This window comes from Acomys russatus, chromosome 15, assembly GCF_903995435.1.
Source record: "Acomys russatus chromosome 15, mAcoRus1.1, whole genome shotgun sequence".
Lineage (NCBI taxonomy): Eukaryota > Metazoa > Chordata > Mammalia > Rodentia > Muridae > Acomys > Acomys russatus.
The window spans coordinates 60,757,783-60,894,159 of record NC_067151.1 but is presented as its reverse complement, the minus strand read 5'-3'; the positions used below and the strand labels follow the sequence as shown (position 1 = coordinate 60,894,159).

Sequence of the window (136,377 nt, the reverse complement as noted above, 5' to 3'; positions counted from 1 at the left end):
GGCCAGACCTTGTGGTGGGTGGAGCTAACTGTAGACAGACAGGGCAAGTAAGCTCTGGCCAGAAGGGACTCATGGGAAAGCTCTGGGCCCAGGCCTCTTCCAGCAGGTAAGCCGCAGAAGGGGCCCTAGAACTAACCACAGGGGCTCAGCTGACTTGAGCCTGCAGGATCTCATCATCTCTCTCAGCCAGCCACACCCCTTCAGGCAGGACAGACACCAAAGGTTAAGTTATCAGAGCTAAGAGTGCTGGCCCAGAGCAGGGAGAGACATCTATCCCCCAGCACTAAGTCCTCAGTGCCAGAGGAGCATTCTCTAGTCTTCCCCTGAGGACCAGGACTCTCCGTCTACTCCCTCCAGGGACTGACTAGGGCCTGGGAGCACAGGAGACCCTACCAAAGGGGCCTTTAGGGTAACTACCTCCTGTCCCTGTAAAGGGAGTCCTTGATCCTGGTCCCCATCCAGAACCCTCCGCCCCTCAGGCTGTTCTAGGCCATCCTCTATCTTCCCATTCATGTGCCCTGACTCCGAGTTGGGGCCCTGGCCACTGACATCAAGGGTGTCTCCTGCCCCTGGGACCATGCCAGTCACCTCTTGGGGGTCATCCAAATGGTCGGGTACTTGACCCTCTCCCTCCAAGGAAACAGATTCAGACCCCTCTGACCCAGAAGGATCAGCACTGTCCTGAGACACAGACTCCAGGGCAGTCACAGAGACATTAGTGACAGCATCTCTCAAGCCATCATCCCAGGGACCACCGGCACCCACAGAGGCATGTTCTAGGTCCCCTCTTTGGGTGATATCCTGGACCTTGAAGCCTCCACCAGAGGACCCTGGCCCCCACCACTGAGTCTCTGACTCTGCCTCTCTCTCTTGCTCTTCTTCCTCCCCCTCCTCCCCACTCTCCTCATCAGCAAACCCGTCAGACTCCCCACCCTGATCCCAGCATGTAGGCTCCAGTACTGAGGGCACCTGGCCCAGGTGATCTGCCGCCCCTTTGGGAGACCCTGGAAGAAGAGAGGCCTCAGTGCCCAGGTCCTCAAATTCCTCAGATGACAAGTCAGAGTCCTGGCCTTGCTCTCCCTCCTCCTCCTCTTCCTCCTCCTCCTCCTCTGGTGGGTCGCTGAGGCCCTGGGCAGCCAGGACAGCAGGCCCCCAGCCTTCATTCCTGGCCTCCCCTTGAGGGGAGAGCCTCTGCTCTCTGGCCAGGTCCCACTTTGGGGAGGCAGGGGACCTCAGGTAGAGGCCCAGGGGAGTAGAATCAGGGAGGGTCTCCCCTAAATCACCACCGTCACTTTCTTCTCTGTTCTCCTCCCAATCCTGGAGGCCCTCAGGGATCTCCCCAAGACCTAACTCTTGTTCATCATCTACCCTTCCCAGTGCGTCAGACCCCCCTTCTAGCTGCCAACCTGCCTCCCGGGTCCCCTCACCCCGGGGCTGCAGCTCCTCGGCATCTTTCAGGATTGGGATGGGTGAATGGAGTTCCATGACCTTGAGACCAGGCGGTGTCGGTGATGCCTGTGCGCCCTCATCTTCCTCTGTCTCTGGGGGCCTAGGCTGAGGGGCCTCGCTGCCTTCATGGTCCGAGGACTGTGCTGAGGCCTCCTCTGCTCCCCAGCCCACCACATGCTCTGACTCTTTGCTGCCCTTGTGTTCAAGAGCGTCTCTGTTAGTCTTGGGCAAGTCAAGGATCTCTGATTCCAGAGCACCTGCTTCCTTTGGTTCTTTTCCAGGCCCTTCCAAGCCTTGGGCTATCTTTGCCTTCACACTTTCCTCCCCCAGGGATGGGTGAATGACCTCCTCCTCGCTGGCGACATGCCTTGGGTCCCCTAGCCCTACCATTTCCGGCTCCATTTCCAGTCCTGCTCTGGTAGCAGCAGTCTCTAACCCCAGGGTCACCTCTGTGGAGTCTTGTTCACCTGCTTGGGCTGTATCCTCATCTTGCTCTGCCACCTCAGGCATTCCCTGAGCAACTGGGACCTCCAGGGTCCCCATCTGCTCTGGCTGTCCCTCCAGGTCCTCAGCATTCCCCTCTCTGTTCCCTTCCTCGGCAGGAACCCTCCGCTCCTTGGGCTCAGAACTCTCCAGGCTCCAAGCCTCCCCCATGACCACATCCTGCTGCAACTTCCTCTCCCCTGCAGCTTCTTCCTTCCCACCTTGCCCACCCAGACACAGCTCTGCCTCATCCTCACTTTCCACTCCTGTCCTCCTCAGAGATGGGTCCTGACCCACTGCTCCGTTCTCCTCCACATTCCCACACCTTTGTTGATTTCCAGACCCAGGCAGCTCCGGAGACCTGGGCGATTCTTGGTGCTCTTCTGTCTCCAGGCACCCTTCCTCTTCCAGGTGCTGCTGGCTCTGCTCTGTTCCTTCCGGAGACTCCACAGTCTCTGGGTCCCACTTACCCAGAGATCTCAGTTCCTGATTCTCCCTTTCAAGGGGTCTCAGTGGCTCTTGGTTCTCATCCACATACCCCAGTGATCCCCGAATTTCATTTTCTAGAGGTTTCACTGTCTCTCTGGTCACTTCCGTAGACCACAGTGGCTCGTGGGCGTCTGCAGAGTTCGTCATCTCCAGGCCATCTTGCGCATCCTTCGGTTCTGTGTTCTCTGCTTCTGAAGGCCTCACTGGCTCCACGCTTCTGCCCTTCAGTGACACCAGCGACTCCGGATTCTCATCTTTTCCAAGAGGCTTCAGTAACTCTGGATCTACCTTATTTGGTAGGCTCACTGTCACCTGGTCAACCCCTTCATCCCTCAGTGTCTGCTGAGTCTCTTGTTCAAGTCTCTGTATCTCTTGGTCCTGTCCTTCTAGAGGTCTCAGGGACTCTGGGGTCTCTTTTCCCGGAGGTCTAAAGGTCGCCTGGCTCTCACCTTCAAGAGACCTCACTGAGTCCTGACTCTCTTTTTCTAGTAGGTTCTCAATCATCTGGTCCTTTTTTTCTACAGAACTCAGTGGTTCTTGGTTCTCTCCATCTAGAGATCTCTTGGTCACCCGCTCTTCTTCTTCTAGAGACCTCGGGAGCTCCGGGTTTTCTTTTTCTAGCTGTTTCACAATCCTCTGGTCCTCCTCTGCTAGAGACCTCAGCGAATCTGTGGCCTCGTGTTCTGGTGTTCTAATGGGCTCAATGTTTCTATCTTCAAGAGACCCCAGGGACTCGTGAGCCTCTTTTTCTAGCAAGTTCTCAATCACCTGGTCATCTTCTTCTAGAGGCCTCAGTGGCTCCATGCTCTCTTTTTTTGGAGACCTGAGGGAGTCCTGACTCACTTTCTCTAGAGCTTTCACAGTTCTCTGCTCTTCCTCTTCTTCTTCTAGAGATCTCAGTGGCCTCTGGTTTGTGCTTTCTAGTGGGAGAATCGTCTCCTGGTTTTCATCAAGAGACCTGAGAGATTCTGGATTCTTTCTTTCTAGAGGTTTCACAGTCCTCTGGTCCTGCTCTTCTGGAGACCTCAGGGACTCCGGGTCCTCTTGCTCTACCAGTCTCTCAATTATCTGGTTTCCTGCTTCTTCTAACCTTAGTGGCTCCTGATTCTCTTTCTCCAGAAGTCTAAATGCCTCCTGGTCCTCCTCTTCTGGAGACCTCAGGGACCCCTGGCCCTCTGCTTCTGGACATCCCAGTGGATATTGGCTCTCATTTTTAAAAGTCAATGACTTTGAGTGCCCCTCTTCGGAAAACCCCACTGCTTCTTGGTTTTCCTTTCCTAGAAATGAAACTGTCTCTAGTGTACCTTCAGGAGACATTAATTCTTGATCCATGATTCTTGGGTCTTCTTTTTCTAAAGGCTTAGATAGTTCAGAAATCCCACTTTCTTGAGTTTGCTCTGCCTCTACATCTTTTTCTTCTAAAGACTTCAGTAGTGCTTGCTTTTCTTTTTCTGGACTTTTTTGTGTTTCCAGGTTCTCTTCTATAGACCTCAGAGAATTGCAGTTCTCTTTCACTGGTGTCTCACAGCTCTGGATTTCCTGACATATCAGTGGCTCCTCTCCTACAGCCTCCAGGGTTTCCTTTTGCAAAGGACTCTGGGAATCCTGGATTTCTTCTGCATACGGACCACCTTCTTGTGTCTCCTGTCCTAAGCTGCTCTCTTTTTCTACCTCTATGGCTGCTTCTTTCTCTACCAGCTCCCAGGCTTGCCCTTCATCTTCCTGAAATGTGCTAGATACTCTCAACTTGCTGGACCCTCCATCTTTAGCCTCTAAAATAGGGTGGTGAGGGTTGAGGGATGGGGCCAAGGAGGACAGATCCTCAGGGAAGTGGCTGGGCTGCTTGCCCCCAGGCTCCTCTAGATCTGGGAGGACACTAGTAGAAAGGGGCACTGTGGCTTCAGCCCAGAGAGGCTCTGGAGACTGCTGCCGCTCACCCTGTGTCTGGAGCAGGGAAGCAGGGACACCCTGGGCTCTGGCCTCTGCATTTGTAGGACAGAGAGCCTCAGACATGGGTGAGATGGGAGTGCTGGCCAAGGTTGGGGTTTGGGCCTGAAGGAATTCCTGGGTCTTCAGAAAGGCTGCCACAGGAGTCTCAAGGGCATTAGGCAAAGGGGAAGGGAGGGCTGTCAGGCTGAGGACAGGGGGCACAGATCCCAGGTGCTGGTCCTCTGGTGTCCCAAGGAAATGGAGCTTCAGCTTGGGGTCTGGAAAGGCAGAGTAAGAAACACAGTGAGTATATCCTGACCTCACACAGAGCAGCCCTCGCTCGCTTGCTCCCTCACACTGGCCAGAGTACACCAGCCATTTTGTCTGACTAGACTGAGAGCGTGAAGACTTGGACCAGTGTCGCTTGGGAATAATCTTCCCAGAGAAGGGGAAAGGGTAGAGTCAGCGCCGCCTCTTACCCAGAAAGCCACGGGAAGCCTGGGAACTTCGGCCAGGTGTCTGCAACCTGGAGTTCTCAGCCTCTAGCAGAGTCCTGGTAGAGAGAGGGAAAATGGGGTTAGCCCCAGCTGAGGTGCAAGTCCGTGACCCAGTAGGCTCCCTCTTTACTATGACCACTGTCATATAAAAGGCACACAGTCATTCATACACCACAGATATCATATACTTGGTCACAGCCATATTTGAGACCCCACATGCAGATTCCCACAGTCAGACGCAGGGCCAAGAGAAAGGCTAACACTTAGATCAAGCTCCTCAGATCAGGCTCCGCCTCCCCACCCAAGGCCAAGGCCGATGACCTCATCCTCTGGGAGGGAGGCTGATTCTCATGCTAATTACTGCCTTTTGTCCACACCACCATCTGGAGGGCTGAGAAGGGGGTGCTCCTCAGGGGAAGTGGGAATTCTCAGGCAGTTCCCAGGGGATGGCTCCCTTCTTTGCCCCCCAGAGCTGGTAGACTGACAAAAGTAAATGAATTCAGCTCATCCCCACCCCCACTCCTTTTCAGACCTCAAACACCAGTGGGTACATTCCTCAGAACTGCCTGGACTCTTCTCCTCAGAGGGTTGATTGGGGTTAAGGCCCTCAAGTTAGGATCCGAAACCCTTCAGGGCAGAGGGCTTTAGATTCATGCCCCTGCCTGGGAACTGAGCCCCATGGAACTGAGGAGAAATCAATTCATAAGGGATTCTGAACTAGTCTCTAGTTTCTGTCCGTGACCTCTGAGCACATGTGGTTCTGAAAACAGCTTTTTTTTCCCTGTCCTTTCGCAGCGTCCTGCCTTCAGCATTCAGTCCTTCCCAGACTGGCTTTCCTGCAGCTCCTTTCCTCAACCATCCCAGGGCCCTGTCTCCTTGCCCTAGGATTCTGGAGAAGAGAGACATCCTGCCCTGGCCCCATCCGCTGGAGTGATTTCCTCAGCCCTCAGCAGCGGAACTCCAGCTGGGGCCCTTTCCCCACAGGAGATACCACCACAGCGGTATCTGGTATCCTGAGGCAACCAGAGAAGGGGCAGGGAGCTAGGCAAGACTAGCTCTTACTCTAGGCATAGCTGAGGTCCAGGTCAGGCGGCAGGTGAGTGTGATCAGGCACCACCTGCATGGTCTCTTCTGAGACTAGCCAGGTGTCCCCAGGATGTATGCACAGAAACTGGAAGTTGCCTGCCTTGCCTTCAAGAGTAGTCTGATGCAGGTGCCTGTACCCTCGGGCTCCCTCCCTGAGGCCCGATCTCTCTCTCTAAGCATTACCACCTCTTCTGGTCCTGAACTTAAGAGGGAGCCGGTAGGCTCAGGTGGAAGTTTAGGTGTAAAACTGACACCTGAAGTGAGGTGGCCAGTGAGGTGGCCCGGTGGGTAAAAGTACCTGCAGCCAAGCCAGAAAACCTGTTTCATCACTGGGATTCATAAGCCTCCGTTATAGACAAATTAATTAATTAGTTAACAATTAATTAAAAGTTGTAAGTGAATCTGAGGACTGGGCAGATGGTTCAATGGTTAAGAGTGCTTGCTGCTCTGGCAGAGAACAGGGGTTTGGCTCACAGCACCAATGTTGCAAGCAAGCGCCAGTTAACTCCAGCTGCTGAGGACCCAACGCCCTCTTCCAACCTCTTAGGACACCTGTACACATGTGGTCTATCCACAAATACACATAAATAAAAGAAATATTTTCACAGGGCGACCCGACCGACGGCTGGGAGTCACAGAAAGTACCGAGAGCCAAGTTCCTGGGCCCTTCAGCCAAGGAGTCAGCCCCTGTTGCGTTCCTCTGTGTACCTGTACGTAGCCACCTCCAGACTAAGGGACATCTTGAGGTGTGCCAGCTGCTGCCCACCTTCCAGGATCTGAGCAATCTGGCCCTGTAGGCCCTGTTTCTCCTGTTCCAGGGCTTCCACAGCCAGCTGCAAAGCAAGTCAGAGGAGTGAGTGGGAGGGGCCTTGCTCTGGGCCCCTGACCCTCCCTCCCTTCTGTTCACTTCTTTGTATGGCAGCCTCCAGTTCCTCTACCTCGGCCCTGTCTGCCCAGAGCACTGGACTGGATCCCCGACACCACCACAGGGAACACTCCAGGCCTATCCTAGACCAGCCTTCCCTTGAGGATGCGGATTAAATGGTAGCACATGTTGAGACGCCAGCACCCACGGGGGGTGGGGGGGATGGGGAAAGGAGAGGAGATGGGTTACAGAGAGGAAAGGGGCGGGGGAGGGGCGTAAAGTGGAAACAGAAGGAAAAAGCTATTTTCCTTTATTTATTTCCTTCAATTTATCAAGAGGCGGCTTGGCAGGAGAGCAGCTGAGCCACCACTGTCCCCAGCTCCCCATAGCAGGCTGGGATCCTACGCTTTGCATTTTTTTCTGGACTCTTTTTCTAAAAAGAGTGGGGAGGTGGCCACCTTGGGGACTTCTGTCTGGGCCAGGCCAGAGGCTGTTTTCTCAGCTGTTGGTCACATCTGTGCAGTATGAGGGAGAGGGTGCCCCAGGCCTCTGGAATGTGCCCCAGGGAGCCGAGGGGCCATGGATGGCTGGTGGTCAGTGGTGGCTCACCCCACCCTCCTTCAGGATGGTTGCTAGGGACCGTCTGGCACAGAGGGAGCATGCGCTGGGCACCTTCTGATTGACAGCAGCATACGGAAGGGCCCTAAAGGGAAGTTGCCATTCAAAGTGAGGAGCTGCTACAGCAGGCTTGGGCTGCGGTGCTTTCAAGTGGGCTGTGTGTCTCAGAATTCCATTCACCCTGCCTGGTTGGGAAAGTCTGGAGCCTGTGGATGCTCTGGGCAGAGGCTCCTGAGTACAGCTACCCTTGCCCTTGCCCTTGCCCACGCTCCTTTCCTGAAGGTCTCTTGGCACCCTAAGCACTTCCTAGAGCCTTTGACCCTCCTCACCTGAAACTTTTCAGTGGCCTGTAGCCGGTCCTGCCAGCGGCCCTCTAATCTCTGTTCCAGCGCCTCTCTGCGCCCCTGGAGGCTGTCGCGTTCAGCCTGCAGCTGCTGCAGCTCTAGGCGACCCTCCCGAGCGCCCCGCACGGCTTGGCCCAGCTGCTCACGGGCCTGGCCCAGCGAGCTCTCCATGTGAGCCACGCGCTCCTGGTAGTCGCGCACCGCTCCGCGCCACGCTTCGCCTAGCCTCTTGGCCAGCTCCTCCACTTCGGGGGCCCGTGCAGGGGGTCCGCGGGGCGGCGCGGGGGACCGGCGCGCCGCACAGACCGCCTGAGCGTTCAGGTGCGCGCGCTCTTCGTCGTGCGCGGCTCGCAGAGCCTCTAACTCGCGCTCTAGCTCGGCCGCCTGGGCGCTCAGCCAGCCCCGCGCGCTCTTCTCTGCTTCGAGGGCGCGGCGGCTGCAGGCGGCCTCCTCGCAGGTCCGCTCGCGGGCGAGCCGCACCTGCTGGCACCGGCCCGCCACGCCCTCCAGCTCCTCTGCAAGGTTGTCGCGCTGCACTTCAGCCGCGTGCTTCTCCCGCCAGCGCTGATCGACGAGGACCCGCAGGGCTGCCAGCTCGTCGTCGGCTCGGGCCCGCCAGGAGGTGTCCCCGGACTGCGCCCGGAGTCCCCCAAGCTCGGCGCTGAGCAGCTGGTTCTGCTCCTCTAGCGTCTTGACCCGGGTCAGGTAGGCTTCCAGACGTCGATTGAGCTCCCACATCTGGAAAGATTCCTCCCCGACGCAACCCTCCATGTCGCTGGTCTGGCACCCGAAGGCGGGCGGACCTGGAGTACTGGAGAAGGAGAAGGGAGTGGCCCTTGGAGCTTTTAAAGGGGGGGGGGAGGGGGAGAGAAAAAGAGTAGCGACGACAGTGACCCAGCGGAAGCGGAGGACTCCAGCAGGGAGCTGGAGCGAGGGTATTCATACTCCCGCCAGCCGGGCGGAAAAGGGGCGGTACCTCGGCCTTAACCCTTTAGGGTCTAGTGCAACATGTAGCCGGGGTCCCTGCTTCATCCAGGAGCAGAAGAGTAGAACCAAAGGGGGATCCCGGCCCTGGGGGGATCCTGTCGGATGCCGGTGATTTTCTGTGGGAAGCTTGAGGAATAGCCAGATGCCCCTAAACACCCTAAGATGCACAGAACTGGGGCTTGCAGACCTCCTTTCTCTACACACCCTTACTCAAATCCTCAAAGACTAAGCTCATCTGTAAAATGGCTTGGTGTTGGAAACTTCATGAACTGTTGCGGGGGACGGGGGACGGGGACGGACAATGAAATGTTTTGTGTAAAACAGTAAATATCCGCACCGCACCCCGCACCCCCTGCCCGAAGCAGGAAGAACCCACTGGTCCTGGAAGAGGCCTCTCAGTGCTCTGGGGACAGAGGTGGGACTGAGGCCAGCCTGGACAGTAACCCCCACCCCTTTTTGTAAAAGTTGGTCTAGCCGGGGCGTGGTGGCTCATGCCTTTAATCCCAGCACTCGGGAGGCAGAGGCAGGGGGATCGCTGTAAATTCGAGGCCAGCCTGGGCTACAAAGCAAGTCCAGGACAGCCAAGGCAACACAGAGAAAACCCGTCTCAAAAAAACAAAAACAAAAATAAAAAGTTGGTCTGTCTCCCTGTGTAGATCAGACTGGTCTCGAAATCATAGAGCTCCTCCTGCCTTAGCCTCCCCAATGCTGGGATTAAAGGCATGTGCCAGCGCCCCTGCGCTGGCTGGTGTTAACAGACACAATGCCCCGTTCCTGCCCGCATAGGGACATCCTATTGCCCCCGCATCAGGAAAAGGAGTGGCAGAGGACGTCATAGGCTCTCAAGAAAAATTTTCTTGTTTGTCGGTCTTAGGACTCTTGTCATTTACTCGGTTAGGAAGTTATCGCGGCTCTCAGGGGAGCCCCCTGGTGGCTAACAATGAAGTCTGGCGAAGAAAGAAAGAAAGCTGCGAATTTATTACAAGGGCCCCTTAGGCTCAAATGTTTGAATGCTTGGTCCTCAGTTGATGGGCCTGTTTGAGGAGGACTAGGAATTATGACCTTGTTGGAGGAGGTTGTCACGGGCGTGCTTTGAGAGAAATTGAGGTAGCTCCTCTCGGTCGGGCTGGTGGATTGAGATGTGAGCCCTCAGCTACTGCTCCAATGCCATGCCGGCCGGCCTGCTGCCCTGTTCCCTGCCATCATATTTAGGACCCACATAGTGAGGCGAGCAAGAACTGACTTCCATAAGTTGTCCTCCCATGGCATACTGTGGCACGAAGGCACCTGTCTGTACACACACAATAATAGATATAATTTAAAAATAGCTGTTTGAGTTGTTGGCTTGAGTATACTGTCACAGGATATTTGATCCCATTGTGATCACTGAGATTGTGAATTGTAAAAACCTGCTTCTTGTTTCATGTGACTCAGCCCTAACACACACTTATAACCCAAGAACTTTCTGTTTATTGTAAACAGGTGACTATGGTGTGTCTCCACCCTAACACATACCTTTAATCCAAGAGCTTTCTGTACACAGGATTTAATAAAGTTAACACTAGGTCAAGAAGCATGGCAAGCCGGGCGTGGTGGCACACGCCTTTAATCCCAGCACTTGGGAGGCAGAGGCAGGCAGATCGCTGTGAGTTCGACCAAGGCTACACAGAGAAACCCTGTCTCGAAAACCCCAAAAAAAAAAAAAAAAAAAAAAAAAAAAAGAAGCATGGCAAGAAGCCAGCTGACAGGGATTAAAGAATAAGAGGGACTTCTTTGAGTTGAGGGGTTGAGGGGTATTTAAGACAGCACGGAGAAGTAGGAGGGCTCTTGGGCTTTCAGCTTTTGGCTTTTAGCTTTAGCTCTCACTCTTGAGCTCCTCAGCTCCTTGGCCTTTGGCTTCTTGGGCTTTGAGCTGGCAAGCCTTTAGCCTTGGGTTTTGTTGTTGTTGTTTTGGGTTTTTGTTTTTGTTTTTATCTTCTCCTGGGCTGTCAGCTGAGCTACTGAGACTTTTGGGCCTTTTCCGTTGGGACATGAGCTGAGTAGGAAGGTCAGCTGGGTGTTTTCTCTGCCTCTCTGAGCTACCAGGTTTTCATCCCAGTATCTTATTTCTGATTCTTTATTGGTAAAATAAAGCATTGGGTTTTCTGTTTTGTTTTGTTTGTTTTTCCCTATTATACAAGAGTTTAGCCGGGCGTGGTGGCGCACACCTTTAATCCCAGCACTCAGGAAGCAGAGGAAGGCAGATTGCTGTGAGTTCCAGGCTAGCCTGGGCTACAAAAGTGAATCTAGGACAGCCAAGGCTACACAGGGAAACCCTTTCTCGGGGAAAAACAAAACAACTCACCGGTATGGGCTGGAGAGATGGCTCCGCGGTTAAGAGCACTGACTGCTCTTCCACAGGTCATGAGTTCAATTCCCAGCAACCACATGGTGGCTCACAACCATCTATAATGTGATCTGATGCCTTCTTCTGGCCTGCAGACCTACATGCAGGTAGAGCACTGTATACATAATAATAAATCTTTTTTTTTTCTTTTTAACTTCATGGTATTTAATAGAGACAAAGGTGAAATTTTGCTTTAGTTTTTAAGTCAATAGCAAAAGAAAGGGAAGTAAAGTGGAGGAGAGAGACCAGGAGCTCTAGTGAAAAAGTTGTAGGAGACCACAAGCCAGCTCTAATCTTACATTAGAAAATGGCTTTCTTCTTTGTTTGTTTGTTTGTTTGTTTTTTCTTTGTGTTGGTTCAGATTTTTTCAAGACAGGGTTTCTCTTGTAGCCTTGGCTGTCCTGGGCTCACTTTGTAGACCAGTCTGGCCTCGAACTCACAGAGATCCTCCTGCCTCTGCCTCCCAAATGCTAGGATTACATGCCTGGCCTTGGTTGACATTTTCTTTATTAACAATTAATGTGGGAGGACACAATCCACAGATGGCAGTGCCACCCCTGAGCAGGTAATCCTAGGCTGAATAAAAACACAAACTGAGTGAGCCACTGTAGACATTGTTTGCTACTTTGTGGGTTCTTTTTTCTTTCCCCCTTTTCTTCCACCCTTTCAACCCCCTAACACTAGATAGAGAAAAAAATAAAAAAGAATAGATAGGAAAGGGGCAACATCACCATTAGACTACTTCCTGCTGATTGGGGGCACCCAGCTCTGTTGGGGCATGGTCTGGTGCTTTGTATTTGTTCATTGCTTGCCCCCCTTCAGATTCTTACTGTCATGTACCCCAAGTATTGCTGTTTAATCTTGCCTCCCTGATTGGCTGAATAAATGCCCACACACCTGGGTAGGGCGGAGTGAGGAGGTGTGGCTGCTGTGGGAGAAGGACCTTGGGTAGGAGACTGGCACTGGAGGAAGAAGAAGAGCAGATCCGCCATGGGAGAGGAAAGAGCCGGGAGGGCCAGGAGGAGGAACTCTGAGGTTCCACATGGAAAGAAGCGGCGCGGATGACCAGGGTAAGCAGGGATTTTGGGGTCATGGATGGGAAGTAGCCCAGATAAAAATGATTAGCCGGGCCGTGGTGGTGCACACCTTTAACCCCAGCTCTTGGGAGGCAGAGGCAGGCGGGTTGCTGTGGGTTCGAGGCCAGCCTGGTCTACAAAGTGAGTCCAGGACAGCCAGGGCTGCACAGAAAAAACAAAACAAAAATAAATAAATAAATAAATAAATAAAAATTAAAGCAGATGGCAGGGGCTGGGAGATAACGGGAGGTAGTTTAGGGGCTTAATATCTGCCCAGCCCCAGGTAAAATAAGGCTTATTCTAAAATACAACAGGTTTCCATGTCTGTTTTGATTATGATACCGGGTTAGATATTACCGTTGTAATAATTATAGACTAATTTTATAATAAGCCTTATTAGATATTCTTACATTTACTACAACAGAGCTCCTTGGGGCAACTTTGATCTTCACCATCAGGAAATATAATTTCTTCTTCTTGTTGTTTTTTCTTTGTGCCTGACTACTTGACAAACCCTGAACAACAGCAACCAACAACCCGCCATGGTTCTTGGGGCCCTAGCATTTATATAGCCTCTGAGAAACCCCCAGAATTCCAAACATCAGACAATCTCAGAAACTATCTACAGCCGAAAAAAATTATACCTCTGCCAGAGCACAGGCCCAATCACAGTCAGCTGCCAGGACGCAGCCCCATCTCCCCACACCTGAGATTAAAATGAGAACATACTCCCATAATATTTCTGTGTGTGTGTGTGTGCGTGTGTGTGTGTGTGTGCGCGCGCGCGTGTGTGTGTGTTGTTAAGAAACCAAAATTCTCATGAAAGGGAAGCCATGGGGAGCAAGCCAGTAAGCAGTGGTCCTCCATGACCCATGACCCCTGCCTCAGTTCCTGCTTTGGATTTCTGCCCTCACTTCCCTCTGTGATGGAGTGTGACCTGGGAGTTACAGGGTAAAATAAACCCTTTCCTTTCCAAGTTGCTTTAAGTCATGGTGTGTATCATAGAAACCGCATCCTAACTTGGATGAACAACCTCAGAGAAGTTTCCAGGCCTCCCTGAAGGGCTTTCTTTTATTTGTTTTAATTTTGAGACAAACTAACCTCTAACTCGCCATCCTCCTGCCTCAGCCTCCCTGCTGCTGGAATTATAAGTGTGCACGCTACACCTAGCTCTTGTGAAACTGCTTCTGTGTGGGACTGGAGACTAAGGGCGTTTGTTTGTTTGTTCTTTGCACTTGTGACACTAAGGCTTGCACATGCTAAAGCACTGTCAGGACTTTTTTATACCCCCAAAGTGCCCAAAAAAGTCTGAAGGGTGCCAAGAGTGACATCATGGGACAGGAGAAGGCAAAACAGCCCTGGAATTTGAGGCTCAGATAGTTGTGAGACAGTGGCCATATGGGGTGCTGGGAATAAAATGCAGGAAGGCCAGCCATCGCTCTTAATTGCTCCAACCCAGCCGATCTCTTTATTTGTTAGTATACAAACAAATGGGTTTCATTGTGAGATTTTGACACAAAAACATCATTATACTTTGTTCTTTTTTCATACACACACGAGAGAGAGAGAGAGAGAGAGAGAAAGAGAGAGAGAGAGAGAGAGAAAGAGAAGAGAGAGAAGAGAGAACTATATGCATGCCTGCTGTCCAAAGAGACCAGAAGAAGGCATTAGATTCCCTGAAACAGGAATTACAGATGGTTGTGAGTCACCATGTGCATGCTGGGAATCAAACCGAGGTCTTCTGGAAGAACAGCAACTGCTTTTTTTTTTTTTTTTTTAAGACAGAGCTTCTCTGTTACACAGAGCCCTGTTGTCCTGGACTCTCTTTGTAGACCAGGCTGGCTTCGAACTCACAGAGATCCACCTGCCTCTGCCTTCTGAGTGCTGAGATTAAAGGCATGCGTCATCACCATCTGGCCAGCAACTGCTCTTAACCAATGAGACATCCATAGACAGGATCTCTGTGAGTTCCAGGACAGCCAGGACTACATCTAGCTCCCAGCCTCTTGGATGGCGCCCCCTCCCAGACACACCTGGAAGTGTTTTAGCATCTCCCAAGCTAATGGAGTTAAGGGAGAGGATTGGCAAGAGGGAGAAGAGGAGTGTGTGTGTGTGGTGTGTGTGTGTGTGTGTGTGTGTGTGTGTGTGTGTGTGTGTGTGTGTGTGTGTGTGTGTGGTGTGTGTGTGTGTGTGTGTGTGTGTGTGTGTGTGTGTGTGTGTGTGTGTGTGTGTGTGTGTGTGTGTGTGTGTGTGTGTGTGTGTGTGTGTACACAAATAAGAACAAAGTATAATATATATGTCAAAATTTCACAATGAAATCTGTTTCTTTCTATGCTAACAAAATTTTTAAGAATATCAACTGTGCTTCAGAGAGCTGCCAGTAGAGGGAGGGAGAAGCCTGCTCGGGGAGCAGGCCGCTGTCTCACCAGGCGACTGGAGATAACTCGGTTTTCCATCCTGGTCCCGCCCTAGGCTATCCTCGGAGCCAGCTTTAGACCCCAGCGACAGTGGGAGCTGCAGAAAGAAGTGGGCGAGGGGTGGGGAGGATGAGCGGAGGGCTCTGGGCCTCCAGGCCGGGCCCCGCCCACCCACAGCCCCACTGGCTTACTTGGCAAGCCTGTAGAGCCCAGCTCACCCAGCTAGGAGAGGGAAAGGCCGCCGAGTGCAGAGCAGCTGCGGGGAGGGGGCGTTCTAGTTACCTCCCGAGTTGATGACATTAGGAATAAGTGAGGCCCTAAGAAACCCAGACTCTCAACTTTCCAGGCGCGGGCGGGGCCAGCAGGGGGCGGGGTGGGGAGGGACTGTGCCCTGACCCGCAGGGGCTGCTGTGGGTCTCCACCGCGGGGTGAGGAGGAGGAGGGGAGAGTAGAGTCGGCCTGAACAATGCTGGCTCCCTGCCAGGAGCAGTGAATTGAATGGGGGATTAAGTAAAGAGTAGGGTTGGGAAAGAGAAGACAAAGAGAAAAGGGAAAGTGATGGAGAAATTTTCTGCCTGTCTGCCCGCCTTTCTTCCTTGCGCTCCGTTGTTTCACCCGGCTGAGGAGTTGAAGAACCTTCGAGGTGAAGTTAGCCTTTAGGAAAGACTTCAATTTTTCTGGCAGTGGGAAGTCCTAGGCATCGGCTGGGCTGTTCTTGCCCCCAAGATGGGGTACTAGGCCTGACGTGTTTCCATAGTCCTTGCTGCTCTGGAAGAGTCAGGATCTGTCTGAGAAAGGTGATTAAGGGGACGGTCTCACGGAAAGATTTAAACTCGCAGAACCTGAGTCAGGCAGCCATGGCACCAGGAGCCTGGCAGACCTGGCTTCAGGTAGAGGGGAAGGCACGAACCTAGTGACCGTCCTTACCAGGCCGTCCTGCAGCCATTACTACGGAGAAGGAGAGGGGGAAAGCTGAGTCAGCAGACGTCCACCCAGCCCACCAGAGCAACAGGCAGCTCTCTTCCCTAGCCTGCCTTCCGCAGGCAGGGCCAGGGAAAGGTGGCTCATTTCTTTCTTTGTTTCTGGTTTTTGGTTTCTTTATTTATTAACTATACAATGTTCTGCCTGAATGCACACCAGAAAAGGACACCAGATCTCATTACAGATGGTTGTGAGCCACTATGTGGTTGCTGGGAATTGAACTCAGGACTTTTGGAAGAGCAGCCAGGGTTCTTAACCTCCGAGCCATCTCTCCAACCCCACGGTTTTTGGTTTTTCAAGACAGGGTTTCTCTGTGTAGTCTTGGCTGTCCTGGACTCTTTGTAGATCAGGCTGGCCTCGAACTTACAGAGATCCACCTGCCTCTTCCTCCCAGAGTGCTGAGATTACAGGCGTGCGCCACTGCAGCCAGTGAAAAGGCAGTTTTTGCTATCAGTATGTCAGGTCTAACTTCTAACCCCTGCCCTCCTGAGCCCCCTACCACCTGCCCCACCCCCACCCCGTTAGGCACTTGCCTACTCCAGGCTGAGTGGGAAGAACCTAGGAATGACCAACGTCTTTCCACCCCCCCGCCCAAATAAAACCCTCCCCTTGCTGTGGGGGAAAGAAAATGGAAGGGGGCGTGCCCATGCCATCTTTTAGGACCAAGCTGGTTTCTCCTGAACCATGTAATATCCCCTCTGTGACCCAGAGTTCCCCTGATCGCTGTGTCTCCACACGCTGGCTGTGGCCTTACTTTTCGCTTTCTCTCACGTTAAGGAAAGATAGAGTCCAAGGATCCCTTTCTCCTCTGCCTCTGCTCTCTGGTTCTAGGATCAACTGCCAGGAACAGGATCAGCCCAAGCCAGCTCAGCTGTGGGCTGTTGGGGTCTGAGTCACCAGCCGGAGTCCCAGCCTGGCCTGACACACTGGCTTACCCCAAAGGGTGGAGATAGAACCAGGCTAGTCACCACTCAACACCTACACCCCCAGAGGCTTCCAGAACAGTCTTCTGTTGCTGTTCTAGCACCCCCACTCAATATGGCCAGATCCCTAAGGGAAGCCGGGGAGCATGTGAACATGAAACCTGCTGTTGACTAGGAGAGGAATGGGGGTGGGGTGGGAGCTAAGGTTTGAGGGTAACTGACAAAGTCAGGGGGTGGCAAGATTTTCGATGAGGAAGAAGAAAAATGGAGTTGACTTTTCAGACCTCCCCTTCCCGAACCTCTCTGCCCCACCCCCAGGAGTGAGGAGCTGCTGTTCCAAAGGATGAGAAAGGCCAGGGTGTCATGGGAAATGAATGGTGACCCACGAAGAGCGCATGGGGGCTGGGGTTAAGTGAGGTCAACCCTTCAGTCCAGTGATGGGCAAGGGGCTCCCTTGCCTGCTAAGAGGAACAATTGATTAGGGAAGCTATGGGGAGCTGAGGAGGGGGCTAAGGGGTTCAAGCAGCCGATGAGGAAAGCCATGCCTGGCTTCTGGGCACTCAAGAAAAAGCCAAGGGTAGCCTCTGCCTTTTCCACCTGCTCTGAAGAGCATACAGACGGGTTCAGGAAGAGACCAGGTGAACACCTGGAGGTACTTCCAGGGCAGGTTAGTTAGAGAAGAGGGTGCTCACCCTAAAGCAGGGCACTAGGGGTAAGGAGCTGTGGCTGGCTGAAATAGGTGAGACAGGGCCTGGGTGGAGGTGTGGCGGGAGTTCTCACAGCTGTAGGGTGCTGTCACCGGTGCTATTGACCCGACTGGTTTCTGCAGTGGCCTGGAAAGAGCCTGCTAAGATCCTTATCCAGGCAGGAACAGAACTGGTTTCTCGACTAGCGACGCCAACAGGGAAAAAGCAAGAGGAAGCCAAAAGGTCAGGAGGGCAGTGCCAGGCCTCAAGGAGAGGTGGGAAGGCCTGCACAGGGTACCGTGCTGGTCCCTAGGAGTTTCGGTAGCCCCTGCAGGGGCCTCCCTCTGGCTGTCTGCCCTGATTTGCCTATAACTCAATCATTTTCTCTGCAATCACACTCTTGGCCCTGTCCCCTTGTCCTGCTCCAGTGGACAGATGGCCCAGCCTGGAGAAACACCTGGTTGGACTCAGCCCATTCCCCAATTCACACCAACACTAAAGTGCCTTTAGGGAAGGAAAGGGTTGGGGGACCCCAGCACCACCACCCTCACCCCTTCAGGGCCTCTAAGAACAACTTCTTTTCTTCTTTACCACAAAGGCCCTGGCATCCAGTCCCATCCATCTTGGCCTGCAGAGGGCCATAAGCTCTTTGTCAGGCCCTGGGGTCATAGGACCTGGCCCTTTCTTCCCTTGCCCTGCCCCTCTGGAGAATTTCAGCCCTCGGGTCCAGATCTCCTTACTTCCTCTAACCCTCCCTAGCCCGTCTCCCTGCTCAGTCTTCTCTCTTATTATTTGTTTCTTTCCCATTCTCTGCCTCTCCTTCTGGGTGTGTGAGTGCATGTGCATGCGTGTGCATGTGTGTGTGTGTGTATGTGTGCACGCGCTATTCTCCCACAACATCCCCTGTCCTGTCATCTTTTCTTTCTCATGAGTCTGACTCTAGCTCTACTTCCCTACCCTTTGGGATTCCCTACCTTGGCCATCTTACCACATATGGTATGGGTGTCTGGTGCTTTCTGGTGCCGGGGGACCCCAGAGGTCCACAGAGCACTGTTCAGAATCTTCTCTGGCTGTTTATTGAGATCTCTACGTTTTGTCCTTAATGAGTCTTTCCCTTAACCCTAAGCTCCTGTCTCTTGGAGGGCAGGAATAAGAACTGTCTCCACTTCTCCCCCAGGGCTCTGTCTCCCCAGCCATCTCTTCACTTGCCTCTGCCCTTTTTCTCTCTGGCTTCCTGGCTGCCATTTTGTTCAAAGCACTCAGCTGCCTGGCAGGCTTGGCTTTCCTGTGGTTATGCTCTTAGAAACTTGGGCTTCAGAGAGAGAAGCCCTGCTGAGTTGGAACAGAATCTCAGGGACGTGGTAGGTGGGGGCCCTTGTTCCCCTGCAGCACTGTTGAGTAAGAAAGACTCAGGAAAGGAGGGGAAGAGAGGCTTTGCAGGGCTGCTGCAACCCCAGCAGGGCAGGAAGCTGGGGTGGCTTTCTCACAGTTGAGTCAGGTGGGAACACCCCTGATCCCATCACCCTCACCAGGACTGTAATTTCCCTGCCATCCTGTGGACAGAGCCCAGGGAAGGGGCGAGAGGGACAAACCTCACAGCTCTCAGGGAGTCCTGCAATCAAATCCATGGAGCCCCACGTGAGGGCAGCAGCGGAGAGACCATGTTGAAGGCTGAGGTAATAGGAAGAAAAACAGCAAGTAGAAGAAAAACCCTTTTTGCAGCCAGCCCTCAATAGACTTTTTCCCCCTTTGTGAAAAGACCAGAGTCAGGTGTCCCAAGGCCTTTCTCAGCACATTCCACTCCCACCCCACCCCCGTTCCTCCCATCTGCAGAGAGAGTCCACACTCTCTGCCATCCTTTTCTCTACCATGGACCCAGACATCAGCTTCCTGCCTGCCCTTCAATTGCTCTTCCATTTCTCTAACCCAGTTCCTCCTAGCCACCAAATAAAACACCCCAACCACCTTTAAAGGCCTATGACCTGGCCCTGAGTCACCCTGACCATCTAGGAGAGAAAGCCATGGATATTCAGATAAGGTAGCAAGCCTTCATGAAGGAGCTAAATGTGGAAAGGGTAGGGGATGCTTAAAGGTCAGCTAATACCAGTTTATGTTTCATTTTGGACACGAAGAGGTCACTAAGGTAATTTTTGTTTCACTATTTTTATCTGATTTGGTTTCTGTTTTGGAATGCTGGTGATGGAAACCTGGGCTTTGTACATGCTAAATATGTGCTGTATTACTGACCAACATCTATGCAAACCCATGCTAATTTTTCAGACCAATGATAAGTTAGGTTTGAAGGATTTCCTAGGATTGTGCAGAGTGAACTAAAGAAGTAGAACCCCTCCCCCAACTCTCTCTCTCTCTCTCTCAGTTGCCTGAAAAACATGGCGTATGTGCTGTCAAAGTGAGCACTGTTTTATTATTACAGTGTGTGATGACGTATGAGGGTTTGTACAGGCCATGGCACTCATGTGAAGGTCAGGGGACAACTTCCAGGAGCTGGTTCTTCTTCCACTGTGGGTTCCAGGGATCAGACTCAGGTGGTTATGTTTTTGCAGCAATTGCTTTTACCCATTGGGCAATGTCATTAGCCCTTTTTTATTTTGGACACTTTGTTGTTGCTGTTTTTTTGGAGGTTTTATGCTTGTTTTTTGTTTGTTTGTTTGTTTGTTTTGAGACAGGTGTCTCTGTGTAGCCCTGGCTGTCCTGGAACTTGGTCTATAGACCAGGCTGGCCTTGAGCTCAGAGATCTGCCTTTCTCTGCCTCCAAGTTCTGGGATTAAAGGCATATACCAACCTGCTTGGCTTTTTTTTTTTCTTTTCTTTTCTTTTTTTTGGTATTTTTGAGCCAAAATGTCCTAATGTAGACTAGGTTGGCCTCAAGCTTGCAGTGATCCCTCCTGTTTTAGCTTCTCATGCTAGGAGAGCAAGTGTGTGTCATTAAGCTTAGCTGAGACCGTCATTTTCAGTGGTGTGTGTGTGTGATGTAGCCTAGGCTGGCCTCAAACTCTTGATCTTCCTGCCTCCACCTCCAGCACCACCAGGCCCAGCTCTAAACCATCATTGTTTTTGAAAGGTTCCCGTTGTTGCTAAGTGCTATGCACTTAATGCGATTTTCTTCAACTCTGCTAATGCCTTGTAAGGTGTTATAAACACTACTTGTGGATTATGAACTTTGAAATCATAGTGGCCTTTATTGAAAGATTCCTTCTGGCACTGGGCGTGGTGGTGCACATCTTCAATCTCAGCACTCTGGAAGCAGAGGCAGGTGGATCACTGTGAGTTCAAGGCCAGCCTGGTCTACAAAATGAGTCCAGGAAAGCCAAGGCTACACAGAGAAGCCCTCAAAAAACTAAACAAATGAACAAACAAACAAACAAAAAAAGAAAAAGAAAGAAAGAAAAAAGACAAAATTCTTTCCTACCTCTTTTGTTTTCTGAGGAATAATCAGTGTCCCACCTGTTCCTTGGCCATGTGTGACTCAAGGCCCAGCCTTGACCCCATCTCTGAACCCTGTCAAATGTAGCTAGTCCAAGGATGGTCCTGCAGTGTAAGCTTGGGATGTGAAGAGATGGACCCAGGTAGAGACTGTCCCTTGTCAGTGTCTCAGGCTGTAATTTTGTAAGCTCGGCTGCACATGAAACTCATTTTGACTGGGGAAAAGAGGTTTGTGATAAGGCTGACTGTGACCAGTGCACTGACTCAGAGATGAGCAAGATAGAGAGAGGAACAAGGAGAGACATGATGACTTGGAGGCTTTGGACCCACCTGTACCGAAAGCTAGACCCGGGTAGAATTCACTAGTACGTAAGCCAAAGGTCGTGTGAGTTTGTTGGGTTCGGTTTGGGTTTTGTGGTGGTGGGGATAGAGCTCAGGGCCTTGCACATGCTGAGCAGATATTGTATTCTGCAACTAAACTACAGCCCCAGAGCCAAGGGTGTGACTTTCCGCCCAGTACTGGGGATTGAACCTGGGGCTTTCTCCAAACTAGGCAGGCACTCTAGCACTAGACAAGCTATGTCCAGCCTTGAGCTGCTTTGTTTTTAGTGGTGGTGGTGAAGGGCGTGTGTGTGTGTGTGTGTGTGTGTGTGTGTGTGTGTGTGTGTGTGTGTGCATGTGTTTGAAGGCAGACATATACCATGACACAAGTGGAGGTCAGAGAGTAACCTCAGGTGTCAATTCTTGCTTTCCACTTTGTTTGAAATAGGTTCTCTTAGCCGGGCAGTGGTGACGCACGCCTTTAATCCCAGCACTGGCAGGAGGATCCCTGTGAGTTCGAGGCCAGCCTGGTCTACAAAGCTAGTTCAAGATAGCCAGGGCTACACAGAGAAACCCTGTCTCAAAAAAAAAAAAAAAAAAGAAAAGAAAATAGAAATAGGTTCTCTTGTTCAACACTCTGTATAGCCGACTAACCCACACCTTCCAGGGATCCTTTTGTCTTTGCCTTGTACCTCCCTGGAAGAAAGCTACCACATCCAGCCAAACCATGTGAGGTCTAAGGATCCTAACAAGGGTCCTCATGTTTGCTTTACCCACTGAGCTGTCTCCCCAGCCCTGTTACTGTTCCTTGTTTTGTTTGTTTGCTTGTTTGAGATGAGTCATACTGTAGGTAGGCTGGCTTTGAACTCACGGCCTTCAGCCTCCCAAGTGCTGGGATTAAAGGAATAAGCCACCATGCTTTGAAACAGTTTTGTGGGCAGTGTTAGTGCAGGCATTTAGTCCCAGAACTTGGGAGGCAGAGGAAGGCAGGTCTCTGAGTTTGAGGCCAGCATGGTCTACAGAGAAGAGTTCCAGGACAGCCAAGGCTACAGAGAGAAACCCTGTCTTGAAAAACCAACAAGAAACCAAACCAACAACAACAAAAAAAAGTGATGGGGGTAGAGAGTTGGCTCAGTGGTTAAGAGCTTTTGTTGTTCTTGCAAAAGACCCAGATTTTCCTAGCACCACAGGGAGGCTCCCCACCTCCTCAGGCACCAGGCATGCATGTGGTACACAGATGTACATGCAGGCAAAACACTCATACACAGAAAATAATAAAATGCATTTAAAAAAAAACAGTTCTGTGTTTTAAAAACGACAACACAAAGGCACAAAAATGCTTGAGTAACTCGCCTGCTGCCACACTCTGCCTGCTGCCACACTCAGGAACATCTAGGAGGGGCAGTGAAGGAGCTTGGGAGATGGGAAACCAGGAGCAGAAAGGGCGTGTGGGAGATCTTGAGATGAGGAGGAAAGTGAGTGGCAGATACAGGGTCCTGACTGGCAGGGGACCTTTCCCTGAGAGACCTAGGCAGGAGCAAGGACAGCCCGTGGGCGTTAATGAGTTCATCTGGAACCATGTGGGAGGCCAGTGCCTGTCACCACTGTGGAAAACAGGTCGAGAGAGTGGGAGGCAGCTCCCTGGCACCCGACATTTGATCAGGTAACCAGGGCTGGGGAAGAGAAGAGAGAGATAAAAAGGTCAGGCAAGGGAGACACATTGCATATGGCTGACCTGCCAGGACAGTACCCTCTCCCATTGCCCAGGGAGCCACAGAAGGATTTTTGGCTTACTTTTTAAAACATTTTAATAAAATTAACAAATAAATATTCTAAATCACACAGACTACAAGGGTAAAGGAGTAGAGGCCAGAGAGACAGTCTCCTCCAGGAAGGGCCCTGGTATGGAGCTGGTACTGCTGGTCTGGGGAAGGGGTTCTGGGCCTTTGTAGTCTGTCCCTCCAGGGGGGCCCTGGAGGAAACAGTGACTTTGGGAGTAAGGGGAGGGCTAGCTTGTAAGATGGATGAAGGGAGGAGGTTGTGGGCTGTATGTAGTGGAAGGGGAAGGAATCTCTGGCAGGCAGCTCTTGGACCCACAGGCACTCACTCTCGGACGTAGGCCCTGGTGCACACAACGTCATCTGCTGTCATGGTCTGGAAGAATAAGAGGTAGTTAGCTGCTGAGCCACGCAAGCACCTTGGTTTTGAAGGAGGGAGGGGGTTGAGAGGTAGAGTGCTTTTCCTTCCAAGCCCAAACAAGCGAGAGCAGATGCAAGAATGCCTGGGCATCGCAGCTGGGGATCAAGCAGAACCCCATTTCCTCCCAGAGTCTAGAGACAGTCAGGGACAGGCTGCTGGGAAAATGTGGGTTTCCGCTGAACAGGGTTAGCACTTCCAGACAGCCCCATGAGGAGGCTGAGGAGAGTGGCCACAGCTGCTGCAGCCTGGCAGAGAAGGCTGAAGACAGCAGGGGTCACCAGGGGTCACCAGGGGGTGGGATAGGGCAAGGCTCACCAGGATCAGCTCTCCGTCATTGGTCAGTTCTCTGGTCCAGGAGGTCTTGGGGCCCTCTCCCTTTAGAAGCCTTTGCTCACACACCATTTTGTTTTCACTCTCCCATTTCACCAAACTCTGCAAGAGACCAGAGGCCAAATGCGTTGCACTCACGGTAAGGGCCAAGACCTCTTTCCGGCATTCTCCCCCCCCCCCCCCCCCCCCACCTCCCAGGGAGAGTGACTGGAGAGTCTGGGTGGGGAACGCTGGACACTGAGAAGCATGGCAAAGTAGGTGCTGTGACATGGAGGGGACCCTCTCCGCCCCCTCACCTTACAGGGTCTCCCGTCCACCGTCTGCTCCTCGAATTCCTCCCCGATCTTGAAGTTAATCTCCGTGGTTCGCACAGTGGTGGAGGTTTTTATGTAGAACGTCTCCCCGTCCTGTTTGATCTCTATGGCTGGCTTAGATGCTGCAGCCACTGCGATCTTCCTCAGCATCACATTAACCCCTGCAGGGAGAGAGGGTTGGCCCTGTCACACCCTGCCAGGAGACAGCTGGAGCAGCCCCGTTTGAGCCCTAGTGGTATGCAGGGGTGGTGATGATAAGGGTGGGGGTGGTTTAAGGCTATAGACTAAGGCATCAAGACAGAGCATAAGAGTCCCACTTGGGCTATATGTCCCCACCTTATTGAGTCAGTAGATGGACAGGACCCACTAAGTTCCAGCAAACTATCCCTAGTACCCTTAGGGGCAGCTCCCCCTCCCCCACCGTGGGCTACCAGGCAAGGGTCAGTTTATCTCACCCACTGAGGTAGGCTTGCCACTTACTAAGTCCCCTGTGCCCACTTGCAGGCTGCTTCCCGCTCTGCCCCAGCTGTCTACCCTGTTTGGCATGAAGTTAGGTCTTCATTTGTACAATCTCTGCCCCTCCCAGAACTGAGGAGCATCTCAGCAGAAGGAGATATTTCTCTCCACAGGAAATAAGACGGTATTGCCCCCCCCCCCCCCCCCCCGCCAGGGATGGGTGACCCTGAACGGATGGATAGCTTAAGCTTTTCCAGCTTCAGATTCCTCAACGGTCAATGGAAACAACAGCTGCTGCTGCTGCTTCTTCTTCTCTTAAGTTTTTTGTTGTTTATTTATTTATTATTTATTTATTTATTAAGTATACAGTGTTTTGTTTTGTTTTTTAAGCATAGTGTTTTGCCTGCATGTACATCAGAAGAGGGCACCAGCTCTCATTATAGATGGTTGTGAGCCACCATGTGGTTGCTGGAAATTGAACTCAGGACCTTTGGGAAAAGCAAGCAGTGCTCTTAACCTCTGAGCCATCTCTCCAGCCCCAACAGCTTCTTCTAAATGTTGTACAGCTCCATGTTTAAAACTTAGGATAGACAAGGCCAAGTACGCATTCATATTTTCTGGAAACATTTTTGTAGATGAGAGCAAGTACGATGAAAAAGCCAAAACGGAGCAGGGCATGGTGGTGCACATCTTTTTAGGAGGCAGATCTCTGAGTTTGAGGCCAGCCTGGTCTACAGAGTGGGTTCAGGACACCCAGGGCTACATAGAGAAGAAACCCTGCCTCTAAAAACAAAAAACAAAAACAAAAGGCCAGAACATGGTGAAACCTACTATTTCATGTAGGCAATATATATAGATGGCAGAAAGAAAGAAAGAAACTTTGTCCAAACTAGGCTTGGACAAAGTTTGCTGGGATGGACTGCTCTCTGATGCCCCTGTAATATTCCCAGGTGTCAAGGAATTCTCTGCTTTTCTGAGAAGAAAAGGTAGTGTCCCTTCTCGCACTCTGATGTCCCAAGCCCCAAGAACCTTCCAAAGGTCTTCCCACTCAGCCTATGTATAGTCAGAGTCTCTGTGTCCTCATATACTTTTCCTCCCTGCCCCCCAGTTATGAAGAGGACTGGCCTCTGCTGGGACAGCAACACGAGGAGGAGGCTCTACCCTCACCTTTCCAAGGTGAGGAAAAACCAGCCCTTCAAGGGTACAACAGGGGATAAGACAGTTCAACTGCCATTGCTGTCCCCTCCTCTGCTCATACGTAAACACACACAAACACACACACACACACACACATACACACACACACTCACTCACTCATGCACCCCATAGCTTTGGGTTCCTGAGAAGAAAACTGACACTTCGCTCAGCCCCAAAGCTGACTCACCCATTCTCAACAAAAAGACCTGCTGTGTTGGCCCTGACTATCATGGTAAGCCCTGAGCCTCCTCCATAATGTGACCCTTGAGGAGGGAGTGGGGAGTCTTCTGAGGCTGTGCTCAGAACACCCCTCCCTCCACCTAGTCCTTGGCGCCTGCAGAGCTGGGGGCCTGGCTCAGCTGACCTTGGCTGACACAGGGCAGTTCGCCTTGCAGGTCTGTTTTCAATCTGCCCCCTAGCAAGTCGCGTGGCTCTGAGTGACCCTGCAGGGAAGACAAACATTCTGAAGGCAGACAATAGGGTTGGGCCTTTCTCTCCAGTTGGACTCTGGAGGGTGATGCCAGGCTCCCACATAAACTGAGGGACCAGAATTCACAGCAAATAGGGGAAGAAATGGCAGTAGATTTTTGTGAAAAGAAGATTTCTATCCTTTGATCTTTAATTTCATCAAGGGCGGAGCAAGAAAAATGGGTATGACTTTAAGAATCCCTGCGGTTAGCTGACACAAAGAACTAACAGCAAAGAAAGATGAGACCAGGGGCCCTACTGCCCTCCCAACATTCTTTCTAGTGCCAGACTCACTCTTATATAGTCCTTAGCTCTTCGAGGGTATCCCCTGTTTCCCCCAACAGGGGTTCCTCTCCAGTCTAGAAATGGAAGGCCCGCCGACCCCAACCCGTAGGCCCTGGGGTAGTTTCCACTCGCTGCCGGTTAACGCCATCTCCCCCTCAGAAGTCTCTCCTTTGCTATAGCTTCTAACCCAGTCCCATGCTGAAGGGGAGCAGAAGGTGGGCAGGCAGGGTCCGGGTGGATTCTGTGTTCCCACCCTTGGCTAGCAGCCCGGCCGCACTGGGTGCAGCTGGTCCTTGCCTAGGAGGGAGGCAATCCTAGACTTTCGGAAACGGGGATTGGTGTTTCACACGAGGACATTTGTTGAAATCTAAGAAAGTGGTAATTGTCCAGAGCGATTTTAGGGATTTGGAGCCGCTTGCTGTAGGAAAATATTTGTCTCACAGGTGGGGGTGGGGTGGGAGAACAGAGAGGAAAGTGCAAAGCGTGGGGGGGGGGTGGGGGGGGGGGGTCCGGGAGCTAGAGTGGTGGGCCACCTGGTGGGTGGAGCCAAGTGTTGAGGGCAATGGATCTGTCCTGGGGACTGGATTATTGTTAGGGTCCGTTGCGAGGGCTTGGAATGTCGCCTAGGGCTCCCTGCCTGAATACTGGATTCTCAAAGCTGAGAGCCCGGTGCCCTGGTCAGCAGGTCCAGACGCCGAGTAGCCAACTCCTCAGAGACTAACCTCATGCTTCTGGTTTTTACCTTGATTCACAGGCTCTGAGTCACCGTTGAAGCTGGCACTGGTGGGCGCCCAGCCTCAGAAAGTACAATTTAAGAGTCCTGAGCCTGGTGCCCCAACACCCAGGGTATCCGTCACGCCCCTTTTCTGGGAATGCAGACTCCCAGGCACTCACTCCCTGATGCGGCTGTCTTTCTGGCCTTTACTTCCTCGGTTCCAACACCCTTCTCGCCCCCCCCCACCCCCCCAGCGCACAAAACCCTTCTTACCCAGGGCTTTTAACAATTCCTCAAAGTTTTCCGATCGGATGATCTTCCAGTTGCCAGAAAAGTTAGGCATGGTGGTAGCAAGGCGGCTTTCTCTTTAGATCTTCAACTGGAGCACTGGACGCTGAGTTCTTTAGCCCAAAGATATCTCGCTGCCCGCTTTGTGGAACTGATATTTCCACCTGGGGCCCGAGCCTCGTGGAGGACAATTGCAAAGCCTCTGAGCGCCAGCGCTTTAGGCTTTTATACCCAGCTGGTGCATGAGGCGGCCCCGCCCCCGCCCCGCCCTCCACCCCACCTGGGGGCCCTGCTCGGTGGCCACCTCACCCGCGTCCTTTCTGGAATCTGGCCCGTTTCTAGAACTATGGGTGGGTCCATGGTTCTCTAAAGGCCAAGATACCCTTCGCCCGCATCAGTAGGCGGACGGGGAAGTGTCAGAAGACAAACCCAGGTTTTGTGCCTCCGGCAAGAACACGACACAGCTCGCCTGGGTCATGGATGCTCTAGTCTCACAGCCTGCAGGGCGAACACAAGTCCCATTTCACGAGTTTCCCATTAGTCCTCTACTACACTCGCTGCTCTGGACAGCTCGGTGGCGCCAGACATCTGGAGACCCCACTCGAGCCTGAACTGGATCCAATGGAACAGCTCGGAACTCAGGCATTCCTTTGGGTGACTGGGAGGTGCCGCTCTGTCCTCCACCCCTTGACTCAACTCTGGGTTCGAGTAATGCCTGCGGACGCCTGAAGTGAGCACAAGGCAACTCATTCATTCCTTTCCAAGCACTGAACGGACAACGAAGGGTTAAGCAGGAGCCCCGGGCTAGAGGCTAGGAGGGCAGAGGTCACAGCCAATCACTTGACACGACTCTTTATTAGGGCTTTTTCTCAGTGGCTCCGCTTCCCCAGCCCCCGGGGCCACAAGGGGGGGGGGGAGGTTGGACCTCGAGCGTGCCCGCCACCGCTCCCCCCTCCCCCTGCCTGGCATGCCTCAATGCCACTGGGGTTGGGAAAAGGCTACCTGTGCTGGGGTGGATCTGAGATGCCGCCATCCAGAGCTGCAAGTGCAGCGGGTCAGGGCTTTCCGAGGATGGTTTTTAAGTGGGCAAACCCCTAGTGGAAAGGACAAGAGACCAGGAGCAGAACGGACAGGTGGGGCCTCTGAGGCACACGAGTGGCCAGAAACAACGCAGCTAGGTCCTGGAGCGGGAAGCGCTTTCCCTGGCCTCTGCGTTCACCCCCAACCTGTAGCCCCCACAGGCTCTCAAACAGGGGTCACCACCTGGCCCCTCCTTGTCAATGTGGGCAAGGTTGGAGCAGCCAGGCTAGACCCGGTGAACTGGGGACTGGCAGGCTTTGGTGGGGAGTCGAATTGAGCTGTGGACAGGGCCTGGAGGATTAACCATAGTCCAGACAGTGTCATGCAGAGGCCAGACAGAGTCAGGCAATTCCCAAATAATGGGGTGTGGAAAACTTGAGAAGATGAGGGAGGCAGGCTGCCTCTCAGAAGGGCGTCTGGATTGCCCCCACCACCACCCAGAGGGAGTGGGACACATCGGTCTGGGTCTAGGGCTCTAGAATTTAAAGGGGAATTCTCATTTGTGGGGCTGGGGTTGGGGTAGGAGGCATAGGCTCCTGAAGAGGCACACACAGGCAGTTCCCCGCTGCAGCGGTGGAGAGAAAAGAGGCTCCTGGGGAACGTATGAGTGCAGGTTGCCACCCTCCCCGCGGAGCGCGGAGCTTCGATGTACTTTCTTGATGATTTTAGGTTCTGACAGTGAGATCAGCTAGCACAAGAAATGAGTGGCCTGAGGAGGGAACAAGGCAGAAAACAGGCACATGCTGCCCTCTCCTCCAGTGTCCCCACCTCATCTACTGGTCATTGTGTTCAAACTCAACTTCTCCAGACTTCTGGAGGCCATAGACAGGAGAGCCCCCTTATAGCATTTTCCCTCCTACAAGAGAAAAGGGAAGGGCAAGCCCTGACTCTTTCCAGCAGCCTTGAGGCCCTTACAGATGCCCACCAGGGTGATGGCACCCAGCCTAGGAAGGAGGCCCGGCCCGGGATGGCAGTTCAGAGGAACACAGGCCAGGTGCAGAGTCCCACGGAGGCTGGGGGAGGCTCCCCAGGTAGGAATGGGAGCCCACGGCCCACTCTCCTCCCTTCATCCCCAGCCTGCTCCCCTCCTCTAGCAAGTGGCTAGGATTTCCAGAGACAGAAGCAAGACAAAGGGAAGTGGGACTGGGCGGGGAATTCTTTCCAGATGTGTTTGTGGTTTGGCAGCTCAGGGCCAGAGCTCTAAGCACCCCAACTTTACAGAAGGGACTCAGGACTGGCTAGGGCTGGGGTTTCAACCTCCAGCAGTCTTTTTATTTCAGGGGAATAGGAGGAGTGCTTATGTGAGCAGCTGGGAAAAGGGGACACCAGGAGGAGGGCTAGCAGAGATGGCTGGGGTATCCATCTAACAAGGGGGCAGGGCTAGGGCCCCAGAGCTGTTCCGATGGGAGGAGCTGCAGCCATAAGAGCCCCATGCCCAAGTACTGGCTTTAATTTCCCACTGGGATCAATAAGGAATGGAATTTCCCGGTGCCTCTGGCCTTTCAATTATAACCAAATCTGCTGCAGATCTGCCCCAAGTGACCCCATTCCCGTGATCATACCCCTCTTGGGGCCCCTCTCCCGCCAAGTTTGTAGACACAATAGGGAAGCAGAGACAAGCTGAGGACCGAGTGGGGAAGAACAGACCAGCTCAGAGTGAAGGCACACGCGGGTGCTTTGTTTCATTGTGTGGCTAGGAGGAAGGTGGTCTCAGGCTTAGAGCAGAGAAACAGAGGTGGGCTGAACAAGTCTAAGTAGGTAGGCTGTGTGCTAGGGGCCTGCGGTATGGGGCTCGGAAGAGGAGGCACTTCTGCCTTCTACATCCCCAAGACTGTGAGGAGCATAAAGCAGCACCCAGTCCATCATGGAAAGGGCCAGGGCTGACAGGATTATCAGAGCAGGAAAGTCACAAAATCCCCACCCTCACCCCCAGAAGCACAGAGATTCTCTGTGAAGGTCAGTACTGGTGGAGGGCTTCACTCAGAGTGGTATTAAGTGTCTCTACTGGGTCTGTGACCGGCGACCTGCACTTCCAAAGTGTAAGCCAGCTAGGTTGGGCTGGATACTTATTTTTTTTTTTTTTTTAAGATTTATACATTTATTTAATGTGTATGGATACTTTGTCTACATTATATCTCCACCCCAGAAAACGGCATTAGGCCATTGTGAGCTGCCATGTGGGTGCTGGGAATTGAACTCAGGGTCTTTGGAAGAGCACTGAGTGCTTTTAACCACTGTAGGCTGGGCACTTGCTTCTACAGAAGGTAGTGGTGGTGTTCTGAGACAGAAGTTAGGCTGGCTGGGTTGAGTTAGACTTGTACCTCCTGAGCCTTTGCACCCTCAGAACTCTGCTGCACAGATTAGATCCATCATCCCACCTCTCACTGAGGTCCTCCATAAAAAAGGGACACTTGTACCTCTGCCTGTCTCCCTAGCTCAGGGACCCAGGTTTTGTTGTTATAGCAGGATGGAGAGCAACAGAGCCCCAAAGCTGAAAGACAGGGTCAGGGACCTAGGAAGGAAGCAATCCACTTCCCAGAAACATTTGGATGCAGAAGAGAACTTCCTGGGAATTAGGAAAGGAGGACCGAGAACCCTGAGGGTAAAGGGACGTTCCACCCAAAGGCAGAAGATGCGGTGACTGCAGGGCCAGCCTGGGGTCTGGCAAAGGGAGACAAGTAGGTCCAGGAGGACAGCACAGGAGCCTAAAAAGAAACAATAGAAAGGCTGCGGCAGGAGGAGGGGCTCCCACAGGCCAGAAGAGGGTCTGTACAGCACCCAGGCGGGGCCTCTGTTGTTTTTGGCTCTGCCAGGCTTTTCCCAGCTCCAGCTGCCAACGCTCTCCTCAGGGCTGGGCTGGGCTGGGCTGGCTGAGCCAGGAAGACAGGAGGGTGGGGTAGGGATGCACTGGCTGAGGACGTGTCCAGACTTAGTCTCAGTCCCCTGTATAGAGACTGACCTGCAGTTACACTTCCATTGGCTCTATGGTCTGGTTCCTAGTACTGTACCCATCTGCCACTAACACACTGTGTGTCTTCAACTCTAGCAGCCAGGGTAGGAGGGATGGGGCCGTGGCCATGAGCAAGTTCAACAGGCAGGACAGATGGGTTTTGTGGCGCCTGGGGAAAGTGCATGTTCTGAAAAAGACAAGGCTCTGGACAGCACAGCCTCCTTCCAGGAGGCAGCACTTGGCCAGGACACTGGGCCTGGAGAACACTCAATCCAGTCACCTCCTTGATGCCGCCTTTCCTGCCCTCGGAGGGCAGGAAACAGAAAAAGAGCTGGGATCTGGGAGCCTCTTCTGATTTCTATACAACTGAGATGTTCTGGTTCCTGGAAGAGATGGAAACAAGCAGCGCAAATTTTGGGCCCTTCCCCCCACCATTGCTATCCTAAGCTAGGAAAGGTGGAGATGGCTCAGTGGTGAAGAGCACAGGGACCGCTCTTCCAGAGGACCTGGGTTTGATTCCTGGAGCCCACATGATGGCTCACAACTTGTTATAACTCTAGTTCCAAATCTCATGCCCTCTTCTGGCCTTCCTGGGTACTGGGCATGGTCGCACATATACTGTACATGCAGTCAACCACATACACATAAAAATAAAGCTATAGATTAAAAAAAAAAAAAAAAAAAAAAAAAACCCAAGAATCTGGTGCCTTAGCCAGTGCAAGGCCTTGTTCCTCACCCATCCTCCGCTCCTATCTTGTCTAAGAGCAAAGCCAGCGACCTGGTGAGTGAGCAGGGCTGGGGGAGGAGAGGAGACCCCTACACTGATCTAGACCTAATGGCTTGCTCTGGCCAGCATGAACAAAATGGGGAAACGATGTACGAAGTGGAAGTTCTGATTCTCTTCCCTGTGGGCATCAGCTCTGGGAAATGTCAGCTAGCAAGCAAAGCTAAACTGCCCTACAACTGCCTCACTCCCAGAGAGCACTGGGCTGAGGCCTGTGAACTTGTTAGCCTAGCAAAGTATGCCATCCAAATGACGTCCCCAACTTTCTCCTGCCTGCCGCTCCCCTAGCGTGGGCCAAGCCATCTATGTGGGAGCTTTGGAACTTGGGAATTGGCAAGAACATGTCCCTGGGGAATCAGAGGGCAGTGTTTCCTGGATTTCACAGCTGCCAACCACCTTGCCACTTTCATAGTCTTGGTCTCACACCTCTGAAGCTCTGGTAGCACCGGTTTCCCAGTGATCTGGGCTGTCCGTGGTGGGTCTTCCTACAGCAGTAGCTGGCCCAGAGCCAGAGAGACTGTAGGCCAGGACTCACAGGACACACTCTGCCAGCTAGCCCGGTACAGGGTGGCCAGGCTGGATTCTCTGGGTGTGGGCCACAGTTCCCTCCTCAGCAGCCAGGGCATGGCACCCCTGCCTTCTTCCTCTCTCGAGTTATGAGCAGCAGGGGTCTCTCATAGACAATACAGGCTAATTTTATGTCAACTTGACAGCCTAGAGTCATCTAAGAGAGAAGCTCTACTGCGAACATGGCTCCAGAAGCCTGCGCTGTGGACAAGCCTTTTTCTTAGTGATTGATGAGGCAGGGCCCAGACCACTGTGAGTGGTACCATCCCTAGGCTCGTGCTCCTGGGTTCTATACGGAAGCAGGCTGAGCAAGGCAGTAAGCAACCCCTCCATGACCTCTGCATCAGCTCCTGCCTCCAGGTTCCTCCGGTTTGTTGTTTGAGTTCCTGTCCTGACGTCCTTCAGTGATGGATGTGGAAACACAAGCCGAAGGAAGCCCTTTCTCCCCGACTTGCCTTTGGCCGTGGTGTTTCATCACAGGAGTAGGAACCCAAACTAAGATACTAACTAAAGCTGGATGTGGATGCGCACGCCTTCAGTCCCAGCACTCAGGAAGCAAATGTAGGCAGATCACTGTGAGTTCGAGGCCAGCCTGGTCTAACAAGCTACAGAGAAACCCTGTCTTGAAAAAACCAAAAAGATAGGGAGCAGGATTCCACAGGCTGTAACCATAGGGCATGGCCTCTGGGGAATTAGCTGTTCTAGTCTAGCACTGTGCTGCTTGCTGCTCTGAAAAGCTGGGCCAGAGTCCCAGGCCGTGTCCTGAAAAAGCTCCTACTCTTACCTGGCAGTATGCGCAGCCTTCTGGTAAATGCCTTCTAGTCAATGTCACGAGGTATCTATCCTAGAGTCTCACTCTGGAGAACTGAAGGGGACGTGGAGCCTAGACACTACACTTCTACTCAGAGTTTGTGCATGTGTGCATGGTGCCCATGAGCATGTGTGGAGGTTGGAGGTCGATGGTGGGTGTCTTGTTTCTTGAGACAAGGTCTCTCTACATAGCCCTCGCCTCTGCCTCTGCCTCCAGAATGCTAGGATAAACGACATGCGCCACTGCCACCCAGCTTCACCTTTTTTGAGACACGATCTCACTGAACCTGGGACTCACTAATTCAGCTGGGCTGTCTTGCTGGCCAATGACCTCCATGTGCCCTCCCTGGCAGTGCTGGTTACAGGCACGTGCTGCCATGCCCACCTTACATTCGTGCTGGGGATCCCGACTCAGGTCCTCATGCCTGTATAGCATGTATCTTACTTACCTACCAACTGAGCCATCTCCCTGGACCCTGGAAGTTTTCACAATATTTGCTCATGTACGTTCTCTGGAAATCCTAGGCTCTTATTGTGCCTTCTCAAAGGGGGATGAGGTTGACAATGGCCCTAGTAAGACTAGAAGTTATATAAAAAGAGAAAACCAGGAGGCCACCAGTGTAGCTAAGTGTAGGGGGTGAGGATTGCTGTAAGACCCACTCAGGAGTTCTGCAGGTTCACTGTGGCAATTGGCAATGAGTGCGGGTCCCATGTAACAGCTGAGCTTTTCCCTGCAGTGCCACTAGATGTCACTCGCCCATGTTTTCTGCCCTGATGACTGACCAGGCTGTGCGGTCTGCCTCTACCCTGACCACACCTGCCTGGGTCCACCACTCTCTGGGCATGAGCACACTCAGTGTTCTTTGGGGCCTGAAGAGGGCTGAAAAGCCAGTAAGCCTAGGCTTAAATAGCTGCTCACCATCCAGAACTGAAGTTCAATCACTTGCCTGAAGTTGAACTTGCCCAAATGAGGCCACTCGGCAACCCCACTGCTGTGGGTGCAGATGTCTCGTGGGTCGTAGCAAAAGCCTCTGCACTGGTTCTCCTCTCCTTCTCTCCTCATGGCAGCTAGAGGCAGCCCGACATTAATTTCTATCATTCCTCCGCTCCAGATCCTACAGTGGTTTCCCACTTGATGCAGTGGGAAGCCTCAAATCCTTCTGATGTACAGCGAAGCCCTGTTATCTGCCTATGTCTTCTCTTCCTTCCTGACCTCACCTACCCTTTCCTTCCTGGCTTACTCCGCTGCAGCCATGCAGACCCCCTTGCCTGCTTCTTCAACACACAAGCAGTCATCTGGCAGCCCTCTTCTGACTATTTACACAACTTGTTCCTCTTACCTTTCAGGTCTCCCCGTAAACGCCACCATCTCAAAGCTCTTCCTATGACAAATACCCGGGCAAGTGTGCTGTTGTGTGCTGCACACATACCCCCTCCTTCCTGTCACCTAAGTACTTTAGTATCTCCTGACTCACGCATGGGACTCATGTACTCACCTTGGCCGGAGTCCTGGACTTCTCCCTTCCTCTTTCCCCTCTAGCCCATTCTGCAGCCAGGCAGACCTGGAATAGCTAGGAGCGCAGGTCTGTGCCACACAGTGCAGGTCAGCATCTCCCACGCTGTCTGGGTACTACAGACAGAGCTCAGAAGTGAGGTAACAGAATTGCTACAAATGAGATACACCTCCCTTCCTGTGTTTATGAGTTCATCTGTATGCATACATGCATGTGTGTGCAGGTGCTTAAAAAGGGTGTCAGATCTCTTGCAGATGGCTAGAGTGCTGTGAACTGCTTGGTATGGGTGCTAGGAACCAAACTTGGATCCTCTGTAAGAACATCATCTCACTGGTCACCTTACAAAATAAATCAATCTTTTTAATTTTGTTTTGTTTTTCGGGACAGGTTTCTTTGGGTAGCCCTGGCTGCCCTAGATTCATTTTGTAGACCAGGCTGGCCTTGAACTCACAGAAATCTGCCTGCCTCTGCCTCTCGAGTGCTGGGATTAAAGGTGTGTGCCACCACGCCCAGATCTCTCTCTCTGTGTGTGTGTGTGTGTGTGTGTGTGTGTGTATAGCTTTGGCTGTCCTGGACTCTCTTTGTAGTCCAGACTGGCCTCCAACTCATGAAGACCCACCTGTGTTTGCCTCCCGAGTGCTGGGATTAAAGGCGTGCACTACCATGCCTAGCAAACCAATCTCTGAAAACAAGGTCTCACTATTTAAGCCTAGGCTAGCCTGGACCTATGTAGATCCCGCTGGTCTTGAACTCACAGGGATTTGACTGCCACTGCCTCTCAGGTGCTGAGATTGTACATGCACAATACGAGGAAGCAAATTATGTAAATAGGCAAAAGAAGGCTATGCCAGATGAAAGATAGATGCAGGGGCTTTGGAGCATATGTGTGCTTGTGCAAACAAGGCATGGGCCACCATATTTGGCCTTTCTTTTTTTTTTTTTTTTTCCCCAAAGACAGGGTTTCTCTGTGTAGGCCTGGCTGGCCTGGGTTGGCTTTGTAGACCAGGCTAGCCTCGAACTCACAGCGATCCGTGGCCTTTCTTTTTTTAAAGATTTACTTCTGGGCTAGTACCACTAGAAAGGCAGAGGCAAGCGGATCTCTGAGATTAAGGCCAGCCTGGTCTACAAAATGAATTCCAGGATAATCAGAGCTGTTACACATAGAAACCTTGTCTAGAAAAACCAAAAGAAAAAGATTTACTTTTGGGAGGCCAAAAGGCTTCAGTGCTAGGGGAGCCAGAGGCAGACTCTTGAGTTTGAGGCCAGCTAGGTCTATATAGTGAGTTCCAGTTAAGACAGGATGACATAGTGAGATGGTGTCCAAACCTCCAAATCTTGTGATCGTTCCATCCCTGCCTCCTGAGTGCTGGATGAGCAAACCTCAGTTTTTAGCCACATCTCCACTGGGCTTTGCATCCTGGTTCAGATATGCCCAACACACCTGTCCTTCTCTTGCGCTGCTCATGTCCCCTTCTGTGATACTCCTCCCGCTGCATAGATGCGCTTCCATACAGCAGACAACACTGTCTTTTAGAAATACAGACCTGCTAATATTACTAGCCTGAATTACATCTTGGCTCTGGATGGCAAATGCGTGGTGCTGAGGATTCCTAGCTTTTCTTCTTCAAGGCTAAGGACAACACCATTTCCAGCGTCTAGCACACTGCCTGGTACAGAACAGACACCGAGTAAGAATCTGAGTGGTGGAAGCTGGCGTCCTGCCAGCTAACCACTCAGATGCTAACAGCAAGGCAGGGGCTTCAGGCCTGCTCACCAAATCTGAGTGCCTGGGAAAGTTTCCTTACATTTTGGTTAACTTCAATTTCAGTGGTTAAGTTAGAATACCACCTTGAAGGGCTGGAGAGATGGCCCAGTGGTTAGGAGCACTGGCTGCTCTTGCAGAGGACTGGATTTCATTTCCAGTACCCATGTGACAACTCACAACTGTCTGTAAACCCAGTTCCAGGGGACCTGATACTCTAATGGCCTCCGTGGCACCAGGCACACAAGTAGCACACAGACATTCATGTAGGCAAAACACTTGTACACACAAACAACCCCCCCCCACGCCCCACGACAGGGCTTCTCTGTATAGAACTGGCTGTCCTGGACTTGATTCATAGACCATGCTAGGCTTAAACTCACATCAGTCTCTGCCTGCCCCTGCCTCCCTGAGTGCTAGGATTAAAGGTGTGTGCCACCACCACTGCCTGGCTCCCTGAACCATCTCAGAGTGGCATGGGTACCTCAAGGGCTCAGTACAGTGCGGGCCCAGGGAAGCTCTCTAGAGGACTGCAGCCTTACAGTATCTACGACAACACCCCTTCTAAGTTAAAGCTAAAACTCAGGGTTTGAGACAAAAACCATTAAAACTCCAGGAATCAAAGTAATTCATTGCTACAAATAATTAAATGACAAAATGAAAATGTGAAGGGATGGAAAGGTAGTTCTGAAAGCAGGGGCAGTAAAACTGGACAGACCCATGACTCACCTTTAGGCGATGTGGGTGTGTACCACTGGGGAAGAGCTGGCAACAGCTGCCAGGCTGGCGTCACCAAGCACCCGTCCTCCCCCACTCTGTCCCTCCCTTTGCCCACAGAGTCACTCCACCCCATTCCCCTGGTCACATACCCTCTACGTGAGGGTGCCTGCATGGCTTGGGGCGCCACTTCAGGTGTGACAGTAAAGACAAGGCTTGTTTGTGTGACAAGAGCCTTACCAAAGCTTCGGATCAGCTAACAAATGAGGGCTCCAGTGAACCGTCCAGACAGCCTCAGGTCCTCACAGAACCACACAGCCCTCCTCACGGGATGTATTTAATGAGAAGCCAAAAGGAATCCAGCACAGGAGCTGGGGAGAAGGCTCCTTCCAGAGGGTCTCAGCCTGATTTCCAACACCTCTTCCAGAAACTCACAATAGTCTGAAACTAGTTTCAGGATCTGACACCCTTTCCTGGCCTCTGAAAGCATACACATACACACAAATAAAACCAGAATACATCTTTATATATATTTTAAAAAGCCAACCCACCAGTTTCCTATTATAAAAATTCATAAAAAGATTCATTTGAATTAAGAAGGTTCGTTTGCAAAGTGAAAAGTTCAAAGACTATTAAAATCACATAAATTCTTTTTAAACTAAGTGGAACCTAAGTTAGGTAAGCTGTTATTCAGTGTGCTGTGTACCGTGGCTCTACAGTTCAGCTGCCACACAGTCCTGTCCTTCTCTTGCTCTGCGTCTGTGAGACATGGGTTTTCTATATGTATTTAGACTGGCCTCAGACTTTCCCTCCTTCTGCCTTGGCCTCCAGAGTCCTGGCATTACAGACCACCATGCTCAGCAATCAGGACACTTCTTACAGTGAAAGGACACTGTTAATTACTTTAGAACAACTAGAACAACAACAACAACAAAAAAAACAACACCAAAACAAAACAAAACTCAAAGAACTGGGCATTGTGCTGAAAACACGTGTAGTCCCAGTTACTCATGGGGCTGAAGAAGAAGTCATTTGAACACAAATATTTGAGGCCAGCCTTGACAACACAGCCAACTGTTTTCTCACTCCCCACTCCCCAAAGGAAACATCTATGACATGTGTCCCATGGATAAGGTGGCGTGGGAAACCGTGTTCCCTGGTGTGCCTTGCTCCCTCAAAGTCAAGAAGGCTGATTGGCACCAGCACCCTGTGATTCGTGGTTAGCACTATTAAAGAAGTGAACAGCCTGTGGTTCTATCCTCCCCACCCCACTGCCAGAGATTGAGCCTGGGGGGCTGTGCATGCTAGGCAAGCACTCTAGCCGCGAGCTTGGGTCCTGGCCCTCTTTTCCTGTTAAGACAGGGTCTCACTGGCCTCAAACTAACACTGTAGTCCAAGGCAGACCTTAAATCTGTAACCTGTCTCAGGCTTCCAAATATCTGGGATGACAGTCCTGGGCCACCTGCCTGACCTAGAGGCTAGAGGTGGGTTTTAACATGAATGCTTTCCCCTTCCATGAGACACTTAACCACACAGCAACCACAACAGCTGAGATGAAATTTCAATGGGATTAAGTCTCTGGTCCAGTCCCTGCCCCCAACAATTCTAGCTTCTAGGGGTGTGAAGCTGGCAGAACTATGGGTTGGTCTATTGCATGTGGCTCCCTGGGATTGCTAATTTTCTGGAGGATTCTGGGCCAGGTGCTGTTCCCATTCAACTTCAACCAACTTGTACAGCTCCATGGTGGCCTGGGCATCTTCCACCGAGGAATGTCCACTGTTTCCAGCCTATAGGGGAAAAGATCAAAACGACAACGAGAACTGTTTCTGGACTTCCTATAACCTGCTAGCCTTCCATACTTTCCTCTACAGTTTATGGACTGTAGTCAGAAGTCGGCTGGAGCACCTCCTGCCTAGCAGGTCTGTGAGGCTCAATTCCCAGGAAGCCTGCTACTGTCTAATACACTCGTTTCTGGAGCAGTATGTATGTATCCGACAGATGAAGACATTCCTGCTCACAGACAGAGCTTCTGAGTCTTAGGTCTTACACGTACCCGTGTGGCATGTAACACCACCACATGCTGTAGCCCTCTTGCCCCACAGGCCTGTCGGGTACTGTCTATGGGCAACACAAGGATGGCTAGCTCTCCGCACGGACAGGGAAACCACTGGGTCACAAACTGTGTGTGTGGTGGGGGTACCCGGAGAGGAGTTACCTGGATGTCCCGACTCAGCAGCTTCTTGGTGAGATTCTTCAGTGACAAAGTGACATTCTCTGGGCAGTCAGCTTTCCGGTTAAGGAGTGGTATTTGGGAAGTGTCTCGGGTGAGAGACTTGGGGTGGAAGTACTGTAGGGCTTTGTAGTCATTGTGGATGGCATGCCCTACCACAATCTTCCCTGAGAGAATCTTCAAGATCTGGAAAGGGCACAGAGGAGTAATGAGAGGCACGGCCATCACCAATACCCACCCCACTACCCCACGAAACTCCCACAAGTGTCCATCCTTCCCTTACAGAGCTGCTATGTGCAATACAGGTTGAATTTGTATCATTAGAGATCCCTTACACATTTATTAATCTTTATTCCAAGATAGGGTTTCACAAAGATCCGCCTGTCTCTGCCTCCCAAGTGCTGGGATTACAGGTATGCGCCACCATACCCGGCTTTTAAAAAACCCTAGGTACTTCATCTCTGATAAACCTCCTTCAGTGGACTGTGTGGTTTTATAAAGAGCCACTGGAGGGGCTGGAGATGTGGCTCAGCTGTCACAGTGCTTGCCTAACATGCATACAGCCTTGGGTTCTATCCCCAACGCTGTGCAAACCAAGTGTGGTGGCACATGTCTGTAATCATAGCACTAGGAGAGTCAGAAGAGCAAGGTTATCCTTAGCTAAAAAGCCAGTTTGAGGCCAGCCTGGGCTATGTGAAATCCTGTCTGAAAAGGAATCACTGGAACCATGTCTAGAGAAAGCCAAGAGCAGAGGCCGAGGCAGGCAGATGGCAGAGTCCAGGACAGCCAAGATTATATAGAGAAGCTGGGGGAAAGGGAGAGGGTTTCTCTAAGCCGGGTGTGGTGGCGCACACCTTTAATCCCAGCACTCGGGAGGCAGGGGCAGGCCTCTGTGAGTTCGAGGACAGCCTGGGCTACAAAACAAGTCCAAGACAGGCAAGATAACACAAGAGAAACCCTGTCGTGAAAAACTAGAAAAAAAAGACAGAAAGCCAAGAGCAAGGAACTCCAATTGCAACACAGACCATGAGTGCCCTCTAGTGGCCTCCTCTTGAAATAAAGTATTTAACTTGTTTTTGATTTTACATGAACCCATAGTTATGAAACCTTAGAGAAAATTTGGGATTCTAAAGAGACTTTAGATATTTTAAAGTGACTGAACTGTTAAAGTGTTTGAATTTTTAAAGACTATGGGACTTTTAAAGTTAGGAATATGTTTTATATTGTGATGTTGACTATTATTATGACATCTTCGGGGACAACAATGATGTGTTTGTGTGTCAAGCTGACAAAGGGCCAACTGTTTTATGTCAACTTGAGACATATCTGGGAGGAGGAAATCTTATTTGAGAAAATGCCCCCATGAAACTTATCTGTAGGCAAGTTTGTGGTGCATTTTCCTTATGGTGATTGATGTGGGTGGTGCCATCCCCAGGCAAGCATTTCCTAGTGTTATATGAAAGCAGGCCGAGAAAACCAGGAGGGAGCAAGCTAGTAGCAGCATTCTTTCACAGTCCCTGATTCAGTTCCTGCCTTGAGTTTCAGCTCTAACTTTCCTCACACTGGATTTTAACTGTAAGATGAAATAAAGCCTTTCCTCTTTAAGTTGCTTTTTGGTCATAGTGTGGGGTTCTGGGAAATCTAACCTCTGCCCTGATGCTGTGCACTTTACACAATGGGGAATCTCTCTTGCTCTGTTTTTTGTTTTTGTTTGCTTTGTTTTGTTGTTGGTTTTTTTTTGGTTTTGCGAGACAGGGTTTCTCTGTGTAGTCTTGGCTCTCCTGGACTCACTTTGTAGACCAGGCTGGCCTCCAACTCAGAGAAATCTGCCTGCCTCTGCCTCCCTAGTACTGGGATTAAAGGTGTGAGGCACCACCGCCCACCTGCCTCTGGGCTTTTAATGCGATGGGCTCACAGTTAAGAGTCTACCTAAATGTCAGAGACTCTCTGTCCTTCTATTTCTGAACAGTGTTTAGACTGTTAAGACTATGGAGGCATCTGAAGTTGAACTAAATCCACTTTGTATTATGAACTGGCATGAGCTTACGAGGACCAAGGATGGAAGGTTATGGCTGAAAAGTGTCATGTTTGGATATCGAGTTAACAAGGGGTGGACTTCTGATAAATTGTCTACTTGATAGGATTTAATTTATCTAGAAGACAAATTTCTGAGTGTGTCTGTGAGTTAACTGAGGTGGGAAGATTTACAATAAAAACAAAACAAAAATAACCTATTCATTCTGTTGGCCAGAGTCCTAGGCTGAATAAAGACAGTGCTCACTTCTCTCTGCTCCCTAACTGCTCAGCAGCTGCATCTCACTCTTGCTGTCACGATTTCTGTACTATGACAGAATATATCCTTCAACTGTTGAGCCCAGATACATCCATTAAACTCCTTTGGTTAGGTGCTTTGTCACGGCAGCCAGAAAAACAACTCCTTATTCCAAGAGGAAGCCTTCCTAACCACGTGACATCATTTCCCCTCCCTTTACAATACTGACACCTCCCCAGAGAATTACTTCTCAAAGTCCTCTCCCAACCTCTCCCCTCTACTGCCTGTGCCACGCTCCTCACCTGACTCCGAGCAATCTTGAAGGGCGTGGCGTTAGCCATGTGGCTCTTGCGGATGCCGCTCCACCTGGTCCTGTAGTCCACGATGCGGCAGGGGGGGAGGACATACTCATCATAGAGCACGTCGCCATGGTAGCTTACGATGCTGCACCGAGCCAGGGAGCTAACTCGCCCCTTAGGCCCCGTGCCTACCATCTCACAGTCCACCGCCACCGTCTTCCCTGGCAAGTTTTGGGAGACTTTAGGGCACTCTGAATGGGCTTGGGTGGGGCTCTGTGCAGCGCTCCTCTTCAAAGACTTCTTTGTGGAGCCTTTATCCTCTGACTGAGCTTGCGCGGAGTTCTGTGCGGCACTCTTCTGTGAGGGCTTCTTAGAGCCCTTACTCTCTGACTGAGCTTGGGTGGAGTTCTCTGCAACAGTCTTCTTCAAGGGCTTCTTCTTGGAGTGCTTCTTCTGGGCGAGAGATGGGTGGCTCTTAACCTCTGGAAGGGCACTCTGAAACTCCCCTAGCAAATCTATTTTAGCCACAACAGAGTCTGTCTTCTTTGAAGGAGCAGGGGTCAGCCAAGACAATGATGCTTTCTTGTCTGTGGGCCATTCTGCCTCCCTCTTGGAGGCAGCTGTCTCTTTCTTCTTCTTTGAACACGGAAGGATGTTTAAAATGCCATCTACTCTTGAAGTTTGCCCTTTCTTTGGAGGTTCTGAGTTCAACTTAGACACCTTGCTAGGGGGTTGGTTCTTTTTATTCAGAAATCCTCTCTGCTCCAAGAACCGTCGCTTCTTGACAAAACGTTGATGCTTGGCATTTCCTCCAAATGCCTTCTTTGAAGGTTCGCCAAAGTCCAAATTCAGGAGTATGGTAGACATGAGGGCAGCAGATGGTGGGAGAGCAGCGGGGAAGACTGACTTATTGACAGAAGGATGAGGAGCTCACTCTCTGCAGAATCCCATAGCTCAACATGTGGAGGTCCGCAATTAGCCCTGGGAACAAAGTAATCCTGATACCTGCACCATTGGCCTGGGGAGACTGGGTGTGTGTGTGACAAGACCAATTCTGGAAGACTCAAGTGATACTGCTGCAAGCCCAGAGCCCAGATACTAATGGAGCCCTACAATTCACCTTCAGGTTGGTCTTAAATGGGTTACCTCCCATCTCTAAAGCTCAGTGTCATTTTTTAAAAATGAAGATGCTGGGGCCGGAGAGATAGACGGCTCAGTAGTTAAGAGCACTTGTTGCTCTTGCAGAGGTCCGCAGTTCAGTTCCCAGCACCCACGTGGCAGGTCACGCGGGTACATCTGTACCTCCAGTTTCAGGGAAATCAGACGCCTTCTGATCTCTGCAGGTCCCGGGCACTTAAATACTGTACATATATACATACAGGCAAAGATCACATAAATAATAAACCTAATAACATAAAGTGCGGATGCTGAAGCTGGGAGTAAAAAAAAAGGGGGGTGTGGGGCCCCCGGAGTTCGAACTCTGCCATGTCTGTTAAGTCAAAGCAAGGGCGTTCTGAAAACAGCAGAAAAATGAAACGTCTAAGTATGTTTGCCAGTGATGAACAGCACAGATGTCCTCTGGATTACTCAGGCATCCTTCAGCGCGGCACCACAAATGAAGAGCAAATCCAGACACCGCTCTCCCTCCGCTCCACGTGGGGGCGATCTCCTCACGCACCTCACCTGTCCCCCACAGCAAGGACCTGTGACACACCACACACCAGAGGATCTGAGTGGAGGAAACTCAAGAATCCAGGCGGGGCACACTCTTGCGGTCCAGGCTAATCCCAGAATACCCCACACACCTACCTCCAAGTTGGGTCGCACTAAGATCGCAAGCGTCCGGAGCCGGATGAGGACGCAGGAGCGCGCCGACGTATACCGGGACGGCAGGAGCGCGGGTGGCTGCGGGAAGGCGGGCCGGCGCACACGCGCCCGCAGCGCCCCGACCTCAGGCAGCGACGCCAGCGACTCGGAGTGCGTGAGTAGCGGCAGCGGCGGGGGCGGCGGCGGCGGCGTGGGTGGGGGCGGGGGCGGGATGCGCTCCCCGGCCCCTCGGGCCCCGTGGAGATACAACTCGAAGGCGGTGGGCCGCGGGAAGCGGAACAGCGCGCGCCGGAACCGTGGCCCCACTTCCGGGGCTGGAGGGCGGGACCTGCAGCTGGCCGCCCCACGGTTAGCTGGGGCTTAGGCGCGCCTCTGTGACGTCACCGAGACCCTCGCGGCGCCTCTCGCGCAAGTGGCTTTGCTCCGAGGAAGCCGTGACGTTTGACAAGTGCGCGTAGTCGTTTCAACCTGGACGCGACTGCGGGAAGAGGTGGTGTCGGTCGGGTCTATTCGGAGTTCTTGTTTGGAGTTGAGCCCAGCTTATATCTTGTACACAAGTGTACCGACCTTGCGTCTTCTCACCTCCTCCCTCCTTGCACCGCCAGCCAAGCCCTAGGATGCCGGGTGTCTCAGCCCATGGCCTCTCGCATGAGGGGAGAAGGCAGCTGGCTATGAACCTCACCCGCGTCCTAGCGCTCTACCGCTCCGTTCTGGATTCCTACATCATCGTGAGGCCACTGGGCTTGGGGGCGGGATGCTTCTTGTGGTCCGGGTAGTTAGGAGCCTACTACAGAAGAAATTTGGAGACAGCGTTTACCTCTTCTGAACAAGGAAGGCTGAAGTCTGGGCTAATTCCTGCCCCAGCCTTCTCTTTCTAAGTTTTTTGTAACCTCCAAACCCAACATTTGGGCCGTGCTCCAATTGCGTTGACCTTTCCCAGAAGCATACGAGGTGTCCCGGAGCATACATATTCAGGCTTTGAATACACTTCTGGTTTTTGTGTTAGAGTGATCAGTTGAGCTTAGAAATTAGACAGGACTGAACTGGAATCCTGCCTCTACTGTTAACATTTTTCTTTCTCCTTTCATTCTTACCTCAGGTTTTCTTGACTGTGAAATTGATCCCTATCTAGAGGATTTTGTGGGGGGAAATGAGATTTCTCTGTGTAGCCTTGGCTGTCCTGGACTCACTTTGTAGACTAGGCTGGCCTCGAACTCACAGCAATCCGCCTGCCTCTGCCTCCCGAGTGCTGGGACTAAAGGCGTGCGCCACCATGCCCGGCTCTTATATTTTCTTTACATGACAACTCTGAACTGGAGTGTCAGCTCACACATTGTATTTTCTATGGAGTTTAAAGTGTTCTCCATTAAGCTCTCTGTTAAGTAGTTTTATATGTGTTTTAGTGCATGTAGTATTTGTTAGCTGAAATCATTATTTGCATTAGTTTGCGATGCTGGAGATGGAACCCAAGACCTTGTGCACGCTCACCATGCACTATTTTATTTCATTTTCCAAGGCCGGGTTTCTCTGTGTAGCCATGTGTGAATCCTATCTGTCCTGGACTCACTTTGTAGACCAGGCTGGCCTTGAACTCACAGAAATCTAGGCAGATGTCTCACATTTGCTCGTATTAAAGGCTTGCACCACCACCCTGCCCTTGATCAAACATTCTTAACATTGAGTTATACCTCCATTGGTAAAATTTGGCTTGGTTTGGTTTGGTTTTTAGAGATAGGGTTGCTCTGTGTAGCCGTGGCTGCCCTGGATACACCTTCATTTTACCCTGTAAATCATTTTACTCTGTAAACCATTTTACTCATTTGCTCTGTAAATGATTTTACTCTATAGACCAGGCTGGCCTCAAACTCAGAGATCTGCCTGCTTCTGCCTCCCAAGTGCTTGAGATTAAAGGTGTATGCCACCACCATTTTTTTTTTTTTTTAAACAAAGTAAACTCTGCAGGAAAAAGACTCTTGTCTTTCCAAATTTATAGTAGATTTTGTTTTTTGGGTTTTTTGTTGTTGTTGGTTGTTTTTTGTTTTTGTTTTTGTTGTTGCTGTTCTTTAGAGACAAGGTTTCTCTGTGTAGCCTTGGCTGTCCTGGAACTCTCTTTGTAGATCAAGCTGGCCTCAAACTCATAGAGATCTTCCTGCCTCTGCCTCCTGAGTGCTGGGGAAAACTGTGTGTCACTAGCTCAGCTGGAGGCCATTTACCAGAAGACAGAACGGGTGGTCTTGTGGAGACCAGCGTCTGATTCACTGGCAGCTAACTCCCCTACCAATTAAGGCTTTTAAATTGTTTTTAAATTAGTTGATTGTTGTCAGACAGGGTCTCACTATATACAGGCTGACCTTAAACTCAGAGATATCCCTGTCTCTGCCACCTGAGTGATGGGATCCTTTGGTGTTTAACACCATGCCTGCCTGGTCCCCAAAGCCCTAGAATTTAAAAAGAGCAAATGAATGTTAAAATAAATTAGCAGGTTACTGGAGTTTTGGGCGTTTTTTGGTTTGTTCTGTTTTTGTGGGGTGTTTTGTTTTGTTTGTTTGTTTGTTTTTAGAGACAGGGTTTCTCTGTGTTAACCGTGGCTGTCTTGGACTTCCCTTGTAGACCAGGCTGGCCTGGAACTCACAGCAAACTGCCTGCCTCTGCCTCCCAAGTGCTAGGTATAAAGGCTTGTGCCACCACGCCTGGCCCTGGGTTTTTTTGTTTTTTGTTTTCTTTTTTCACCTGCCTCTGCCTCCCGAGTGCTGGGACTAAAGGCATGAGCCACCATGCCTGGCTAGATGGTTACTTGTTAACACTGTATGTCAGTGATCATGCTAGTGATGCAGATGCGAACACAGTTGATCGAGATAGGCATTATAGTGCATGCCTTGGGGCAGAAGCAGGCCTCTGTGGGCTCCAGCCGTCCTTCTTCCACAGTAAGTCTCAAGACAGCCAGGGGTACACAAAGAGACCCTGTCTTGAAAAAAAAAAACCAACAAACCAAAAAAGAAACTGAGTGGTAAAAGCAGACACAAATAAATGGGGGCATTAGTAAAATGAGAGGTGTATCTAGAATGCAGTCTGTACCATGGGGGCACTAGTGTTAGAAACAGGCAGGGGGAGAGTTCAGCTGGAACTGGGAATAGTAGAGTGCTGACTGCTTGGCTCCTTCTGCAGGAATTTTTCACGGACAGCCTGTGGGACACACTCCCTGAGTCATGGCAAGAAGCGCTGGATGGGCTAAACCCACCACAGCTGGCCACGCTGCTGCTGGGGATGCCCAGGGAAGGGGAGGAGATCAGGTATGTGTAAGTCAGAGGACCTATGCTAGGGAGTGAGAGCACTGAGCCCCGTGTTGGGCCTTGTGTAGACAGTGTAGTTGGGTCTTCCTGGGCATAAGCTGGTCACTGAGGATGTGAGTATGGGCTATATTCACCAGCAGCCTGGGCTGGTCTGTCTCAGGTACAGGTCCGTGTGGCCACTCACCCTGCTGGCCCTGAAGTCCACAGCCTGTGCCCTCGCCTTTACCCGGACACCTGGCTTTCACACCCCATCAGAGTTCCTGGAGAACCCCAGCCAGAGCTCCCGACTGACAGCTCCTTTTCGGAAACATGTCAAGCCCAAGAAGCAGCATGAGATCCGGAGGCTGGGAGAGGTGAGGAGCCTGCTGGAGGCTAGACTGTCTGAGAGCCCCGTACTCCTAAAGCCTGTGGGTTATGAAGGTGTGTGGCCCTCACCGCACATGCAGCAACCAGTAACCTCAAAAGTCCCGTTCCTCAGCAGACATGCTAGAATAGTGTCTATTAATGCTGGGAGGCTCTCCTGTCCCTTTTCTGTGTTGGTTGATAGCTGTGTGGGGGTGACCTGTATTCCTGCAGTGAACAGGACAGCCTCAGAGCACTTGCTGTCGGGTCATTGACTTCAGGGCAAACAGATTGGCTAGACACCTACCATCATCTTCAGTTCTGGTTTGACATCTCCTATCTCTGCGGCTCCCTCAGTGTTTCCCTGTAGCATCTTGGGCATTTGCTTCAGGAGTCAGGAGCCAATGCCAAGAAGAGACTTTTGTTTCCTTCTCTTTCAGTTGGTGAAGAAGCTGAGTGACCTCACTGGCTGTACCCAGGTTGTGGATGTGGGTTCAGGCCAGGTGAGCCAGACTCCCAACACACTGCCTATTTGAGTTATGAGGATAGGACACCAGGGTAGATGTGTGTGTGTGTGTGTGTGTGTGTGTGTGTGTGTGTGTGTGTGTGTGTGTGTGTGTGTGTTTTGACAGTCAGTAGGGCACTAAACAATGGTGTCCTCCCTCACGACTTCAGGGCCATCTCTCCCGCTTCATGTCTCTTGAGCTGGGGCTGATGGTGAAGAGTCTTGAAGGGAATCAGAGGCTGGTAGAAAGAGCTCAGCGCCTAGACCAGGAGCTCCTGCAGGCTCTGGACAAAATGGAAAAGAGGCACCCAAAGGTAAGCTGCCCTTCTTGCAGCCTGCATTATAGGAAAACAAATTGTGTGTGTGTGTGTGTGTGTGTGTGTGTGTGTGTGTGTAACTGCATATTGACTCAGATGGTCCCTATTATTTTTTTGCTATTTTTTGCCCCTTCCCCAGAGCATTCCCACAGCTCAAAGGCACTTTCTAGCCTGTGTGATATGTTCTCATAGCAAACTACGATGCGGCCAGATGGGTACCACCATTTGCTGTGCTAAGGATGAAATCCATTGCCCCTGAGCTAAGCCTCTAATCCACAGCCAGGTAGCAGATTCATTACCAGCAAGAAAACTTGGAGAGCACTTGCCATCCTCAGCACCACCAAAAGAAAAAGGGAAAGTGGGCTAGCTGTGATGGTATATGCCTGCAATCCCAGCACTGGGGAGGCATAGGCAGGATTCGTGCAGACTTGCCTGCTTGGTCAACATAATGAGGTCCAGGTCAGAAAGGGCTGCAAAGACCTTGTCTCACCCCATATGCTACCCTAAAGAAAAAGGAAAATGATTTGAAAAATGAAAAGGTCCACAGTCCGCAACAAAGAGCTCAAGTCCTGGTTCAGAGTCTGACTCTCTTGTGCCTAGGCTGTCTCCCATATAACTCAGAGGACAGCACATTCCTGTGGCTTGAGGATAGCCACCCAACTTTGCTTCTGCCTTTATTTTCCTTCTCCCCACAGGTAGTGCAAAGAGGCCCTCGCCACTGCCCCCACCACGTGGTTCAGTGGGTCAGCCCCACAACTCTCTGTGAGGAGCTTCTGCTTCCTCTGGAGACACCAGGCCAGTCTAGCGCCCGCCTGCTGCTAACGGGCCTTCATGCTTGTGGGGATCTGAGCGTTGCCTTGCTGAGGCACTTCTGCTGCTCTCCTGCTGTGGTGGCCCTGGCCTCGGTGGGCTGCTGCTACATGAAACTCAGTGACCCTGGCAGCTATCCACTGAGTCAGTGGGTGGCTGGGCTGCCTGGCCACGAGCTACCCTACAGGCTCCGGGAGGGGGCCTGCCATGCCCTAGAAGACTATGTGGAGAGGCTACAGAAAGCAGGCCCTGGTCTGCAAGCACACTGCTTCCGTGCAGCACTGGAGACAGTCATCCGACATGTTTGCCCTGAGCTTCGGAGGCCTGGTGTGCAAGGAATCCCGAGGGTCCATGAACTCAAGATTGAAGAGTGAGGTCTGGGGAGTCTCCCCACCTATGCCCACTTGTTAGCACAGCCAAAGAAAATGTGTGTACCCAGAGGAGTGGGCATTTTATTTGGAGGGCAAGCTGGACAAGACAGTGAGATTTTGTCTCAAAAACAGGCAGGCATACTGGCTCATGCTTTAATCCCAGTACCCAGGAGTCAGAGGCAGACAGATCAAGGTCAGCCTGGTCTACATAGTGAATTCCAGGACCACATAGAGATACATAGAGTGTCTCAAACACACAAACATTTAGACTAGGTACGGTGCTCTACCTGGGGAGGCTGAGCTAGGAAGACTACTTGTGCTTTGTCTGGGGCCAGCCTGGGCAAAAATGGCCTTTTAAAATGCCTATTTAAACAAACAAAAGTAGGAATCAACTTCTAGACAAAGGTATAAGTGGGAGGTGGAAGTTTCTAGAACTAACTGACTTATGGTTGGTCCCACAGATATGTGAAACAAGGGTTACAACGAGTGGGTCTAGACCCCCAGCTGCCACTGGATCTGGCTGCCCTTCAGGCCCACCAGGCCCAAGAGAACCGTGTGGTGGCTTTCTTCAGTTTGGCCCTCCTACTGGCCCCACTGGTAGAGTCACTGATTCTGCTGGACCGGCTGCTCTATCTTCAGGAGCAAGGTGAGGGGGCAAGGTTCTGGGCCTGGCCACTGCCTAATGGGTGGAGTATTTGTTAACAAATGTAGATTCTTAGCAGTGCTCCCAGAAAACTGGTTTTGGTTTTAAGTTTTTGTTTTTGTTTCTTTCCCTGAGACAGGGTTTCTCTGTGTAGCCCTGGCTGTCCTGGACTTGCTTTGTAGACCAGGCTGGCCTCGAACTCACAGAGATCCACCTGCCTCTGACACCTCAGTGCTGAGATTAAAGGTGTGCACCACCCTGCCTGGCAGGGGGTGCACGCCTGTAGTCCCCGGTACTTGGGGAAGAGGAGGCAGGTGGGTCTCTGTGAATTTGAGGCCAACCTGGTCTACAAAGTGAGTCCAGGACAGGCAAGGATACAGAGAAACCCTCTCTTGGAAAAAAAAAAAAAAAAAAAGCTTTCAGATGTTCAATACCCTGGAATTAGAGTTGCAAGCAGTTGTGAGCTACCAGATGTGGGTATTAGGAACCAAAGTTGAGTATGCCGGAAGAGCAGCAAGCATTCTCAACCACTGATCCCTGCCAGCACCCATGAGGTGGATCTAAGCAAGCACCACTAGCACTGAGAAGGCACAAGGATTGTCTCTCAAGCTAGTGGCTCTGGAGTTCCCCAACTTTGGAATGAGCTGTGCTGTGGGATGGCCAGAGCCTGGGTTGGACTCCTGTTTCCTACGTAGACCTTGCTTTCCCCTAGGCTTCTATGCTGAGCTCCTGCCCATCTTCAGCCCTCAACTCTCCCCCAGAAACCTGGCTCTGGTGGCCACCAAGACACCCCTCGGTCAGGCCTTCTCTGCTCTTGAGACTGAAGACAGCTGACACTCTGAAACCACCAAGTGGCAATATGGCTAGGTATATGTCACCATTTAGAGTATAGGGCATCCTGCCCAGATTCTGGCTCTCTGCAAACTTCAGATATATACCCTTTCTCTCCCTTCACCTGTAAAGTAATACTATGTAACTTTTATTTATTAAAACTTGTAAGACTTAACTTTCTGTAAATACTTTGTAATTTTATTGATTAAAAGTTTTAAGAGTTAACGCTTATTTCTGTCAATAGGGAAAAGAGCAGAGGGCTTTCTCACTTCTATCATCAAGCATGCAGGACCTGCCCCTGGGAAGGCGAGTATCTACCCGGTGTGTCCTGACAATGAGAAAAGCTGCACCAAGACTGAGCTCCCCAAAATGCAAGCCCTGGGGGAAGGAAGAGGGTGGGTGGACAGCAGCTGAACTCAAGGCTCTTTATTGGTGTTTGAGCAAGAGGGGCCTCCACCCTCAAGGTGAAGACTGAGCAGGCAGAAGCAGCTCTCTCAGGCTCAGTACCAATAAATTTTCCTGTGTCTTCGAGTCTCCTGGATCCCCATTGCCTCCATCACATCTTCTTCTAATGTCTTTAGCCGCGGCATGTAAGTCCTTTCTAGAGCATCTTCCACTGACGTGTCCTTGGGGCCATCTGTTGAGTCAGAAGTGCTGAGTTTGCCAACTAACCAATGGCCCTGCTCATGCTTGGCAAGCGCTCTACCCCAAGTTCATGCCTAGCCCACCAGCTTTGCTCGTCCTCGCACACCTCACATCCCTACCCTCTTCCTGCCCATCCCCAGCCTACCAATCCATGTTTCAGGGACAATGCCATCTTCTCTAGGAAATTCAGGTTTGGGGATAATTCTCCCAGATCTTGTAGAGACTCGAACCCGCTCTCCTGACTCAGTAAATCTCCACTGGATCTCAGTGGGTTTCCTGGTAGGTAGAAAAAAAAAAAGAGTCTAGCTTTAGAACCCGTGCCACCCTCCATCCCAAAAGTGAGGGCAGTCGTTGAGGACCCCTGGGTTACCACCTTTGTTTCTCTGTATCAAGGTTACTAACAGAACTGTGTCCAAGAACCAGACCCTTAAGTTCCAGAATATCCAACACACCATTCTCCTGTGATAAGTGGGTCTGCCCAACATCTGTGTAGACTCAAGAGTTAGAAGCCCCTTGACCAGAGGCCCCTGTGCTTGCCTGTCTGCAGGGTCCACTAGCTTGACCTGGTTATGAAGCAAGGGGGCTTCACTAGGGATCATGGTCCCTCGGTGATCCTTAGTCCTGCCAATGTAGCGGTAATGCTGTCCAAGAGAAGGCAGTGTCAGCAAGCAAGCAAGTCAAAGGCGTTTGCCCAACACTGCTTAGCACATTCAGCCCAGGCCCAGTCTACAGCCTGTCCCCAGCCAGTTTCTTGTCTCCCCATGCTACTCTTAGGGGGCAGATGGGGAAGACCTCTCAGGTCCCCATCTTCCTTCCTCACCGTGTTCAGCCCCTCCAGGACAACCCAGTTCCGCTGCCGAATGACTTGGACCACCTTGCCCTGTTTCCCAGCATCCTTGCCTTCTAAGATTTCCACCTGTAGGAAGATAAGAGGACAAGGGCAGGAGATTGTTGCCCACAAACCTTCCTGTCTCTCTGTCTTGAGGTTCTTACCGTGTCTCCACAGAATAGGTGCCAGTCTTCATCAGAGATGGGCTCTACCACTACTGGGCGCCGCCTGAGCCACGGAGGATTCTTCCTCTTGTCTGATAGGGAGCCTGGACGGCTCATCCCATATCGGTAGTGGGGGGAGAGGGTGGCTTTGGATGCCAAGGCCAGCAGGGCCGAAAGACGCATGGCTAAATGAGAAATCCCACCAGTGAAAGGCTCCAAACGTCCCTCGCCAGCTGTAAATCAAGAAACAGAATGAAGACTCAAACAAAGGAAGGAACTTCTGGTTTTTGAGACAGGGTCTCACTCTAACTCTGGCTGACCTAGAACTTGTAGTGAGAACGCTGTAATTTTGTTTTTTTAAAAAAGCACAGAAATATTCTAAGAATGTGTTTTCGTTTTGTTTTATTTTTTGTTTTTGGACACAGGGTTTCTCTATGTTATCTTGGCTGTCCTAGACTTGCTTTGTAGACCAGGCTGGCCTTGAACTCAGCGATCCACCTGCATCTGCCCCCGGAGTGCTGGGATTAAAGGCATGCGCCACCACACCCGGCATGTGTTTTCATTTAATCCCAGGTATGGGGATATGGGCCTGGTACAGGCTGTCCGCAGCAGTGATTTGCCTTGTGCTCTAGCAGAGGCGGGGTTTTGCCAGCTGCAGACAGTTTCTGTGATTGTGGGACATTTGGAATTCTGGGAACTTTTCAGAGGGTATATAAATGTTATGGCCCAGAGAAGCATGGTTGGAGGCTGGTGGTAGTTCTGCAAGGGGGGCAGGGAGGGTGTTGGGTGGTTGGTTGATAGTGAACTGTTGGTAGCCATGCTCAAAGAAGAAAATAAAGTAATTAAATTCAGGGATCTCTCTCTCCCCTCTATCCTTGTTTCTCTATCAAGTGATAGGAGGTGAAGGGGGGGGGGGAGGGTGGAAAAAAGAACTCACAAGAAGTAAAAACAAGCTACAAGCTCAGTATGTAGACCAGGCTGGCCCTGAACTTTCACCCATCTGCTTCTGTCTCCCTCCCCAGTGCGGGGACTATTGGTGTGCCCCACCACACTCGGCCCCAGGAATGTGACTAAAGACTCTCTTGCACCGTGGACTTCAGCTCATTGACACTTCTCCTGAGTCATTTTTACGAACAAGAAAACAAAGAGGTTATGTAACTTTCAGTCACGGTGACAAACCTAGGATTGGGGTATTCAAGTCCTCTTATATCCAACTTAAAAGTAAAAAAAATTCGCTGAGACCAGGGTCCACACTGTCTCTAGCTTCTAGGATTGCTATCTTAGGGAAGCTTGGCTGTTGGGCGTGGTCTAATGTATTTTGATGCTAATTACTGCTTGCTGTCTCTGTGACCCACCTTTTGATTAATAAAAAGCCATCCCACCTGGGTAGGGCACAGGACAGAGGAGCTAGAGGTGTGACTAAGGGGGGGGGGGGGAGGAATCCTGGGAAAAGAAAAAGAAAGACTGCCACGAGGAGAAAGAAGAACCGAGGAGTAGAAGGCCGCCATGGGTTAGCTGGAGGAGAAGCACATGGCCGGCATGGATGGAGAATCCGGCCCAGATGAAGAACATGAGCAAATGTATGGGATTATGGATGGGAGGTAGCTTGATAGAAGTTATTAGAAGCAGATGGCATGGGGTTGAGACAGGGATCCCATACCTGCCCCAGGTTAACTAAGGCTATTTTAAAATATAACTTGTGTCTTGATTGATGGCTAGCCGGGCATATATATAATACTGGTAATTTAAAAACAATACTTGGCATTGAAGATGCTTAAGACAGTTATTACGTGAATACATGAACACACAGGAGGAAAACAGGTAATGGAATAAAGCACTAGGACAAAGCCTGAAAGTAAGCAGTCACAAGGCAGAGTGAACAGAATGGTAGCAGGGATTAAAAAACAGCTTACAGTGTTCCTATGTAACAGGCCCAGACCTTAGCACAACTGACTCCATGATGGAAGTACATTCAGACCATAAGACTCAGCACATAGCACAGATGGAAGATGTTTCTGTGCACTGTGTATTCAAATGCTCATTTCTGTACCCAGAGATGTGGTTACAGTCAGGGCACTGGCACTGACATTATTAGGAAGCATCTCCTGTCTCAATGTGTAAAAACTGTTCTCCATCCCCTATGATTGGTTAATAAAGAGCTGAACAGCCAATAGCAGGGCAGGAGAGGATAAAGCAGGACTTCTGGTCCCAGTGAGGGGGCTCTCATGTGGGGACCACAGAGAAAAGTCATGAGAACTCAGTTGAAAAAGGAACAGCCAGAGTGAGACCAAGATGGCAGGTAATGGGCCATGTGGCTGGGAAGTAGGCCAGGCCAGCAGTCAGGTTAGAATAGCGCAGTATCTGCTCAGCTACAGTGCCTGAAGCATTTAGTAAATACAAAGGTCTCCATGTCGGACTGGAGAGATGGCTCAGCGGTTAAGAGCACTGACTGCTCTTCCAAAGGACCCAGGTTCAATTCCCAGCACCCACATGACAGCTCACAACTGTCTGTAACTCCAAGGTCGGACACCCTCAGACATACATGCAGGCAAAACACCAATGCGCATACAAAAATAAATTATTAAAAAAAAAAAAAAGTCTCCATGTCATTATTTGGGAGCTAGGGCAGGCATAGACAAACCTGACACTTTACAGAGTACCATCAAGCACAATGAAAACAAAGACCTAATCCATCAAAGTCCATAGTTTTAGGAAAGTCTTGCTTTTTGGCTTCTGCAGTTCTGCTTCTAACTGTTCTTACTAACACTGGAGTATGTCAACCCAGGATACAGTTTTGTGCTTAAAGCTCACCCTGAGAAATGCTTGGGAGTACACGGGGATGCCAAACACCCAGAGTGGTCACCTGGATAATACAGACTTTCTGTTGGCTTGAACCAGTGTCCAGGCAGTCTTCTCTGGTGGACACATCACAACACCTATCAGACAAGAAAAGCCCACTCCTCCTTAAGGACTCCAAGCCTATACTCTAAGGTTATTGACTCCTAAGTTTCCTTATCTAAGACTGTGCTATGAGACTCCTAGTATTGGATGGTGGACTAAATTAAAGGATTACTAAAATAATTGGTAAAAAAAAAAAATAATAATAAGTGCATGATGGTGCACACTTTTAATCTCAACAGAGGCAGGCAAATCACTGGGAGTTTGTGTCCATCCTGGTCTACAAAGCTAGTCCAGAACAGCCAGGGCTACATAGAAAAACCTTTAAAAACTAAATGGGGGTTGGAGAGATGGCTCAGAGGTTAAGGGCACTGGCTACTCTTCCAAACGTCCTGAGTTCGATTCCCAGCAACCACATGGTGGCTCACAGCCATCTATAATAAGAACTGGTGCCCTCTTCTGGGCTGCAGGTGTACATGCAGGTGGAATATTCTATACATAATAAATAAATCTTAAAAACAAAAACAAACAAAAAAACCACATGATGGGTCAGGCGTGGTGACGCAGGGGCAGGCGGATCTCTGTGAGTTCAAGCCTAGCCTGGTCTACAAAGTGAGTCTAGGACAGCCAAGGCTACACAGAGAAACCCTGTCTCGAAAACCCAAAATAAATAAACCACCAAAACAAAAAAAGTGTGGGGGTCAGGGGTGGGAGGGGGACAACTACTGGAGAGATGGCTCAGAGATTAAGAGCACTGGCTACTCTTTCAGAGGTCCTGAGTTCAATTCCCAGCAACCACATGGTGGCTCACAACCATCTGTAATGGAATTTGGTGTCCTCTTCTGGCCTGCAGTGGTACATGCAGGCAGAATGCTGTATACATAACTAAATAAATATATTTTTTTTTCGAGACAGGGTTTCTCTGTATAGCCTTGTCTGTCCTAGACTCGCATTGTAGACCAGGCTGGCCTCAAATTCACAGGGATCCACCTGCCTCTGCCTCACGAGTGCTGGGATTTAAAGGTATGCACCACCACTGCCCGGCAATTAAATAAATCTTTACATAAATAAAGCCAGGTGTGGTGGTACATGGCTTTAATTCCAGCACTTGGAAAGCAGAAGTAGGCAGATCAGATCACTGTGAGTTCGAGGCCAGACTGGACTACAAAGTGAGTCCAGGGCACCTAAGGCTACACAGAGAAACCCTATCTCAAGAAGAAGAAAAAAAAGCGGAGCCTTAAATCCGGCAAGGGTTCAGTGTTCAAGCTACAAGTTGTATTGTTGATATGTTCAAGGAGATTAGAGCTCCAGCCACAGTGACCGAGTTGGTTTGCAATGACCATCTAGGAAAGAAAGTCTGAGGTAAGTGCAAGACAGATGACAACATCGGGGAGTCGAAACTGACAGCGACACAGACTGGCACCCGTTGGAATAAGATCCTTCTTAAAAAGTGAGCCACTCATCTCTGGGAGACGATGATCCCCATGATGGGATGATCCTGAGGCTTTAATACCAATAGAAGGGAATTTCCCACCTTGCCCCGCCCCCTGCCTTGTTCTCCCATCACTTCTTACAAATGAACATTTGTAGATGTTCATTTTTAACAATTCACATGAATAAAAACTTTGATGCTGCTTTGCTGTCAAAAAAAAAAAAAGAAGAAAGAAAGAAAGAAAGAAAGAAAGAGTAAAAAGTGAGGCTGAAGAGATGGCTGAGCACTTAACAGCACTTGTTCCTTTTCCAGAGGATCTGGATTTGGACACCAGCATCCATATGGTATTTCACAACCATCTCTAACTCCAGTTCCAGGGATCCAACACCCTCTTCTGGCTTCTCCACAAGCATCAGGTGTACAAGTAACGCACACACGTACATGTAGCCAGAGCACACAGTTAAAAATTTTACAAATGAAGCTGGGCATGGTGGCGCACACCTTTAAATCCCAGCGCTTGGGAAGGCAGAGGCAGGCGGATCACTGTGAGTTCGAGGCCAGCCTGGTCTACAAAGCGAGTCTAGGACAGTCAAGGCTACACAGAGAGACCCTGTCTCGAAAAAAAAAAAAATTTGGTTTAAAAATTTTTTCTTTTATTATTATCATTTTTTAAATTGATTTGTTTTTTAAATTTTTATTTTATTTTATTATTATTGGGGGTTTTTTGTTTGTTTGTTTTTAAGACAAGGTCTCTCTGTGTAGCCCTGGCTGTCCTGGACTCGCTTTGTAGACCAGGCTGGCCTTGAACTCACAGCGAAAATCAATTTTTTTTAAAAGGTAAAATGAGCCACATGTGGTAGCGCACACATTTGTGTAATGTCAGTACTTGGTAGGTAAGAACAAAGAGACTCTTTAAGTTTGAGGCATGAGGCTACATAGAGAAACCTCATTTTTAAAAAAAAATTAGGAATAGAGAGATGGCTCAGCAAATAAGAGCACTGACTGCTTTTTCAGAGGATCCGGGTTCAATTCCCAGCACCCACATGGCAGCTCACACCTGTCTGTAACTTCATGATCTGACACCCTCACACAGACACTCATGTAGGCAAAACAACTATGTACATTAAAAAATGAATTTAAAAAATTAATGGGGGAGGAGGGGGAGAAGCTCTGCAGTTAAGAGCACAGGTTGCTCTTGCAGAGGTCCAGCCATAAACTCCAGTCAGTACCCTATTCTGACCTTTGTGGGTACCAGGAACATACATGGTGTACATATACACATGCAGGCAAACACTCCTACACAGAAAAATAAAAGATTTAAAAATAAAAAAGAATCAATGATGAGTACAAGCCTTTTATTCCAGCACTTGGATGGCAGAGCTCAGTGAGCTCAAGACCAACCTGGTCTACATAGTGAGGTCTGGGCCAGCCAAGACTACATAGTGAGATCCTGTTTCAAAAAACAAACAAAAACCCAAGAACAAAAATTTAAAAATGTAAGCCGGGCGTGGTGGTGCATGCCTTTAATCCCAGTATTCGGGAGGCAGAGGCCGGTGTAATGCTGTGAGTTCGAGGCCAGCCTGGTCTACAAAGGACAGCGAACACAACACAGAGAAACTCTGTCTCGGGGAAAAAAAAAAATTTTTTTTTTTTAATTTAAAAATGCTAAGTGTGTTGACTCATGCCTTGGGATTCAGAAGCATTACGATTACTCTAAGTTCAAGGCCATCGTGACCTACAGAGTAAGTAGTTTGAGATACAAAGTGGGACCTATCTGAATCAAAACAACAAAGCAAAAAGGCTCAATGCAGAATGCCAGCCTAGTACACAGCGGGCTTTCCCAACAGTTGCTACAGACCGCCTACCATGCTAGATAGCATCTCACAAAATCCTAAGGGCAGACATTAAGTTGCTCCTAATCTCGTCATATTTTTTGTGGTGTGTGTGTGTGTGTCTCAGATGATCAAATTTAGGGCTTCACAAGCATTTGTGTAAGCGGGCAACTCCTCCCTTCTCCGTACAACTCAGGATAGGAGATGGGGGATAGCCCATTGTTACTATGACGCTCGAGAAGCACAGGGGATTGAGTATTTCTCTTTAGATCCAACACATGACTACTAAGCACTGCTACCTGACAAGCCCGAAAGTGAGTTCAACGTACCCAGGAAAAGATGCAAGTATCACAAAGATCCTGTTTACTACCGTGTGTGTGTGTGTGTGTGTGTGTGTGTGTGTGTGTGTGTGTGTGTGTACACGCACGCCCCTCGCCCCCCCGCCCCCCCCCCCATCTTTCCCTTTGGTTCCCTACACAAACACAGGATGCTAGCTAGTGTCACTTCCGCGGTTGGGCTGGCATTCTTCTCAGTGCAAGCCCCGCAGGTCACGGCCTCAAACACATCATCCCCTGTCCGACTCACCCAGATCTGAGGATAGCTCCAATCTCCTAGTAAAGAGATTCAAAAGGAAGGGGAGACTGCGCCCCAACTTAAGACTAGGAAGAGGAAGTCCCTTCGCGTTTATATCTGGCGACGTCCCTGCCGAGAGAGAGCTCACCTTTCCCAACTTTTCTTTGCACGTGCGTGCTCTATTCCGGCAGTCAGCCCCCACCGGACTTCTGGGAAATGTAGTCTAGTTGCGGAGCGGAAGCTTTGAAAAAAAAAAAAAAAAAAAAACCCAAGACCGAAGCGGACCTCTCAGCTTGCTGGGAACTGTAGTCCATCGCTACGGAAGGAGCTGAAAACAGGAAACTTGGCCAACGGTAGGAAATCCAGAGTGTGAGTGGCTAGTTGGGAATTGAAGGCGAAAGATAGGCTAGTTCACAGCGTGTATTCCTGTAAATGCTCTGCGTTGACGCCTCTGGGAGTTGTAGTTCACAGAGAACATGGCTCCATTTTCTTAGTGGTTACTGCTTTCTATTCAAAGCAAAGGGATCCATTTCTAGGTGAGATTACAACCTTTATGTCCCGGCTCTTCTCTGCTTGAGGGAGCAGGGCAGATTGAAAACAAAAACAAAAACAAAAAAACTGCCGCGCCTTTGCAGAGGAAGGGTGATTGTTCGCCTTTGGAATTTTAGATGAGCTAATCAATTAATTACTCTAGGTACAGTAGAGCTTAGTGGGAGGTTTCGACCACCACCCACCTGTCCTCTTACCATCTGTGGAATGGCAGGCATCCCTAGCAAATATCAGTTGTCCTATCAACTCCCTATTTGACCCTATTCACCTGCCTGCCCTGATCACATCAAGGGCCAGTTTGTCATGTCAGGGACTTCATTAGGGCGCAAACTAGTCAGGGACTAGAAGACCTGAAGAAATGACCTGTGTTCCTAGGATGTGTACAACTAGGAAAGGATTCTTGATGCCATCAACACCAAACGTTTATCTTGACCTCAAACCTCCATCCGAGAGAGCACCTACAGGTGTTTGACCATTCTAGGGCTGAGACTTAAGGAGAAGGCAGGCCCCAGCCTGGCCTAGCCCTAAACTATTGTCCCAGCAAGATGGATGGGGAATAAGAGTCCTCCATCTGGGGCTGGAGAGATGGCTTAGAGCTTAAAAGCACTGACTGCTCTTCCAGAGGTCCTGAGTTCAATTCCCAGCAACCACATGGTGGCTCACAACCATCTATGTAATCTAATGTGCACTGTATACATAATAAATCTTTTTTTAAAAAAGTCCTCTATCTTCTTGGCTCCTTTTGTTTTCTAAATAGTAGTGACATAAGTAGACCAGCCTCACCTCAAACTTGCTTGCTGGCTTCTGGCCTGGATTCCCAGGTGCTGTGGCTTACCATGCGATGCTCCAGACAGAATCCATCCGCCAGGACTTACTGCATGCTCAGTAAGCATTATTATTATGATTACTTTTTGTTTTTTCAAGACAGAATTTTGTAGGCTCCAACTTTTCCAAACTTAACTTTATTTGGGGTTCTTTAAATGTTTATACCTCCCTTCAACCTACCTACCCTAGATAGGAGAGAAAGGAGGTTTACGGGAACAGGGGAAGTAGACCTTGTTGGATTCAGTTCCTGGCCATAGTCGGCAGGATTTCGGCAGACCAGCAATTCCACCCAAGTTGCTGCTGAAACCTGGAGCAACTGGAACCAGAGTCAAAGGCCTGGAAGCCTTAGCCGGAGTGGTCCTCCCTAGAGAGACCACTGTCTAGAGCGATGAACAGCCAAACAATACCAAGACCTTTTGAAAAAGCCCGGTGTGTGTGTGTGTGTGTGTGTGTGTGTGTGTGTGTGTGTGTGTGTGTGTGTGTGTGTGTGTGTGTGTGTGTGTGCGCGCGCGCGTGTATCTCCTGTCAGAGTCTGTACTAGGATGTTTTTCACTGGCAAAAACCAAGCCCCCTCCCACCCTCCATTAAGTGTTTTGACTTCTAAGTGGATAAACATCACCTGTTCTCTCACAGGTCTGTTCCCCATCCCACACTTGTGATCAAAACAAAAACATGTTTATATTCACTACAGGATTCCTCTGTGTAGCCTTGGCTGTCCTGGATTAGATTTGTAGACCAAGCTGGCCTTGAAGACAGTGATCCATCCACCTGTCTCTGCCTCCTGAGTGCTGAGATTAAAGGCCTGCACCAACCACCCCTTAGCACAAGCACTCTTATTTTAAAAGTCCTAATTCTTGCCTAAAAGCCTTGTCAGTTTAATCTTTTATTTTTGAGACAGGGTCTAAGCTCTTGCTGTCCTGGAAATTCATTATGCTGATCAGGCTGTCCTTGAGTTCAGAGTTCCCCTCACCTGGCTCCAGTGCAGGAATTAAAGGTATGCACCATCATGCCTGGCTAAGGCCATGTCTTTGGACTTAGAAGTTGACATGTGGCTAGCGCACTAAATAGCACTAAATAGTAACTTAGTCTCCCCCTAAACTTTGACTTGCTCTTGAAGATACGAGACTTTTCTAGAACCAGACCACTCACTCACTTCTTCCCAGTACTTCTAAAGACTAAGGCAAAAGTATTGGGTTTTAGACCTAGTTCAAAAACAAAAAACCCACCAGTGATGGCTACACAGAACTGAAATCTCAGCACTCGAGAGGACAAATTTAGCTATAGTATGTGTCCTGGGCTACATGAGACCTTTAGACAAAAGTCATGCACTTTCCATGACCATTTGTGGAACCTCCTCACACTCCATTTCTTTCTTGTAGTTACTGGGGATGAACTTCGGAGCTCAGGCATCTGAGACACATCCTGTCTCATACTCTGTGCTGGCTTAGAGCTTGCTGCATACCAGCAGAGGACTTTAAAAGAATGGTCAGGTAGCTCAGTAGGCAAGGGCACCTACCTGCCTGACCTGTGTTCAATCCATGGTGGAAAGAGAAACTGATTCCTATATGTTGTTCTAGGCACATCTTCACAAAGTAAAATGTAATAAAAATTAAATTTATTGGAGTATTTTGACTGCATGTGTTAGGTGTACCATATATGTGCCTGGTGCCAAGAGAAAAGGGTGCTGGATTCCTTTGAACTGAAGTTGTGAGACACCGTGTGTAGGTGGCTAGCACCTGAACCACGGTCCTCTGCCAAGAACAAGTGCACTCTCACTCTCTTTTTGAGACGGTTTCTGTGTTGCCTTGGCTGTCCTGGACTTGATTTTCTAGACCAGGCTGGTCTACAACTCAGAGATACCCCTGTCTCTATCTCCCAAAGTGCTGGGACTAAAGGCGTGCACCATCACAGCCTGATGAACAAGCAGGCGCTCCTAACAGTTAAGCCAGAATTCTAACCACCACATGGTATAGGTCTGTTACTTTTTTTCTTACAAATTGTTTACAAAGATTTATTTACTTATTAGGATTAGGGATTTAATACAGCAGTCCTTGGTTTAAGTCTTCAGCTGTGTTAGAAAAACTTTTTGTACATGCATAAATGCAGGGACCTGTGCCACCACACAACTATGGGGTTGAGGCACAGGACCAGCAGAGTCTCCTGTTGCATTCCAACTAGCCTAGTAGTACACACAGCTTTCCTGGCCTCTGGGATAGAACTCAGGTAACTTGGCTTGTGTGTCAACATCAACTTCTGACTTTCCTGTTCCCATCCCGAGTGTTGGGGATTGTAGGCCTGTACTCACCACACCTGCTTTTATGCTGTGCTGGACTTCTGTTTTATGCACTGTACCAACAGAGTAAATGTGTGTTTATGTATGTATCCCATGCCCCCGAAATCCCATTCCTTATGCAATTTTGTGTATGTGTGTGAGTGTGCGCGCATGACTGGGGCGAGGCCTTCAGACATGGTCTTTGTGTATAGCCCAGGCTGGCTCTGAACTGCTGATCCTTTTGCCTTTCCATTGCTGAAAATAGAGTTGTGCTACCACACCTGGCTCAAACTATGTGAGACTAGTTCCTGAAAAGAAAGTTCAACAGTTAGAGCAACTGCTTCTCTTCAAGGATTTGCATTTGGTTGTCAGAATCCACATGGTGACTCACAATTGTCCTTAAGTCCAGTTCCAGGGGACCCAATGGCCTCTTCTGACCTCCTCAGGTACCAGGCTTACATGTGGTGCACATACATAAACACGGGCAAAATAAAATATAGATTAAAAATGTTTAGACCCTTCCAGATGCACGGGTGTGTGTTTTGTAGGCCTGGTGTGGGAACGGAGGCTGAGTCCCCTCCCCTCATCTGAGGAAGAAGACATCTAGGTTACTTGACCCTTTCCCTCTCCAGACACTCGAAAAGAATTAGTCAGAATCAGGATAATAATCAACGGCTTTATTTTCCTAGAACTCAAATTGTCTATGGTTCTCAGAGCTACACTTCCAAAGCTACAGTCAGCAATTTTTCTTCAGAGCCCAAAGGAGGGATAGGAATAAAAGACAAGAGAAGAAAGAGGGGTGTAAGAAACCACTAGAAGAGGCTGGGGAGAGGGGGCTTTTCCCCGTGTTCTCAGTGGGCTACAAACTGGATGTGTGGTAACACCAGAGGACCAACTCTGGAAGAACATCAAAGGCGCAGCTCCAAAGAGAAAGCATCAACCCTGAACAGAAGGCGAGCCTCCCGGTGCACCTCGGAAATGTGTCAGCAGTGGGGACGGGCAGAACGGTGAGCACAAAGGGGTAGGAGTAACAGGCTGGCTTTTTTTTTTTTTTTTTTTTTTTTCTAATTTTCTTTTATTAAAAACATTTCCTAAAAAATGTGTCTTTACTTTATGTCTGGGTGAAGTATCTTACGACAGGCTGGCCTTGAGAATTGTAGGAAGTGTGAAGAAGGCAGTGGGGTCTCCCCATGTTACCCTCTGACCTGAGAGCTAAAGAGACATTTGCTCAATGCAAATGATGAGTCTATCCTTCAGGTCTCAGCTCTCTCCAGGACCTTGGCCCTAACAACTTGGAAAACCCAAAGTCTTGATGTTAAACTACAATTTCTTGAACCCTGGGGTCAGGGGGAAAAGTGTTCTCAAAATCACCAAGGATTTATGGATGGGAGCCTTTCTTCCACAGTGTCCCCTTTCTTGAATGTGGGCAGAAAAAAACAGGTGTGGGGGCAGGAGACAGGAGCTCAGGAGATGCCACCCAGAAGCCACACTCAAGTTTATATTCCATCACCTCCACTCCTGCCCCAGCTCAGCTCAAAGGTCTAGAATGCCTGCAGGAGCACAGAGGTGTCAAGAGTTTTGTGGAAACAGCAGCCCAGACCCTAACAGAAACTCTAGGAAACAAATCTTAGGAGATGCAATAGCCTCATCTCATCCGGGGGCACATGGCCCCAACTCAGGTCACAGGGTATATAGGGAGGGACCTGGAGGCGAGGGCCAAGAAAATGAGCAAAAGTGAGCAAAGGAGGAGAGTGGATTGGGTGGAAAAAAGGTTCCCAGTTTGCAGGCCATGGCCAGTTTCCCCAGTAGCACCCAGACAGCAGCAGGAACGGGGCAGGGGCTCCTCTTGAAACATTGGTGGCTACAGGCTGCAGGGGAGGGTTGGAGGGAGAAGGTTAATGGTGCAGTCTTGCCCTGGCCTTACCCCAGCCAGTGCAGGTCTCTAGGGAGAGCCCACCCAGCCTCCAAAAGGCTGACCACTGTAGGTCACTCTCTGCCTCCTCCTGCACCTCCTCCTCCTCTCCACAAGTGGCTAGGCCCTCCCAGCCCCCTGCCAAGGTAGCTCGCTCACCTCTCATGATCTCTGACACCCTGGGCTTCAGCCTCTTCCTTGGAAGCCTCTTCCTCCTCCTCCTCTTCCTCTGGAGGAGGTCCCCTGCCAGAGTCTGGCTCAGATGGGGTGCTGTTCTTCTCCACCTCTACAGGTAGGGGCCTCTCGCCCTCTGAGGCAGCCACCTCCTTGTCCTCCTCTTCATGGTCTCCTGACTCCTTGGGACGTTTAGGGGAGTCCTAGGCAGATTATCAGAGGACACAAACTGAGGCCAGAGACAGGGGAAGTCAATAGCTAACATCTCTGTGCCTCCACTCATCTTTCTGTCCTGGGTGATGCTCTTTGTCCTTCTGCTACCCTGTTACCTAGAAGGCCTTCTGTGCCCAACTCTTAGTTGGATTCCCAAGATACCAAGAGCTAGATTTATACCTCAGACCCAAGGCCAAGGAACCAGATCTCTTTACAGATGGTCATGAGCCACCATGCAGTTGCTGGGAATTGAACTCAGGACCTTTGGAAGAGCAGACGGTGCTCTTAGCCTCTGAGCCATCTCTCCAGCCCTAGTGCAGGCCTTTTATGCCAGCACTCAGGAGGCAGAGGCAGGATCTTTGTTAAGTTCAAGCCCAACCTAGTCTAGAACGCAAGCCCAGGAGAGCCAGGGCTACATAGAGAAACCCTGTCTCGAAAAACAAACAATCAGAAAGTCACAGGCAGTTACCTCCAGCATGTCCCCTGCTCTCCTCTTCAGCATCCCCTTTTCATTCTTCTCCTTGGTTGGCTCATCAATGACCAGCTTCCCTTCCTCATCACTGCTACCCTCTGCGTTGCCCTTCTTATCACCATCACCTTCGTGGGCTCCAGGCTCCAACTCGGGCTCTTCCACGCAGCTCTTTTTCTGGGAGGACTGTGGTGGAGACATCAGAGGCTGAGTGGCACCAGAGGCTATCCCTCCCCAGCCACCCCCTTGGACACTCACTCCTTCTTTTGCCCGACTCACCCCCGCCCCCACCCAGGTGCCCAGTCTCACAAGTGATTTGAGACCCACCTCTGTTGGATTAGCCCTGGGGTTAACCCACAGGCCGGGCAGGCAGGGCTCTGTGCAGGAGGGGGGAGGGCTGGAGCAGGAGGCAAAACCTCGGGTCAACTTCTCCCAAAGGGATCTGGGACCCGTTCCCCACACCCCCACTCCCCCTGCCCTCCCGCCTTGTCCTGCCCGGCTCACAAGAACCTCCTCTTAGAAGGCTGTGTCCTCTTACGAATGATGGACCAACACAGGCCTGCCCCACTTACCGCCTCAGTCCTGCTTTTGCTCTCAAAGCCACGACAGCAGCCCCTAACATGTCACCCCAACCCTCCAGCCCAATCTCTACCACCCCAAAGGCCCTGATTTCCTTAAGACTAAGCATTGCCTTTGGGCAACGCTCCTGGAGCCCACAACACACCTGCTTCCCAGAGGGCTGAGGGGCAACTAACTGCTCACCTGGTAGCCAGAGGCCTTGACTGTAGGGTTGTTCTCGATCTCCCACAGCCCCTCGCTGAACCCTTTCCTCTTGTTGGGCTTGCCAAACTTCTCCTTGGATTCCTCATAAGGGAAGAGGTCTTTGGGGCCCAGGAATGCCCTGGTGAGAGATGGGAGACTGTGCTCTCAAGCCAAGCTGCCCCCAAGCTAAACAACTAGAGACAAACAGGCACCATCACCCCCCTTTCACAACAATGGTGTTCCCACGGTGTCCCTTGTGTACCCCACTGGCCCCTCTCACTCACGTCTCGTGGGTCCCAAAAAAAAAGACTTGGTATTTGTTGGCTGTTGATTTCACTGCAGCCTCAGGCATCTCATCAATCTGGAGCAAGAAAGAGAGAGAAAATGTGAGCTAGTCTCCAGGGTATTCAGTCTGCAGCAAGGTGACCACCTATGTATTTGTATAAAGCCAGACAGAACAAGGTTCCAGAGACCACCCAGTCTGTGTAACAGATTAGTAGTACAATTTGTCCAAATTAAATTACATCCCTACCCCCACCAGAAAACATCCCCAGTGCCCAATCCTGGTAAAATTGCCATAATTCTGCCATTCCCAAGACCAGTGCTGTCACTTCTTTATATTTTCAGGCAGTGCCTTGCTCTGCAACCAGGCTGGCCTCCAACTCAAGATCTTCCTGCTTCAGTCTCCTAATGACAAGCCTGTGCCAACACACTCATCTCCACTTAGGAAATGTTAATCACAGCGCCTCAACTCTTTCAATGTCTTCTCATGACAAACCTTCCTCTTCTCAATGGCAACGTCTGAATTTCTTTTCCCTTTCTTTCTTTCTTTTTGGCGACAGGGTTTCTCTGTGTATCCCTGGCTGCTCTGGAACTCACTCTGTAGAACAGGCTGCTCTGAAACTCTGCCTCCCAAGTGCTGGGATTAAAGGTGTGGGGCAGCACCCCAGGCTAAATCTGAATTTCTGCTCTGTTACATTTAGGGACTGGCCTTTAGGTTACTTAGTGACACTCCTGTCTGTTAACTGAAGAGCCACGATACTTACCATAGAGCTGTGAGTGTTTACATGCAGGATGTCCACTAAGTTTGTGAACAAACGTTCCAGGACACTCCCTTCTCTTCTGGCCACATCATCCTTTCAGTCAGCCCACTAGGGTTACTAACTTCTTTCTGACCAGCTTGACCTCACCCCACCACTATGCTCCCAGAAAGCTTGTCTCTGACCAGTCAGCCCCCCAGGGCACCCCTCCTTAACAGTTCCAATTGTTTTTCTTTTGAGATCTGCCTGTCCCTGCCACCTCCTGAGTGCTGGGAGTAAAGGCCTGCTCTACCACCATGTGACTATTGGTACAATTTTACAAATACATCTTATTACTTGTTCTCTATTTGTGTGTACTATCTGTGTGTGTGTGGAGAGAGAGAGAGACAGAGAGACACACACAAACAGACAAAACACATGGGGTCTCACGATATAGCTCAGACTGGTGGAACTCACGCCTCTGCTCTCTTAATTCAATACCCACCACGCTCATCTCCAGCACACAGCAGGTAAACAGTATCTGCTGAATGAGACAAGCTTTGCGGTCAGGTCTGAAATCCTGACAGGCCATGTGGTACATGCCTCTAATCTCAGGACTTGCGGGGCAGATCTCAGGGTAAGTCTGGTATACATAGGGAGTTCCAGGACAGCCAAAGCTACATAGGGAGACCCTGTCTCAAACAAACAAACAAACAAACAAACAACAATCCCATCAAATAAGTAAATATGAAATGTTAAGAATGTGAAGGCTGAAGCCCACAGGTTCAAAGTTAGCCTGGCTAACTTAGCAAGATTTCACAGAAAAAAGAATGTGGAACCTATGGACCATAAGAGACTGCTCTGACTCAAGTGGCAGGGAGACCAAAACACACTTCATTTTTAAGTCTTAGCCCTGGTAATGGCTCCAAAAGGCTGCTATAAACACTTTGAACAGCACTAAAATAAGCCTTTTCTACAGAGGAGGAGACTGAGCCAGAAAAGACATGCCTTTCTCAAGATAAAATGGCACATTATACTAAGTACCAGTTTCCAGGCCTAATTTCTCTCTATTAAAAAAAATCATCCAGCACTTGGGAGGCAGAGGGAGGTGGATCTCTGTGAGTTCAAGGCCAGCCTGGTCTACAAAGTGAGTCTAGGACAGCCAAGGCTGATATACAGAGAAACCCTGTCTTGAAAAACAAACAGGTGGAGGCAGAGGCAGGTGGATCGCTGTGAGTTCGAGGCCAGCCTGGTCTAGAAAGTAAGTCCAGGACAGCCAAGGCTACACAGAGAAACCTTGTCTTAAAAAAGAAAGAAAAAAGAAAAACAAATAAACAAAATCATTTATTTTTATGTGGATGTGTTTCCTGCATTATTTCTGTGCCCCTCATGGGTGCCTGAGGAAGCCAGAAGAGGGTGTCGGATGCCCTGGGGCTGGAGTTACAGATGGTTGTGAGCTGCCATTCGGGTGCTGAGACTATAACCCCAGGACCTCTGCAAGCACAGCCAGTAATCTTAACCACTGAGACATCTTTTTAATCTAGGCCTAATATCTTGAGGCCTAGAAGGAATTTCGCAGTAAAGGTAGCAAGTGCTGAGGTCTAAGGTCAAGTTTTTAACCGAGAGCAGCTGACCATCCTATCTCAGATTAAATCCTGGAAGCCCAGGCCATACCAAGCCGTTGGGGCAGAAACTACAACTCCCAGCAATCCTTGCAACAGCCCCAGATGCCCGCCCTCCTCCCAGAGGCCAGGTGGCCATGTTGACTGGGGCTGCCGACTAAGAGACAGGCCAAGGCAGTGATTAGAGACAGAAGATGCAACTGGAAGCACTGGGGAGACAGGGAGGCTGAATGAACATTACAAACTGCACGGGCATGACTTGCAAGGGCATCCTGCTCCAGACTTGGAAGTCCTTGGGCTTTTGGGCCCCTCCCACTTGCCCCGTGGCCTCTGGGGACTTAGGTCCAGCTCCTCCCCTCCCCCTAGGAAGGCACAACTCAGACTAGGCCCAGCCCAACAATCAGGAGATGCTGGGGTGTGGGAACCTGGTGGAAAAGCACGCAGCTCCTCTACAAACCTGATCCCCAATCACTATGACAACTTAACCCCGCCCCCGGGGCCACTCAGTAACCAGGAATGTGACCACCCCTCCCCCCCCCAGGCCTTCCATCTAGGATTGGGGAGGAGGGGAGACTAAACACCGCACTCCACCCCCAGGCCCGTAGTCTGGCATGCAGGGGGGAGGGGACATGCTCTAAGGGGTGAGGACAGGGGTGGAGCTGGACTGGATACCTGGCTTCAGTTATCAGCTAGCCTCTTCTCAGAGGGGGTTAGCAAAAACAAAATGAAGGCCTCCAAGGCTTTAAGGGATCCCAGGACGTCGGCAGAAAAGGCGCACGCTCTCTCAGTCCGCCTCTATCATAGGCCTCTCTAGGGTGGAAGGCCGGACACCTATGCCCGGAAGGGGGAGGAGTGCCCACATCCAAGCCAGGGCATTACAGTGCGTTCAATCTGGCAATACACGTGTAATGAAAGGGGAAGAGAGGAGACTCCAAAAGAAAGAGGGGGCGGGGGAGGGTTAGGAGGCCCGAGGCTCTCTCCAAGAACAAACTGCAACTAGACATCCCAGCTTCCCACTGAGGGCAAACAACAGGCAGAATCTAACTCGTGTGGCAGGGGACCCAGGAGGCCCCTAGGTGCCCAGTCCCAGGAAGACTGCAGATGATGAGACAAACAGTCCCTGAGTACATAGAGGGAGTGAAGAGAGGAGAGTAGATGGGCCTCCTCCCTAAGAGGCTCATTCCCTGACTACCAGCCCTTCCCACCTTAGCCAGGCTGGGATGGAAGTGCTTCCAGCTCAACAGCATTTCTAGCCCACCCCCACCCCCAAACAGGAGAAATCACTTCTGTGGCAGCACTCCCACCTTTCAAGGTGCGGAGTAACTCTTTTCTGGCACTTGGCTGTGAAGGCCAGTTCTTCCATGGTGAGGCAGTTAAGTCTCAAGGAAGCTTTGTACCTGAGTCTGTCTCCCAGGTGGGGTGCCTTTCTCTATTTCCACAAGATGACTAAACTCAGTGAGTCAAAGGCAAGTGAGTCAGAGTGGGGTCAGATGTGCTGGGGACCCACCACACTTCCACTTCTAGCCACTCCACTCTTCTGGAACTTCTTAGCCATTCCAGCCCACTCCCTGCTTTTGCTTGCTTCCATCAGAGAGGACACATGCGAAGGAGCGAAGGAAATCCCATCCTGCCCAGGCTGTAAGCCTCTGAAGCCATTTGTGGTGTTCAGAGGGGCGGGGAGGACCTCACACAGGCCCACAGCACTGGGAGCTCAAGCAGCTCCAGGATCAGGCTTTCAGGAAGGCTGAAGAAAGCTAAGGGCACACCAGCTGACCACCACACCTAGGCTGACTTGAGCTAGGAGAGCCACAATGTCCAGGACAGCAGGCAACTACCTCAGACCTGGGCTGGGAAGCCCAGAAGCATTAAAGAGTGAGGGGCAGAGGGAGAAAAGGAAGGTTCTAGGCTGCTCAGTAGCTTCTCCAGGGTTGGAGAGAAGGGGGAAGGGGACAGGACACCTCGGGGCTTGGGCGGTTCACTGTTAATTGCCTGGTGATCCTCCAGGAAGTTAGGCAGGAAGAGGGAAGACGGGAAGAGGCAGTCACAGCACATTCCTCCAGTCAGGTCCTGCTCCCATGTGGACCCTGTGACTTTAATCTCAAGCTCTGGGAGGGCTGGGTCTTTCCCCAGTCGCCAGTGTTCAGCAGCAGCCTCCGCCGGGGGCAAGTGGGGGCCTGTATTAAGGCTGAGGATTCTGGTTACACCCTGGAGCAAGCTTCAGGCTTCCTCCTTCCTTCTCCAGCTCAGGAAGCGCTAAGACAAGGTCTAAGGAATTGGGGGGGGGGGGGGGGGACAGCGACAGCTCAAGTTTTGTCCTTTTGGGAGTCAAGGGGAGTGCATTACAGTGACAGCCTGGGGTGTCACTTCCCCTTAAGTGTCCCAATCAAGGCAAGCCAAGTGTTGGGGTGCCTCTCTGTCCTGGACACTCATCAGGAAGTGGATGGTATTACTACTCCAAGGGCTGTCCTCTATCCAAAGGCCACCAGAAACGGGGGGTGGGGGGGGGAGCCTTTCTCATAGGACCCCAGATCTCACGGCCTAAGACATACCAGAAGGTCCCTGAATCCACATTCCATAACCACGTCTTCCTCAGGCATAGCTTACCTATGAACTTTGTCTCACCCCCAGCAGGGAGAAGCAGTCTTGCCCTGCCCACCAGTGCCTTGGCATCTGGGCCAAGAAGCCAGTGGTTCAGAAGGTGCAGGGTAAAGTACATGATTGTTCATGTGACACCCGCACTCTGCCTAGCTTCAGTTAGGCCTTAGAGGCCCTTCCAAGGTTCTGGAAACAGAGTCTGGCTTCTCTCTACACTTCACTCCCAGGCCAGAGGCCAGGCCTTATTTGATCCATTTGAAAGTTTCTGCGAGCAAGGAGCTCAGGCAAGTAGGTTGGACACACTCCTTAGGAGGGAGGGGGAGAGAGTATGGAGGGCCACTTGGGTTTTCTCAAAGATCAAGTTGGCCCGACACCCTGAATACGATCCATGAGAGCGTGCGGCTCAGAGCTGTCTTAAAACAGTCAGCCATACGGGGGGGGGGGGGGGGGAAAAAAAGCCACAAGGCAATCCCCATCAGGGCCCCTCCCTCCAGGCCTTTCTGCCCCACGATTTTACTTTATACAAGTCCCACACCCAAAGGGGCTGAGTCATGCCCTCGGCCAATACCAAGGGCCCCCTGTACACACACTTTGAAAAGTTGCCAGGAACACACGCACACACGCACGCTCTTAAACCTTTTCCTTGGAGGTAAAGCGATAACCACTGCAGACTTTCGGCCCCACCCTCCACCTGGCCAGGTGCTGGAATGGGGAAGGCCCTTCTGTTGGCGGGTGGAAACAACCACATGGCTGACACGGGCCTCTCTCTGGCTGGAGACTCTTCGCTGATGGGACGCGGAGGCACGGGCTCCCCACACGCCGCCACCACCCCACCTCACTAAGGTAGCCTGTACTGAAGTTCCCAAGCACACCGGGCCCTGCTGCCTCCAGCTCCAAATCTGAGCGGACGGCATATGGAGGGATGTTTTTGTACAGCTGAGAGCTAACCGGTTGTGGCAGTTACCGGGACTGGTAGACCATTTCTCAAGTGGCCCCCAACCATCCCACGACCCTCCCAACTTCAGGCTTCCTCCAAAATGCTCAAAGTTTGTTAGTTGCCAACTCCACATCCACCCAACCCTTCTGCGTGGGCCGGGGCTCTTCGCAACCGTTTGTCCAGCCAGAGGAATCTGAACTGGAGGCAACTATCAATAAAGACTCCGGGCTCGAACGGGGCTTCCCCGAAGGGGTTGGGAGTCGCGGCACAAGAAGCGACACGCCACCGGGCCGCTCCCCGACCGTCCGCCCGAAACCTCGGCCGGTATGAGGGTTGAGGGCGGACTGAGCACGCGGCACCGCCCGCCAGGTGCCGGCCCCCGTCGCCTTCGTTATGTAAGCGGTGGTGGGCTCCCGCCAGGGCGACCAGGCCCAGCGTCCCTGTCCCCTCCGCCCGCCCGCCCGCCCTGCGCTCGGCGACCGTGCCCTCCCAAACGTTATGCAACCGCACCAGGGCCCGCGACGGCCGCGCTGCTCACCCGAGCCGGCCAATGTGGGTATCCCTTCATCTTCGCGAACACCAGGTCCCCGCACTTGTACTCTTTCTGCCGGTTGGATCGCGACATGGCGGGGCCGCGGGCGCCCCGGGCTCCGCGGCGAGCCGGGAAGCGCGAGCCCAAGTTTGCGCGTGCGGCGGTTGCGGCGCCGCTGCGCTCCGGCCCTCGCGCGGCCCCCGCCTCGATGGTGGCCCCAGGCGCGAGCTCCGGAGCAGCCACGGCGTCTGCGCCCGCGCGCCGCTCGGACGGGGCGGGCGCGGTGGGCAACGCTCGGCTCGGGGCGCGCTCGTGCGGTTGTTTGTGTTTGAAATTCAATTGCTCCCTCCTCAGCGCGAGGCGGCTTCCTCCACCCCCCGCGGTCCACTCCTCCCCTCGCGCTCCCGCCCGCGGCGGTTCGATGCGCGCAGCCGCTCGGCGCCTACTGCCTGCCCGGGCCCGGCGCCCAACCTGGAAGCCGCCAGGCGGAGCGCGGAGGCACAGGCCTGAGGAGCCGAACGCCGAGCGCGCCGAGCGGGCTTTGTGTGCGGGCGGGCGGTGGGTGCTAGCCCGAGAGGAACGGGCGCCTGCTGGACAAGCTGCACGTGCTCCTCCCCTGGCTCCGCGAGGCGCCTCCAGCCACGGCTGGGCGGGGCCTACTGTGGCGGTCGTTACGCAGTTGTTCCCCTACCATGTGCTCTGTCCCAACCCACGTATCTGCTCGGCGCCGCCGGCTTCTGGCTAGTTAGACGGCCAAGGCGTGGGCACCGGAGAGCGGTGTGGTTACCTCCGTGGGCTTCCACGTGCTTCTGATGGCGGGGGGTATAGAGTTCGAATCCTACTGGAGTAGAGGAAAAGCTCGGAATTGGCAGCCCCGTGATGTGCCCCATGATTGTGGCCATTTTCGGGTGCAGTAAATGGCTAGTAATCTGTGCGGCTGCCTAGTAAAAGATCTGGACTTCCCACTGTGAGATCGAGGCCAGCCTGGTCTACAACGTTAGGCCAGGACAGCCAGGGCTACACAGAGAAACCTTATCTCTAAAAAACAAAAATAAAATAAATAAATAAAGACCTGGATTTCCACCAGCTAACCTCACTAGAATGAGGAGGTCCTAAAGGTAAAGACAGTGGGGTACCACTAAATCCAGTTTGGGGATTATAGTCCTGATAAATCTGAGAGGGCTTTACCAAAGTGGTGTCTCTGAGAATGAGTGCGGCTTTGTCAAATTCTGGAAGACTCTGTTAGGCTTGGGTTAACTCCTAAGGAATGATGGGACCAAAACTTGCTCTGAGATCTCAAACTGTTAGGAGCTAGTTTCAGAAACAGGTTCCCTCTTTCTGGCAGGGTCAAAACTGCGTTCATATTCCCAAGCCCCAGAAGCCAACGCCTTTCCTGCTTCTTCAGGTGTTTCATGTTTGTTGACCAATAAAGAAGGTAAAGAGGAAAGTGGCCATTGTCCGGTATCTGAACTGAGGCACACAGGTGGTTAATGTGCTGCCTGTCTTGACTTAATCAACTACACGCACGCTTACCCACCCCTTTGTTCCTAAATTCCAGGTCAGAGTCCAGCAGGGGCCCACTGACTTCCCAGAGCTGATTCTGGACTCCAGGTGAGAGTGATATGGAAGAATGGAGAGATAGAGGGACCCAGAGGGTCCAGGAACCCCACAAGAAGCCCATCAAGGCTGGCGGATCTGGGCCCAGAGGGGCCTGCACAAACTGGTATACCAACCAAGGACAGTGCATGCAGTAAACCTAGACCCCCTGATATCAACTCTGGTGCCCCCTACTTGAGCACTTCCCCTTGGTGGGGAGGCCGGGTGGCACTCAGAGGAAGGGGAAGCAGGCTATCAGGATAAGACCTGATACAGACTGTGATCATATGGTGGGGAAGGAGGTCCCCTTCTGTCACAGGACTAGGGGAGGGGAATAGGGTGAAAGAGGGAGGGAGGGGGGAATGGGAAGACACAAGAGAGGGGATAACAATTGAGTTGTAAGCTGAAAAAAAAATTTTTTTTTGTTTTTTTTTTTTTGTTTTTTTTTGGTTTTTCAAGACAGGGTTTCTCTGTGTAGCCTTGGCTGTCCTGGACTAACTTTGTAGACCAGGCTGGCCTCGAACTCACAGCGATCCACCCTCCTGAGTGCTGGGATTAAAGGCGTGTGCCACCGCGCCCGGCTCTTGAATAAGTTAATTTAAAAAAATTTTTTAAGGGTCCTGAAACCAGGTGACCTGGAAAAGCCAGTCAGTGCAACAGCCCACCCCGCTCCCCCTCTCCTCGTGTTCCCATCCTTTAAAAATGTTGTACCATCTCCCTTCAGGAACGCAGCTCAGATCCCCAACTGGCTGCCTCACTTCGTGCAGAAAATAAAGCTTGCATTTTAAGCTTCTGTCTCTGAAGTAAGTTTTTTCATCTTCCACCCCAGCCCAACAAAACCAAACGAGATTTTGTTGTAACTACATCTCTGTTTGTGGAATGAGTTTTTTGTTGTTATTTTTGTTGTTGTTGTTCAAGACAGTCTTACTGTGTAGTCTTGGCTGGCCTGGAGCTCACGAGGTCCACTCACACAATCCTTTTAAAGAGATTTAAATGTTCTATTTGTGTTCGTCAATGTGTGCCACGTGTGCGCAGAAGAGGGCAACAGATCCCTTGAAGCGGCAGGTGCAGGCCTCTATAAGCCCACTAACATGGGTGCTGGGAACTGAACTTGGGTCTCCTGGAAAAGCAGCAAGTGTTCTTAACCACTGAGCCACCCACCTCTCCAGCCCTAACCACAAGTCCTTAAAGAAGTTTCACGAATGAGCCCAGCATCAACCGGTTTTCTTCTTGTCCTACAAGTGTGCATTTTTACATGTTTTCTAAACTTCTCGAATCGTGCACATTTCCAATTCAGCTAAACCCGAGGGGCCTGCCCTTTTCTCCACTTTATGGAAAGGTGTCAGTAAGTCTTATAAATTCTTGATGGGGTTGAGAATGGAGTTTAAGGTGGAGCAGGAAAGAGACCTCGGTTTGATCCCCGGCATCACACACAGAGAGAGAGAGACAGAGACAGAGACAAAGAGAGAGGGAGACAGAGACAGAGAGACTGAGACCAGAAAAAATTCCCGTGGCATCAGCCCCCTTGGCCTCTGCCTCTGCAGCCCATGCAGACAGCTTGCCACAAGCAGCGTTCCTTTTGTTACAGCTACCTTCCCGCCTTTGGTTGCAATTTAATATCTGAGTTCTTATATCAACACCCCCAGCTGCCCTAACCCACAGAAAGAACCTCAGAGGCTCAGTTACCACATGAGCAGAAGCCTGGACCTTTGGGGGAGTCGGGCTTCCCTTTGTGCTTTGAGACTGGGAAATTTCTTAAAGAGCAGATGTTAGCTTGTCAGGTTTGGGGGGGGGGGTGTATGCATTTCTAACAAGCTGTAAGACAAAGCCACACCTGCAAACTGCCACCACTGGAGCAGTAAGGCCCTAAGATTGGGTGTCTGGCCTTTTGGTTCCTCTAGTCTGCAGTTAAGACCTCATCTATAAATAAACAAATTTGTAGCTGGGCGCGGTGGCGCACACCTGTAATCCCAGCACTCACTCAGGAGGCAGAGGCAGGTGGATCCCTGTGAGTTTGAGGCCAGCCTGGTCTACAAAGTGAGTCCAGGACAGCTAGGGCTACACAGAGAAACCCTGTCTCAGAAAAACAAAAACAAAAAATTCTGCTGGGCACAGTGATGCACTCCTTTTTTTTTATGGTTGTGAGCCTAGCCTTTAACGGCTGAGCCACCTCTCCAGCCCCCCCCCCTTTTTTTTTTCATTTTGGCATTATTTTTATCATTGACATTAATCGTTTTTATTTGTAATTATTATTGCACATTATCTAAAAGAAAATTTCTAATAAAATGATATGAATACGTAAATAAAAAATAATATAAGAAAAAACAAATAAGAATAAAGGAAGGAAAACGGGAAAGCTTTGTGTTATACATCACCTTTTCAAGGCCGTTCCCGTCTAGAATTGCCTCAGTTTGCCAGGGCCAACTAAAAGAAGTCACAAAATCGCCTTTAGCCAAATGTGTATGTTTGCTCTCTTCTATAATTCCAACACCTCCGCCATTAGCCACCTGAGACAGCTGCCATGGTGCTAAATAAAGTGATGCACTCCTTTAATCCCAGCACTCGGGAGACAGAGACAGGCTGATCCACAGGACAGCCAGAGGACATAGTGAGACTGTCTCCTAAAAACAAAAAGCAACACTTACTTGTCTTCTAAATACCCGTTGCATGCCTTTTGTTTGCAATGATAGATTAAAACATTAGTGATACTCCAGACTCACCAAGTCAGCACAAGCACAGTGCTGTCTGATGGTGCCAGTTCACACCGCGGGCTGTGAACGTATGCTAAAGAAGCACTCTACCAGCTGAGCTACAGCCAGAGGACTGTGCTACTCACAGATTCCATTGCTTTTCTTCTGTGGTCGCTACTCAGTTTTCAAGAAAATGCATGTGTGTGTGTATCTTTGTTGTTGTTGTTGTTTGTTTTTTTTTCAAAACAGGGTCTCTCTGTGCAGCCCTGGCTGTCCTGGAATCACTCTTTGGACCAGGCTGCCCTCGAACTCATGGAGATCCGCCTGCCTCTGCCTCCTGAGTGCTGGGATTAAAGGCGTGTGGCATTGCTGCTGCCGTAGGCTGTATATATATCTTTTGTCTTCTTAGCAATGCATATAAGGGGCCGGGCAGTGGTGGTGCACGCCTTTAATCCCAGCACTCGGGAGACAAAGGCAGGTGGATCGCTGTGAGTTCGAGGCCAGGCTGGTCTACAAAGTGAGTCCAGAACAGCCAAGGCTACACAGAGAAACCCTGGCTCAAAACAAAACAAAAGGGGCTGGAGAGATGGCTCAGAGGTTAAGAGCGCCACCTGCTCTTTCAGAGGTCCTGAGTTCAATTCCCAGCAACTACATGGTGGCTCACAACCATCTATAATGTGATTTGATACCCTCTTCAGCAGATAAAGCACTCATATACAATAAATAAAATATTTAAAACAAAACAAAACCATGCATATAAAGTTCTTTCTCGTGACTATATGAAGGCCACCCATTCACTTAGAAGAATGGGTCACGCCCTGTCTCTGCTGTAGGTGGCTCCCCGACCCCACTCTGGGACTGAGTGGTTTACTCCCTTTTAGTTACATCAGTCATGTGCATGGGCCTAGCACCACGCATCTCCTTCTTCTCCGGAGCAGGACCTCCTGCCACTTTCTTGTTTTCAAGGTAGAAAAGGTCTGAGGTCATTCCCAGCAATCCTACTTACAGGAGCTTGCTGACAAGTGTGCCACAGGGTGGATGTAAGCCCACCACTCTCGTCACAAATGCCAGGATCCCCCTGCTTCCCGTGTTGGCCCCAGAGACAAAAGTCATGAGGTTGAGAGCTAGAGGCAGGACGACAGGTGGCTTCAACCCTTCCCCTCTCCATCCAAGGGTGTTGCTGCAGAGATACTGGGGACTGAAAGTGAGGGGGGCAGGGACTGTGTCTCCTCTTCTGATAAGACAGAGCCCTGGTGGGCTCTCTGCCTCCTCCTCAGGCATGATAACCTCTTCTCATGTCAGGCTGAAAGGCTGGCGTTGCTGCAGGAGGCTGATTACAGTTTCTGTTGAGGACAGATGGCAGTGGTAGGCACTGAAAGGTCATTTCTGCTACCACATTTTGCCTGTGGGTTCAAGGGCTTTATTCATCACTTGGTCACTCATTCATTCCTCCCACAGTCATCCTTCCTGCTGGTTGGCAGACCCTGGGTCAGTGCTGGGGCTCGGGGATAAATACAGAAGGGGTGGGAGGGGGGCTACAAGCCTTTAATCCCAGCACTTGGGAGGCAGCAGAAGGTAGATGTTTCTGTGGTTCCAGGCCAGCCTGGTCTACAGTGGGAGTTTCAGGCCAGCCAAGGCCACATAATGAGAACTTTGTCTCAAGGCAGGGTGAAAGGGAGAGTTGGCTGCCAGAACTGGAGCGAGCAAGAAGACACTGCTCTTTCTGCTAGTCACCTGGACACGCCCTGTCCTTGCCCTGGCTTCAGAGGGCCAGTTTGGAAGCTTCTGGTTTTCTCCAAATCTCATCCGTTGCATTTAGCATCTGCCTATATATCTTAATATGCATATTTACATTTATTACATTGCATTTATTTGTTACACCAATAGAGATGGATTGTTTGTTTGTTTGTTTGTTTTTCAAGACAAGGTTTCTCTGTGTTAGCCTTGGCTGTCCTGGACTCACTTTGTACACCAGGCTAGTCTCAAACTCACGGCGATCCACCTGCCTCTGCCTCCCAAGTGCTGGGATTAAAGGCATGTGCCACCACGCCCAGCCCTAGAGATGGATTTTTAAAATTTTACTTTTATTTTATATGCACTGGTGTTTTGGTACATCTTTGTCTGTGTGAAGATGTCAGATCTTGGAGTTGCAGACAGTTGTGAGTAGGCATGTGGGTGCTGGCAATTGAACCCAGGGCCTTTGGAAGAGCAGTCAGTGCTCTCAACTGCTGAGCCATCTCTCCAGACCCGAGATGGATTTTTTTTTTCTTTTAAAGAAATAGGAAACTGGAGCTGGGCGTGGTGGCACACGCCTGTTTCGAAACCCTGTCTCAAAAAACCTAAATAAATAAATAAATGAAAGAAAAGAAATAGGAAACTGGCAGTATAGAAGGAAGAAGGTAGTTAGATACATGAAGATATTGTTTATTTATTTGTTTAGTTGTTTCTTTATTGAGACAGGGTTTCTCTGTGTAGCCCTGGCTGTCTTGGACTCACTCTGTAGACCAGGCTGGCCTTGAACTCTCAGCAATCCTCCCGCCTTTGCCTCCCCAAGTGCTGGAATTACAGGCATGTACTACTGTACCGTGGCTGGCTCACAGTTCTCGAACAGCACCGGCTACATAGCCAGACCCTTTCCCGACAGCAGCAGCAACATCAAGACATAAAGGCAAACATCCATGTGCTCCCGGGAAGCACAGTTCCGTGAAACTGTAGTCAAAATCCTTCCGTTTCCTTTCTCCAGAGGCGACATTGCCATTTAACATCCAAAGTATTAGAAACCTATTTTGGGTGACTTACTACCACCTCTCTAAATGAAGTACTTTTATGGCTACTCCTTGATTCATTCAATCCCAGGCACCGGCTATGTGCTGAACCTATGGGACATCGCTGGCTAGTTTCACGCCATCTTGACACAGGCTGGACTCTCTTGGGAAGAGGCAACCTCAACTGAGAGAGTGCCCTCACCAGATGAGCACACCAAGCCTGAGTACATTTTCTTGGTCGATGACCCATATAGGAGGGCCCAGTGTAATGGAAGTTTTGATTTCTCTGTATATTCAGTTATGTAAATATGTTTTAGTTCTAATCCCAAGCGTGGGATTTTAGTTTGAGCTTTAGCTGGTCTGCACCTGTTGTCTTGTGAGGCGTGTGGCTTTTGCCAGGGGGTTTAAGGCCTTCCTCCTGCAGCAGGGAGAGGGGTGTGGTCTAAGGCTCAGAGAGAGCTTGGTGTGCTGTGCAGTGTTGGTCTGTGGCGGGTAGCATTTGGAAGAGACCAGAGACAGATGGTATTGGGGTTTGGAGCAGAGAAGCAGAGAGAAACATTTCGGGGAGCAGCAGCTTGGAGGAGACTGCTGGCTGCATCTGAGGTTGACGGAGACCGGTACAGCCCCAAAGAACCCATTGACCCTAAACAGCCAGGAGAAACCACGAACCTTCTTTCTCCAATGTAGGGTTAGGAGGTTGGAAGGGAGGGTGAGACCTAAACACCCCAAATAAAGTAGTTTAAAAGCAGGAGCGCTACAGCCCAGCTCACCGTGGGTGATGCTGCTGCTGAGCTGCTGGCGCTAGATGCAGGATGAGCAAGCCATGGGGAGCAAGCCAGAAACCGGTGTTCCTCCGTGGCCGCTGCTTCCGGGCCTGTCTTGAGCTCCCAACTTCATTTGATAATGCACCACAACGCGGAACCGTAAGCATCAGAAACTCTATCAACGACAGAAATCTACTTTCTATCTCAGAAACGAACTCTTCCTGACCCTAGCCGCACCTTATCCCAATAGTGTTGCGGTCATGTTTTGTCCTGAGACGGGGTCTTGATTCGGCAGCCTGACCTGGTCTCGCAGCTCACGTTTCTCCTGCTCTGTCTCCTGACTGCACTGCCACGCCTGGTGTTAGTCTCCTTTTATGCACATTTGGACGTCCCTGAGCCTTTCGTTTCCCTGTTGCTCACTTTTCCAGGCTCTGATCCATAAGGCAAGAACTCTCCATTTCAATCTAAAAGAAAGATCAGATATCCTGCCTTGTAACAGGAACTTTTATTCTCCTGAGGTAATTGTAGTCTGGGAGGCTTACTGCCTCCTTCTGCTAACCTAGGCCTACCTAGAAGCTTCTAGCCTCTGTACAATCTAACCTAGGCCTAGAATGTTTTCAGTTTCTGAGACTTTGTTTGGTTGGTTTTTTGTTTTGTTTTGTTTTTCCGAGACAGGGTCTCTCTGTATAGTCCCGGCTGTCCTGGACTAACTCTGTAGACCAGGCTGGCCTCGAACTCACAGTGATCTGCCTGCCTCTGCCTCCCAAGTGCTGCGATTAAAGGCGTCTGCCACCACACCCAGCTCAGCCTCTGAGACTTACTGCTTAATGAGCTCACCCTTACTTGCTCTTTCTGAGCTCTGGGCTGGCTGGTTCAACTCAACTGTTCTGGCTCAAACTCCTCTCCCAGCTGACTTATTCAATCTGCCTTCTCTTCTTGGCTTCTGAATTGCTCTGCTTGGCCTCAAACTAACTCAGCAATCTTTCCTAATCTTCTGGCTCCTCTCTCATTTGGTCTTCACCTGAGGTCTCTCTCTGCAACCTGCCTCTCTATTGTTGTCCTGGTCAAACTGCCTGCTCTATCACTCTCTGTGTTGCTCTCTTAAGTAGCTTCCCTCTCCTCTCTCTTCTCAGGAGAGTTGGGCGTATCCTATTCTTTTAAATTTTTCCCAGTGCACCCCTTTCATCCCAGCACGTGGGAGGCAGAGGCAGGAGGATTGCTGTGAGTTCGAGGCCAGCCTGGTCTACAAAGCCAGTCCAGGATAGTCAAGGCTACCCAGAGAAACCCTGTCTCAAAAAGCAAAAACAAAAACAAAAACTCGCTTTCTCTGATTTGTCACTTTTCCTGCCACTCATAGACATCACTTTCAAACATGGGTGCTTCCTTCTACAATCTAACTTTAAAATTCCTTCACACTGTCTGCTTCAATTCCTGCAGCTATCCTTCCCCAAGCCACTGATGTATTGTGACTGGTGACCTGCATTTAGACCAGCTGTCCTCCAGTCTCCTTCCACATTGCCCTGGGGGTTTCCTTTGACCTCTTATGCTACAAGCATGTCAGACTGTTTTCTCTCCTTCTTGTGGTTTTTCTTTTAGTTTTTGTTGTTGTTGTTGTGGTGGTGGTGGTGGTTTGTTTCTTTGTTTTGTTTTGTTTTTCTTGTTGGTTTTTCTTTTCTTTCTTTCTTCCCCCCTGCCCCCCCCCCCCCCCCCCCCCCCCCCCCCCCCCCCCCAGACAGCGTTTCTCTGTGTATCCTTGACTGCCCTGTACTCACTCTGTAGACCAGGCTGGCCTCGATCCGCCTGCCTCAGCCTCCCAAGTGCTGGGATTAAAGGCATGCGCCAACTTTTTGGTTTTTCAAGACAGGGTTCCTTGGCTGTCCTGGACTAGCTTTGTAGACCAGGCTGGCCTCGACTTCAGAGATCTGCCTTCCTCCGTCTCCAGAGTGCCAGCATTAAATTCAAGCACCACTGCCACCTGCTGTTTTAAACAAGCAACACCAACAAGAAGAAAAAAGAGCGATTGAGAGAAGACAATGGTGGCCCAGCACACCAGAGAACAGGCTGAGGAGCCTGGATCTCAGTGCAGGTCTTAGAAGTCAGCAGTGCGCAATGCAGGTGAGCTGGGGGTAGGGCTCAATGATCTAGTTGCCCAGTGTAGTCTTCTGGATGCCTGCTTTGCAATCAACTGAGCAATTTCTTTCTTTCTTTCTTTTTGGTTTTTCAAGACAGGGTTTCTCTGTGTAGCCTTGGCTGTCCTAGACTCGCTTTGTAGACCACTGTGGCCTCGAACTCACAGCAATCCGCCTGTCTCTGCCTCCAGAGTGCTGGGATTAAAGGCATGTGCCACCACACCAGGCAACTGAGGAATTTCTTAAAGCGCTAGACTTTTGGGCCCCACCCCACTCTTGGGCTAGGAAGCTCTTAGGCTAGAATACAAATACGTGTTTGTAAAAAAAAAAATTTTTTTTTTTTTAATTTATTGTCTCTGTATATGTGTGTGCCTTGGCCCAAGTGTGAGAGTCAGAAAATAACCTGTAGACTTGTAGGAGTCCTTCCTTTTACTATGTGGAGTCCAGCTATGGAATTCAAGTCATAAGGCTTATGTCAGCAAGTGCCTTTCCCGACTGAGTCATTTTGCCAGCTCAAGCTCTGATGTGTCATTGTCCTGTCCTGCCTGTCCTGTCCCACACCCTCCCCTACCCCTTCCCCCCCACCACCTACAGTCACACCCTCCTCCTGCCCGCCCCCCCCCACCTACAGTGTCTCACTCCATAGCCCTGGAACCTAGTTTGTAGCCCAGGCTGGTCTCTAACTCATGAGTGATCCTCCTGCCAGACCTCCCAGTGCTGGTGTTACAGGCTTGAACCACAACGATGAGCTCTGTATCCGTGGGTGGGTGGGGGGCGGAGGCTAATATTGGGTATTCCTTAATAGCTAATAAAGATTTTATTTTTGCTCTATGTTTATGAGTATAAAATAATGCTTTTTCATGCTGGGCGTGGGGGTGCACACCTTTAATCACAGCACTCAAGAGGCAGAGGCAGGTGGATCACTGTGAGTTTGAGGCCAGCCTGGTCTACAAAGCGGGTCCAGGACAGCCAAGGCTAAGCAGAAAAACCCTGTCTCAGAAAACAAAACCAAAAACAAACAAAAATCAAAAACAAAAAATCATAAACACTACAGCTGGGCAGATGTTGATCTATTCTGTTTGTTTGTTTGTTTGTTCAAGAGAGGCTTTCTTTGTATAGCCTTGGCTGTCCTAGACTGGCTTTGTAGACCTGGCCAGCCTAGAACTCACAGCTAGCCACCTGCCTGGGTGCTGTGATTAAAGCGAGCACCACCATGCCCAGCAAAATCGACCTATTCTAACCTGTTTCTCGGGAGGCTCAACTGGCAGGGACAGCAGCAGAGGAAAGGCTGGACATCTGGTGAGTGTGGAGCCAGGCTCACCGCACCCAGCCTAACTGCCCCAGCTTAACTGCCCCAGCAGGGTGGCCTTCCCAAGCTGCTCTGAGAAGACAGCAGACTGCGTGGCAAACAGAAGCTGGAGCCCAGTCCTGGCCCACCCGTACCAACACCACGGCCTACTGCCCACTGCCACTGGCGCTGCCCATGCAGAAAAGCGGAGGACCCGGAGCCAGCTGGGGCTTGAGGCTGGCAGGAACACAGTGGCTCACTGCAGCCAAAGCACTTTCCGGGACACAAACGTGGCAGCCTAGAGGTACGTGCTACAAGGAAGGGTCAGGCTCTGGTGAGAGGCAGCTCCCACAAAAGTAAGGCTTGGCAAACATGCTAGCTACAGACACGTGTAACGTGGAAACAGCCCAAACACCTCTCTCTGAGAGCATAAAGGCTTGGGCAGAACTAATCACTGCAGTGACCTAAGATGAACCACAGAGGCAGACAGAAAACACAGACAAAGCAGAAATGTTGAATATTTATTAAATTCTATAGGGCTTTTACTATGACTCGGCTAGCCTTCCAATAGAAACCTATCAACTTATCAAAAAAGCATTAGTGCCTGGCGTGGTGGCTCATGCCTTTAATCCTAGCACTTGGGAGGCAGAGGCAGGCGGATCCGTGTGAGTTCCAGGACAGCCTGGTCTACAAAGCAAGTCCAGGACAGCCAAGGCTACACAGAGAGACCTTGTCTTGAAAAACCAAAATAGAAAAAAAAAAATTAATTTAAGGAAAGGTGTTGGACCAAACCTAATAACCCAATTAAGAAATGCGGCTCAGAACTAAACAGAATTCTCAATAGAGGAATATTGAGTGGCTGAGAAACACGTAAAGAAATGCTCAGCATCGTTAGTCATCAAAGAAACGCAAATCAAAATGACTCTGAGATTCCATCTTACATCAGAATGGCTAAGATCAAAAATTCAAGTGACAGTACATGCTGTCGAGGATGTGGAGAGAGACGAACACTCCTTCATTGCTAGTGGGAATGCAAACTAGTACAACCACTTTGGAAATCTATCTGGTGCTATCTCAGAAAACTGGGAATAGAGCTTCCTTAAGACCCAGATATTCCACTCCTTGGAATATACCCAGAAGATGCTTCACCACACAACAAGGTCATATGCTCACCTATGTTCATAGCAGCCTTATTCGTAATAGCCAGAACATGGAAACAACCTAAATGTCTCTCAGTCAAAGAATGGATAAAGAAACTGTGGTACATTTACACTATGGAATACTACTCAGCTATAAAAAACAAGGAATCCCAAAATTTGTGGACAAATGGATGGAACTAGAAATGATCATACTGAGTGAGTTAACCCAGAAGCAGAAAGACTCACAGGGTATATACTCACTTATAATTGGACACTAGCCCAAGAGGCATGGCACATAAAAGTCTTCACTTACCAGGAGATTGAGATAGTTGTGAGGACATCCTATTGGGACTCTAGGTGAAAGAAGTATGGGAGAATAGGGAAATAGAAGGATCCAGAGGGTCCTAGAAACCTACAAGAACATCATGATAAGCAGATCTTGGCCCAGGGGTTCTGGTCAAACTACTCTACTAACCAAGGACAATACTTACAGTAAACATCGAACCCCTACTCAGATCTAGCCAATGGACAAGACATTTTCCACAGTTGAGTGGGGAGTAGGGACTGACTCAGATGTGAACTCTCCTGCCCCATATTTGACCACTTCCCTGTGCCTGTTGGCACTCAGAGAAAGAATAAGCAGGCTACCAAGATGAGACTTGATAGCCTATGACCATATAGTGGGGGAGGAAGGCCTTCTCGGTCACAGACCTAGGGGAGGGGAATAGGATGAAAGTGGGAGGGAGGGAGGAACAGGAGGATACAAGGGATGGGATAACAATTGAGATGTAATCTGAATAATTTTTTTTAAAAAAGGTGTCGGGGGCTGGAGAGATGGCTCAGAGGTTAAGGGCACGGACTGCTCCTCCAGAGATCCTGAGTCCAATTCCCAGCAACCACACGGTAGCTCACAACCATCTATAATGTGATCTGATGCCCAATTCTGATCTACAGGTGTGTGTGCAGGCAGAGCACTGTATACATAATAAATTAAAAAATCTTTAAAAAGTGTTGGAAATTTATCCCAGGTGAAATGGTTTGAATGGATAGGGCCAGAAGGTCAAAGAGAAAAATTAAGGCCATATGTATCTGAAATAGGCATGAATTTATGGGAAAAAGATTTGTTGTAACAACGGAAAAGATGAGGGGCTGGAGAGATGGCTTAGCAGTCTGCTCCCCCAGAGGTCCCAGCAACCACATGGTGGCTCATGACCGTCTATAATGAGATCTGGTGCCCTCTTGTGCTGTACAGGCATAGATGTAGGCAGGATGCTGTGTGTGCTATTAATAAATAAATCTTTAAAAACAAACAAACAAACAAAAATGGAAAACATGGATTAGCATCCCTCCTATGTCAGGGACAAACCATAAAATAGGAGATGTTCGAGGTCAGCCTGGTCTACAAAGTGAGTCCAGGACAGCTAAGGCTACATAAAGAGACCTTGTCTCGAAAAAACAAAAAAACAAACAAAAACAAAACAAAACAAAAACCCCGAGATCGAGAATTGTTACAGATTGTCCAGGCTGTCCATCAGCAGAGTACAGCAGCAGAGGCTGACTTTTTTTTTTTTTTTTTTTAAAGACAGGACCTTGCCTGTCCTGGACTCGCTCTGTAGACCAGCCTGGCCTTGAACTCACAGTGATCTGCCTGCCTCTGTCTCCCAAGTGCTGGAATTAAATGCATCTGCCACCGCTGCCCAGCTAAGAGGCTGACTCTCATTTGGGGGAACCACTGCTGATAAAACGCCGAAAGCTTTACCACCAAGGTGGTTAGCTAGCAAGTCTGTCTGGACAGAACAACTAATGGCCAGTGACAACAGAAAAGCCACAGGCACTAGAACAGCTGGTCCGAAAGCAGCTGGAATCTCAGCAGACAGAAGAGTCCTCGAGACCTCGGAATTCTGTATTAAAAAGAAACCTGGCAAATGGAGGATGTTGACAGATCTGAGAGCAATTAATGAAATCACTCAGCCAATGGGATCTTTAGAATCCTATTGCCTTCCTTGTTGCCTAGGGAATGGTGTATTACAGTGATTTTTGCTTTTTTTTTAAAGAAATAATTTATTTATTTTTATGTGCATTGGTGTTTTACCTGCATGTATGTCTGTGTGAGGATGTCAGATCTTGATGTTACAGACAGCTGTGAGCGGCCATGTGGGTGCCAGGAATTGAGTCAGGCTCCTCTGGAAGAGCAGTCAGTGCTCTTAGCCACTAAAACATCTCTCCAGGCCCATGATTATTGCTTTTTCTTTTTTTCTTTTTTTTTTCTTTTTGGTTTTTTGATACAGAGTGTCTCTGTGTAGCCTTGGCTATCCTAGACTCACTTGTAGACCAGGCTGGCCTCGAACTCACAGTGATCCACCTGCCTCTGCCTCTTGAGTGCTCAGATTAAAGGCGTGCGCCACCACCGCCTGCCTTGATTATTGCTCTTTCACCATCCCTTTACAAGAATAAGACAGAGAAAGGCTTGCTTTCTTAATACCTACTTCTACTAATAGTTGTCCAAAATGAGATATTATCGGAAAGTTTTGCCACAAGGAATGTTGAAGAGTACTACCTTATGTCAGTATTTTGTACAACAGCCATTAGAGTAATTCCTAAGCAATTTCCTCAATCCGTAATTTACTATTATATGGATGATTTTGCTGGCTGATTCAAATGGAGATGCCTTAGAAGACATGGTTGATATGTATGTAAAGAAAATTTTGTCTTGCTGGGAATTACAAATTGCTCCTGAAAAATTACAAAGAGAAGATTCTATTAATTATCTAGCATAAGATAGGTCTGCAGAAAATCCAACCACAGAAGGTACAAATCAGGAGAGACCAATTAAGAGCTCCTTTGTAATATTAAGTAATTTACATATGTAAAATAGTTTATATATTTTAAATATATAGTTATTATTATTATTACTATTATTATTGGTTTTTTTTTTTTTTTTTTGAGACAAGTTTTCTCTATATAGCCTTGGCTGTCCTGAAATTTACTCTGTAGACCAGGCTGGACTCAAACTCAGAGATCCACATGCCTCTGCCTCCCAAGTGCTGGGACTAAAAGTGTGTGCCACCACTGTACAGCCAGCCTGTAAATTTTTTTTTTTTTTTTTTTTGAGACAAGGTCTCTCTGTATAGCCTTGGCCATCCTGGACTCACTTTGTAGACCAGGCTGGTCTCGAACTCACAGCGATCCGCCTGCCTCTGCCTCCCAAGTGCTGGGATTAAAGGCGTGCGCCGCCACGCCTGGGCAGCCTGTCTATTTTAAGGTTGCCTTAACTTCAGAATGGAAGGCAGAGAGTGTGCTGCATTGGGGGAGAAGTTTTGTATTTGTTTTACCAGGAGAAGAAAAGCTATGGACTCCATCCAAATTAATTAAAATCAGATACGATGAGGGGAGAACACCTGGAGGTCTTGGCTAAAGACAGAAAGAAATCAAGAAGACCAACAAAACAGGTAACATGTGTTGCTGAACTCTCTACATCTGAACAGCTCAGAGACTGACTTAGACACAAAAATGTCTCCAGCCAGGCCTACAGCTATACACAGCCAATAAATCTTGTTGGGTAAAAAGTTCTCATGACATCCTTTCATATGGCATGGATGAAAATTTATATTACAGTTTGGTTATACAGTCAAAACTAACTCATAAAGACAGACAGATGCCTTTCCCCTGCTGAAAGGACAGAGAACCATCTTTAGCTGAACTGTGCACATTACATGTTCAATACATGTGTTAATGTCAAACACATACCATTTTTTTCCCCCTCGGTTTTTCAAGACAGGGTTTTTCTATGTAACAGCTCTATCTGTTTCTGGAACTTTCTCTGTAGATTGGGCTGGCCTCGAACTCACAGAGATCTGCCTTCCTCTGCCTCCCAAGTGCTGGGATTAAAGGCATACGCCACCACGCCCAGCTTGTTTGTTTTTTGAGACAGGGTTGCTCTGTTTAATAGAGGCCTGGCTGTCATGGACTCGCTTTGTAGACCAGGCTGGCCTCGAACTCACAGAGATCTGCCTGCCTCTGCCTCCTGAGTACTGGGAATAAAGGCATGTGCAGAATTAAAAAAAAAGATTTTTATTTATTTTATGTATATGAGTGTTCTATTTGCATATACACCCATACCAGAAGAGATCACATTAGAGATGGTTGTGAGCCACCATGTGGTTGCTAGGAATTGAACTCAAGACCTCTGGAAGAGCAGCCAGTGTTCTTAACCACTGAGCCATCTCTCCAACCAAGTATTCAAAAAATTTTCTAGGGCACATTAACTTTTTACTTATAAACATTTGTACATGGCTATTCTGGCAAGAGATCACATCCAAAGACTTTCTAGGTCTGTGTGATCCGGCTGGAATACAAACACGCCTTTAATCCAGAAGACAGACACAAGAAGAACTGAGTTCAAGGCCAGCCTGGTATAGAGCAAGTATCAGGTAAAGAAAAGCTTAGGATGCCAGGTGGCGGTGGTGTACATCTTTAATTTCAGCACTCTGGGAGGCAGAGGCAGGGGGATCTCTGTGAGTTAGAGGTCTGGTCTACAAAGAGAGCGTAGGATAGCTAAGGCTACACAGAGAAACCCTGTCACCAAAAACTACAGAGAGAGAGAGAGAGCGAGAGCGAGAGCGCTTAGGTCCAGGCATAGTGATGCTTTTAATCCCAAACAATGAAGGTAAAGTTAGTTTGTAGAAGGAAGCACCCATGAGTGGCAGAAAAGTGACAAATCAGAGAACGACTCGACAGAACAGGATATGCCCAACTCATGAGAGGAGAGAGGAAAGGGAAGCTACTTAAGGGGCAATGCAGAAACAGGAGGCAGTTTTACCAGGACACTAATAGAGAGAAACAGGCTGCAGAGAGAGAACTCAGGTGAAGACAGAACAAGCCAGAGACGGAGAAGGAGCTAGAAGATTAGAGCAGATTGCTGAGTTAGTTCGAGGCCGAGCAGAACAATTCAGAGGCCAAGAGAGAAGCCAGATTGAATAAATCAGCTGGGAGAGGAGTTTCAGTCAGAACAGCTGAGTTGAATGAGGCAGCTGTGAGCTTAGTAAGTTTATTCAGCAGTTAAGTCCCAGAGGCTGAAAACATTCTAGGCGTAGATTAGATCCGTCAGAGGCAAGAAGCTTCCAGGACGAGGCCTAGGTTAGCAGACAGAGGCTCTAAGCCTCCAAGACAACAATTACCTCAAGAGAATGAAAGTTCCTTTTACACACAATAAAATTTGTTTTGGGCCAAGTAGCAGTGTTGTATCAAATTCTGGACCATCTGCATGCTAGGCAAGCACTCTGCTGTTGAGCTGCCTACACCCATAGTGTAGTGTAGTTTATTATTATTTATTATTATCATCGTCATTATCATTATTATTATTATTATTATTATTATTATTATTATTATTATTATTATTATTATTATTATTATTATTAGTTTTTCAAGACAAGGTTTCTCTGTGTAATAGCCCTGGCTGTTCTGGAACTCTCTTTGTAGACCAGGTCCGCCTTGAACTCACAGAGATCTGCCTGCCTCTGCCTGGATTAAAGATGTGCGCCACCATGCCAGGCTCATAGTGTAGTTTAAACACAGGTGTACACAAAAATTATTCTGGGCTGATCGAAGCAGGCATCTAGAGAAGGTGGTATAATTTTGTCTATGAAGCCAAATGTTCAGATATATGGTAAGGATACGGATGAGCCACATCCTTTCACTGTCTTTACTGTCATCATCCTTCTCTCAAAGCACCCTTTCCGTGTTCTTTAGGTTCCTTGCCGAACCTCAACAGCTCTTTGGGTGGCTGGTTTCAATAGTTCCTGTTCTTAGGAGCAGGAAGGGAGAACTCGCAGAGAGATGGATGTGCCGCGGTCAGGCTGCTAGGTAGAGGGCACTCAATTACAGGGTGACAGCGATCCAGAATCAGAGGGAGACAGGGAAGAGCAGGTGCATAGTACTGTCATCACAGGCAGCCAGTAAGTGAAAACGCCTATCATAAACGTGAGTGGCTATGACGGCCATATACACACAAAGGCAGAGCAGACAGCATACCCAGCCTTTAAGGTCATATAGCAAAGGAGATGATCGCCTTCCTTTTTTGTTCGTTTGTTTTGTTTTTAAAGACAGGATTTCTCTGTGTAGCCTTGGCTGTCTGGAACTCGCTCTGTAGATCAGGCTGGCCTCGGAGATCCGCCTGATTCTGACTCCCGAGTGCTGGGATTAAAGGCATGCGCGCCCTCGCAGCTGGCTCACCTCCCTTTTATATTTATTTCAGCTCTCAGATGCCTGCGACCTCGTTTTCTTTCTGGTTTTGCAGCTTAATTTCATACACCTCCTTCGGGCTTTGGCTTTTCTTGGTGCGCTTTGTTCTAACTCCCAGGTCGACTTGGAAGCGTCACCATTTTATTTACAAATAACTTTCCCTTTAAGGTATTTACTCCTCCACTTTCCCAAACACCATCACTTTCCCGACAACACTTGCAGTTTCTAAGAGTACCACAGTTCCCACAAACCTTAGGTGCTCTGAGGAACTTCAAGTACCGAAATGCTCTAAGTGTTTCCGTAATTACCGCGCTGATCCCTGGGACTTGTAGTAACCTAGGACTTGCAACGCAACACCACCACCACAAACAAAAACAACAAACAAACAAACTACGAATCCCAGGAATCCCCGCGCCAGAGGTTAGTTTCTCTCAGTCTTTCTGCGCACCCTTTGCTCCGCTTTCAGACTACAACTCCCGCCATGCTTTGCACCTAGTTCCTTGAGGTAGAGAATGGAGCTGTTGCAAAAGTGTTCTCTGGGAATTGTAGTTCCTATGTTTGTGAGACGGAATAGTAGGCGGAGTGACTCGGCGGCCATTAGCTGTGTGTAGTTGCCTGGCGCTGGGAGCTTAAGTGAAGCGGGAATTCTTACTCGGTGGAAATCAACCCTGGCCATGGGTTCCTGCCGGGGTTAGTTCTAGAGCACGGAGCAGTGGACGTTTTTCGGCTCCCCGCCTTGCCCAGTGGTGGGGCCTACTAGGCCGCCGGGGCATCCGGGGTCTCAAGTAGGCCTAGTCTGCCGGCAAGGGCGTCCCAAAGGCGGGAGGCGCCATGTCTCTGGTTGCTTATGCCAGCAGCGATGATAGTGAGCCTGATGAGCCCGAGCCCGAGCCGGAGGAAGAGGATGTGGCAGCTCCTATGCCCGGGCCCGCTTTAGGAGGCCTGTTCGCCTCTCTTCCCGCACCCAAGGGGCAGGCCTTGCTGCCCCCGCCCCCCCAGATGCTGGCCCCAGCCTTTCCCCCGCCGCTGTTGCTACCCCCGCCCTCCGGAGACCCCCGGCTGCAGCCTCCGCCACCTCTGCCCTTTGGCCTGGGTGGCTTCCCGCCACCTGCCGGAGTGAGCCCGGCTGAAGGTGCGGGAGTTGGGGAGGGGCTGGGGCTGCCAGCGCCCCAGGGCCCTGGGCTGAGTCTGCCCACCGCTGTGGGCAACGCTGGACCCTCCCTGGGGCTTCCCAAGCCAAAGAAGAGAACCGAGCCGGTGAGGATAGCGGCGCCAGAGCTGCAGAAGGGCGATGTGAGTATCTAGAAGGGGCCCATCAAGCCCCGTTGGGGTTGAGTTTAGGGGTAGGAGGGGCTTGCAGCCATAGTGGAGCTCAAAAAACCAAAAAACTCATCCGTTGACACAAGGCGACTAGAATCCTCTTATAAGGCGGTTAATTCAGCTGAACTTGGCAACTTTGGGGAGTTAGGGTATATGGGCCGTGAGGTGTTCTGGAAGCTGGGCCTGTCTTGCAGAAAGGGGTGCACGGTACCCTTGGTGCGGACAGGCCGAGGCGGATGCATAGGGACACTGCTTTCCCTTGTAGCATCTTCGTCTCGGGTTGCCTTCTCAGACTGAGGTCAGGGTGAGACGTGGCGCCTGAAGTGACTGCTGGCTTCATGCTCCTGTTTGAACCACCCAGGACCGGCCTTATCCTTTGCTCCATCCCGAAAATAGTCAGGCCCGAAGGACGTGACCCTCGGACTCTGTCTTTTGAGAGGAGTTAGAGAAGAAATGAAATATTCATTTATTTTGAGATGGTTTCACTATGTAGCCCAGGCTAGATTTCAGCTTGTGACCCTCTTGCCTCAGCCTCCTAGTGCTGGATTAAAAAATATAAAACACACACACACACACACACACACACACACACACATACACACACACTGGGAGTTGGAGCTGTGGCCTCACGTGCTGGGTAAACACTGTTCTGCTGAGCTGCAGCCCTAGTCCTGTTTTCATTTTTATTTTGAGAAATGATTTTTCTATACTGTCTTCAGTCTCCCCTTGTCGCTGGGATTACAATTTTCACAACCAGGGCTTGGTAGCCCAGGCTGACTTCAAACTTACTGTGTAGCTAAGGTTAGCTTTAAACTCCTGGTCCTCCGTCTACCTCTCCGTGCTGGGATTACAGATGAACTCCACTGTGCCTGCCTTCTGCTGTTGAGCCTGCAGCCTAGGGCTTTGTGCATGCTAGGCAAGCTCTCTTCCCAGCTGAGCCACATCCTCGGCCCTTACACACTATTTACAGATGTGAGCTCGGTGGAGTCCAAGATGCAAGATCTTTTATTTTCTTTTTTTAATTAAAAAAATTTTTTTTAAAGACAGGGTCTCTCTGTCTTCGCCTTGGCTGTCCTGGACTTGCTTTGTAGACCAAGCTGGCCTCGAACTCACAGTGATCTGCCTGCCTCTGCCTCCCAAGTGCTGGGATTAAAGCACTCAGTGCTGTGACACCACGCCCAACTTGTAAGATCTTTTTTTTTTTTCTTTTGACATTTTTCTTAGACTTTCTTTCTTTTTTCTTTTCTTTTTTTTTTTTTTTTTTTTTTTTTTTTGAGACAGGGTTTCTCTGTGTAGCCTTAACTATCCTGGACTCGCTTTGTAGACCAGGCTGGCCTTGAACTCACAGTGATCCACCTACCTCTGCCTCTCAAGTGCTGGGATTAAAGGCGTGTGCCACCACGCCCGGCCCTCTTTTTTTGTTTTTTATTTTGTTTTTCTAGACAGCGTTTCTCTGTGTAACAGCCTGGATGTCCTGGACTTACTTTGTAGACCAAGCTGGCCTCGAACTCACAGAGGTTCACCTGCCTCTGCCTCTGCCTCCTGAGTGCTGGGATTAAAGGCATCTTCCACCACACCCGGCAGTTTTTTTTCTTTTGTTTTTTAATGTATTCAGATTACATCCCCATTGTTATCCCCTCACTTGTGTCTTCCTGTTCCCCATCCCTCCCTCTTTCATGGTATTCCCCTCCCCCATGCCAGTGACAGAAGGGGACCTCCTCTCCCACTGTATGGCCACAGCCTATCAGGTCTCATCTGGATAGCCTGCTTCCCCTTCCTCTGAGTGTCACCAGGTTTCCCCACCAAGGGGAAGTGGTCAAATAGGGCGCGCCAGAGTTCCTGTCAGAGCCAGCCCCCACCCTCCCCACAGCTGTGGAGAATGAGCTTTTATTGGAGATGGGAAGCTGGTATGTATGAGTCTGGTTCTCCATGTAGATACTGTCAAGGCTAGATGAGTGGGCGTTAGGGTATAATTTTTAGACGAGGCAGCCAAGCTTACGTGGTTTTTATATTTATTTGTTTATTTTTGAGATGGGGTGTCTGTGTAGTGCTAGATGCCCTGCAACTTGATCAGTAGACGAGGCTGGCCTTGACCTCAGAGAGCCTCTTGCCTCTACCTCCCGGGTTCTGGGATTAAAGATGTGTGTCACCATGCCTGACGTGATGATGTTTTCAGATGTTTGAGCAGAAAAAGACAAGGCCTCTTGGCTTCAAGGCATGCTCTCAGTGAGCGCCTCTAGCCTCCCAGGTCACACTGCAGTTTCCCGGCACCTGCCTCTTCCTGGATTCTGCCCTTTTTTGGAGACAAGGTCCTACCGTGTAGCCCTAGCTGGCCTGGAACTTGCTACATAGCGTAGGCTTGGCCTCAAACTCAGGGAGATCCTCCTGCTTCTGCCTTGTCAGTGCTGGGGTCAAAGGTGCAAGGCCACCATGCCTGGCCCTGCTTTCTTCTCTGTAGTTTAACCATCGTATTGCACACTATATAATTAGCTTTTCTTTTTCTGTGGTATACAAACTCCATGAAGGCAGAGGTTATTTTTTCAAACTCACTGTTGTGTCCCTAGTGCTCACTACAGTTCCTGGTGCATATTTAGGACCCTATACTTTTTTTTTTTTAACTTAATTTATTTCTGAGATATAATATGATCTAATTATATCATTTCCCCTTCTCTCTCCAAACCCTTTCGTATGTATGTATGTATGTATAAATATCTATTCCCTTTTGCTTATTTTAAATCCACGGTCTCTCTCTCTCTCTCTCTTTTTCATTAATTGTTGTTACATGCATGTGTATTTGTTTCTAAATATAACCTGCTCAGACTATATATTACTTGCATGAGTGTTTTTAGGGATGATCATTTGCTATTGGATACCCAGTTGGTGTGCTCTTCCCTGGGGAGGACCGTTTCTCCACCCGCGGCGTTCCTTAGTTGCCTGTAGTTGTTTGTGTGTGGTTGAGGCCTCCTGAGTTGCTGTTGTCCTTGTTCTGCGCATGTTTAGGCTGCCATGTTTGTGAAACTGAGTGTAGCCTCTGATGTGACTAGGAGACTGAATCCCATAGCGAACCCCCAGATCCTCTGGCTGCCCCCTCTTCTGTAGTGTTCCCTGAGCCTTGGGTGTGGGAGTGCTGTCCACCGGGATGAGGCCTCACAGCTCTGCATTTTGATTAATAGTTCTTTTCATCTGTTGTAAAGAAATTTCCTTGATGGGGAGGAGCACTCTGTACGGTTTTTTTTCTGAATGAATGAACGTAAATGAATTCTTTCTAGGAGATCCTAGAGTCTTTCCCAATCTGCTTCAAAATGTGCTTTTGGGCTGGAGAGATGGCTCAGAGGTGAAGAGCACTGTCTATTCTTCCAAAGGTCCTGAGTTCAATTCCCAGCATCCACATGGTGGCTCACAACCATCAATAATGAGGTCTGGTGCCCTCTTCTGGCCTGATGGCTCACATGCACTGTATACATAATAAATAAAAAACAAAACCCCAAAACCTTTGTATCATCTGTTCTTTTATTCTTGTCATTTTATTGTCACTTCTTGGTCTAAGATTTTAGTATGGCCAAAGAAAGATCCATCTGTGAATGGAACAGGAACACAGTCTCTTTCCTCTTCCCTATTTTTCCCCTGGGCTTTACTTCAGCCTAATTGTTATATTTGGGGAATGCTTCTCTCCACAGTGACAGCAGGGGAAAGGCTCAGTTCTTGCAAAAAGTTAGCATTAGAACAAATTGGTGGGACACACCTGTAGTCTAGCACTTAAGGGGCTGAGGCAGGAGGAATGCCATGAGTTTGGAACTCCCTCCCTGGTCTGCATAGCCAACAGGGCTACATAGCAATACCCTGTCTCAAACACACAAAAAAGAAAAAAGATTTATGGTCCAGGCTTTAGAATCTTACATTTAAGTTGGTGAAAGTTGCAGAAAACAGAGGCCTGTTGACTTTTTTTTATATGACCCACTGAGGTTTGGAAGTGTGATTGTAGTTCTCTGAAATGCCAGTCCTTAGCTGGTTGTTTCTCAGTGTGTTCTATTCTAATTGGTAGTTTTGTTCTTTGAACATACCTTTTGGGGAAAGGCAACCTAAGAATATTGAAGGTGTTTAGGTGTGTGTGACCTGATTTTTGTTTGTTTTTGTTTTTTTTTTACTTTTTTTAGGCAGGGTTTCCCAGCTGGGTAGTGGTAGCAGCTCCCACCTTTAATCCTAGCACTTAAGGCTGAGGCACGCAGATTTCTGTGAGTTTTAGGCCAGCCTGGTCTACAGAGTGAGTTCCAGGACAGCTAAGGTTACGCAGAGAAATCCTGGAATCTCAGAGATCCGCCTGCCTCCTGAGTGCTGAGATTAAAGGCATGCAACACCACCGCCCAGCCACCTGGTCTTGTATTTTGGTGGATAGCTGTTTTGTCCGAATGTGTCTGTACACCAAATGCATGCAGTGTCCATGGAAACCAGAAGAGGGCATGGAGTCCCCAGAACTGGAAATAGAGCTGGTTGTTAGTTTCATGGGGTGCTGGGGATTGAACCCAGGTCCTCTGGAAGAGCAGCCAGTGCTTTTAACTTCTGAGCCATCTTTCCAACCCTGAGACCTGGTCCTAAGAGCTCTGCTTCTGAGCACCATGTTGTGTACATAGAGGGTCCTCTGTGCATGTTTACTGCGTGTCTTAGTTAGGGTTTCTATTGCTGTGAAGAGACACCATGATTATGGCGACTCTTATAGGGAGAACATTCAATTGGGGTTGGCTTACATGCTCAGGAGCTTAGTCCACTACTGTCTTAGCAGGGAGCATGAAGGCACACAGGCAGACATGGTGCTGGAGAGGTAGCTGAGAGTTACACATCTGGATCCACAGGCAGCAGGAAGTGGCTGAGACATGCTAGGCCTGACATGAGCTTCTGAGACCTCAAGCCTACCCCCTAGTGGCACGCCCACAACAAAGCCACACCCACTCCAGCGAGGCAACATCCAATAGAGCAACTCCCTATGAGCATTTCCTGTCAGACCACCACACATGGATAAGCTCACTGCCTTAAAGAAAGAATTTTTCTTAGAAATTGGTACTTCTTACTTTTGTTGCAGGGGAACCTACAGCGTCTTTATTATTTATTTATTTTTAATTCCTTTCTTTTATAGATCTGCTCAATGTAAACTGTAGTTGAGTCTTCACTGTAGTTTCCAAAAGAACTTGATTTCATAAGGCCAGGTTACCTAAGTAGAGTGACATGTGGAGGTGCAGTCCAAAGTCAACCTCAATTATCTTTCCTTAATCATCATCATTTTTAGGCCCTTCCCATCATGTGTGTGTGGGGGAGGGAGGAGAGAGGGAGGAAGGGGGAGAGAGAGAGAGAGAGACAGACAGACAGACAGACAGACAGACAGACACAGGGTTTTACTGTGTGTTTGGCCCAGTTTCCAGCTATTCTTGCATTCAAGATCATTTTGCCTCAGTGTCCTTAGTGCAGGATTCTAGGCATGTGCCCACGAGCTAAGCTTTTGACTTTAAGTGAGGAGTGGTCATGGAATGGGTGATTATCTGTTTTTTTTCCCTTTCTTGCTCTTCTTGTTCTTACTGAAACTTTACAGAAATCACTGGTTGATTTTTTTTAAGATTTATTTATTATGTATACAGTATGCATCCGATCACATTATAGATGGTTATGAGCCACCATGTAGTTGCTGGGAATTGAACTCAGGACCTCTGGAAGAGCAGTCGGTGCTCTTAACCGCTGAGCCATCTCTCCAGCCCCTGGTTGATTTTTCTAGGCCCAGGAAATGAAGATACTGAAAAAGACAGACTTAGGATAACGAGTCTTATGTGAGAGTTTTCTCTCACGAATATTCTGACACAAATAGAAATTTTAGGTCTGGTTCCTTGTGGAGTATGGTGGCACACACCTTTAAATCTCAGCCCTCAGGATGCAGAAGCAGGCGGAGCTCAGTAGTTTCTGGCCTGGTCTATAAAGTGAGACCCTATTTCAAACAGCAGCAATAACAGTCAAGGGTTGGGGCCCTGCTAATGTTTGTGGCTACCTGCTGGAGGAGTTGGCACGGCACTGAGCTGATTTCTGCCCTTCAAAACAAGGTCTAGCCTAGGCTGTCAGTAGCTCCCCTGTGCAGTGAAGATGGTCTTCAACCTCTGACCCTCCTGCCTTCATCTCCCAAGTGCTAGGATTACTGGCCTACACATCCCCACTACCGCCCTTGGTGCTAGGCTCCTAACTCTCGCTTACCTAGAAGGAGACCGGTTTAGAGAACACAGACAAGTTGCCTCAAACCACATAGTTTTGAAGTGGGGCAGAGATTATATTCTGCGGCCCACGGCAGGCAGAAGTCAGAGAGGAGGACAAGAAGTGAGATAGAGAAAACGAAGTCCTAACCAAACGGCAAATAAGACAGAGACCAAAGAGTTAAAGAAGTTGATGAGTCTAGCTAATGGGATAATAGTGTAATTCATTTGGAGTCTGGAGAGGTGGGGTGTCTGTTCTTAACCTTGATTTCCTACTTGGCTCCTGGCCCTGATAGCTAGCGATTGCTTTTTGGAGCGTCTCTCAGAACCAGAGCCCAAGAAGATAAGAGGGAAGCTGCCACGGGGAATGAGCACTGATGGATGAGTGGATCCCACTGGGCTGGGCCTAATGGGACATGTCTGTTTCCGTTCCTGCTCAGCAGTCTCTGGGTGTGCGTATTGTCACTGTTGGCAGCTAGGGAGGACAGCAGTGGCTATTGAGGTGTAGGTTCTTGTGAAGCTAGGAAGAGAGAGTAATACCACCGCTGCCCAGTCTTACTCCGAAGCCTGGGCTGGCCTAGAGCTCACTGTGTAGTTTAGGTCGGCCTCCGGTGCCTTTAGACACAACACCGTTGTGTAACATTATTCCTGGGGAGCTGTGAACAAGTGTCTCCTCATCACAGATGGGGAACCTACAACAGACCGAAACCCACAGCACAGTCCACCTTGGTAAATCCCTGGGTTTACTGGGGCTGTAAGTATCAGAACTCAGGTGCTCATGATTGTGTCATAAGCACGTTACCTACCGAGTCAGTCCCAGGCCTGAGCTGTAGTATTTTTGTTCTTTATACTGTCTTCTGCCCTTGGAGAAGCATATGGTTTAATACAGAAAACAAAGCCTTTAATATTTTTCTATCACTTCTCAGTATGCAAGGATCAAATCAGCATATTTTAGGATTTTCAGGGGAGACTGGGAACAGGGTCAGGTGTTAATAAGCTGCCTTTATTTCTATGCCTGGAACCTACATGGTAGAAAAAGAAAACCCAGTTCTTGAAAATTGTCCTGTAACTTCTATTCATACATGTGGTGTACACACACCCTCTAGAATAAAAAGGTAGAAAAGGAAAAAAAATTTAGTTGAGTTGCTTACTTGAGTTTCATTAAAAATCATTAAGTGAGGGCCAGCAAGGTAGCCCAGCAGTAAAAGGCACTTGCTGTCAGGCCTGACGAGCTGAGTTCAGTCCCAGGATCCACAGGATGGCAGGAGAGAACCACTTCTGAAAAGTCGTCCTCTGGCTGCCTTTCTAAAGGTACAGCATGCACAAATAAATACATGTAATAAGTTTAAAAAATTGTTATATGACATAGTGGCACATGCCTGTAATCCCAGCACTCAGGAGGCAGAGGCAGGTGGATGTGAGTTTGAGGCCAGCCTGGTCTACAGAGTGAGTCTAGACAGCCAAGGCTGTACAGAGAAACCCTGTTTTGAAAAACAAAGTTCTATGAAGGCCAGGTGTGGTGATGCTGACACCTGAAACCCTAGCAGGTGGGAGGATTGGGAGATGTTGAGAAAGATCCTTGGCTGTACATTCAGTTAAGGCCAGCCCAGATGACAGGAGATTCTGTCTCAAAACAAAGAGGAAGAAAAAAAAAATCATTAAATGAATTTTGGTTTAGGATTAGAGTACCATTTTCAGCAATGCTTTTAAAGTTTTTTTTCTTTTTTACATTTTATTTTATGGGTCTGGTGTTAGCCTGCATGTATGTCTGCACCACAGGTGTTCAGTGCCAATGAATGCTGGAAGAGATTTGTGAGCCACATGTGGGTGCTGGGAATCCAACCTGGGTTCTCTGGAAGAGCAGCAAATGCTCTTAACTGCCGAGCCATCTCTAGCTCTCAAGAATTTCTGAAATAACTCTAAGCATACTTCTTCCATTTTATATTACATAATATGTGAAGCTGTATTCATGGCATTTTCCTCTTTTTTTCAGTCAAGGTCTCACGTAGCCCCTGGCTGGTTTCAAATTTACTATATAGTTTAGGATGGCCTTGAACTTCTGCTCTTCCTGTGTCTACCTCCTGAGTGCTGAGATTACTGACTCCATGTACCACCATGCCAGGTTTAAAAAACCAGTGCTGAGGGGGCCTGGAGAGATGGCTCAGAGGTTAAGAGCACTGCCTAGCAGAGGCAGGAAATTCTTTGTGACTTCCAGTCTATCCTGATCTACACAGTGAGTTCCAGACTAGTCAGGGCCATATGATGAAAAACTGTCTTTAAAAAAGTAAAAAGCTAATCGGGCGCTGTGATTCACACCTGTAATCCCAGCACTCAGGAGGCAGAGGCAGGCAGATCTCTGTGAATTCAAGGCCAGCCTGGTCTACAAAGAGTCCAAGACAACCAAGGCTACACAGAGAAACCCTGTGTCTTGGGGGTGAGGCAGAGGGAAGCCAGGTGGCCCATGCCTTTATCCCAGCACCTTGAAGGCAGAGGTAGGTGGATCTCTATAGCACCATAACTCTCTATAGTGTATAATAGAGTTCCACGTTTCCAGCTTCCTCTGGGGGCAGGTTGGTAAGGTTTGTAAAAGGGGCAGGAGGTGTGTCCGCCTTCTATTTCCTCATCTACTGGTCCCTTGGTCTTCCTTTGTGGCTGCGGTGTCTCTGAGCCTTCTCTCCTGCCACCTGTGACTTAATCTGGGACATCAGGCCTGCGTGTGGATGCTCTTCTACCTGTTGAGCCATCTCACTAGCATTTCATCTTATTTGAAACAAGGTCTCTCACTGAACCTGACACCTAGCATTTCTGCCAGGCTGGTTGGTTTGCAAGCTCCAGGATCTGACTGTCTCTCTTCCCTACAATATTGGGATTACAAGCACATGCGGCTATACCTGGCTTTTTACATGGTACTGGGGTTATGAATTCAGGTTCCCTTTCACAGCAGACATCCACTGAGACATCTCCCTAGTCCCTTAGCTTTTTGTCTTTTTAAATTTATTTATTTATTTATTTATTATTATTTTTTAAATAGCTTCCTTGATGGTTTGTTTCCTGGAGAGTGTCATGGTGATCTTTGTCACAGGATAACTTATAAAGGGCTCTCAGTAGAAGTTCAGAGAAGGGTGAATATGAATAGTCATAGCAATCTCTAGATCCAGAAGTATTGGCGTATTTGAAATGGTCAGTCATATAGGGATGTTGGTGTATGTGTTTAGAAAATAAATTCTAAACTGGAGTAGTGGCACACCTTTAATTCCAGCACCCGAGGCAAAGGTAGGGACTGGGGATTGGAGAGAGAGAGGGTTGAACATGCTCAGCTCAGATGGTGCTGTTCACTGTGGTGAGGCAGATAGGATGGAGAATCCTTAGCTCTGCTAGAACCTTGGTTTCTGTGCATTTTCCTGTAACCCATACAGTCTTAGCTGTGCCAAGGTTAAGTAGAGTCCTAGCTAGCCTGGGGAGAGTGAGTGGCGGCATTTCCCCCTAGTAAGTGTGTGGAGACTAGAGGACAGCTTTGTATAGGGATTGGGGATGGCGCTGAGGTGCCTGGGTTTGTGTAACAAGTACCTTGACTAGCTGAGCATCTCACTGACCCTAATTTAGATTTTACTTTGGGGCTGATGAGCTGCTCAGCAGGTGAAGTGTTAGCTGTCCAGCCTGAGGTAAGCTCAGTATCTGGAGCCTATGGAAGGAATCAGCTCCTGAAAGCTGTCCACTGACCCCTACATACTTTCTATGGCACATGTGCCCTTCTCCACAAAATAACACATAATTAAACTTTATGTGTTTGTATGCATATGTATTTATTTGTACATGTGTCAGGGGGCTTTGGGGAGTATCTGCTTAGCTGAGGAAGGGGCTCCTGTTCTGCTGCTGTACGGTGTGCTCCAGTGTGGGAGCTTCTGACCAGTTCTTTGGTTTCCATTCTTGCTGTAGGAATGCTGGGAACACAGATGTACACTGTTGTATCTGGCTTTTTATGTGCATTCCAGGGAATAAACAAACTCAGATTGTCAGGCTTGCACACCAAGTGCTTTTACCTGCTAAGCCACCTCCCTGGTTCTAGAACGTACTTATTTAAAACAACCTTTTTTTTTCTTTCTTTCTTTTTTTTTTTAAACAACTTTTAAACATTTTTATTATTTTTAATTATGTGTATGTGTGAGTGTGTGTGCATCTGTGTGCTAAAAAGAAAATTTAAACTTTCTATTCTTTTGTTTTGTTTTTGTTTTTCGACACAGGGTTTCTCTGGGTAGCCTTGGCTGTCCTGGACTTGCTTTGTAGAACAGGCTGGCCTGGAACTCACAGTGATCTGCCTGCCTCTGCCTCCTTCCTGAGGGCTGGGATTAAAGGCGTGCGCCACCATGCCCAGCTAAACTTTCTATCCTTGAGACTGAAGATGGCTCAGTGGCTAACAGCTCATAGTGGTCTTGTAAAAGTCTTGAGTTCAATTTCTAGTACCCAGGTTAGAAGGTACACAATCATTTGTAATTCCAGCTCCAGGAGGTCTGATGCACTATTCTGGCCTCCTTGGGCACACTTATATAGCATACACTTACATGTGGACACGTACACAGAGTCTTAGAAAACAAATAGAGCCCAGCTGGGCATGGTGGTACACGCCTTCAATCCCAGCACTCAAGGAGGCACAGGCAGGAGGATCTCTGTGTGTTTGAGGCCGGCTTGGACTACAAAGCCAAGGCTACACAGAGAAACCCTGTCTCAAAACAACAACAACAACAAAATTAACAGCTCCCTTCCCCAAACCTTTGCTATTCATCTTTCCTCAACTAGAAGATGCTCAGAAACTGATACTGAACTAATTAAAGCTCAGAGGTGGTGTTAGGTGGACACGCCTTCAATCCCAGCATCCAGGAGGCAGAGGCAGGCAGATTTCTGAGAGTTCGAAGCCAGCCTGGTCTCCATGGGAAGTTCCAGGTCAGCCAGGGCTACATACTGAATAACAATCTCAAAACAAATAAAAAGCTCAAAAGTTTGTTTGCTTTGAGACAAAGTCTTACAGGGTTCGTGTGACTACCTGTCTGCAGAGGTGGGCACAGACATAATGGCCTTTCTGTTCAGTCTTTCATAAATGTTTGTTGAATGTGTTTCTTCTTTTTTTTCTGAGACAGAGTTTATCTGTATAGCCTTGGCTGTTGTGGACTCACTTTGTAGACCAGGATGGCCATGAACTCATAGCAATCTGCCTGCCTCTGCCTCTGCCTCCCAAGTGCTGGGATTAAAGGCCTGCACTACCACGCCCAGCTGAGTGTGTTTCTTTTACTGTTCTAAAACAGTTATGCTTTATTCTGTTCCTTTTTCTCTTAGTCAGATTCTGAGGAAGATGAACCTACAAAGAAGAAAGTTGCCCTGCAGGTAAGCTTAATGTTCCATTGTTCTTCTCTTTTTATTGTTTCTAGAAAGGTAGAACTTAAAGTACCCAGAGGTTTTCAGTTGAGGGCTAGCACAGTTGTAGGTATTTGAAGACTCTTTTAGTCTGACTTAGGTTTCCAGTGTAGCTTGTCTGTGTGTGTAGGTGGGTGGGTGGCTTTTTTTGAGACAGGGTTTCTCTTGTAGTCCTGGCTTCACTTTGTAGACCAAGCTGGCCTCTAACTCACAAAGATCTGCCTGCCTCTGTCTCCCCAATGCTAGGATTAAAAGCATGCGCCACCACACCTGGCCCAATGTAGCTTTGAGTCTGATGCACCCCTCTTTTTCTCATTGCTTCCTGGCATTAGCACAGTGGAGTTGACCTCTCTGGAAGGAGCAGGGACTGTCCCTTAATTCAGTCCGTTAGATTTCAGGTGGAAGGGTTGTTTAGGGAGGATGTAAGAAGGTTGGTCAGTTGATGAGAGGGAACATCTGTGTTATGAAATTGCCTGTTCTTCCTGTTGTGTTTCTAAGTTGGAAACAGATACTTAGACAGTACTTACTTGTACTCGGTACCATTCTAAATGTCTTACCTGTGTCTAGCCGATTCCTTCTTCATAGGATGGCCTAAATCCTATGTGGGAAAGACTGTAAGCTTTGTCACAAGTGAAAGCAGTCTTGGTGGGCTTTGCCCTTGGACACATCATAGATATTCCCTTAGATTAACCTTGAGATAGACTGAGTGGAGCCATCTGGGCCTGGAATTCAGGAAGTGGACCTGGGGACTCCACCTGGACTATTGTTTTTCTAACTGACCCTCAATGGGAGAAACAGACCGCCCTTTGCACGTGACACAGGCAGGCGGAGAGGAGAGAGCAGCAACAGGTTCAGACCGGGCTTGAGTGCCACGTAGATCAACGAACAGGCCCGACCAGCACGCAGGCCAGAGACACCTAGGGACCTGTCCCGTGGAACAGATACCAGAAGGCTCACTCTTTTTCCCCTTTACCCTTTTTTTCCTCTTGAGTAAGCTAGTTGGGTTGTATAATAAAGTTTAATTGTTAAAAAAACAGAGCCTACAGTCCTAGGTTATGTCTATCTTAGTTTATGCGAGGAAACTGAGGAATTTTTCCAAAGTCAGACAGTAGTGTGGGTGGAGCTGGGATTACACTTGTGTCAAGCCGACTCCAGAGCCCAAGTTTGGTCCTGGAGAGTCCAAGCAACTGTTGTACTTGACTGCTTCTCTGCAGTCAAGAGCTGAGTCTCAACTGAGGGACCTTCCTGCACTGCGCTGCTTGCCCCTCGTCCCAGGACCTGTACTTCAGCGCCCTGCGTGTCTTCCAGCTGCCTGCACACTCTGGTTCCATGTTTCTCTCATATCTTGGGGAAGAGTGGTCCTGCCTTATGTAGTGCTGGTCTTGGGGCTCCTGTGTGCAGAGTTGGGGCTGTCCCTTCTCCTCAGGTTGTTAGGTGTCACCTCTAGTTTCGCAGGTCTTAGGACAGCGTCGTGTGGAAGTCAAGAAGACTGTTTACTGGTGAGGGTTGTGTGGTGTGTGTGTGGATAGTGAGTGGGAAGAGGCTCTGAAGAAGCTCGTACGATGAGGCTGAATGAGGCCAGTGATTGTCTTGTCTGGTGGCTTCCTGGAGTAGGTAGACTTACTTGACAGGTGCCCACAAATGCAGAACCTGTCTTTCAGATGAGCACATAGAGCTGACCTGTAAAATCCAGTGGTAACTTGGCCCTGCTATGGCTGTGATCCCAGACTGTGCTAAGAAGTTGAACACTTTTTTTAAAAAAAAAAAGATTTATTTATTATGTATACAGTAGTCTGCCTGCATGTATACCTACACACCAGAAGAGGGCACCAGATCTCATTATAGATGGTTGTGAGCCACCATCCCCATGTGGTTTCTGGGAATTGAACTCAGGACCTTTGGAAGAACAGCCAGTGCTCTTAACCTCTGAGCCATCTCTCCAGCCCCAAGTTGAGCACTTTTAAGGTGGCCCAAGCAGTGCTCTTGACCTCCCATCCCAGCACCTCGTTCTGGTGCTGTAATCTTAGGGATAGTGAGAAGGGCCCTTCTCCAAATGAACGCCTCTTCTTTGCCTGACCTGCTTGCCTCAGAAGTCCTGCTTCACTCCTTAGCTGAGAAGATGCCCTGATGTTCCAGGATAGTGACACAAGGACCTTATTCCTCTCTCCCTTTCCTATTGATACCTCCCTACATGTAGGGCAGACTGGCCCTTCAGCATAGAGAGCGCAGAATCCAAGCAGTTCATATGAGTAAGAGGAGCTCTGCCTGCATGTACGCCTGCACGCCAGAAGAGGGCATCAGATCACATTATACATAGCTGTGCGCCACCATGTGGTAGCTGGGAATTGAACTCAGAACCTCTGGAAGAGCAGTCAGTGCTCTTAACCTCTGAGCCATCTCTCCACCTCCTTTTATTTAGTGTGGGAAGGTTTTTTGTTTGTTTGTTTGTTTTGTTTTTGTTTTTCTGAGACAGGGTTTCTCTGTGTAGCCTTGGCTGTCCTGGACTCGCTTTGTAGATCAGGCTGGCCTCGAACTCACAGAGATCACCTGCCTCTGCCTCCTGAGCTCTGGGATTAAGGCCATGGGCCATCATGCTTGGCCTTAGTAGTAAGAGAACTGGATGGATGGGGCCAGTTAGTGTACAAATCGATAAGCGCTTGACTCTGGCGTTAGCCAGTTGACGGACCACCACACAAAGAGGGCTCTCCTTGGTGGGTTGGCAGAGGGAGCTTTTAACAACATGTACAGGTGTCTCTTCTTCTTCTTTTTTTTTTTTAATACTATATTTATTTTTATCGTATGTGCATTGGTGTTTTGCATGCATGTATGTCTGTGTGAGGGTGCCAGATCTTGGAGTTACAGACAGTTGTGAGCTGCCGTGTGGGTGCTGGGAATTGAACCCGAGTCCTTTGGAAGAGCATTCAGTGTTCTCAACCTCTGAGCCATCTCTCCAGGGCCGTACAGGTGTCTCTTAAGCAGAATCTTGAGCTTAATTAATCAGGAGTTCAAAGGAGGGAGAAATTGAGTATTCACTTGTTTTTTAAGATTTACTTTTTGTGTGTGTGTATGCCTGTTTACCTGTGTGTGTAGATATAGATGGCAGATATAGATGGTAGATATAGATGGCGAGGGGCTCAGCGAAGCACAGAGCTACGACCCCGTCTGTCGCTGTTGCTAGCGTATAACAGTCTCACGTGCCTTTCTTTCCTCCATTCCAATCCTGGGTCTAGGGATCCGGCGAGGGGACTGGTTTGTCTGCCTTGCTCCCCCAACCTAAAAACCTGACTGTGAAAGAGACTAACAGGTTGCTCCTGCCCCATGCCTTCTCCCGGAAACCCTCAGACGTCTCCTCAGATGCTAAGTCCTCTAGACTGGCTTCTAAGACCAAGCCCGCCTCACTTGCTCCTGTTTTGGGCACCACAACCACCACTCCATCTCCCTCTGCCATCAAGGCTGCTGCCAAGAGTGCTGCCCTGCAGGTGACAAAGCAGATCACACAGGAGGATGACGACAGTGATGAGGAAGTTGCTCCTGAGAACTTTTTCTCCCTTCCTGACAAGGCTGAGCCACCTGGAGTTGAGCCATACCCTTACCCTGTCCCCACTGTCCCTGAAGAGCTGCCTCCAGGCACAGAACCAGAACCAGCTTTCCAGGACGATGCAGCCAATGCCCCCCTGGAGTTTAAGATGGCAGCAGGGTCAAGTGGGGCCCCCTGGATGCCGAAGCCTGGGGACGACTACAGCTACAATCAGTTTTCCACATATGGCGACGCCAATGCCGCTGGTGCTTACTATCAGGTGGGTAAGGATGAAGAGGGCAGCCCAGGAGAATTTGAACGAGTGATGTGGCCCGTGGGTGACTTTGCTTGATTTCACACCTACTAGGTCTCAAAACACACTACCTTTATTCTGAACCGTATGCATCTCAATTGCCCAAGTATTGGGAGTTGACAGGTGCATCGTGTCACTGACCGTTTCGTCCTGCATGCTAGCTTTCAGTCACTGTGATAGAAATCCTGAGGTGATCTGTTGGCGAATGGTGGTTTATTTTGGCTGAGGCTTTAGTCCATGGTTTCTTTACAGCATTGCTTTTGGGCCTGTGGCATACATTTGCTGCATTACTATTGGGCAGTGTGTCATTGAACTGTGTGGCAGAGGAGGCTGAGGGAAAAGAAGGGGCTAGGATCAAAGGGGTCACACCACTTGTGACTTCCTTCCTTCCAGTAAGCTCCGCCTCTTTCCTGTAGAGCCTCAGCTGGTGGCCAAGCCTTTAACACATGGATCAGCAGGAGACACTAACCAAATACAGCATTTTAAAAATGGAAGCTTAGTGTAGGAGGCCAGGAGATTTAGGGGAGGTAGGAGAGGAATGCCTCAATCTTAGAACTGCCCCTTTGAATGTGGCTATTGGGGAGCAGGGGAGTTGGGGTAAGCTGGGTAGCAGGCAATGTCACATAAGGTGAAGGCAGCTCAGCACAGCAGTTCCTTTTTGCAGAATGGGTACCTGGAACCCACTCAGCTAGCCAGCACACAGTGCGAAGATGGCCTCTGTCTTTCACCCTTAACTCAGGTGGTGACTGTCTCTTACCCCATTAGTAGAAGCTCAGCTTCACAACCTGCTATGATTGGTTACTCATGAGACGAGAAAGGGAGTGGCTAGCTCAGGCATTGTAGACTAGCTACTGTTGTTGATAGGAGAAGAAAGAAATTTCAAAGTGGGGAAGGAGAACTAGCCAAGGTTTTGGAAGCAGTGTTTTTCTAATTTTTTTCATCATATTTGATTGGGTGTTTTGCCTGCATGTATGTCTGTGCACTATATGCATACCTGGTGCCCTCTGAGGCCAGAAGAGGGTGTTGAATCTCATGGAACTATAGTTACAGATGGTTTAGAGACACTCTGTGGGTGCTTGGAATTTAACTTGGGTCCTCTGCAAGAGCAGCCAGCGCTCTGAGCTGATGAGCCACCTCTCTATTAAGCAAATGTTAAGATTTTCCTAAGTCTCAAACAGTGTATGTTCTCTGCAGGGCTATAGGAGAGGGGAAGGTGATTGCTGTGTGGAGATGCCGTTGAGGGAACAGGTGCAAGCTGAAGCACTTCACGCATTAGTGTATGTTACTGTGAATGCTACTATATCAAATCCAGACTCTAGTTGCCCTAGATAGTTTCCTTTTTCTTCATTCCCTTCTCCCCTCCTTTCCTGGCCTCTCAAATCTGAGTTCCTACTCTTTTGCCTCAACCTCCCCATGCTGTGATGACAGATGCTCACCACCACACCCGACTGCTTTGGGTTTTTATGTTCTCCTTTCTTGTGTGATGAACATGAAGTGTGTTTTCCCTTAGCTCATTGTTCTTAGGGGCCTTTCAGGCAGTGGGACAGTAAGGCAGCTTGAATGTACTGGTGCACTAACGCTGAGGCAAGAGGAGTTAGAGCTGCCCAACATCAGGAAACAGCGGCAGCACGGAGGAGACAGCTGCTAGGCAGAGGCCAGGCTTGCCCTTGCCTCCCCTTGTCTTCTAGAACATGCGTCCATGTCTCTAGACGTGGTTCTTAAACCTACTTTGTTCCAATTTTGTAGTGTCCTATTTATTTATTTTTAAGAGATTTATTTATTTATTATGTATACAGTGCTCTGCCTGCATGTCTGCTGCATGCCGGAAGAGGGCACCAGATCACATTATAGATGGTTTTGAGCCACCATGTGGTTGCTGGGAATTGAACTCGGGACCTCTAGAAGAGCAGCCAGTGCTCTTAACCTCTGAGCCATCTGTCCAGCCCTATTTATCTATTTTTAAGCAAGGGTCTCACTATGTAGTTCTGGCTGTCCTGGAACTTAACAACATGAGCCAGGATGGCCTTGAACTCACTGAGATCCACCTGCCTTTGCCTTCTGAGTGCTGAGATTAACGGTGTGTGCCACCATGCCTGGCAACAAGTAGCTCATAGTACATTTGGTAGTCAGGCTGCCTCTGATTCCCGGGTAGGGGGGTCCAGGGAAAGAGTCTACCTTTTCTCACTGCAGGATCACAGCTCATGTCCAGTCAGCTCCCTGAAACTGTACAGTGGGGATGGGAGGCCGTGGGAAGGGGATGAGAGGGAGGTGGGAGGGGGAGGGGAGGAGATGGGAGGGGAGTGGAATGGCCTGATCTGTGAGGTGATGTGGCTCCTGATCCAATAGTTCAAACTTTTCTTCCCTGCTCATGGCAGAGCTTGTGGGTCTTACAAACATGTCAAGCTGGCTAAGGGCAAGAGAGCTAAGGTGGGAGTTACCTTGGGAAGCAGCTAAGGGAGCAGGGCACAGCAGGAGAAAATGTGCTTTCTTCGTCACATTCTAAAACCTGGATGGTGTGAGTCTCTTGGTGAACCAGAGGGGCTGGTCTGAGGGGCTTTGGTGTAGGCCTCTCTTGCTGTTTCCATGCAGTGGGCTTTGTTAGGTCTCTATTGTGCCCTCAATTGTATGTTTTCTTTCTGTTTGGCTCTAGGATTATTACAGTGGTGGCTACTATCCTGCACCGGACCCGGCTCTGGTCCCTCCCCAGGAAATTGCCCCAGATGCCTCCTTCATTGATGATGAAGCAGTGAGTTAACAAAATGTATTAGTTACTTTTCTGTTGCTATGAGAAAATACCATGACCAAAAGCAACCTATAGAAAGTTTCTTTGGGCTTGCAGTTCCAAAGGGATGAAGGCCACCATGGTGGGGAGGCGTGGAATCCAGCAGCTTGCCTGACAGTAGGGATAGGCGGGAAGTTGAGAGGTCACATACAGGAAGCAAAGGCAGGGAAACTGGGGCAAGGGTATAAACCCTCATAGCCCTCTACAGTGTCCCGCAAGCCTGGGCCATCTTCCCACACAGTACTTCCAGCTAGGGACCATGTTCAAATACCTGAGCCTGTGGGAGACATTTCTTACTCAAACCCCTACACAGCCAAAATGATACTCTATTTTCTGTGCAAGGGATCAGACACAAAGTCTGTGTTTGCTAGACAAGCAGTGGACCACACAGTCTTATCCTGAGCCTTTTAAAAAATAACTTATTGAGCTGGGCGTAGTGGCACATGCCTTTAATCCCAGTACTTGGGAGGCAGAGGCAGGTGATCACTGTGAGTTCGAGGCCAGCTTGGTGTACAAAGCAAGTCCAGGACAGCCAACGCTAACACAGAGAGACCCTGTCTCGAAAAACCAAAACAAACAAACAAACAAAAAAACTTATTGGCTTTTTTTTTTTTTTAAAGATTTATTGTTTATTATTATGTATACAGTGCTCTGCCGGCTCATACAACAGCAGGACAGAAGAGGGCATCAGATCACATTATAGATGGTTGTGAGCCACCATGTGGTTTCTGGGAATTGAACTCGACCTCTAGAAGAACGGTCAGTTCCCTTAACCTCTGAGCCATCTCTCTAGCCCACATGCTTTATTGCCGGGCATAGTGGCACCTGCCTTTAATCTCAGCACTCAGGAGGCAGAGGCAGGTGGATCACTGTGAGTTCAAGGCCAGCCTGGTCTATAAAGCAAGTCCAGGACAGCCAAGGCTACACAGAGAGACCCTCTCTCAAAAAACAAAAAACAAAGAACAGGATGTATTTCAATTTTAGTTATATGTATGTTTGTGTATCTGTGTCAGGGTATATGCATATAAGTGTCAGTTGCTGCAGAGACCAGATAGGTCAGGCCTCTGGAGCTGGGTGGGTATAGGCAGCTGTGAGCTGCTGTGGGTGCTGGGAACTAAATTCAGGTCCTCTGCAAGACCTCACTCTTTTTTTTTTTTTTTTTTGAGACAGGGTTTCTCTGCTTAGCCTTGGCTGTCCTGGACTCACTCTGTAAAACAGCCTGGCTTTGAACTCAGAGATCCGCCTACCTCTACCTCGCCACTACTGGCATTAAAGGCGTGCGCCACCACACCTGGCCCTGAGCAGTACTCACTTTTAACAGAGACTTCTCTCCAGTCCCACAAATGACCATTTTTGACACCAGGTTTCAAATCTGAAGCTGAAGGAAATTTTCTGTTGTTTAGGTTTTGCTTTTGTTTTTGTTTTGTTTGTTTGCTTGATGGGATATTACTATGTGGTTTTGAACTTGCAGGCTTCCTGTTCTCAGGCTTCTGAGTGCTAGGATTACAGGGAATTTATTTTTATTATTTTATTTAATTTTTTGTGTTTTGAGACAAGGTTTTCTGTGTAGCTCTGGGCTGTCCTGGAAATCACTGTGTAGACCAGCCTGGCCTTGAACTCAGTGATCCAACTCTCTCTGCCTCCTAAGTGCTGGAACTAAAGGCCACCATGCTCAGTGTGAGTTTACCTTTATTATTTTTTTATTTTCATTTTTTTTTTAGACAGGATTTGTACCACCACGCCCGACTCGAGAGTTTGTTTATTTATTTGTTTGCTTGGTTGGTTAGTTTTGTTTTTTTGAGACAGTTTCTCTGTGTAGCCTTGGCTGTCCTGGACTCACTTTGTAGACCAGACTGGCCTTGAACTCACAGAGATCCACCAGCCTCTGCCTCCTGAGTGCTGAGATTAAAGGCATGCGCCACCATGCCCGGCTTAGCCTGCCTTCGTATGGCACCCAGGACCACCAGCCCAGAACTGTGGGCAACACCCACAGTGAGCTGGGCCCTTCCACATCAGTCAGCAATCAGGAAGGTGGCTGCAGGCTTGCCAGCAGGCCAGTCTAGTGGGCTGTCTTCTCAGTTGGGGTTTCCTCTTCCCAAATGACTCTACAAGACCCCAGCAACAATAGTTTGTGTAATGGCAGTTAAGATTTTGCTTGTGGTAGAAGGTTTGGGCCGGCCAGGACTGGTATGCAGAAGGTCTCTTCTGAGCTGCGCTGTAATCTCTAGACTGTTGTCTGGATTCTCATGCTAGCAGCTGGGATGCTGGCTATCATCTCTGCATGGGAGCTACAGCAGGGTGGAGAAAAAAGGGGGGCTGTTTCCTGTCTCCGTTGAGGGCTCTGGAACTCCTGAGGGTACTTGCTGGGACTGTGACTAGGTAAGATGGTCTCATGGCCAGATCTGTTTTCCAGGAAGGCCCATGAAATAAAGCTTTTTAGTTGAGTGGTAATCTGCCTGGATTATTGCTACATTTACACCAAAGAAGGCGAAAATGAATGTTGAGAGACACCCAGCAGCTATGATCCGTAACCCTGGCTTTAACCTGCCTGACAGGCAAAATGAAGCAAGTCTTGTGGCCTTCCAAGATATGACAGATTGTCCCGTCTGTAGGGAAGTTGCTGTTAGTCCTTAGGAAAAATAATTCTCTATTCACCTGCCCCAGAAAGGTGTGTGTCCTTTTTAACCTGTGTTTTGGTTGGCAGCCTGTGCATTTACCCCAGGTGCGATGGTTGAGCCCTTCACTCCGTGGCCACAGGGAGCACAGGAGTGTGGCAGTACTCACACCAGGTCCTGGGTCTCACAGAAGCTTACCGTTGCTTTGGGGGGTGGCTTTTCTTCCTCCTTCCCTTCCTTTGTTCCTTTGTCCCTGCTTTGTCCTTCTATTTCCTCTCCCTCCCTCCTTCCCTCCCTCCTCCGCGGGGGTTCTGGTCTCAAAGCAATGGCAGTCCTTCTGCCTTGCCCTCCTCAGTGTTGGCTTACAGGTGTGTACTGCCGTACCTGTGGCTGTTGTCCTGTCCTCCCTCTCTTCTTCTCTTCCCGAGGACAGAAACAGGAGTACCGTGGAGCACTATAGGGATTTTGAGGCCCCCTCACTCCCCACCCCACACTCTCTTTCTTCATCAGTTCCTTGGGGTGGCTCTGATGATGGCTGATACCAATCCAGTGAGGAGCGAAAGGTGGGGAGAGAGCTGCTGGGTCTCCTGTTCGGCTCTGAGACTGCATCTCACGCACCCTACGTAGCCAGGGATTACCTTGATTCTTCCACTTCCAGAATGCTAGGATTATACATGTGTACCATCAGGGCCAGTTTACACAGTGCTGGGGCGTGGAGCCAGGGCTTAGTGTGCATACTCTAGCGAGCCACATCCCCTGCCCTGACAGAGAGTTGATTTTTAGAGGAGAAATCTTGTCATTTTTTATTTTTTGAGACAGGGTCTTGCTATGATTCTTCAAACTCCTGGATTCAGGGCCGATGAGTAGTTGGTTTAGTGGGTACAAGGCTCCTGTCACCAACCTCGTGATTGGTGTTTTACTCACATTGTGAGCTAAGGGAAGCAGTTCCCACAAGTTGTCCTGACTAACACATGCATATCTTGGTTTGAATGTATGCTCTCTCTGTCTTTCCTCTCTCTCTCACATACACACAAATTAAATGTAACGAAAAGGAAAAAGTGACACCAAATAACAGTAAAATAAAAACAGAAAAAAAATAAATGTGTGACCTTAAAGATTTCTCCTATCTCAGCCTCTCAAATAGTTGGGACTACAGGTGTTTGCCAGCACACTCAGTTTGCTCTCAGTTCTTTAAAAAACAACAACATGGTGGTGGTGCACACCTTTAATCCCAGCACGTGGGAGGCAGAGGCAGATGGATCTCTGTGAGTTTGAGGCCAGCCTGGTCTACAAGGGTAGTCCAGAACAGCCAAGGCTACACAGAGAAACCCTGTTGCAAAAAAAAAAAAAAAACAAAACAAAACAACAACAACAAAACACACATGTTCTCTTTTATTTATTTTTATTTTATGTGTTTGGCTGTTTTCCCTGTGTGTACCATATGCATGCAATGTACATGGAGGCCAGAAGAGGGCTTGGGTCCCCTGAAACAGTTAGAGACTGTTTGGGTGCTCATAATTGACCCTGCAGCCAGTGCTCCTTAGCTGCTGCACCATGTCTCCAGCCCTTTGCCCTCAATTGTGTGTGTGTGTGTAGCTTGGCTGTCCTGGAATTCACTTTGTACGTCAGTGCACCACTACTGACAGGCCTACTCTCAATTCTTTTTATTTCTTTTTTTGTTTTTGCTTTTCAAGACAGGATTTCACTATGGATCCTTTGCCGTACTGGACTCACTATGTAGACCAGGCTGGTCTTGAACTCACTGGATCTGTCTGCTCTGCCTCCCTGAGTGCTGGGATTGCAGCCTGTGCCTTAATTTGAAAACTGTAATTCTAATTCTTGGTAGACTGAGGCAGCAGGATGTTGATTTTGAGGCCATCATGGTTGTGTCCAAAAACAGAAAGGAAGAAAGCTGCAATAGACCTTTTAGGCAGGCACAGTTACCTGGTTTGCACCTCTGGATCTTGGTCACCCAGGCTCTGAGTCCACGAGACCTCCTGAGAAACAGCCCTTCTCACCTGGCACCGTGGAAACCGGTGGATGTCAGAGTAAAAGGCAGTATTTCACAGAGAAGAGTCCCGCGCTGTCCGCACTGGAGACTGGGTCCATAGCAGTGTCTCTGCTCTCACCCACTCCAGACGCTGCAGTTCTGCTTACTTCTTTTTGTTTTCAGTTTAAGCGGCTGCAGGGCAAGAGGAACCGGGGGAGAGAGGAAATCAACTTTGTGGAGATCAAAGGTGACGACCAGCTCAGTGGGGCTCAGCAGTGGATGACCAAGTCCTTGACGGAAGAGAAAACCATGAAGTCCTTCAGCAAGGTAAGCCTGAGGGACAATTGACACTCCTCATCCACCTATTGTCACTTGACACACCTCCAGCTTCCTGGGAACGACTCTCGCCTTTCAGAGCGTGACAGCATCTTAACAGCTGTCCAGATGCCGGTGCCATGTGCTTGCTGAGAATGAATGCCTGGAGCGGCTTCCCGCTGTCGGGAGATCTCTGGTGTGTGCGTCTCTTCCCACTACTCAGAATCTACAGCTGTTCTCCCTGTGATCACACCAGTCTCCATGTTGTTACTCTGGGAGCTGGCCCAGCCTGTCTTTGGGGAGTGGGCACAGTAGATCTTCCGAGATTCTAGGCCCCGGGTCCCAGGCATGCTGTTCTTTTCTCACCACTGTTCCTATAGTTTATTGTCTCTGAATGCTCTTGTTTCCCGCACCAGCTTGTTGTCTTCAGTCAGTATGGTGACTGTTTCTTCACTTAGCAACTGAGTACAGCAAGTGTGGATACTTGAGATACTTATGAGCTTGTCATGGGCGCAGTAGCTGGAGATGAGCTTCGTGCCAGCAACAGCAAGGTCAAGGGTTTTATCTGCGCCCGCCCCCCCTGCATTTGGTTTCTTTGTTCTATGGTCACAGATGGCCGTGCAGGCCCCCCTCGTTTATTTTAACTGTTGGTGGTCATACAGAATGGAGCAAAGGATTGTGGTTAGAGTAGCATAGATCTATCACTGTTTACTGGAAAAACCACTTAGGAGAAAGGACTCTCTCTGCTAGCTTGGGCTTGAGAGGCATCGTCACACAAGCAGCTGCTGGTGTGAGCGCTCACTGTGGGATGCACTGGATGTCTGTGCACATCACCTTCAATTGTAACATTTAGTGACATGCAGTAAAGCAGTTAGAGTCTGGTCTTTCCCCAGCTCTAGGGTGTTGTTCCATTTCATTTTGTTGAGCTTGCTTTTTAAGAGAAAAGAAAGGATAGAGCCTCTATCTTCAAGAAGTTGACAGCAGAGTTGGGAAGAGATTTAAGGACACTGGAGTGTAAATGATTACAGTGCAAATTGATTACATAAGTGCTGAGGAGACTCTAGGGAGGAGTTGTGAGAGTTGGGTGGGGCTGGCGAAGAAGCTTCTAGCCCGAGACAGCTCTGGCAGAGGACAGAAAAACCACACAGTGAAAGCTCAGACCAGTATAGATTTTGACAGTAAATCGTTTGCATTGAAGTGCGGTTTGGAGTTGAATGTAGTTACTGGTGGAGGCTGGAAGACAGATGGAGGACGAGTGAGACTGTGAGCTTGGTAATCCCAGGGCAGGTGGCGCATCCTAGGGCAGGACAGTAGGGTTTCAGCCAAAGCTGAGGGTGGGAGGGCTTGGTAAGTGGTAGGCAGGGGTCAGACTGCAGAGAAGGGGACAGAAATGAAAAAGGAAGGGGCAGATGGCTCGGGGCTCTGGGGAGGTTAGTAGAGCACATTCCATGGCACGAAAGCTGTCCTAGACTTACTGCAGGCCTGTGTCTGCCGGCAGAGCCCAGAGCTTGGGCTAGAGGGAGAGCAGGTTATGAAAGAGACAAAGTAATTCCTGTCCTGACCTCAGAGTACAGCGAGTCTGCTGGGGATTAGCAGGCGGCTTCTAGCATGTGTTCTCAGCCCAGATCTGTTTTTCACCCTGGTTCTTTATAAGTATGCAGACACAGAGACTGCTCCAAGTTGACTTACTCCCCAAGGATTAGGGTGTGTGTCCAGTGTCTCAGCTCATCAGCTTTACACTGTGCAGGCGCACATATGTCTTTCTGTCTGTGCATTAAGGACTATGGATTTTGTTTTTGTTTTCCCTTGTAGAAGAAAGGTGAGCAGCCGACTGGCCAGCAGCGGCGGAAACACCAGATCACCTACCTGATTCATCAGGTGAGGATGCTCAGGGCTCTGCCCACAGGACTTCATTAAAACTGGGGCTACAGGCTGGAGAGATGGCTCAGCGATTAAGAGCACCAGCTGCTCTTTCAGAGGACCTGGGTTCAGTTCCCAGCACTCACATGGCAGTTCAGAACTGTCTGTAGCTCCAGTTCCAGGGATCAGCACCCTCACACACACATACATGCAGGCAAAACACCAGTGTACATAAAAAGTAATAAATTATAAACAAAATAAAAAAACCTGGGGCTAGGAAGTGGAGCTAATAAGAAGCGGGCAGTGGTGGCTCATGCCTTTAATCCCAGCACTTGGGTGGCAGAGGCAAGCGGATCTCTGTGGGTTCATGGGGCTACACAGAGAAACCCTGTCTTTAAAAAAAAAAAAAAAAAAAAAAAAAAAGGCGGCTGCAGCCCAGGTCTAGACACCCTTTTGGTAGGCGTCTTCTCTTGTTCTCCGTGTGGCCACTAGGGGGAGGCTGTGTCATTGTCATTCCCCTCTGGTCCCCGTACACAGGACTCAGGTCTAGGTGCACAGAGAAACCGTGTTATGAAAGAGGAAAGTGACGGGGCTTATTACAGGATTCTTTTGGGTGTTTTGAGACAGGGTTTCAAGCATCCTAGGCTATCTCCCAGGATGACTTTGAACTTCTGATTTTTGTGGGAGCCTCCTGACTGTTGAGATTTACGGGTGTGCCTCTCTGCCTGGTTTCTAAGGTGCTGGGGATAGAACCCAGTGCTTTCTGCCAGAACTTTACCAACTGAGCTTCATCCCTTTATTACGATTGTTTTTAATACACGTTATTTAGTGTGTGTGTGTGTGTCTGTGTGTACTTATATGGCCACCATGCAAGACCCAGGGACTGAACTCAGCTATCAGGCTTCGTGGCAGGGACCTCTACCTACTAAACCATCCTTTTTGTTTTTCAAGACAGGGTTTCTCTGTGTAGCCTTGGCTGTCCTGGACTTTCTTTGTAGACCAGGCTGGCCTCGAACTCAGAGAGATCCACCTGCCTCTGCCTTCCCGAGTGCTGGGATTAAAGGCGTGCATCACCACACCTGGCTTACCCACTGAGCCATCTTGCCAGTCCCCCAACCCCCCGGGGGGTGGGGGGAGGGCTCTTTCAATAGTAGCTTTATCTGTTTTATTCTTTTAAAAAAGCTGGGTCTGAGCTGTCCAGTGGTCCAGTGTGAATTTATCATGGCCAGAGCCTGTGGTGATTCCTAGCCGTTCTGTTGATAGATCATCTGCCCGCTGTGACCCTCCCGACCCTCTGTGTTCTAGGCTAAGGAGCGGGAGCTGGAGCTGAAGAACACCTGGTCAGAAAACAAGCTCAGTCGCCGACAGACCCAAGCCAAATACGGATTCTAGGGCTCAGGAACTGATGGCACAGTTGGCCCAGCCCTAGCTTCACCTCCAGAACCCCAGCTGCTCTAAGTACAGGGCCTCTACCCTGAGGACCCAGCCCTCACCTCTGGGAGAAGGAACATATTTGATAGATTTTTCTTAACAAGTTAGAAAACCCAGCTCCGTTCTGTGCTGGGGCTGGAGAGACTTGAGTGGCGCCTGAAGACTCTGAGTTCTTGGTTGGGAGCTTTGCTCCCTGTCGGGTGTGATGAGATGTTGAACTCTCCCACACACTTTTTTTTTTTTTTAAAACCGGGATGTCTGTTGAAATAAAACATTGAGTGTCACCGATGCTGCCTACACTGTTTCTGGACGTCAGGGTTGAGCTTGTGCAAAGCGTCCCCTGCCAAGCACCCTGAGGTGCCTTATCATTGCTTTGCTTCCTCTCCGCACCCCACCCTACCCCCCTCCCCCCATACACTGACTGTGGCCATTGGCCATCCGAGGAGTTGTTGGTACTTTTCCCAACAAGATGATTATCAGAGGCCTGTGATCCCAACTGTGGAGTGGGTTGCTGGTCTCAGGTGTCTTGAGATGAACTATCAGGCTGTGGTGCTGCACGCCTGTGGTCTCAGCATTCAGGAGGCTGAGCTGGAAGGATTGTGTGTTCAAGGCCAGCCTGACTTACAGTTCTAGGACCCCCCCTGTTAAAAACCAAAGAAGCTGTGATAGGTATAAAGTGACACCTGCTTCCAGAGCCAATCAAGGTTACCCTGGGGCCGTTGGCATGGACTGCGTGGAGGAGTTGTCTTTACCCCTGCACCACCAGTACAGATGGTGAGTCGATAGGGAAACTAGGCATACAAGTTGGAGGCTGGAGAGGTCTCCATGGAGACCTTTGAGGAAGGGACATGGAAGGAATGCAGATGTCGGAGCTGTAGGGTACTATGTGTAGGAACAATATACGGTGCAGCATCTTCCTTTCAGGTCAAGACTCAAGGAAGGATGGTCACAAAGGTCATACCATGAGTCAGCCGCAGGGTCCAAGAGCCCCACCTGCTCTGTTGGAATGGAGTGATAAAGACTCCAGAGCCTGTGGGTGCCAGGCAGAGGAGCCAGGCAGCACAGACGGGCTTTAGGAGTGCTTAGCTGCCCTGGAAAGGCAAGGCTGTGGCCAGAGGGACAGTTTGAAGAGGGTTGGTGGGGACTAGGGCCCAGCAGACTGAGACATCTTCCTTTCTGGTTCTGCATGCTGAGGTAAGTCGAGGAGTCTGTTTCTCATTAAGTACACTGTAGGGTTTCATCCTTACAGGAAAACTACCAGCTTATCTGAAATCTGACCTACTTCGGGTTGGAGCCAGACAGGGCTCCAAGTCCCACGGGGACTATAGTGGAGTTGCTCAGATCCGTGAATCCAGCCAGTCTCAACAGGCAACATCATCTTGAGATACTCAACTGTCCGCTGAGGCTCTGGGCCAGATACGCCTCCTGGTGGGGGTCTTGGGTGATAGTGGGCTAAGCAGGGCCTGGAAGCCTGAAGTTCCTTTGTGCCAGGTGCTCTCTGGGCCCAGCATGCTCTAGGTGTAGCCCTTGCCATCTGTGTTGGTACCACCCTGTACTCTCCTCAGAGTCCGCACCATGATGTAGGAAGTGCCCTACACTGCTGGGATGCAGATGTGCCTCTTACCTTCAGGTCTCGAGGGTCTACGTCTACCTTTTAACAATTTTGTGTTTTGAGATGGTCACTGCAGCAATGGGGTTGGTTGTGAACTCACTATATAGCCAAGGCTGACCAAATCTTTGTCCTGTCTCCCAACAGCTTCGATTACAGGCATGCACCACTATGCCCCACTCTAGAAAAATTTTTTTTTATTTTGTAAGATGAAGCAGGGAGTGGTGGCACATGCCTTTAATCCCACCACTCAGGAGGCAGAGGCAGTAGATTTCTGAGTTTGAGGCTAGCCTGGTCTACAAAGTGGGTCCAGGACAGCTGGGGTAAAAGAGAAACCCTGTCTTGAAAAAAATTTTTGTCAGACAAGAGATGGCTCAGGTTGTCCTTCCAGAAGACCTAGGTCTGATTCCCAGCACCCATAGACATATGCACCAGCAAATATCCATACACATAATATATAAGCCAGGTGGTGGTGGTGTAAACCTTTAATCCCAGCACTCGGGAGGTAGAGGCAGGCAGATCTCCATGAGTTCAAGGCCAATCTGGTCTACGAAGAGAGTCCAGGACAGCCAAGGCTACAAAGAGAAACCCTGTCTTAAATAAAATAAAATAAAATAAAATAAAATATAAAAGATTTAGCTGGTCATGGAGGTGCACACTTGTAATTGCAGCACTCAGGGAGGCAGAGGCAGAGGCAGGTCACTATTAGTTTGAAACCAAGCCTGGTCCAGAACAGCCAAAGCTACACAGAGAAACTCTTGTTTCAAAAAACCAATATATATCCAGTGCAAAGGTCACAGACAAGATGGTGCCCCCGGTTCAGGCCTCTGTGCTCATCAAGTTCTGCTGATACTCCACCCTGGTCCTTGGCATGGCCTATGGCGCCAAACGATACAGTTACCTAAAACCCCAGGCAGAGGAGGAGAGGAGAGGAGCAGCAGAGGAAAAGAAGGGACTAGATGTGCTGAAACACATTGAGAGAGAACTGGCAGAAGCTCAAGATGACAGCATTCTCAAGTGAGGCGCCAGTGAACTTGTCTTTAGTTGCTGAGGATGAATAAAGCTTTGTTGTGTGAAAAAAAAAAAAAAAATATATATATATATATATATATATATATATATACATACATATATATATGATTTATTTTATTGATACGTGTGTCTTACCTTATGCACTTGTGTGTATGTGAGGTGTACCATATGCATGCCTGGTGCCCATGGAAGTCAGAATAGGGCATCAAGATCTCCTATAGGGATTGGAGAGGTGGCTCAGAGGTTAAGAGCACTGGCTGTTCTTCCAAAGGTCTTGAGTTCAATTCCCAGCAACCACATAGTGGCTCACAATCATCTATAATGAGGTCTGGTGTGCCCTCTTCTAAAGCATAGGCACACATGAGGACAGAACACTGTATAAATAATAAATAAATAAATAAAATCTCCTGGAAGTGAGGATTTGTCATCTATCGTGTGGGTGCTGGGAACCAAACCTCAAAAGCAAGTGCTCTTATCTGCTGAGCCATCTCACCAGCTCCCAGCCACATTTTTTTTTAAACCACTCTCTAATCCTACCAAAGGTGACATTTATTTAGTGGTTGGAATTTCCTAGTCACCAAGAGAAATGCTGACATGTGTGGTAGTTCTGTACATGGAAGGTGAAGGTAGGCTTGCCATGAATTTGAGGCCTAGACTTTGAGACTTTGTCTCAAAATCCAAAAAGTAGGCCAGGTATGGTGCCACAGTCTAATCCCAGGACTCTTTGGGAGGTAGAGGCAGGTGGATCTCTGGTTTTCTGGCCACCTTGGGCAACACAGGGGTGGGAGCCAAGAAAAGGGGAAAAGAAAATAGGCCCGGACTCTGATAAACAGGAGAGAGAATTCAGTAGGCATGACACTTGCCTAAAACTGTCCCAACTGCAACAGTCAAGGGATAGAAAGGGAAAAAGGCTTGACCACAGATGGGTCCTTAGGCACGGTGTTGCACACTGGATCCTAGCCCTTGGAAGGCAGAGACACAAGGTTTATGGGTTCTAGGCCAGCTTGGGTTTCAGAGTGAGGCTCAGCCTCAAAACAAATCAAAATCCTTAAAGATACAGGTGTACATTCACATTGACCAGGACAGGAATGGAGGAGGCTGAGGTGTTTGAAGATCTGACTCAAAACTGCAGAATGATGGAGAACTTGGCCGTGACAGGGGTTTCAGCCTCCCGGGGCACCTTCCTGCTGTTGGCTGACATAGCACGGGGCCCAGGAAAGTGTCTGGATTTTGGTTTTCAGTCGCTTTCAGGGGGGTCACTACATAGAGGTAGTTAAGGATGATCAGCCCACAGCCCTTTTTGAATGTGTCTGTGGAGGGACTGCCGCTTTCCAGTCCATCCGTGTCCTGCCCCCCCCCCCCCAGACAGCCACAACTGACTGTACTGAAATTGTCTACTGCATTCGCTGAGGGAGCAGGAAACCAGCAATCATGACAGCCAGTCACTATGGTCAAAGGCTGGGTCTGGAGGACAACCGGCTCAGCCTGCACTCACAGCATGGCTTGCCATCTGGGGGCTGACTGTTGGCAGATGTGACAGCAGGCTGGGCCAGAGTGCCCAGGATGGGCAGAGCGGATGCTATCTTAGTTTCTTTTCCTGTTGCTGTGATAAACTATTCTGACAAAAGCATCAGATGGGAGCAAGGGTTTGTTCGGGCTCACACTTGAAGCGTGTCATGGCAGGAAGTGAAGACAACGGGGGCTTGAAGCAGTTGATTGCTTCTGTCTTTCTAGGAAACAACAGTGAATAAACGCTGCTTAGCTTCCTTTCTCCACTTACGTAGCTCAGGACCCTCTGCCCCCAAAATTAGTTCCACCCATAATTAAGGTGCATCTTCCCGCATTGATTAACAGTAGTCCCTCACAGACATTCTCCGAAGCAAGCCTTAATCCAGATACTAGCCCCACAGCACGGGTGTGCCTGGAGGCTTCCCTCTCGGGTGGTTTTTATTTATTTATTTATTTATTTATTTATTTATTTATTTATTTATTTATTTTTCGAGACAGGGTTTCTCTGTGTAGCCTTGGCCATCCTGGACTCACTTTGTAGACCAGGCTGGCCTCGAACTCACAGCGATCCACCTGCCTCTGCCTCCCGAGTGCTGGGATTAAAGGCGTGCGCCACTGCGCCCGGCCTCTCGGGTGATTTTAGATTCTGCCCAGTTGACAACCCTGGCCGGCACGGATGGAGTGGCCAGGGAAGACTGAGCTGGTCCCCCACCTGTTATGCAAGTTTTGGTTTCTCAGTTATGTTATGTAAATATGTTTTCATTTTAACCCCAGGTGTGGGACATGGGGTTGGATGGATCATCCACAGCAGCAGACTATTTGCCTTGAGGAGCTCTGAGAAGGGCGGGGTATTTGCCAGCTGTGGTTAGTTTAATTCTGAGGAGAGGACTCTGAAGAGGGAATAAATGCATGCCAGAGGCCAGAGAGTGTTGGGGGGCTCTGAGAAAGAAGAATGTGGGTGTGCCCCACCCCTGCTGCTCCTGGTTGCCAGGGACATCCTGAGATGGAGATTGGTATTGCCTCAATGAACCCTACAACCCTAAACAGCAGGAAGTAGCTAGGGAGAACTATGCCCCTCCCCCCAACCTTCCTCTCCTACCTGGTGTTGGGTGTTGGAAGGGACTGGGGTGGAGAAGAGAGAAAGAGATACAAAGAACCAAAATAAAAATGGGTTTTAAAAGTACACCTCTACGCATCTCCCATGTGAGGGCTGTGGCTGGGGAGGAGAGGAGCCTGCTCCCTCAGCGGTCCAGCTCCCTTTTCCTCTTGAGGTGATTTACCTCCCCATTTTTAGGCCTCACTGCAGCCATAGGCCAAGAAGCCAGCAAAGTGTGGCAGGGCAGGAAGGATCGCCACCTTGAACTTTATTTCTGTATGCTCTGGGCACTGAGCCCAGGGCCTGATGGGAACAAAGCAAGTGCCTTACTTCTGAGTTATACCCACCCCAGCTTTTTCACCTACAGGGCTGGGCTACCTCTGTGAGTTCTGGCAGGGCAGGAACCTTATCCTTCTGTTTGGGGTAGGGGGTGGGGGAGGCTTTAGCATCAAGACTGGGCTAGGATGACAAGGTCAGGTCACTTCCCTTTCTGACCCCACACTCTTTAGGTGTCACAAAGGCTCTCTAAAGCTCCTGCTGGCTCCAATAGTTGTGCTAGCCAAAGCTGTTTGTGAGACATCTATGCAGGTAAGGCCCCAGTCCCACTTTGTCTCTGGGGCCTCCTTTGGTCTAAGCCCAAAGGCTGCACTGTGCAACAGTAGAACGCCCTAAGGAGACATCCCCAACCACTGTACCCTGTCCAGAAGTCTAGGGAAGTTCTTTGCTTTCTCATTTCCTGCTTCAGTCTCCTGCCTGCCTGGAACCTATACTGTGACTACCCAAGTCTCTCATGAGACCTTTTCTTGTGCTTTCAGCCTCTCCTCTGATTCCAGGGATCTGATTCCATAGGATCCAGCAGGAAAAGGAATGGGCTCTTGTGTGAGACAAAGGCTTAAGCCCAGGAGGTGAGGAAGTCCCCGGAGAGTCAAGGGGCCGGGTTAGGAGCCCACAGCCTCTGAGGGTTCACAAACTCCTAAGGCATTCTTCTTCTGAGTCCTGAATCTCTATGGGCGCCTGCTCCTGTGCCCCTGGCTGCCCCTTCAGCCTACCCTGGCTGAGGGACAAGCACTTGGCAAATGGAGCCAAGTCCTTGTCCTATGTTTATCAACTTCCAGCCACAAGATCAATAACTTTGCCAAAGTGTCTTTGAACCCCTGGACCCCATGAACCATAGGGGAAGAGAGGGTGGGAGGGAGGGAGGGATAGAGGGAGGGAGGGAGAGAGAGAGAGAGAGAGAGAGAGAGAGAGAGAGAGAGAGAGAGAGAGAGAGAGAGAGAGAGAGGTGAGTGTGGGAGCTGAGAGGACTTGGGTTCCTGTAGAGGGAGGTCATTGGTGATGATGTATTAGGCAGACAAGAACCACCAAACAACTTCTAACATCTGTTCCCACCAAACCATCCCTCAGACAAACAGCATCATTGGACCAGGGCCCAGATGCGAAGGCTCTGAGGGCTGAGGCAGCCTAGAGTCCAGTTTCTTCCTGAGGAAAAACCAGGCCATAGGAGGAGGGGGCTGGCTTCCCTGGGTCACACAGGTCTTTGCACTGGTTCTTGGCGGCTCTCAGATGGGAGCTGGTATGTGTGTTACTAGGAGAAAGCAGACCCCACATTTGTTCCTCTGACCTCCAGGCTGCTTTGGAGTAGAAAGACAGAGTTGTTACAGGGATAAGGGGAAGCCGGGGTGCAGAGAGGCCCCGGTGCAGAACTCTGGAAAGCAACCTGGCTCACTCTTTTTCTTTCTTTCTTTCTTTCTTTCTTTCTTTCTTTCTTTCTTTCTTCCTTTCTTTCTTTCTTTCTTTTCTTTCTTTCTTTCTTCCTTTCTTTCTTTCTTTCTTCTTGAGACAGGGGTCTCTCTGTGTTAGCCTTGGCTGTCCTGGACTTGCTTTGTAGACCAGGCTGGCCTCGAATTCAAAGCGATCCACCTGCCTCTGCCTCCTGAGTGCTGGGATTAAAGACATGTGCCTGGCCCGCACCCTGGCTTTCTTAGCCGAGGCAATCTCTCCCATCTCTTGTGGAGGAGAGGACTCAGAGTACGGACAGAGAACACTAAAGAGAGGTTTTAATCCTTGACCTTGGCCCAGACATTCTCCCTCTCTGGCTTTGTTTCATTATTTGCATAATGAGGGAATTGGACTTAATTGATAAGTGCCAAAGGAAAGCTGTGCACCCTCCCTCCTGCACCCACAGCAGACTCACTGTGAGTGAGCAGACTCACTCATCAGTCACGGCGCTCTTTTCTGCTGAGCTTAGATGTGACCTTAATATCCTTTCCAATGCCACGCTCTAGGCAGCCGAGACCAATGGATTAGAGTTGGCATGCGGGATGACACCTCCTTGCCCTCGGAGCGGTAGATGAAGGAGCTTTGCTCACCTGTAGTCTATTCCGCCTGCCTTTCCTAAGAAAGGGCTCAAGTATGTGTGAAGGTCTCTGGTCACAAAATGTCCCAAGCTATCCTCCCAAGGTAAGGAAGGGGGGGGGCATGCTCTCTGTTCTCAAGCACCGGTCTAGAAAAGGTATGCTTCAAGGGGTAGAGGGGCTGATGAGGCAGGAGAGAGCCTCAATCTGCCACAGAGTTCTCAGAATGCAGCTCTGGACCACCTGTCCTCTGCAGACAGAACGGACAGCCCTGTCCCCTCTCTGCCTCTGGCTCATCGCTGGTCTCTCGGAGAAGCGTTCTGGTCTCAACACTGTGGCCTCCAGAGAGGGGATTTAGCCTCCCATCCATCCCTTTGTCTCTCCTCTTCTTCCTCCCCTTCCCCTTTCCTGAGGCACCTGCTTCCTGCCAAATATTGGGCCAGTACTTTGGGGATAGCTGAATGTCCCCCAGGGCTGCCCCTTGTGAATCAGTGGGAAAGGGGGAGTCCCAGCTGGCCGCTGGCCTAGCCAGGGTGTGTTAGGACGTCAGGCCAGGGAAGGCTTTCCAGGGAGAAGGGCGAGTGGTCCTGAGTGGGGCTCAGGGTCACCAGGCAGCAGCAGGGTGAGCTGGCAGGACCTGTTGTAGGCAAGGCTGCTGTGAATAAAGCAGATGAGGCTTCTTCGTAGCCCTTGGTGACTTTGGAGAAATGTAATGGGAGTGCTTGAAGTGATGGGGTTGATGAAGGGGGACCTCACCTCAGTATGGAAGACCGGAGTGGGGGGGGGCGCAGGCTGCTGCTTCAGGAACCCATTCAGGACTCATTCTAGGGGAGGAATGGGTCAGAGGTGACAAGCCTGGTACTTAGGAATGCAGCTAAGATGACCTTAGAGAAGGCAAGGTGCGGCTCAGATGGTAAAGTGCTTGTCTACCATGCACAAGGCCCCAGCTTTGATCCCTAGCACTGTATGACCTGCTTGGTGGCACCCACTTGTAATTTCACTACTCGGGAGGTGGAGGCAGTAGGTCAGAAGTTCAAGGCTCTCATCAGCTTTATAGTAAGAGGGAAGGCAGCCTGGGCTACAGGAGACCACTAGGTCTTGAGGGCACAATTAGAGCCAGGTGTGTTGACGCACGCCCAACATCCCAGCATTCTTTGGAAGGCTGAAACAAGCAGTTATATCTGTAAATGCTGAGCCAGCCTGGTCCACATCACAGTGGCTTCTAGGACAGTAAGGCTACACAGTGAGACCTTACCTCAAAAATAACGACAACAAAACCCAGTTTGTTTGCTTTGAAAAGTCTTGATGAGGAAATGGCAGGGATTCCTCCCTGTGACAGAATGGGGGAGAGGGCAGATATTATTGACCTGCAGAGACTGAAGTGAGCGTGGAAGATGTTTAGGGACCCCGCCCCTCTGGCTGGATAGCTGGACGCAGGATGACAGAGAGAGAGAGAGAGAGAGAGAGAGAGAGAGAGAGTGTGTGTGTGTGTGTGTGTGTGTGTGTGTTGAGAGTAGTTATTGGCTGAAGGACACTTGAATGGCTTTGGAACCCTGGGGAAGTTTGGACGGACACAGGATTAAGAAGGCAGTAGCAAGCAGGGGTACAGGGGTACAGGTGAGCTGAGCAGGTGAAGGCTGAGCAAGGATCTTCGGTGGCAGCACAGAGGAAGGCTGAGGAAGGCTGAGGAAGGCAGGTACAGGCAGGTACAGACAATAACACCACACTCAGACCTTACGGGGAACTCTCAGTGGGGAGACTGTGAGGATGGCCCACAGAGTGCAGTGGCCTTGTCCCCTAAGCCCACTGGTGGTGACACATGGGCTCCTAAGTGCTCTTCTCTGGGGTAGCTGGGTCAGTGCCATATGTGTTGGAGGAAGGCTGAGGGAAAATCTGTCCCCTTCAATTTTCTCTGAAGTAGGGGCAGCTGGACTTGACAAAGCCGAACCCCTGTGAATGAATGTCCAGGAGAGCAGACAGATCAGCCTTGGGTCTGGAGCTGGCCAACGGTTTCTGGCAGCACAGATTAGTCTCTCCAACCTGCTTCAGTCTGCTAACCTTCACCTTGCCCTGTTACTCAGGAGGGGCTCCCTCTTTCTGCTGGCCTTCTTGAGCTTCTCTTTCCCTGTACCCCCTTTCCCTGACCTCCTGAGACAGGCCTGGACCAGCACTTCCGGAGGACGGGGTGCCCGGTGGGTGCCGTTCCTGAAGGCCCCTCCACCTCAGCATAGATGTTACTAGGAGCTTCCCCAGGGCTGCCCCGCCCCATGGCGTAGAAGGCTATGGGTTCATCAGGCTCCTGGTAGATGGGGGTTATGGGCAGGGCCTGCCGGGGTCGGGAAGCAGGACTTGGATAGACTTCAGGAGAAAGCTGAGGCTTGGCAGGGATGGCAGGCCTGGATCTGGATGCCTGTAAAGTCTAGGAGAGAAGGCAAGGCCAGGGGAGAGAATGGGTGAGAACCACGGAGGAAGGCCTACTTCAGCCCGAGCCTCTACCCATGAGGCCCCTTCCTTCCTGGCCTCTCCCTCTGTCTTGTGTCCCCTCCCCTCCCCACCAGGCTGACCCTTCCATACAGTACCTCCTTCTGTTGGGAGGACCCCACTTTCTCTTTATGTATTGGGGCCTGGGCCTGTTGCATGAGGAGGTTGTGATGGGTATCTGGGTCCTGCCTCTTGTTTCCAGAGTCTGATTCAGCCCTTAGGGAAAGTCCAGCAGGCTCAGCGGTCTGCAGGGAAAGATGGAGGCCTGAGGGACTGGGGTTGGGTGCGGGGGGGGGGGGGGGGGGGAACAGGTAATCCTAGAAAAGCAGTTAGGCCCGAGGGAGGGAGGGATGAGGAGAGAGGTGTGCTGTGGGCTGGCTTCTAGGCCTGAGGAGTGGGGAGAAGTGTTGAGGAGGCCCAGGGGACTGTGGGCAGAAAGGAACTCTGGCCGCAGGCGTGTCTAGCACTGAACTATCTAGAACACAGGGCCAAGACAGTCTCATTTGTGCTTGTGGTCGCAAAAATAAGAGCCTTAAGGAGTCTTTACCTTCAAAACAACCAGCATGGGGTAAACTTCATGAAAGACTCCCTGTGCTCTGTTCTGGAGGCCAAGGCCATAGGCCTTTCTCAGGCTCCTACAATCCACTCAAGGCCTCCTAGATCCAAATGACAATCTTCGTTGTTACTGTTGTTTTTGTTTGTTTGTTTGTTTGCTTGCTTGCTTGCTTTGTGTGTGTGTGTATTTTGTTGTTGTTGTTGGTGGTGGTTTTTGTTTTTGTTTTTTTTTTTGAGACAGGGTTTCTCTGTGTAGCCTTGGCTATCCTGGACTCTCTTTGTAAATCAGGCTGGCCTCAAACTCACAGCAATCCCCAAGTGCTGGCCTTACAGGCCTGTGCCACCACGCCCGGCCCAAATGAGAACTCTTTCTCCTTGTGTCCACCCCGTCCTTCTCTGCCTTCTCTTCAGAAGGCAGTACGTTCACCTGTGGCCCAAAGGGCAGGGAAGCCAGCCTCAGCACCTCACCGTCCTCCTACATCAGACCCAACGTGAGCTCTGCTCTGTCCGCTGCCAGTGTCTCACATCTCCAAGCCCACCCAGCCAGCACCATCGAGCAGGCCCAGGAATCCCTCCACCAGCCCCCTCCCACTCTCGCCAGGCTCCTCCCACTCTCATCTGGCTCCTCCCACTCTCACACCGTGCTGCAGCCTCTTTGCTCAGTCTCTCCAGCTATGCCAGAGCTTCCTGCTCTAAAAGGAAACAGACCCTCAAGCTTGGTTGTGCTGGGCCTGGTTCCCGAGCTGACCTTCGTCCCAGACTGAATCTTGTCCTGTGGATCTGGGCATTGAACCCAGGGCCCGGGACTGGACAGTACCCTCCAGCTACACCCCAGCTTCTAGCATCGACCTGATACCTCAAACTCCAAGTTTTGAGGGAATTGCACCTTTTCATTTGGTGTTTGTTTGTTTGGGGTTTTTGTTTTGTTTTGTTTTTTTGAAACAGGGTTTCTCTGTGTAGCCTTGGATGTCCTGGACTCACTCTGTAGACCAGGCTGGCCTCGAACTCACAGCGATCTACCTGCCTCTGCCTCCCTGGTCCCAAGCTGGGATTAAAGGCGTTTGCCACCACAACCGTCTGAGTTGCACCTTTTGAAGGAGAGGGCTCCCTGACAATATCTGTCAAGCTAAGTAGTGGACCCTGCATTCCCGGGCATCCACCACAGCAGCCACCATACTTGATCCCATCACTGGATGGCCTGTCCTTGCTACTATAGTAAGGTTTATGAGAGAGAGGCCCACCTGTTTTGCCTATAGGTCTATTTACAGGACCTCACCCCCCTCACCCCTGTTCGTAGACTCAGTAAACTTTGCTCTCTTTACCGTGTTGCCTGTGGCTGGTCTGGTCACAAAAGGACGCCTTTCTGGAAGAGGTGTGGGTGGGTAAGTGTGGCCAGCCATGGGTTGGGATGAGAAAGCCGGATGCCAATGGCCTGGATCTGGTGGGGATGCTGGGGTGGCGGTGACAACAACACTGGCCTCAGTTGTGGGTTTTGGGGTAAAGGCTCACCTGGCGGGCAAGGGGTTGGGTGAGCATCTCCCCGTAGGGGCTGAGGGGGTGCTCTGTGTAGTGTCCAAGTAGGTCCTGAAGCTGCATGTGGGCACTGTCTTCGCCCAGCACCACGTGTCGCCCATCCCTTAGCTGAGCAAGGAGGAAGTGGCGGCAGCAGACCCGGCTCCTGGAAGGGTCACTTTCTGTCAGACTCCCCATTTCTTCCCCCCACCAAGCTGAGGGAAGAGCCCTGAGCCCTCCTTGTGTGTGTGTGTGTGGTGGGGGTGGGGGGAGCGCTGCCTCTTGCTTAGCATTCTCACCTGTAGGACAGCACGAAGGCCACAGCGCTCTCACTGAAGCGTACCAGATAGCATCCTTTAGGCTGGGGTTGCAGCAGCATCTCGGCTTCCCTGAAGGAGTTGGGGAGAAGTGTGGGGCGGGTTCTGACACTTGCGACCTCATTTCTGTCTCCTCTGATAAGGGACCCCTCACTCCCTCCCCAAGCAGACATGCCAGGACTAGGTGGAGGTGAGGGGACAGGGGGTCTTTCTCAAAAGGCCCTGGGCTTCAATCTCGAGGGTAGCGGCAGCAGCAACAGACACGGTGGTTACAGTGCTGGAGTTTAGAAGTCTGGGCTGAGGAGATAATGAAAGAGAAGGTAGGGTTGAGAAATGGAGGATGGAGGCTCTACAAAGGTAGGAAGAAAAAGGAGAGGGCTGGAGAGAGCTGATAGAAATAAAGAGGAAGAGGGGCTGAAAATATTTACCAGTGTGGGGCTGAGGCACCATGGAACTGGGAGGTGCTGGTCCAGGTCAGGAGTGGGATTGAGCCATGTCCAACCCCAGAAATCTCATCTCGAGAGTGGTAGGAGTGAGGACCACTTCCTCCCCTGCCTGGGACCTGCCTTTGTCCCTGACCTCTGCCACCCTTAAGGTGGTCATGTAGCCTGCTGGCCAGGTTATAGGTTAAACTTCCCCTCTCCCATGATGTCCACTTACCCCCAAAAACCTCTACCCACTCCCCAAAGGTTTAAATAGACTCCCTCTGCCCAATTAAATGAGCTCCTCAATAAAGTCTGCCTCTGAGAAGTCTCTCGTGGTGCTTACCTGGCACCTGAGATCTCCCCCACCCCCAGTCATTTCTGCCTGGCTTTCCCTCTCAGTCTACTGGTCTGATCCCCAGCAATCACACCATTAAGGGGACAGGGAATATGGCGGGCCTGACAGACTAGAGGCCTGGAGCCAGTGGGATAAGGGAGCCTCCTGACAAAGGAACTGAGGTGCACAATGGGCTGAGCCAGAGCTGCTCCTCAGTGCAAGGCCTGGGAAACTAGGGTCCCGGCTGTCGTGATTTCCAGAGTGACTCAGGACCCACTGCCCCTGCACCTTCCGGGCGTTTCCTCTTCTTGTGACTCACCTTCTGGTGATGAAGCCATGGAACCAAGCAGGGGCGGTCCTGAGCAAGAGCCAGTCGGCCTGGGTCTTCCGGACCCATGCTCTGGTCTCGGCTTGCAATGACAGGTCACCTTTCCCAGGCACCTCTTCCTCCTTGTAGGCATTCCTTAGGACCCAGGCAGCAAGTGGGGCTGAGGCAGAGGTCTGGGCCTGAGAGAAGTCAGGGACAGAAGCAGAGCCGTGATTAGAGGACTTCTCCTGACCCGCTTAGCTGCCTCCTTTTTTTAAAAAAATCCTCGGGGCTGGAGAGATGGCTCAGTGGTTAAGAGTACTGCCTGCTCTTCCAAAGGACCCGGGTTCAATTCCTAGCACACACATGGCAGCTCACAACTATCTGTAACTCTAAGATCTGACACCCTCACACTAATGCACATGAATTAAAAATTAAATAAAATATTAAATAAAATAAAACAAATAAAAAATCCTCAGGGACTGGAGAGATGGCTCTGAGATTAAGCGCACCGACTGCTCTTCCAAAGGTCATGAGTTCAATTCCCAGCAACCACATGGTGGCTCACAACCATCTATAATGAAATCTGGTGCTCTCTTCTGGCCTGCAGACGGAATGCTGTATACATAATAAATAAATCTTTTTTAAAAACCCTCATACCAGCACCCCTATTTATTTCAGAATGAGATTGCCCAGAAAGCCCTTCCCCAGGCCACTGACTTAAATTCCTTCTATATCTTCCATACTGGCCTCAGAGGGCAAGTGATGGTTCAGGAAGTAAGCCCAGGTCTGGGGAAGGTGGCTTTCTCTCTGGTAAAGGAGACTGAGCTGGTGTCTGGGAGGCAAAGGGACTGAAGTAAGATCTGGAATGTTTTGGGCAAATGGAGGTGCTGGCATAGCATATGCCAGATGTTTGGAGGTTAGTGCACCATGTCCTGGTCACCCGCTCCCTGGGCTTGAGTTTTTCAAAGGCCAGAGAAACTGAAGGTAAGTGGGTAGCCTTGCATGGGAAGGCGGCACTCCCCACTTCCTCCTTCCTGTCCTCAGCCAGCTGTCTATTCTTTTTGACCTATGTCCATGGGCATGCCCTCGTCCTTGACAGGATGAAGCAAGTGGACCCCTCTGTGTTTCTACTCACCACAGTGTGCCTGTCCCTGGGGCTTAGCGGAACCTCCGGCTCCTTCAGAGCTTGCGTGCTGGACTTGCCCCCACAACCCAAGTCCTGACGTTTCTCCGGGATCAAGTTCATGGACTGGAAGGTGATGAGAGTTGGGGAGGGGGTTTCATGATCCCCTGTTGGCACAAAAGGAGGTTGCGGAGGGTAGGGGGTGGGGGGGGAGGGGAAGGGGTGTTCTCCCTCCTACACCCCAGGCTCAGAGTGCCTCTTAAACATCTCTGAAGGGCCTCCCCCCCAACCCATCCGCTCCCCCCATCCCCCCACCCCACCCCACAGGAGCAGTCATGACAATAGGAGTAGTGCAAGTGTGTACCAGGGGCCCAGTGGGTGGGTATCTCAGGGATAGGACTAAGGAGCCAAAGTGTTACAGAGGGGCCAATGGCATGGCAACCGAGGGGTTGTCAGTAAAACAGGAACCCCCAGGACTAGGCTGGACTTCTGATGGCCTGGAAGCTCTGTAAAGAGGTGGGTCCCTTCAGGCCAGGCCTTCTTTTGGTCTAGGCTTTCCCACCTGCCATCTTCTTTCGCCCTCTTGTTCCAGTCCCCTGAAAACCTCTTGGGATCCTGTCCCCTGCCCTCAGGGATGCATAGATATGGAGCCCCAGAGATGGAGCAGGAGCTGTGGATACCGTGACAGCTCTGGCTTTTGGTCAGCTGCTTAATCATGCAGTGGGAGCTCAAGCCCGGGAAGGCAGTAGTGGGTAGGGGAGTCTTGGACTTCATACGTACCGTGGGGGCATGTCTGGGCCAAGCAGGGCTCCATAGAGGCATCTGTGTGTGCTCTCAAAAGAGAGCGCTCGGCTGCTGATCATCGCCCCTCTCACTCCTTCCCCCAGGGACAGGAAATGTCACAGTACTGCCGCCTTTGTCATGAAAAGGACCCACGTCATGGAAAGTGTGGTAAAACAGTAGTCCTGGCCCTGGAAGCCAGGCAGCTGGGGGTAGCAGTGGGTGACTCTGTTCGGTGGGAGGAGTTCTTGCTATCTGACCTTTGCCCTCTCTCGGAAAGCTTTCTACGGCTTCCCAGAGATTCACACTCAGAATTCTGCTTCGAGGAGGTACACCAGGAGAGAGGGGCAGAGCAGCAACAGGAAGGATATGGGTTAGACCTCTGGAAGAACTTTTGTGTGTGTATGTATGTGTCTGTGCCTGTGTGCAATTTGTGTTATACCACAGGTGCACTTGCCTATGTGTGTACATGGAAACTAAAGGTTGAGGCAAGCATCTTCCTCAGCTACTTTCCACCTTGTCTTTTGAGACAGCGTCTTTCATTGGGCCTTGAACTCATACTGTCAGCTAGACGGACTGGTCAGTTAACCCCCTGGGATTCACCTACTCCCCTTAAACCAGCACTGAGGTCACAGACATGTGTCCAGGTTTTATATGTGTGCTGAGGCTCCCAGCTCAGGGCCACATGTGTGTATAGCAGGGACCTTGCTCCAGATGGTGGAGAGACTTTTTTTTTTTTCAGCCATATAAGATCCATGAGACACCGAGTTGGAGAAGAGGAACAGATAATGGAATTGGGATAGGGCAGCATTAAGCAACCTTAGGGGGTTCTCTAACTAGATATGTCGCTGTTAGAATCAGCAGGATTAGCAGTTGAGGTTGAATATTCCTCAGCTTCATGAGTAGACTGTGCGCTTCCAAGCAGGCAGCGAGTGCTTTCTTAGGAAGCTGTGGGGCTTGTAAGAGGTGGAGCCTGCTTGCCAGAAGCAGGCTACACAGGCTGGCGGCATCCTCTGACTCTTTTGGTGTCTACTCAGGAAACCAGATCCTATGACCCAGGGCATGGTATTTACCATTACTTAGAAATAGAACAGCACTTGGGAGGCAGAGGCAGGCAAATCTCTGTGAGTTCGAGGCCAGCCTAGTCTACA

The 136,377-nt window shown here is 49.9% G+C and overlaps 8 protein-coding genes, 1 long non-coding RNA gene and 1 pseudogene across 18 annotated transcripts; 4 read left to right on the top strand and 6 right to left on the bottom strand.

Moving 5' to 3' along the window:
- Window positions 1-300: 300 nt before the first annotated feature.
- Window positions 301-8,575, bottom strand: Nes (nestin). The gene is made up of 4 exons (XM_051157434.1): window positions 7,746-8,575; window positions 6,642-6,766; window positions 4,830-4,903; window positions 301-4,628 (listed from the first exon to the last, which is right to left on the bottom strand). Exons 1-4 carry the CDS (start codon window positions 8,529-8,531, stop codon window positions 313-315), a joined length of 5,301 nt encoding a protein of 1,766 aa, XP_051013391.1. The 5' UTR covers window positions 8,532-8,575; the 3' UTR covers window positions 301-312.
- Window positions 8,576-22,775: 14,200 nt separating this feature from the next.
- Window positions 22,776-27,446, bottom strand: Crabp2 (cellular retinoic acid binding protein 2). Its single transcript, XM_051157433.1, has 4 exons — window positions 27,219-27,446; window positions 23,807-23,985; window positions 23,496-23,612; window positions 22,776-23,135 (listed from the first exon to the last, which is right to left on the bottom strand). Exons 1-4 carry the CDS (start codon window positions 27,286-27,288, stop codon window positions 23,085-23,087), a joined length of 417 nt encoding a protein of 138 aa, XP_051013390.1. The 5' UTR covers window positions 27,289-27,446; the 3' UTR covers window positions 22,776-23,084.
- Window positions 27,447-39,064: 11,618 nt separating this feature from the next.
- Isg20l2 (interferon stimulated exonuclease gene 20 like 2) lies at window positions 39,065-44,192 on the bottom strand. 2 transcript variants are annotated; one of them, XM_051157430.1, is made up of 4 exons: window positions 44,028-44,192; window positions 42,222-43,236; window positions 39,633-39,833; window positions 39,065-39,204 (listed from the first exon to the last, which is right to left on the bottom strand). In XM_051157430.1, exons 2-4 carry the CDS (start codon window positions 43,083-43,085, stop codon window positions 39,091-39,093), a joined length of 1,179 nt encoding a protein of 392 aa, XP_051013387.1. In that variant the 5' UTR covers window positions 43,086-43,236; window positions 44,028-44,192; the 3' UTR covers window positions 39,065-39,090. The 2 variants fall into 2 exon arrangements, with proteins under 2 accessions (XP_051013387.1, XP_051013389.1); XM_051157432.1 differs by having other exon boundaries at window positions 42,222-43,199.
- A 178-nt stretch (window positions 44,193-44,370) lies between these two features.
- Mettl25b (methyltransferase like 25B) lies at window positions 44,371-51,315 on the top strand. Its single transcript, XM_051157429.1, has 8 exons — window positions 44,371-44,773; window positions 47,211-47,335; window positions 47,496-47,688; window positions 48,118-48,180; window positions 48,353-48,496; window positions 49,195-49,679; window positions 50,142-50,326; window positions 51,036-51,315. Exons 1-8 carry the CDS (start codon window positions 44,663-44,665, stop codon window positions 51,155-51,157), a joined length of 1,428 nt encoding a protein of 475 aa, XP_051013386.1. The 5' UTR covers window positions 44,371-44,662; the 3' UTR covers window positions 51,158-51,315.
- A 122-nt stretch (window positions 51,316-51,437) lies between these two features.
- On the bottom strand, window positions 51,438-59,792 carry Mrpl24 (mitochondrial ribosomal protein L24). 2 transcript variants are annotated; one of them, XM_051157427.1, is made up of 6 exons: window positions 59,676-59,792; window positions 52,793-53,025; window positions 52,620-52,715; window positions 52,337-52,440; window positions 51,945-52,075; window positions 51,452-51,791 (listed from the first exon to the last, which is right to left on the bottom strand). In XM_051157427.1, the coding sequence occupies exons 2-6, from the start codon at window positions 52,973-52,975 to the stop codon at window positions 51,655-51,657; spliced, it is 651 nt and encodes a 216-aa protein (XP_051013384.1). In that variant the 5' UTR covers window positions 52,976-53,025; window positions 59,676-59,792; the 3' UTR covers window positions 51,452-51,654. The 2 variants fall into 2 exon arrangements, with proteins under 2 accessions (XP_051013385.1, XP_051013384.1); XM_051157428.1 differs by lacking the exon at window positions 51,945-52,075 and having other exon boundaries at window positions 51,438-51,791.
- A 4,043-nt stretch (window positions 59,793-63,835) lies between these two features.
- On the bottom strand, window positions 63,836-73,582 carry Hdgf (heparin binding growth factor). 7 transcript variants are annotated; one of them, XM_051157414.1, is made up of 7 exons: window positions 73,415-73,486; window positions 66,988-67,064; window positions 66,704-66,842; window positions 66,269-66,338; window positions 65,942-66,127; window positions 65,245-65,462; window positions 63,836-65,041 (listed from the first exon to the last, which is right to left on the bottom strand). In XM_051157414.1, the coding sequence occupies exons 3-7, from the start codon at window positions 66,808-66,810 to the stop codon at window positions 65,035-65,037; spliced, it is 588 nt and encodes a 195-aa protein (XP_051013371.1). In that variant the 5' UTR covers window positions 66,811-66,842; window positions 66,988-67,064; window positions 73,415-73,486; the 3' UTR covers window positions 63,836-65,034. The 7 variants fall into 7 exon arrangements, with proteins under 7 accessions (XP_051013371.1, XP_051013372.1, XP_051013373.1 ...); XM_051157415.1 differs by lacking the exon at window positions 73,415-73,486 and adding an exon at window positions 71,949-72,015; XM_051157416.1 differs by lacking the exon at window positions 73,415-73,486 and adding an exon at window positions 70,017-70,040.
- Window positions 72,093-75,822, top strand: LOC127199389 (uncharacterized). 2 transcript variants are annotated; one of them, XR_007831932.1, is made up of 3 exons: window positions 72,093-72,227; window positions 74,967-75,019; window positions 75,621-75,822. It is a non-coding gene; the product is annotated as an uncharacterized LOC127199389 (long non-coding RNA). The 2 variants fall into 2 exon arrangements; XR_007831933.1 differs by lacking the exon at window positions 72,093-72,227 and adding an exon at window positions 73,084-73,200.
- Window positions 75,823-92,580: 16,758 nt separating this feature from the next.
- Window positions 92,581-120,192, top strand: Prcc (proline rich mitotic checkpoint control factor). Its single transcript, XM_051157409.1, has 7 exons — window positions 92,581-93,312; window positions 104,889-104,936; window positions 108,197-108,763; window positions 111,447-111,542; window positions 116,367-116,510; window positions 118,311-118,376; window positions 119,664-120,192. The coding sequence occupies exons 1-7, from the start codon at window positions 92,851-92,853 to the stop codon at window positions 119,748-119,750; spliced, it is 1,470 nt and encodes a 489-aa protein (XP_051013366.1). The 5' UTR covers window positions 92,581-92,850; the 3' UTR covers window positions 119,751-120,192.
- A 2,011-nt stretch (window positions 120,193-122,203) lies between these two features.
- LOC127199378 (ATP synthase subunit e, mitochondrial-like) lies at window positions 122,204-122,468 on the top strand (annotated as a pseudogene).
- A 6,897-nt stretch (window positions 122,469-129,365) lies between these two features.
- Window positions 129,366-135,220, bottom strand: Sh2d2a (SH2 domain containing 2A). The gene is made up of 7 exons (XM_051156922.1): window positions 135,127-135,220; window positions 134,459-134,613; window positions 133,333-133,514; window positions 132,237-132,326; window positions 131,935-132,103; window positions 129,969-130,115; window positions 129,366-129,808 (listed from the first exon to the last, which is right to left on the bottom strand). The coding sequence occupies exons 1-7, from the start codon at window positions 135,218-135,220 to the stop codon at window positions 129,467-129,469; spliced, it is 1,179 nt and encodes a 392-aa protein (XP_051012879.1). The 3' UTR covers window positions 129,366-129,466.
- Window positions 135,221-136,377: the final 1,157 nt, after the last annotated feature.

What these genes read in the sequence shown, in the direction of transcription:
- Nes (XM_051157434.1), bottom strand. Translation starts at nt 8,531, where the DNA reads ATGGAGGGTTGCGTCGGGGAGGAATCTTTCCAGATGTGGGAGCTCAAT. An exon ending in CTGGAGGTGGCTACGTACAG is followed by an intron (nt 4,904 to 6,641) that starts GTACACAGAGGA and finishes TCTCTCTACCAG; the next exon opens with GACTCTGCTAGAGGCTGAGA. An exon ending in GGCTTCCCGTGGCTTTCTGG is followed by an intron (nt 4,629 to 4,829) that starts GTAAGAGGCGGC and finishes CTGCCTTTCCAG; the next exon opens with ACCCCAAGCTGAAGCTCCAT.
- Crabp2 (XM_051157433.1), bottom strand. Translation starts at nt 27,288, where the DNA reads ATGCCTAACTTTTCTGGCAACTGGAAGATCATCCGATCGGAAAACTTT. An exon ending in TGGACGGGAGACCCTGTAAG is followed by an intron (nt 23,613 to 23,806) that starts GTGAGGGGGCGG and finishes GGTCTCTTGCAG; the next exon opens with AGTTTGGTGAAATGGGAGAG. An exon ending in ATGACGGAGAGCTGATCCTG is followed by an intron (nt 23,136 to 23,495) that starts GTGAGCCTTGCC and finishes TTATTCTTCCAG; the next exon opens with ACCATGACAGCAGATGACGT.
- Isg20l2 (XM_051157430.1), bottom strand. Translation starts at nt 43,085, where the DNA reads ATGTCTACCATACTCCTGAATTTGGACTTTGGCGAACCTTCAAAGAAG. An exon ending in TCAAGATTGCTCGGAGTCAG is followed by an intron (nt 39,834 to 42,221) that starts GTGAGGAGCGTG and finishes TGCCCTTTCCAG; the next exon opens with ATCTTGAAGATTCTCTCAGG. An exon ending in TGCTGAGTCGGGACATCCAG is followed by an intron (nt 39,205 to 39,632) that starts GTAACTCCTCTC and finishes TTTCCCCTATAG; the next exon opens with GCTGGAAACAGTGGACATTC.
- Mettl25b (XM_051157429.1), top strand. Translation starts at nt 44,663, where the DNA reads ATGCCGGGTGTCTCAGCCCATGGCCTCTCGCATGAGGGGAGAAGGCAG. An exon ending in AGATCCGGAGGCTGGGAGAG is followed by an intron (nt 47,689 to 48,117) that starts GTGAGGAGCCTG and finishes CTTCTCTTTCAG; the next exon opens with TTGGTGAAGAAGCTGAGTGA. An exon ending in TGGAAAAGAGGCACCCAAAG is followed by an intron (nt 48,497 to 49,194) that starts GTAAGCTGCCCT and finishes TTCTCCCCACAG; the next exon opens with GTAGTGCAAAGAGGCCCTCG.
- Mrpl24 (XM_051157427.1), bottom strand. Translation starts at nt 52,975, where the DNA reads ATGCGTCTTTCGGCCCTGCTGGCCTTGGCATCCAAAGCCACCCTCTCC. An exon ending in TCCTGGAGGGGCTGAACACG is followed by an intron (nt 52,441 to 52,619) that starts GTGAGGAAGGAA and finishes TCTCTTGGACAG; the next exon opens with CATTACCGCTACATTGGCAG. An exon ending in TGTCCCTGAAACATGGATTG is followed by an intron (nt 51,792 to 51,944) that starts GTAGGCTGGGGA and finishes CTGACTCAACAG; the next exon opens with ATGGCCCCAAGGACACGTCA.
- Hdgf (XM_051157410.1), bottom strand. Translation starts at nt 73,501, where the DNA reads ATGTCGCGATCCAACCGGCAGAAAGAGTACAAGTGCGGGGACCTGGTG. An exon ending in TTTTTTGGGACCCACGAGAC is followed by an intron (nt 66,843 to 66,987) that starts GTGAGTGAGAGG and finishes ATCTCTCACCAG; the next exon opens with GGCATTCCTGGGCCCCAAAG. An exon ending in GAGCAGGGGACATGCTGGAG is followed by an intron (nt 65,463 to 65,941) that starts GTAACTGCCTGT and finishes TAATCTGCCTAG; the next exon opens with GACTCCCCTAAACGTCCCAA.
- Prcc (XM_051157409.1), top strand. Translation starts at nt 92,851, where the DNA reads ATGTCTCTGGTTGCTTATGCCAGCAGCGATGATAGTGAGCCTGATGAG. An exon ending in CCGCTGGTGCTTACTATCAG is followed by an intron (nt 108,764 to 111,446) that starts GTGGGTAAGGAT and finishes GTTTGGCTCTAG; the next exon opens with GATTATTACAGTGGTGGCTA. An exon ending in CCATGAAGTCCTTCAGCAAG is followed by an intron (nt 116,511 to 118,310) that starts GTAAGCCTGAGG and finishes TTTCCCTTGTAG; the next exon opens with AAGAAAGGTGAGCAGCCGAC.
- Sh2d2a (XM_051156922.1), bottom strand. Translation starts at nt 135,220, where the DNA reads ATGAAGTCCAAGACTCCCCTACCCACTACTGCCTTCCCGGGCTTGAGC. An exon ending in CCAGGGACAGGCACACTGTG is followed by an intron (nt 133,515 to 134,458) that starts GTGAGTAGAAAC and finishes TCTCAGGCCCAG; the next exon opens with ACCTCTGCCTCAGCCCCACT. An exon ending in GGTCCTCCCAACAGAAGGAG is followed by an intron (nt 129,809 to 129,968) that starts GTACTGTATGGA and finishes CTTCTCTCCTAG; the next exon opens with ACTTTACAGGCATCCAGATC.